The following is a 123630-nucleotide window of genomic DNA, read 5'->3' on the forward strand; positions in this document are numbered from 1 at the left end:
ACATCCTAATGTTGCCACATTACAGGGTTGTACTTCAACATAATGAATTTTGGGAGGATACAACCACTCAATTCATAATAAAGGTAACAAATAACATTCATATATAACTCATATGAGAGCTCTTTTACGTATATTATTGAGAGCATCTTCAATAATTTCATGTTACCTTTCTGCAGTTCCATGAAATAAATTTCTTTCATATCTCAGTCCAGTGGGAAAAAACTTTTTTTTCCATGTAACTGATTTGTTTTTTCAATAACACTGAATCATTTAGTTTGATCATTGTAGAGCCATCCAACAAGATGGCCCCCAAAGAGCCCCATATCCTGATATTCAGATTCTTGTGAAGTTACATCCCACAGTGTAATAGGGTTGGTCTGTGTGACCAACAAAATACTATAGAAGTGATGGTATGTCCTTTCTAAAACTGGGTCATAAAAGGCAATATGGCTTCCTCTTTTGTCTTTTCTCTTAAACTACTCACTCTGGGAAATCCAGCTACCATGTTATAAGAACACCCTTGGAAAGGCATGGTGAGGAAGCAATGGCTCCTAACAATAGCTAGTGAGAACCCAAAGCCATGAGCCCCAGTCAACAGCTTTGTGATGAACCATCTTGGAAGCAAATCTTGCAGCTCCAGTCAAACCTTCAGACGACTGCAGCCCCACCCAACATTTTAACTTCAGCCACATTAAAGACCCTGAATCAGAATCATCCAGCTACACCATTCCTTGATTCCTAACCTGCAGAGATAATAAGATCTAAGCAGCTAAGAGATGTAAGCAGCTAAGTTTTGAGTTAATTTGTTACACTGTAAGAGACGATTTGTCAATGTGCTTCCCTCTTTCTTTTGGTTGTTAGGAATCAAAGATTCAAATATGAATCTTCACCTCTAAAATTTATATGAGACTCTCAGGATGTAATTTTGCGTTCTAACATTATTTCCTTCTTATTTTTCTCTGATTTCGAGTTCTTCTTCTATTTATTTATTATTATTATATGTTATAAGCCTCACGTAGTTTTTTATGAATGAGGCAAAGTATTTTTTATGACAAAGTGAAGAAATACAGCCAGAGGAAATTAACAGGATATAAACAAAGAAATAAACATTGCATGTTAGACCTAAGTTTCAAGCTTTCTTCAACATAGAAGAAAAAAGTTATTGCAAGGCTTTCATAATGGAACCTAAATTCTAGGTAGGAAAAGAAAAATATGCAACAAAATTATAAGTTATTTGAAACAAATATTATATTTTGATCCTGAGTAGTAATTCCAAATCCCAGTCTATAAAGATATTTACACCAGTCTAATTTGATGTATCTTCTCTTAGAATATGAAAATGATATTGTAGTATGTTATTTTTTAATAATCCTAATTACACAAGTTTCCCATTTCCGCCAGCATTTATGTATTTTTGTTTGGTTTTCTCTTTATTAAATGTTCCCTGTTCATGAAATCAGTAAGAGCAGGAATCACAGTTCCTAGAGAAGTATTAAGGGATGGTAGGAGAAGTAGCAGGGCAATGCACAAATCTCAATGCAGGGAAATACTGAAGTGGGAAAAAAATACATATTTTTGCTATTTCCTTTATTTTCATAACACTAACTGCAGAAGAGGTAGCTCAACCAACTTGCATCTCGGGTCCTTCCCTCCCCAACCTGATTGAGTTTCATTGTTCCAGAGCAGTAGACAGATTCCTCTCTTCGGATCTCGGGCCTTGTGGAGATGACACATGAGATTATCCAATCTTTTTGCTCATTTAATATTATCTATAGACGTCCGAAACATGGGAGAGTGGGAGATGTCCCTAAGTTTCTCTCCTTGAAACAACAATAAGCTAAACATGTAAAACACAACAAAAAACACCAAAACTGCACACTAGCACATCTGAGTGTGGAATCTGCACATAAGAGCTACCACAGGTCAGAACCCCAGGTGTCAGGTGGTGGACTGGGAGAAACGAAGAAGCTACCTATCACAGCCGGAGCTCCCTGTAGAAGGAGGGAATAAAGAAGGTGCGGCAAGTTCCTTGAACAGCTCTGCCTGGGAAAGTTGTGAGCTTCACATGGCTGGTGACAGTGTCCAATCATCAGGGCAGAAAGCAGAGAAGTGGGGATGGCAGAGAAACAACAGTTGATTTTTACCAGCTGCAGTTGCAAAACCAAGGCTAAGCTGCAGGCCCCATCCCCCAACCCGGAGGGCCCCTATCCCCATATCCTCCAAGACTGAACACCATGGAGCCCCAGGAGAATCTGAGGAAATGCTACTGAAACTGTTATTAATACTGACATGGACTGAGAATGGGATAGCAAGCATGATTAAACAACTATAAGAAGAAAAAAGCATTATTAAGGCTTTATATAAAGCAGGGATCCAAGAGGCTTAGATACCACCTACTGGAAACAAAAAGAAAAGCTCCTTCTTTGCAACATGCTAAAGAGAGACCTTTAGATAATAAATTTCCTTTCTGAAAAAAAGCAGAATACATTTACATTAATACCTAGGCAGAGAAAGTCCATTAAACACTATGAACAACCAAGGTGACATGGCATCTCAGAAAGAAAGAGAGAGATATCCAGAAAATAAGCTTACAGAAATAGAAATATGCGACCTAAATGACAGAGAATTCAGGATAGTACTTCTGAAAAAACTCAGTGCAATCCGAAACAAATCATATCAACAATTTCGGGAATTGAAAAACAACTAGATGAGCAGAATGAGTTCTTTAGCAAAGAGATTGAACCCCTCAAAAAGAACCAAATAGGCCTTCTTGGAGATAAAGAGTTAAAAAATGAAATAGCAAGCTTGGGAAATAGGGTCAACCAAAGGAGGAAAGGATCAGTGATATCAAAGAGAGAAATCTAGAAATAAGTCAGAAGAAAAAAGAAAGAAACTGAAAAATGAAAAATAATGAAAGAGAAATACAAGAACTAACAGATACCATCAGGAGAGGAAACGTAAGAATAATGGGCATTATTGAAGGCAAGGAAAAGGAGCAGAGATTAAAAAGCATTTTCAGACAAATAGTGGATGAGAATTTCCCAAATCTAAGGAATGAGCTGGAGTTTGGAATTCAAGAAGTCAACCCAAAGAGGCCTTTACCACAACACATTGTATTAAAGTTACCAAAAAGCAATAACAACAACAACAACAAAATTCTCAGGGCAGCCAGGGAAAAGAAGACAGTAACCTATAAAGGAAAACCCATTGGATTATTGTCAGAAACCCATTGGATTACTTCTCAGCACAAACCTTACAAGCCATAGAAAAGTGAAATCAAATATTCAAACTATTAAATAAAAGGAAATACCAGCCAAGAATAATGTATAAAGCTAAGCTATCCTTTAGATATGAAGGAGAAATTAAGACTTTTCCAGACATACAAAAATTGAGGGAATTCTCTATTGTGAGGCCTACCTTACAGGAAATACTGAAAGGGGTCAGCTAATCTAAAACAAAATGACAAAAAAAAAATACATAAAATACATAATGACTAGCAGGCAGATAAAAGCAGAGGAGTACAATCCTTACTAAGAACAGGGCATTATAAGCTTAAACAATAAGAAATTTGCTACAGCAAAACAGTAACGAATGTTCAGCATACATAGGGACAAATTGAGACAAAAACAACTGAAAAGGGAAAGATTCAGAGATCCAAATCCACAAAGGGAAATAGAGATAAGGCATGTGCAGAAGAAAATGGATGGCTGTACATGTATAACTATCCTTTACATATTCGTAATGGTAATAAAATGCCAAAGATTCAGAACTGAAGTATGTAACATAAAACAAGAAGGACCAAAGGGAAAACTCACAAAGGCCAGCCAGAATAGAGAAAACAGAAATACGAAGACAAGGATGCAATGGAAACACCAAACTACCAGAAAGCAAAAGATAAAATGGCTATAATAAGACCTCCTATTTCAATAATCACCCTAAATGTACATGGACTGAACTCACCAATAAAAAGGCACAGAGGTGCAGAACGGATCAAAAAACAAAACCCAACCATATGCTGCCTCCAGGAGACACATCTCAGCTCCAAAGACAAATATAGACTCAAAGTAAAAGGGTTGAAAGTGATATTTCAAGAAAATGGCATTCAGAGAAAAGCAGGAGTAGTTGTACTAATAGTGGACGAACTAGACTTCAAAACAAAAATGGTAAAGAAAGATACTGAGAGACACTTCATAATGATAAAGGGAATAATGCACCAAGAAGACATAATGCTTATTAATATCAATGCTCCCAATCAGGGAGTCCTGAAATATGTAAAGCAATTATTAACAACTAAAGGGAGAAACAGACCAAAACATTGTTGTAGTAGGGGACCTAAATACTGCACTGATGGATATGGACAGATCATTCAAACAGAAAATCAATAAGGAAATAACATCCTTAAAGGACACATTAGACCATCTGGATTTAATTGACATTTACGGATCCTTCCATCGCAAAACAGCTGCTTATACATTCCTCTCTAGCGCACGTGGAATATTCTCAAGAATCGACCACATACTGGGACACAGAGAGAGCCTCAACAAATATAAGAGGGTTGAAATCATACCAACCATATTCTCTAATCATAATGCGTTGAAACTAGAGATCAACTGTAAAAAGAAAGTGGAAAGAACCACAAATACATGGAGGTTAAACAACATGCTACTGAAGAATAACTAGATCAGAGAAGAAATAAAAAGAGAGCTCAAGAGATACGTAGAAGTGAATGATAATGGTAATGCAACATATCAAAACTTTTGGGACATGGCAAAAGCAGTCATAAGTGGAGAATCACCTGAAGTTCAGATGATCATAACACCTACATCTGATAATGTAAAGGAGCCACATCAAAGCCGGTAGGAGAGGCAAAGTCCCGAATCAGACTTTACCCATACCCGCGGGTGGTGGAGGATTACCGGAAGGGAAAGCGAGGCTGCAGAGGCTCTCCTGAAGGAGAGGGGGATCCTGGTCTCATCTGGGGGCTACACAGCCCAGAGTCCCAGCCCAGGGAAGAGGAGATTCCAACAACTCTGACTGTAGAAACTAGAGGGGATTCCAGCCATCTGGGTGAGACAGAAGGCGACTGAGCCCCTAGACGTCCCTATGAAGGACCCACACAAAGGTTTTCCGACCTGCGGACACTTACTGGGGAAATCAGCGGTGGGTCTGAGGCTCGCACAGGATTCATTCTGAAAAAGTCTCCATTACCTGGAGTCAGAAATTGGGCTGGAAAGGCAGCCACCATTGTGCCTTAGTCTGGCCCCTCTACAGATCACACCAGCTTGATTGTGCAGACCCGTCCCAGAGAACCATTAGGAGCCCCTGGTCTGAGAGGATCAGCCTGCTCGCCTAACCTACACACTGCCAGGAGCAGTTGTTTATGGTTGGCTGCCAAGCCCTGAGCTGAGTGATTCAGAGTGAAGTATTCACAGTGCGGCAGCCATTGTTGTGAGGAGTGTTTCTAATCCCAGCAACAGTGACCAGCTCTGGGTCCCATTTCAGAGATAAGGTCAGGCAGATCACTGCCGCCAACACAAACTTATTGGGGCAGATATCAGGGACTTGTGGGCCAGTCCTAGACAGCAGTTGGTCTTGCTGTGATCTGGGTCATTTGTGGGAACTTAAAATAGTTACCAAATTTCCAGCAAGACTGAGGCTGTTTTGATCTGACAGCCATTGTCTCTCTGAGACCTTGCCCCACTCAACCTGCAGACTGCCCAGGGCAGGTATTATTGGCTTGATGCCAAGCTCAGCTCTGAGAGAATCAGAACTACGTATTGACAGCTGGGTGGCCATCGTTGTGAGTGGCCTTTCCAATTACAGCAAAAGCGGCCAGCCTGTAAACTACATTTCAAATCCCAGCAGGCAACATAAAATATGGCAGAGAGATATCCCCTGATCTCTCCCCTTGAAATAACAATACAGTAAACATCTAAAACTCAAAAAAAAAAAAAATCACTCAAACTGCACACCAGCACATCTGAGCATGGGATCTGCACATAAGAGCTACCACACGTTCTTTAAGGTATTATATAAAGCAAGGATCCAAGAGGCTTACACGCCACCTACTGGAAACCAAAACAAAAGCGCCTTCTTTGCAACAGACTATAGACAGACCTTCATAGAATTAACCTTCTTTCTGGAAAACGGCATAATACGCTTCCATTAATGTCACCATGAATAACCAAGGTGACAAGGCATCGCAGAAAGAGATAAAATCTCCAGAAAATAAGTTTACAGATAGTAATATGCAACTTAAATGACAGAGAATCAAGGATAGTACTTCTGAAAAAACTCAATGAGATCGAAAGCAAATCATATCAACAATTTCAGGAACTGAAAAAACAACTAGATGAGCAGAGCAAGGAGATTAAAACCCTCAAAAAGAACTGAATAGACAAATGTTGGAGAGGATACAGAGAAATAGGAACCCTCATACACTGCTGATGGAACTGAAAATTGGTATAGCCACTATGGAAATAGTATGGAGGTTCCTCAAAAAACTAAGAATTGATCTACCATATGATCCAGCAATCCCTCTACTGGGTATTTACCCCAAAGACTTGAAAACTCATATCTGAAAAGATATTTGCACACTGATGTTCATAGCAGCATTAGTCATGGTGGCCAGGACATGGAAGCCACTGAAGTGTTCTACGATAGATGACTGGATAAGAAGCTGTGATACATATATACAATGGACTATTACTCAGCCATAAGAAGAGATGAAATACTACCATTTGCGACAACATGGATGGACCTCGAGATAATCATACTAAGTGAAATAAGCCAGACATAAAAAGTTGAAAATCATATGATATCATATATGTAGGATATAAACCTAAAAGCAACAAATGAAAGGGGCAAACAAACAGAGACTCGTGGATCTGGATAATGAACTAGTGGTTACCAGAGGGTAGGGGGTAGGAAAGAGGAAGGCAGTAGATGGGGTAAAAGGGATCAAATATGCAGTGAGAGAAAGAAATCTTACTATGAAGAGTATCACCAAATTATATATGCATTATTTTAAAGATATAGAACTGCTAGGCATAATTAATCAAAGCCCATTAATGGTGTTCTAAATTCACATCTGGTTTTTATTTATTGTGTCATCTTCCAATTACTAAATATAAAAAATACAATTACTATGAGATGGGGTTCATAAATTTTTTGTCTTTTAGAAAGGGGCCCTTGAAATAGTGGGGGGACTACTGGTGCTAAATAAGTTTTTGGATAGATTATAGGGACCTGAAAGTAGAAAATAGAAAAGAAAAAATCAACTGCCTGAGTCTTCTTTCCTATAATACAGGCTCCTGAAAATGTTCTTAACAGTGAGAGGCTCTCAATCTGACACAAATCTCTTATTTTCTTTATAAGGTTAAGTGGCTCCTTGCTACTCCTCCAAATAAAGTAAAATTGCCTCACTTTTAAAAATGAAAGTCTTCCTTCTTTTCAAAATATCAGAAGAATGTGTTCATTAAGTGTAAAATTCTATTTATGAGACAATAAGACCAATTTCCATAAATCATTCTAGAAAATCAGTTATTACTTCATAAAAAGAGGTCCAGTTTCCATAAGTCAAGTAAGTAGATAGTTATAGCCTCCTCAGTGAGGAGTCAGGATGTTCTGCATTTCCTTTGGTGTTCTAATATTTAAACATGCCTCCAGTACTTTACTGTATCATCTATTCCATTTTCTCTCACCTGAGCTTTAGTCTCCCTTGTGATAAACTGCATATTATGAACTTACACCTTTCCCAAAACTAGATATTGTATCTTTCTGGTAACAGAAACACATGTTCTTAATAGAACCAGGTTTTTAAATTGTGGGAGGATAAGGGTTATCGCTGAAACTATTCCGCTACCTTTTAATATTTTAATAGATGGATCTAAAAGAAGAATGGTGACCAGTTAACCTTTCTTATTTCTCCAGCAACTCTTCCACTACTATTTATTTCTCTTCCTCTTCAGAAATTATTTTCCAATCAAGGTTTTCATTTCCCTCAAATCTGGGGAATAAATAAAGCTCAGCAAAGTAAATAGCAAGAAAAATCAATGCATCTTACAGCTGGAAAGAATAAAAAAAATCTAAACTCAATCCTTGAATTTATAAGGAAAGTAAGGCCCAAAGTGACATACGTGTCTTGACTAATGTCATACCACTACTTACAACAGGAGCCAGAATTAGAATTCAGGTCTTCTGGCATGAGCTTAGATTTTCTTTTGTGTAGAAATTCACGGTATTAGTGGTACATCTAGATGGAGAAATGGGAAAAGGAAAAAGATGAAATATTCTAATAAACTATTCAATTCTAATTTGGTATGTTTCAGAGGAAACTCTGAGGGGCCCTAAGCCTGGAAGGGCAGGAAGTCCTCCTTCCGGAGTCTCTTCAATCACAGTAAGTGCTGGCTTCAAAAACAACTTAATTTTACATTTGCCTTGAGAGTCTAATAATGATGTCATGGCAGATCTACCCAGCCAACATTTCTTTCAGACCACAAGTTTTCTAAAAGTGAAATAAAAACCAAAACAGTACTTTCCTTTGCACAAAAGGAAAAAAAGAAATGGGAGCCATAGGGAAAGAGAGAATGACATCATGATAGGCATATGACCATTACAGCCAATAAATAAATTAAATAGTATTTTCCGACTATAATTCACTTAGGGATTTTTTAATTATCAAGAAATGATGTTATTCAAATCATTTTTAAACATTAAAAATCATAATCAGGAACATATTAATGAACTCTGAGCAGACAGAGTACAGAAATCTAGAAGCCAGCAACACAGGACCAAGGGTGTTCCAAATTGCGCCACATTTCATTGCACTACTTTAGAGTGTTCTTAATCTTTTTAAATTTTATTAGTTACCTTTTCTGTACCAATTACTCCTTGAATTTTATATCAGCTTCTTTCACTGACTTAGCTTTACGTAGAAGCTAATCTAGAAAGTCATCATTACACTCTATTAAATAATACCACCTATGATCCTTTTGCACTCTTATTTGAATTTTAACTATGGCTTAAATTTTTAAATGAATTATGAAGAGCAGTACTCAAAAACCCAAGAGTATCATGTTATTTAAAAACAACATTACAAAGAAGCTAAATTAAAGGTCAACAGGTATATGAAAAGATGCTCAACATCACTAGACATTAGGGAAATGCAAGTCAAAACCACAATAAGACATCACTTTGCACCTGTTAGAATGGCTATCATTAAATTAAAAGGGATAACAAATGCTAGTGTGAATGTGAAGAAAAGTGAATCTTTGTGCACTGCTGATAGGGTAGTAAATTGGTACAGCCACTATGGAAAACAGTATGGAAGATTCTCAAAAAATTAAAAATAGAAACATATGACCCAGCAACATGATCCTTCCACTTCTGAGAAGATATTTGCACCTCCAAGTTCATAGCAGCATATTATTTATAAAAGCCAAGAAATGGAAGCAACTTAAGTGTCTATTGATGGATAAATGGATAAAGAATTTGTGAATGTATAATATACATATTATACATGTCATACAGCTTTGGAAACAGGAGAATTCAAGTAAAACAGTATAGAATCACACTGAGTATTTCTAATTTACTTCTAATTCATCCATAAACAATGAGAAAATCTTATCATTTGTGATATGGATGGACTTTGAAGGCATTATGCTAAGTGGCATAAGTTAAAGACAAATACTATATGATCTCACTTATATGTGTAATCTAAAAACAAAACAAACTCTTGGAAAAAGAGATTAGACTTGTGGTTACCAGAAGTGGAGGGCATTTAGAGGTGGAAATAAAAGAAATTGTCAAAAGATACAAACTTTCAGTTATAAGAAAAATATTTACCTCGGACGTAATGTACAACATAGCCATAGCTAATGCTGCTGTACAACATGTAGAAAAGTTGTTAAGAGAGTAAATCCTAAGAGTTTTCATCACAGGAGAAAATTCTTTTCCTTTTCTTCTTTTCTTTTAATTGTATCTATATGGGAAGTTGGATGTTAGCTGAACATAATGTGGTAATCATGTCACAATATATGTAAATCAAGCCATCATGCTGTACACCTTATACTATGATGTATATCAACTATTTTTCAGTAAAACTGGAAAAAAACAACATTACAACATCAACTTTATTACACTAGATGGCAGCAAATAATTAGAAGGGCCAATAAAAAAAATATTTGAGTATCACATAAATATTAAACCACTAGGGTGAGTAGAGAAAGAATGGTAGTATCTGAGAGAAATAAAACTTCTACTTGGCTAACTCTTGTACATTCTTTAAAGTTTATTTATTTCTTCCTTCGTTCAACAAACATTAACAAATTATTAAACAAATACTTAGACAATTGCAAAGTGCTATGTAATTCCTCTATGCTAATTTTATAATTCTCAGATATGAGGACTTAATTCGTTGCTCTTGTACAGGCAAGAACTATGTTTTGGTCTTTGAAGACTATGTTTACTGTATAACTTTGATACATAGTAGATCCTCAGATTTTATATTCAGTTAACTTGCTATTTTGCAATCATACTCTCATCTCTCTCCAGTTTTACTTATGTTGTTCTCTATATCTGGAATTATGCCCAACTCCCCACCCCACACATACACTATCCCTTTCAAGTTCTTTCCCTTTGCCAAGTTGTCAGTGACCATCATGAGCATATCAAAGCTCTCTCTTCTATGTTCCTAGCATTCTGAGAATGCCGATAATAGTGGGGAGTCCTGTGGTATATTTGTCTCCTCCAAAGACTATGCGCAGTGTGTCATATTTTTATATAGCCACTACCCAGCACAGTTCTCTCATAAGCCTTCTCTGAAATTTTGTTGCGTGATTTAGTTGTGTTACAGGAAATAAAGCTTCTATGATAGAGGTCTAATCATGAATTACAAATGTAGGTGCCCATACCATATAATCTGGTGTGGCAGCATATGAATAAGACTTGTGAAAGTGGCCAATAAGTCAGAAGCCTCTCCAAGATAGATTTGAAGTTCATGGTAATACACCGTTATATAATACTAGTTGTAAGGAGAAATATGAGATGAAGAAGGAGAAGCAGAAAAGAAAAAAGACAATAAGGAGAAGAAAAGAAAAAAGAAAGGCAAGCAAAAAGAGAAGAGGAAAAAAGATGGGAAACACTGCGTCAGGCACTATTCTAAGCACCTTATCTCATTAAATCTTTATAACAACCCTATGGTAGAGGTACATATTATTAATATTCCCATTTTACAAAATATGCTCTTAAAATTTGAGAAACTTACTCAAAGCGAAATAACGTTAGTTATCACTGCTTCATGACAAACTACCTCAAAACTTAGCAACTTGAAACAAACATTTAATATCTCACACAGTTTCTGTGAATCAAGAATCTGGGAGTGCACAATACAAAAAATAAAATAAATATGCTTTACTGCTAAATTGTACACCTGAAACTTATTGGGTTTCGATAACCAATGTCACCATAAAAAAAAAACGAATCTGGGACTGACTTAGGTGGACGGTTCTGACTCAAGGTCTCTTATGAGATTGTTAAGCTGTCAGCTGGGGCTGCAGTTTTCTAAAGACTGTATAAGGATTGGAGGATGGCTCATTACATGGCTGTTGGGAGGAGGCCTCAGTTTCTCACTACACAGAACTCTTTACAACATCTTTACATGTTCTTATGCCATAGCAACTGGCTTCCCCCAGAGTAAGTAATCCAGAAAAAGAGCAATAAGAAAGCCGCAGTGTTCTTTATGACCTGGTATCCAAAAGTTACACACTAAGACATGCCCTTTTTTTTATTCATTAAAAGCAAGTCACTAAATAAAGCCCATACCTAAAGAGAGGGTTATTTTGACTACACTTTTTGATAAGAGCATCAAAGAATTTGTAGACATACTTTAAACCACTACACAAGTAGAAAAATAGCTCTAGAAAATTATAAATATGATCAAAGCATAACCATCAAAATAAAAATTCAATACAAATTTTAAAAGGTAAAGCTGAAAAAAGTTAACCAAAAGTCACAGATAGTTACTATAAGAGTGGTAAGAAAAATCAATCTTTAATCTAGAAGCTCAAATTCCCAACTAATTAGAATTTCAGGAAAATAGAGAAATAAAGGAAAAATCTTTGCAGAATCAAAAAACATAAATCCCTAACTCTGCAAAAGAGCTCTCCTACTGTCTACCACAATGTATGAAGTATGACACAAACCAAGACATGATAACACTAGAAATAAAGCAGAGATCCTAGAAGCTTCCAGGTAGAAAATAATTTTTTAATGATAAGTTTCCAAGAATCACCCATCTGGTATTCAAATTCAATACATTTGTAGGGGGACGGACTAATTCTTTTTTTTATCTCTTTCATTCTCCAAGGTCTTTTTAAAGATTAGTCAAGTTTGGAAATCTTTGGTTAAACGAGTTTTGAGAAAAGCAAGGTAAACATCTTTATATTTAAGTATCACCTTTCTCTAAAATCACTGGACATATTTTTTCAAATAATCTGTTAAAAATAAATCCACTTTTTTTCCGTGGTTGGCAGAATTATCCTAATTCTATAGAATCATGGTGAAGGGAGGAGAAAAGAATTTCCAAAGCACACCTTTAACTAAATTTGTTACAAATTAATGAAATATTCTCAGACTTATACACAAGGAATGATAACCTGTTCGTTCTCTAACAGCACTCCTTTAACGAAAGAATAAGAGGAAATGACTTAATCTACAGCAAAATAGCCTTAGGGTACGGAAGTTTCCTGACATTGAGATTTGCTAAATACTAACATGGGCTTCTAGGGATGTTATGAAATATGCACCTTGGAGAGTTTTTAGAAACCATTTCACATCTGTCTGAGTTTAGAGGACAATTCTGATGGAAAGAAGACAGCTGGGAAAACTGAATACATTCATTCATTCGCTCAATAAATTCTTATTGAGCTACTTAATGCTAAATGCCTGGCACTCTGCTAGGTGTTGGGTATTTTAAGATAGCATTTTCAAATTTATTTGATCATAGACTATTTCTCAAAGTGTGTGAATAGATCTCCAGCAAGAGGAACTTGTAACATATAATGCTTATTTGCAATAAAAAACAGGGGGGAAAAGTCTCAAATTGCTACCAGAAAATCAAAAATAATGTTTATTAACAAAACTTATCAAGACAGTAAAACAGTTTCATCTCATATCGTGTTATAAAATATATTTTTAAATTGCTTATACACATTTATGTAAAAGAATTAAGTACTTTTTCATGCCGTTCATGAACATGCTGTTCATTGAAGTGATCTGATACAAGATAAATATACAAATAGTTTCTATAATCAATTAGAAATGTAATAGGGGAGTAGAAATAGGGTACTAAACCCTAGACCAATCAAAAAGATGAAATATCTTTCAATAAGATTACTGAAAATATACGATCTCTATAAAAAGAACCTGGTAGCAATTTACTGAAATATATCAAAGAGCACTTGAATAAATGGAGAATTTCAGGAATGAAAGACTCAGTATTATAAAGATATCAGTTCCTCTCAAATCAATCTACAGATTTAATGTAATCCTAAATAAATTTCCATGTGTAGGTGGATAGGTGAGTTAGCGTAACATGAAAAACTGATTATAAATTAATCAAGAAAACTAAATCAAAAAAACAGAAACAGATAGCAAATTGACCACAGAAATTTAATTCCTCTCCCTCCAAAACCCCACCTAAAAATGACATTAAATGGACTCTTGAAAAAGGTAAACTCACAAGGACAAAGAGGACAACAGAGAATACTAGCTGGAAAATGATATCAACAAAATTCTGGAAGATGGAAACCAGAGAGATGATTATAGAAAAGAAGAGGATGCTCTAAGTTAAGATGTCTATCAAAGAATACCATGTTGATCCACCTCAGTGAACCCCGGAGGGGCTCAAAATACAAATGAATCAGGTGTGCTAGTTGTGGGAATAAAAGGCAGGGATAAAAACAGAGAAATTGGTCAAAGTCTGTACGCAAAATGACTGAAATAACAGGTCCTCTCCTAAATTCAACAGAGTCAAACCACTATCCTCTCTGAAGAAAGTGAAATCAGAAAGGTTCTATGCTTAGACACAATAGGCACAGCAGAGGTTAGGAGATAAGTACATTGGAAAAACCTGTCTCCTGAGTAGTGAGAAGCCAGGATCTTCATTCTAGGAATTTCGGGTATCAGACGCATGTCTCACCAGCAGAAGACTAGAGGATCCTTTTAAAAAAACTGAATGGCCCAAGAATAATTATTTACTAATATATAATACTAACGGCTAAGGAGTCTAATAGCTGAATCACCCTACGATGAAGCCAACCACTGAGCTTTTTAAGCACCTCATTCTAAATATAAATAGATAGGATGAGTCACCAAACACTTGAGAATCTTTAACATACAATACTCAAACAAACAAACAAACAAACGAAAGAGGGGTGAAAGTGGGTGAATGTGGAAGGACCAAACCAGATGCAAGAAAATGAACAAAAGAAAGCATCCAGATATTTTGCTATGCCCCATGGTGAGAAAAGGGAAGACAATCATATATAAGATCCACAATACAAGAAGAGAACATTATTTTTTAGAAGTAACAATCAGAGAACAGGAAATGACTCTAGAAAAGTTAAAACATAATGATAAAAATTAAAAATTCAATAGGACTGGATTGATAAATTCCAGATGGTATAGCAAATAGATTAAAGAGAGAGACAATAGTGCAGATAATATTAAAAAGAAGAACAATACAGGAGGTATAATATGACTAATAAGAATTCTAAAAAAGAGAAAATAAAAAAGAATAGGATAATCAAAATAAATTTTCCAGAGGAGATTTTCCAGATAAAGAGAATCTACTGAATACCCAGGAGTATAAATAAAAACTACACCAGTACCAATAAATTCCACTATCAAACCTATGAAATTGTGGTACCCTTAGATTTGAGTCTAGAAGCTTCCAGAGAGAAAAACAGATTACTTAAAACAAAATGAAACAATTCAGATCATTTAAAAGTGACAATAGAGTCAGGCAAGAATCATCCAAGAATCCTAAAATTAGTAAGTAAAAATAATTTAAGAACAATTACATAGTCAAGAATTTCACCACATATTATTAATTATAAAAGGAAAAATAATAACTTATAGTGGAGAAATTTGGCAGATACCATTTTACCAAGTAATCAAAGTTGATAATCATAAATAATGGGGTAAACTGACATCATGTACCTCCCGATGGGATGTACTAAAAAAGAACACATTAATGTTTCTATAGCATTCCTGCCAAAATATACATAACCTGAATCTAAGCATGAGATCAGACAACCCAAAATTGAGGGACTGTCTACAAAATACTAGCCTGTTGTTTTCAGATGTGTCAGTGTCACAAAACTTAAGAAAATCTGAGGAACTGTTCAATATTCTAGAGACATAAAAACTTTGATATTAAATGTAACACATGATCCTGGACCATTTTTTACATGTTATGAAGGACATTATTAGGGTAATTGGTAAAATTTTAATAAAGTTTATAGATAAAAATACTGTAACAATATTAAATTTCCAGATTTTCATAATTGTACCACTGTTATTTGAATAAATCTGTATTCTTATGAAATATGTACTTTACTATTTAAAGGTAAAGATATATATTGTGAAATTTATTCACAAATGGCTCAAAAAAAAAATGGAGATAGTGGCATCTAATTCCATGATAGCAATATAGGATGCTAGAAGCCAGTGGCATAATGCCTCTAAAATTCATAGGGAAAATTATTTAACCCCCTAAAAAATTCTATATCTAGCTGTATTATCAGTTTTCTATTGCTGCAGAGTAAACTACCATAATCCCAGGCACCCACTTATCTCACAGTTTCTATGGGTTAGAAGCCTGGGCACAGAGCAACTGGATTCCTTGCTCAGGGTCTTACAAGACTGCAATCAAGGTGTCAGCTGAAGCTGTGCTCTCAACCAGAACTCAAAGTCCTCTTCCAATCTCATTTGAATTATTGACAGAAATCAGTTCCTTGTGGTGGTAGAACAGAAATCTTTGTTTTCTTGCTACCTGTCATCCTGGAATTGCTCTCATTCCCTAATGGCTTTCCCCTCAGGCCCCTGCTACATGGCCCTCTCCTCTCACAGCAAAGCAGTATGCTTTGAGCCCAGCAAAGGAACATCTCTCAGATACTTTACCTTCTCATGAAGGACTCGTCTAATTAAGCAAGACTCATCCTGGATAATTTCTCTTTCTAACTCAAAGTCAATCGATTAGTAATTTATTCATGGGAATAATATCCCATCATAGGTACTAATAACACCCACACTCAGTAGGAGAGTATTATGCGAGTTGTATATATCAGGGAGAGGAAATCTTGAGGGCCATCTTGGAATTTTATCTACCACAACCAGCCAAACCTTTATTTCAAGTTTGAGACAATCTGGTTCTCAATCTTGGTATTATAACAGAATCTCCTGGGGAACTATTAAATCCTAGTATCAGAATTCTCATTTATTAGTTTGTCTGACACAGGGTCTAAGAAGGCCTTGTAATTTTGTTTTTGCTTTTAAGGTGCTCCTATGTAATTCCAAAATGCAGAGAATTTACTTCTCCTTCACTCTTTCTCAGGAAGCTACTAGAGGAGTACTTCTTTGAAATGAGGAAGTAATCAAGAAAGAGGAAAGCAAAGGAGTTAGGAAATAAGGCTCTAAAATAGGAAATAGCAAAGGGAAGTCTCAGATGGCAGGCAGCAGGAGCCTAAAAAGTAACCAGCCCAGATTGGAGCAGGAGGATGAAGGGCTTTGAGCCATGTTCTCTGAAAAAATAATAAATAGATTTAATAGATTAGCTGATATATCTGATCGGATATACTGGGAGAAGATAACTGGTATTACGACATGGAAGAATAGACTCACTTGCTTAAACTCACTCACTCTAAGCTCCAGAGAAGGGACAGTAGCTCAAAAAGCACCAGGGACATACAAAGAGGAACTGAATTATCTGGCTCAGGGTGAGGGCTAGAGGGACAGCTCTCTGTGGGACTAAAGTGCTGACAGGCATTATTATTCCTTTGTTAAGCCCTCCCCCTACACAGCTGGCAGCTGGCAGGTGCAGATGAGCACCAAATATGTGTTTCCATTAATCTGGCTAATATCACTCTCACCTTTCCCTGGTGATTCCAAGTCCCCTCCCCACATGATTCATGTGACAGCAAGAATCTTTTTATTGGGCCAACCCACACAAGCAGTTGGTATGGACCTGTGATGCGAACTTTCCCAAAATCTCTCAAAGGTTCACAACCCTAAACAAGCAGCAGCTGGCCTCAGCGTGCCTTGTACTTCTTGCTAAGCAACCCCAAGCCTGGCACTAGTAGCAGCTGGCCTCAGTTTATAGCATAACTACTCCTAGGCACCTTCAAGCCCAGTGTAGGCAGCTAACAAGTGCAGATCACTTTGTAGCTCCTGCTAAATGACCCAAGGCTGGACAGACAAATGCAACGTTGACCTTGGCTGGCACCAAAGTCCCGCTTAAGAGGACCAGGAAGCAACATACCTAGTGGTCAGCTTCAAATCACACCAGAGCACCACCCAACTAATGCCACAAATGACACACTCAAAGAGTGGATTGAGCAGGCACAAGAGCCCCATTATAGTGAATCCTGTTCCATGGGGTCAGCCCACATGCAACAGCTTATCTTCTGTAGTTACGGCCAGTCCTCACAGCAGGTCAGCTTTAGTGTCAATTCCACCCACTGATGCGTCAATAGCAATCAAGGCTCAACAACAACAGGAGAGCATATGCGACCCACACAAGAGACACCCCCTGGAGTGCCTGGCTCAGGAGAACAGGGAGACGGCATCACTTGGCCCCACAAGACATCTGCTATATAAGGCCACTCTGCCAAGACTGGGAGATGTAGTAGATCTGCCTAATACATAGAAACAAACAAGGGGAGAAATAAGGATACAAAGAAACATGTCCCAAATGAAAGAACATGACAAAACTCCAGAAAATGAGATAAACAAAAGGGAGACAAGCAGCTTACCAGATGCAGAGTTCAAAATGTTGGTTATAGGATACTCGATGAACATAGGGGTAGAGTAGATGATCTCAGTGAGAACGTCAACAAAGAGATAAGAAACATAAAAACAGAGACAGAAACATTAAAAAAAAGGATTAGTAAGAAATGAAAAACACAATAGCTTAAATGAGGAGTACATTAGAGGGAATCAACAACATAGTAGATGAAGAAGACGATTGAATCAGTGATTTGGAAGACAAGGTAGCAGAAAACACCCAATCAGAACAGCAAAAAGAAAAAAAGAATTTTTAAAAAATAAGTATAGTTTAAGGGTGCTCTGAGACAGTATCAAGCATAACAACATTCACATCATAGAGGTACCATAAGAAGAGAAAGCAAGGGATTAAAAACCTACTTAAAGAAATAATGACTGAATATTTCCCTAGTCTGGCAAAGGAAACAGACATACAAGTCCAGGAAGTGCAGAGTCCCAAACAAGATGAACCTAAAGAGGCCTACACTAAGATGCATCATAATTAAAATGTCAAAAGTCAAAGATAAATATCACCTTAAAAGAAGAAACACACATTAAATGTTCTTTTTTAAATGCACACAGGACATTCATCAAGGTATTCTGGGGCAAAACAAACCTTAACAAATTAAAAAATCTTAAAAGTATATATTAGCTTACTTATCTCTTGTGTTTTCACTGTTTGACTTGGCAATTTTACATATCCAGAATATACTGCTACATAATCAAGTTGACTCTTGTTTCCAAATGACTTTGAAGCTTAGTAGTGACTTAACTGCTACTAGAGGATGTCTTGGTTCATAATGCACATTTGAATAGCAGTTAGTTGTCTCTATTTTCAATTGAAATAAATCCAAAAGGCAAGTAATTGTTATATTTACAATGTGTTACAATGGAACAATAGTTTCATCTTGGACATTTCACTTCCTGACTTTAGAAAACAGGATACAATTCTTTAATTCTGAAGTATTCTATGTTTTCATTTGATTTTCAGTCTAGAATAACTATTTCAACTTTTCCTTTAAAACATTTTCAGTCACAGGACCCTAAACAATAAGTTTGTCCAACAGATGTCTAACATACTCTAAAACACTAATAGTGCAAACACTTTTGAGAGCAAGATAATACAAATGATAGATTAATGGTCATCAAATAAAACAAATACATTAAATGTGAATTAAACAGTAAATGCTACTCCTGCATCAGTGAAGAATCATACATTCGAGCACCAGGCTGGCATTTTCTGCTGACACGTGATTTCTTAAAGGCAGATTATCACATAACAAAAATCACATACTGTAATAAGCATTTTATTAAAATATAAATTTTAGAAAGAAAAATATACCTAGCATAATTTTTCCCCACCAAGGACTACTTAGTTATCTCTCATGGAACAGCTTGGAAACACAATTTGGGAAAAAACGCCTAAAGGTTTACTTTGACTAGTAATTCATGTTACTGATTTTTTTTTTTTTTTGATTCCCTGCGCTAGAGTAACATGATGTTCTGAAACTGCTGAAAACACTGGTTTGAGAAAAATATTTAAAAACATAGACCCCCTGGAATGTGAGAGGAATAGCAAGACTTAAGAAAACACAGGAAATACAGAAATAGTCCAATGAAACTATGACCACATAGAGAAATGAATCTCCTTTACGATTGGGTATAGACACGTGGCGTCAGGTTTTTGCTCTGGTTGACAACTTGGACTGTAACATTTCTAGGATGGATCACTTCCAAGTCCTCTGCTCCTTAAAAATCCAAGGGAGCGCCAACGTTTGAGAAAATGTATTGCAGACATCTAATCACTGCTCCTCCTATACTTTTCAATACACTGAAAGACCACTAGGGGGAGAAACACGCAGAAAACCGGACCCTAATCAGTTGTGATCTCAGAAGACAACAGATCCCATTACAGTACTCTCAAGGAAAAAGAGGCTTCTATGATACATAGCACCAATGCACAACCTTGAATCTAATCGAAAACCAAGATGGCTATTCTGAAGTCTCTGTGGGCACTAGGCACAAAAAGCACGTTTTCTGGGTAGAACTGAACCTTACAAACTGACTCAAATCTAGGGGGTGGAGTTGGGGGGTACGGCAAAAGGTCTCCCCTTAGTGAGTCAAAGGATTGTAGAGGGCTGTGGCAGTGCATTCTTTTTTCGGGATGGGCTACAATTTAATTTTATGTCGGCAGAAAGACGAGCGGCAACGCTTTGTAAAAGGCCTTTTTTCTAGTACCCATAACCACTTCTGGTTAGCCACTGACAGCAGCGGTTAGCCGCCGCGCCCCCTTCTCTCATCCCCAAACGAGAGGAAATCTCATTTCCTCTATGGGCTTAAAGTGAAAGAATTCACTTGCTCCCAATTCCTCCGCCTATCGATAGTCTACCCTAGCTCGCCTGATGCTAGAGGAAACAGATATATGACACACATGCCGTCCTAGGATGACACATCCTCACCACTGCAAAAGACGGAGAATTTAGACACACGCACGCCCAATAAACAGCCCCAACACCACCCGAACTTCGGGCGGAAAAGCAATGCGCAGCCGCACTGGCATGCTGTTACCCGCTTTGCCCACTTTCCCTCTTGGTCTCCGCAATTTCACTTCCCTCTTTGCACATCAGCTTCCGGGGCATTGTTGGCCCGGCCCCTCCTCAGCTTTTGCCCTCCTCTGCCCGAGCGGGGAGGGGGGAGTGAAGGGGGTGGGGAAGAGTTCGTTGTTTGTTTACACGATGTGAGCGGAAAAGGAGACCAATAAAGTTTATTCTGGAAACAAAAGGAAAAAAAAACCAGGGGTGACAGAGAAAGGAGACGGGGGCGGGGGTGTGCGGCGGGGGCTAGCGAGGAGAGGGAACGAGAAGGAGAAAACGGCAGTTCCGGTGCCGCCGCTGCGGCCGCTGAGGTCTCGGGCTGCTGCTGCGGCGGCCGCTGGGGCTGGGGCCACCGGCGAGGCAGGGCTCGGGCCCGGCCGGGCAGCTCCGGAGCGGCGGGGGAGAGGGGCCGGGAGGCGGGGGCCGTGCCGCCCGCTCTCCTCTCCCTCGGCGCCGCCGCCGCCGCCGCCGCCTGCGGGGCTGGGACCCGATGCGGCTAGAGCCGCGGAGCCTGGAGGAGCTCCGAGCGTGAGTAGAGCGCGGACTGGCCGGGAGCGGGCGCGGTCGGGATGGGGACCGGGTGGGTGACGGGGACTCTCGGGCGCGCCCGTCGTATCGGGTGGGGGCTATCGCAGGTCGTCTCTCCCAACGTCGGCCCGCAGCGGAGTTCGACTGCGATCGCCGCTCCCTCTCCCCGGCCTGCCACTGGCCTCACCCAGATGCGGAGACGAGATCTCGCCGCTCCCTCTCTTTTCTCCCTCTGGCCGCTGCCTCGTTCCTCGTTTCCTTCCTCTCCCATTTTTGGGGATGGGGTGGCTGGGGACTGAGGAAGTAGCCCAGGGCCGCCGCCCTGGCCCCGGTAGCTCGGTCCCCCGCGCCCTTGCACGCCCACCCGGCCCGCGGGTGGTGGGGCTGCCTCTAGCACCGCGGCGTGAGGGATCCAGGCGCGGAGCCGCGAGCTGGTCTTGAGGGGCTGTCACGCCGGAGGACTCCGGCCCCACCAGCCCGGCGACCCTGAGTTTGCCTCATACTGGGTTTAAATCGCCCGGCTAGGGCTTGGAGGAAAACCGCACCCCCCCTCCTTCAGTTCCCCCCTCCCACCCTTCCTATCGAGGTTGTTTTTTTTTTCCTTTTAACCGAGACAATCAAACGTATCGGATCTTTCATTCATAGACCTGAGACGTTGTCTCGTGATTTGTGTCTTGACTAAGTCTATTCTGTGATGTATGTTTCATAGCTCCTAAGTGGTTCGGAAAGACAGGGTAGCGCCCAAGATTTGGCCATGTAAACACCAGACGTTCAGCCAGTATGTTTTGACCGCGGCTTGAGGGGTTTATTTTAGGATGTTAAAGGAATAGTGGTGATAGTGAATAGTCACCACATTTAGGAATCGAAAGCTACTTTCTTAGATGTCAGTAATTGGAGAGCTGTTTACATAGTTACACGAAGGGTAAGGGGAACGCAACAAGAGGGAGCTTTTAGAAAACGCCGTGCGTATTCTTAGTGAATTAGAGTTGTGATTTCGTTTCTGGTGAAGCTTCCTCATTTTAGCGCTGCGACTTTGTGCACATGCAGGACATGCGTTTGCGAGATGATGTTTTGAATCGTAGTTTGTAAAGCTTAGATAAGTTGGGTAGGTAAACTCCTGGTGATTCAAGTCGGATGATTTCTACAGCCACATTTGAACCACAGTGGGCAAAACTGGTCGCATGTTCCCTGCTTAGAAACTAGATTCTCTGGTTATTTGCTTACATTTCACTGTACAAAATTTATGTGCTGGATTGCATGTTAAGAAAAGACCTGGAAAATACTTACGATACCATGTTGCTAATTTGATTTAGATAAATTAGAACACTTTGTCTTTATTAATGAACTCTCGAAGTAAATGCAGCATAAGAATCTGTTAATATGTCCATGTATTGAAGTTTAGGATTTTTTTTTTTTAACTTAAGCATTGAACCCTGGTTAACAGCATAGATCTCTATCTAAATATCACATGTTCTGGAAATTTTTAAATATCAGATTAAGTGTTCTGCAGTGTCATCAGCCAAAATGATCTGAAGAGGACCCAGTGGTGTGTGTGTGTGTGTGTGTGTGTGTGCGCGCGCGCGCGCGCGCACCCGCGTGATAAAATGAAAAAAAAATCTCATCAATATTTTTCCGAAGTAGCTTATGCGTTTTTCCTCATTGTAAAATAGAGTGCTTTCCTATTAAAATCACCTATTAAAATGGGTGACTAGTAATAGCATCATTGGGGAAATAGCAAGAATGTAAATGAATACTAACTTAATAATATTTTATCATTGACTCAGTATAAACTTTGAAAGACATTCCTCTCAGTTTTAGTTGAATTCAAAAATGAAACATATAATGCAGAAGTTTTTATATATCTAAAATTTTTTTAATTATAAGTAAATTTGATAAAGCATTAAAGAAATGTCACTAAATACAAATACTGTACTTACACTGAAAAATTACTGCGCAAAAGTGTATGTGCTCACGGAGCTAGATATATATAAAATGGAGACTGTAAAAGAGCAGTGACTTTGCCTGGCTCTGTGTATGGAACAGTCCTTCTGGAGGCAGAGCTTCCTTCCTGTCAGGATAAGATCCTCTCTATCCCAAATAAATATTCCCTTTAAAAAACCCTAAATTGGTAAATAAAATACTTATTAATAAGGTAGATCATATTTACTTGTGCGGAGCTTTCCTTATTAGTACCCTTTACTGAGTAAAAGATTTTTAAACATTTGCTATTACCATTTAAAGGGCATTGGCTCTGTTGATCTGTTTATTTGAAAAGAGCTAACTTAATCCCATTTGATCTCTTTAGCAACTAGAGTAGCATTAAAGGATCAGTTCTCCATTTTATTATTTTAATTTCTTGAATTCCAAGGTAGGGGTGCTTCTTTAAATGGAGCATCATGAAAAGATTTCATGTCTGGTGAAAAAATTTATGATCTTAAAAATTGTGCAACTTTAGCAGCCCTAAGTTTTGGAATATTGGAATATTGTGGTTTACATTTTATTAGCACAGTTATCAAGCTGTTTTCTCACATATCCTGAGCATTACAACAATGTCATTTCTCAGCAATAAGTAATACTGCCTTGTCGTAGACAAGGCAGTATTACTTATTGCTGAGAAATGACATTTTAATCTAAGGTCAGATAGGTGTCAGGTGACGACTCATTGACAAAAACTAAAGTTTTTTTTTTATTTCTTTCAGTGTATCATGCTATTTCTAACCTGCTCCAGCATGCTTTTTAATAGATAAATAAACTAGGGCCCAGAGAAGTTTAGTTATTTAAGATAACCTTTTATTTGCAATATATTTTAATTCCGTATATAGCTTATACAGTGGTTTTCAATCCTGGATGCATATCAGAATCATCTAGTTAGCTTTTAAAAAATACCAGTGCCAGGGTCTCATTCCCAGAGATTCTGATTTAATTGGTCTAAAATGGAGCATAGATATCTGTTTTATTTGTTTCTTTTAAAGTTCTCCAGGTAATTCTAACAGACAGGATTGCTTTCAAGGACCTGTAGGATTTGGTTCTTCCCTCTCTAGGTTCATTTTTTCTCCCTCCTCTTACAGCTACCTTGGCCTTTCACTACTGTCAGATGTAAATGCTGTTTTCTCTTCCTGAAACAATTGTACACTCCATACCCCTTCCTTAACTAGCTGACTCCTACTCATCTTTCATATCACCTACTTTGAAAAGTCTCGACTAGGTTATGTGTCCCTGCTTCCGGTTCCCATAGCATCTTGTACTCCCACTGTCACAGCATTGACTCACTGCATTATAATTGCCTATTTATTTGTCTGTATCCTCCACCAGGATGTAAATTCCATGAGGATAGGGATTCCTTCTGTCTGATAGTGGGTAGGAGAAACTGAAGAATTAGGGCATACAAAAGTAATATGAGACAACATAGTAAAGTCTGTGGATTCAACTTGAAAACTTGAGATTTCCATCATTTAAAAGATTATTCCACCTAAGATATGCTAATAATGTTTTATAGCTATATATCTTACACTTAATCCTTTATTATATGAATCAATTGATCCTGATTAAGGAATTTTTAAGTTTTCTTTCTTTCTCTCCTTAACTATACAGTTTGGGGAGTTTAAAATTAAAATGCTCCAATAAAAAGTTTGTAAGTTGTAATAAAATAGCATAGAGCTTTTACTTCAAGTTTAATATTTCTTAAGTGAAGCTATTTTCAATACTGATTGTAGAGCTCTGCTCAGGATGGCTACTATACTGCATTCCAGTCCCAAACTGCTACTTTGTATTGTATTTGTGTATGGGGGAGAGGAAGCTGATTATATCACATCTTACCTCTTTTTCTGCATTGATACAATAGGAATTGTAATATGTTGCTTGTGAAGTAACTCAAATAATTAATGAGAATTTAAATGATCCCAAATTATATGACATTATTCAAGGAAAAATGTATACATACTAATCATTATTTTAAATTTATACATAATATAAAACTAACATATTTCATATTTGACCTGACATCATTTTAGTAGCGTGATAATTTATGTAAATGGCACTTATTTATAAGCAGTTAAGTTTTAGTAACTTTTAGCATGTAATTACAATCATTACAAAGAAGTCTTTGTATCAGGACTAGCATTGCCATTTGAAATAAACATGGGATTTTAAAAAAAAGTAAGAATTTACAGACCATGCTTATCTGGTACACTTATGAGTTTAAATATTGGTGTAATGGCAGCCAAAGAAGTCAGTGTTGTGATGTGGAAAATACTGCATTGGGATATCATTCTGCTATGATCATAGCTCACCAAGAGTTAGTGAGACTCAGTGGAGAGATGAGTCTTATAAAGTACTGTAAAAATTTAAGGAATAGTATGATAATTTTAAGCATAAAATTTTAACAGGAGGAGACTGTGTTTTTGTACATTCTTATATTCTCAGCACCTAGCATAGTGCCCCAATACAGGTGACCAGTAAGCACTGATATTTTTGTAGTAGAATCATAATTAAGAATTAAAATATTCATTTTTCTGTCATTTAGGAGCTATATACTTTCACCTATCTGAAAAGTAGGTGAACTGCTATGTGCCAGTCTTAGTTCATTATTTATTAAGTATAGATTTGAAGTATATAAGAAACACTTTTCTGTGAGTTGTTAAATAGTTGCACATTTTTATTGTTATTTGGAAACATTTTTAATGAAGATTGATAGATTAAGGAGAGGCTGTGTGCTATGGTGAAAAGAACACTGGGTCAGGAATCTGAAAATCTGGATTCAGAATTGAACTCTAAACTAGCTGTTTGGTCTTAGATCTTAACCTTTTGGCACTTGTTTCTCCACATGCAAAATTTTTAAGTTTCTTTTAAACTCCAAAACTCTATGAGATTCCTGGTATTGCAAAGCCTATTTCTGATTTCAGGGAAGAATAAGTAAGCCACTCCTTAGAGGAAGATCAGTCTATCTCAATTGGTTGTACTTTCAGAAGCCGAAATCATTTTGTCTGCCTCTTTATAAGTTTGCACATATTTGAAAGCCCCTGTGTGAAATTTTGTGATAGAAACAAACTGTCATCAGAAAAGAATGGACTGGAAAGATTTTTCCTTTCTTTGGTAAACAGTCAATGACTTTTGAGATTCAAACCTACTGTAGGTGTGACCATTTTGCTTACTAGCTCTGAGAACAGTTAAATGACTGATAGGCTTTGAGAGTAGATCATCTATTGCACTCCAGTTGTCAAGGTTATTAAGGCCAGCAAACCTGTCAAAGCACTTTTAATAGCCACTGACCACCATCCTTACTTGTTAAAGACTTCTAGGAAAGTATGTTCCATAATTTTCCTTGCTAATCTATCCCACTAGAGGCTTTCAGAAAAATGTGTTGTAATCTTAGAAACATAATTCCAGAAGCATAGTAAGTGTCTTTTTTCTAGATACATCCTCTGCTGTGCAGACAAATACATGGAAAGATGATTAAAAAAAAAAAAAGTGTCCTTAATTGGAAAGCAATGGTTTTATGATATTGATTTGTTGTTTCTCTAAATGTTCAAATTACTCACTCTCAACTTTTGAATATTTTGTAACCAGCAGACTTAGGGTAATGAGATATTATTTAGAGTTATTTGCATTTGTACTCATTTTTCAACAAACTAAGCAGATTTCTGTGGCTTATTTTTCTTTGAGAGATTGTACTTTTCTAAGCACTTTTATGATGGACTTATTGCAGGTCTAGACCTGACAGTACTATTTTGAAACAATTTACTGCCTTTAGCCTAAAAGCAAGTAAATTGAGTTTGTTTTCCTTAAGAGGAAATGCAAAAACCTTGGAGATTTTTGCTAAATAAGTTACTGTTCTGTGAATAGAGATTTATGGAGCACATCATCAAATGTAAAGCAGTATTAACAGGGAAATTGTGGGGAAAAAGATTGAAATTAGGAACTCCTATAAAGTCTAGTCGGAAATCAAACCGTACATGACAGCAGAGAAAGGAAAAATTATGTTTCAAACTATCATTTTTATACTTATAAATATTAGTACTAACATTATTTTAAAGTTTGTTTCCATATAAAGATTTCCTTTAAATCTAATGGTTATTGCTTGCAGTTGAGACCCTAATAGGCAGCATCTTAAAGTAATTATGAAAGAGATATTTGCATTCTTTTTCTCTATGCACAAACCAGTTGCAAAAGTTGAACATGACTTTTTTTGTCTTGATAATTACAGTGATAGTAAAACTCAAAGCAAGTTAGAATATTAGTAATTTTATAGTATGGAGACTGTTTATATTCTCTTCACTACAAATGATCAACTTTCAACTTTCTTAGTGTTATTATGGGACTCCAGATTTAAAAACTCTTTGAATAATTTTGACTATATACAATAAAAGCAGCTCTTTTTACAGCCATTTGATGTTCACAGACACTACTAATATAAAACTAAATGCATCTAGTGATATACCCACTACTAAAGCACAGCTAAATATATCATGCTATGGTTTTTTGTTGAGTATGAATATCAGACATATAAATTAGCACATTCCTCCTGCAGATAATTTTTTGCAACCAAAATGGGGCAAGTAGTTTGACAACAGGACAAATATTTGAAGATAGGACAGTCTTAGAAAATTCACAAAATAGTTGACAGCCTGTGGGCAAAAGTTTCCTTTATTCTCTAAATGTACACATTAGTATGTGTATGTCGAGTTACCTCAAATCCAAATTTTAATACCGTGAATCTGGGAAAGGGGAATGTTATGGACTTTGCATATGTTATCTCCCTAAATCCTCACAATAGCACTTCTACACACATGTAGTCTCTCTGTTTCACAGATTAGGAAACTGAAGTCCCACGTCTAATCAGTACAGTGGAGTCTCATCACATTTAATTTACAAGAATTCAACTATATGTACTAGTCAAAAGTAAAACTATGATCAAAGTGATTATTTAAATATGTAGTAAGACCCCACTACTGAGTTTTGCTTCAGAGTAGACACGAGATTAAAGATGTGAATTTGTTGTCTCCTCAAGTGGTTTCAATGTGTAGATATGGACGTCCTACTGTGTTGAGTATGATATTGTTGTTCGGACACATTTAATGTTTATACAACCTAGCTTCTAATACCAAGCCTCTAGTGTCCAACCAAAGAAAACAGCATTTTGTTCCAGTGCTGGAAGAAAAACTGCTGTTTTGGATATGCTAAGCAATTGTGTTGATTTTCAAATAGGCCTGCAGACATGGCCACAACCAACTATCATCTATGTGTATATGCATTCTCTCTGATACTGCATGCACATGCATAACCCCATATCTTTAAATACTGCTTATGTTTTTATAGTGCATGTATAATATTATTGTGTTTTAGATTGCTGTATATGTAATGTCTTTATACAAAACATATTTCTGTACAGGTGGTATATACCAAAAATATGTACATTGAAACTTATGAGAGGTTTAAGAGATTTTCCAGGAAAAATATTGATTTGTACATCCACAGACTATGTTTGTGGTATTTGCAACTATATATTTTGGGTCTTGCATACAGCCAAGCACAAGGGTTATTCAACAAATGGGGGGAAATGTTTAATCACTCTCTTAAGTTTTAAAATATAGATATACATACAGTGATCATATTTTTTCAGCTCAAATTTTGAAGGCTCTTTTGAAAAATCTGTTTATCTCCCAGATGGATTACTTTTTAAGTCATGTTAGAAAAACATGGAAATAGAATATCAGAAATTACAACTATCTCACAATATGTGGTCCTAATGTGACTTAGCATTATTTATGTTTCTTTCCTTTTTTCTATCTGTTCTTTGATGTGTATATGAATTTGCTAAAGGAAAATTAACCATATTAGGCAGAATTTATTTTATGAAAGCTCTGAGTGAGTTTCTACTAACTCTCCAGGAGAAGCAGAAAGACTAAAAGACCGAAAATGTAAATAAGGTGACAAATCTACGTTATTCTCACTTTCTTATGTCATATTCATTCCCTTTATACAATGGGAATGTCCTATCTGATATGTGTGGGAAATAGAACTTCACTAGGGCCTTGGAAAGAGAAAAGTGTACCCCGAGCTGCCATGTGCCATTCTTTCTAGCTGGCCGAAAGACATGGCTACCAAGCCTAGAAGACATGATCCCTCTTTTATTGGGGGAGAAGAAAATATTTGATGCAGTGAAATGGGATATTTGCTTATAATTCTATATCAGAACCAGAATATCTAACCTGCCTGCTAACTACAAGACAATGAATAAACACTTTTGTTTTACAAGCCTGAAAAGTTGTTACTGGATTGCTAGTGACTAAAAGAGATGTTTCCAGAGTGCTGTGTTCCAGAAATAAGCGTATGCAAACAAACTGTAAGAATATAGAACCCAAATAAAGTAGCAGCCCTAAATAAAATAGGAGTAATAACAAGTCAACAGTATGTTAAGTCTGTTTTATGATTACCAAGTAGGAATTATTTTAAGAATGCACAAATGGCTTAATATGAAATTTTATAATGCATAGGTCAATAAATCTGATAAGGAAAGAAAAGATCATATCAGTAAATGTGAGGAAGAAACTAATAATTTTCTTGCATCTCTTTAAAAACAAAGAATGAAAAGAAATTTTCTTAACAAAATATATCAAAGTAAAAGCTAAAATAATAAATGATGAAACACTAAAGAAGTAATCATTAGTAAAAACATGTATTGGTCGGTACTTCCAGAATAATATTTTATAATAATGCAGTAGTAATATTATATAACATTGTTCTGGAAGTTCTGACCAATACAATACGACATGAATTAGAAAGAAGAGGAGTAAATACTGAGAAAGAAAATGTACAATCCCATTTTGGGTGTGATGTGATTATATTCCTAGGAAAACCAAGAGTCAACTGAAAAATTATTAGAATAGAGTAGATTTAAAACAAATACTTTAAAATTAAGTGCTTTATAATAGCGATAATTATTGAGAAAATAGAAAAAGAAACCATTTTCATAGTAACAGAAAATATAATATTATAATAAGAAACATGTGAGCCTATGTAGAGAAATCTAAAAACTACTGGGATGTGGGAGGAGCAGAGGATTATAGGGAGAAGGATATCATGTTCCTGAATGGGAAGTCCAACTATTACAAATAACAATTTTTCTTAAGTTAACCTACAAGTTTAGCATAATACTGATTTTTTAAAATGTATTTGAGAAATCAGTGATATAATTCTTTCTTTTTTCCAAGAGACTAAACAGGTAAAAGTGAAATGACTTTTAAGTGAAAAACCAAAAACAGTGACAAATCGTTAACCTTTAACACTATTATTAGATATCAAAACATACTATAAAATTATAGTAAAAGAGTTGGGTACTGGCATAAGCATTGATAGGAAAGTTAGTAAAAGAAAATCAAGGTCCCGGAGACAGACATTGTAAACAGTATAATAAGGTGTTTTTGAGAGTATTAGTTAGAAAAACAGTCAATTTGAATCTTTATCTCATCTTACATACCAAAATAAATTTCAGGTAAACTGGAGAGTTGGAATAAATACCGTTATGCTAATCTCATTTAAGAAAGGTGTTTATCTGGAAGGAGAAATAACTTTCAAAATTTAAAAAATTAGAAGGGCCATGAGGGGAAGTACATTACATTTCACTCAAATATAATGTTGACATTTATTGTCTTTTTCTCCCACCTCCCCTACCCCCAATACAAATGAACAAATTAAAAGATGTGCAAATCGGGATTAGAAATTTGTAAAACAGTATAACAGATGTTTATATCTATTGGGGTGGTTATTGAGGGACTGCAGAGGAGGCGGAAAGACCAGTGAAATCGAATGACCTCAGCCCAGCGGGGTCTCCCCAACTTCACAGTCACAGAAAGCCAGATATTTATCTTTAAAATTTAAGGTATTCCTGCAAATACTTTCAAAAGTATTTCAAAAGATCCATGTAGACGAATGAGCGAAGAACTTGAGATAACAGGTTCATTTACTAAAGAAGAAATAAAAGCACATGGGAAAATGTTTTTTCCGTGACAGATAATCAGAGAATTGAAACCCAGTGCAGTGATGAGGTTTTACTTTTTAAAATTTTTTCTAACGGTGTTGCTGGTGAAGGTGCCATGAAATGTGCTCGCTCCTATATTTCTATTGGCAGTCTAAATTGATTCAACCCTTTTGGAAAGCAGCTCAGCAATTTCTATGCCTTTAGAATTAACATACCTTTACATTCCCATATTTGCAGCATTATAAATACAAGTTGAAAATTTGAAACAAGTATTCAACAAGTAAACTGCTGTATCTCCCGTAGCAGTTTGTAGTCATAAAAGACTGTTTTTGAAGAGTTTACAAAAATTTGAGTAAATGTTTTTGAAGTGAAAAGACCAAAGCAAAATTATTATACTATATAAACACAACTGTATAAACCAAAGAAATTAACTAAAAAAAAATTGTAAAAAAACTGTATACTGTATACTTGAAACTAATATAAGATAATATTGAATGTCAACTCTAATTGAAAAAAAAGTTATAAAAGAATACATCAAAAATGGTAACAATAGCTGTCTCAGACATGTTTTTCATTGTTTTGTTTTCCTCATCTGTCACTGTACCACTGTATTTTGAATAGGTACAGAGCACAGTCCTAGGCCTTATTAGACACTTCAGTCAGTACTTAAGTGAATGAATTTCTATAATAAGCACGAGTTACTTTTACATTAAAAGAAATGTGAATACAGTCCACATCTAAGTTAAGAAAAATGTGGGAAGCACTCTAGAAAGGAATCCGATTAATATTTTACACTTAGATTCCCAGAATTCAGAATGTTTTCACAATTCTGTTTTATGTGATCCTTTTCTATTAATGTCATTACTTGCCTAAGTTAGAAATTTCTGTTAACCTTGATTCTGTCCTTTCTGACCTACCAAGTTCAGCTGATTACCAAATCTGAGGTATTCTTCTAAAATATCTCTTGATTCCATCTCTGTCTTTTCTCACAGTCCTTAGTTTAGTCCTTTCCTGTACCACTGAAGTATCCCATCCAGTCAATCCACTTTTCTCTCTTACTTTCTGCACTGCTTTCAAAATTATCAAACATATAAGTAACTAGCAGAATTTTGTGCATATGCTATATATAATAAATAGGTTCTATGGAGGGAGAACAGGGGAGAGATTGACATTGCTGCCAAAATATCACCCCAAAATACAAAATTTATCTGCCAAAAGCTTAATAATTTCTTATGTCCTATATTGCTGCTTCTCAGCCTTTGGGGAATTTGTCAAAATGTGAGTTACATGGAGTCTAAAGAATCTGATTCAGTGGCTCTGTGGACCAGGGAATATGCATTTGAACAAGCCTTCTCACTCTTGATTCTCATACATATGATCCCAGGTCAAGATTTTGGGGAACGTTGACTGACTAAAGTGCAGTCTCATTAATTTACTATAATTCTCCTCACAATTTGGTACCAACCCACTTTCCTGTACATGTTTTCCATTCTTTCCCGTCACTGAACACCTTATAAGCCGGCCATTCTGAATTGCCTCAAACTTACCTAGGCCTTTTTGAACTCTTATGTTTGTGCTCATGCTGTTCCTGTCTCTCAGGGCTGTTTTTGCTGTGGCTCCTTCTTCCCAATAACTTGTTGACTTGGCCCACTATCTTCAGCTTCTCTGTAAGCTATATAAAGTATTCTTGGACTCTTCTAGGCAGAGACCCTCTCTTCCTCCCATGTATTTCCCTAGCTTCTGTTTATTACAACAAACACACACTAAGTTTTGTTTGCTTATTTACATATCTATTTTCCTCAATAGACTATGAGCTTCTTGAAGGCAGGGATGCTATTTTATTTATCTTGAACCTCTAGCATAATCCTGGCACATAATAATTGCTTAATAAACGTTTGTCATGGGGTTAACAGTCCACTAAAGAAGGCAAGGAAGGAGTGATTAGTCCCATTTTTCAGTGAGGAAAATGAGGTCTCTAAAGTGTTTGCTTGTAATTACCCAGCTTGTAAGTATAGACTTGAGATTCACACCAAAGATATCTGGCTTCCTTTCTGGTTTTAGTCTTTACAGGAATACACACATGCCTTTTTAAGCATTTTCCCCCATGCTCACATATCAGCTGATCTTTTATCATTTTGGGAGGAGAAGGTGTTTTAATAAACTTCATTATATTCTCCTTTATAAAATAATATCTATTTCTCCAAGGCAAGAACCAATTACTAGATATTAAGCTGTTTGTCTCAGTTTCACATCCAACCTTCTATACTCTGCTTTGTGATACTTATTTGTATCTCTTGCAGAAACCGGTATTATAGAACCTAATGGGGGGTCTACAAATACTTTTTAAAATTTAAATTCAGCTGATATTTATGTAGGTAGTATCTTATTCTGCAACAAGTAAGACAAAAAGCCATTTATGTATAAGTATTCAAGTGGGTTTCCATCATATTTTTTAAAGCTTCATTTCCAAAGTTTAGACATGTTCTGGCCTTGCTATAGACTTCAGTCTTTAGGTGTTGATGGAAATCAACCACCAGCTGCAAAGTTTATCCAGTATGCCATAGAATACATGTAGCTATGGCTTAAACCAAATGTTAGCAATGAAATATTTAGTAGCAACTGTTCTTTTATAAGAAACATTTTAGATAATTAGAATCATCGTGTAATATCCTTATACCCAGCTGTCAGCCTTTTACTCTTTCTGCCAATATTTCTGGAACCAAAGTCAAGAAAAATGGAAATTAGGGTACCACACTTTGAAATACACTAAACACTCCAAAAACTGCTGTATTTTATAAAGATTTCCAAAGGAAGTTCCTTAATGTCTCAAAAGATTTTTTATAAAAACAAATAGTTATAATAATGCTCTTGAATATTAAACTGAAATATATACATTAGTAATAGGAGCATTTGAGAAATTGGAGAATTACCTCAATGATAGCCACTGGCCTTGAACATTATTAAAGTAAACTTGAGCATTTTAATTTTACTTTTGAAATATTCTGCTAGTTTCTTAATTTTGTTACCATGTTTCATCAGTATCTCACTGTCCTTCCATTCTGTCTTCTTTAGCTTTTGTTGTTATCATTCTACTTTCAATATACTCACATCTTAATCTTCTATCACATCTACTTCAATAATATTCCCAATTCTTCATTACGTTAAATAGTGATAGTACCCTAGTTTTCCTTTCATGTCATATATGCAATTACTGTTTAAATTGTCAGGTAATAGTACTATTTACATTCTATTCTGTAATTATACTTAAATCCTCTTGTTTTGACTATCGATAGATTCTAATAGTTGAAACTAAAATATTTACATTTATATGATTACAAAATATTTCACTCCACAACCAAGTAGAATGCTAGAATTCGATTTCTTTTGCTATATGTTCAACACCACAAAGAATATTCAGCATTTAGGTCACATGGTTCCTCTTTTCATATACTCCGCACATCACTCAAAATTGTGCTATTTTACTTCATATTTTTAGCATGATTTTATTATACAATTTTGTGGGTGTTTTCCTAAAGTTTCCAGTGGCCTTTTTTCCTGCTATTATGAAAGTAAACGTATGTCTTTAATATTGCATGACTCCTCAATTCCTTTACCTGTTGCTTAGAACCTGTTGTGTTCTTTTTCTTGTACACTTTTTACTTGGGCCACACAGAATTCATCTTCTACTTGGGGCAGATTACTTTGGGCTTATTACATTTGAAATAAAACCTTATTCTAGGATTGCTTTTTAAAATTTACTTATGTTTTTTTGGCCAGTGAGTCAGTTCCACCAAATTATTTTCCAACAAATTTTAATTACTACATAGTTTTTCAGTCTTGTTACTATTGATAAGAGTGTTGTCAGATAATTGTTCCTTTACATATTACAATGAAAAGCTTTTAGGCTCTTTATCTTTTATTGTCTACTGTAGATTTTTTTTTAAACATTCTATTCAATGGTCCCTTTTCATCTGAACATGTAAGTCTCTCTAGCTCAGAAATATTTTTCTTTTATTTCTTTAATTTTCTTTCTTCCATTTTTTCCCTTATTTCTTCCGGAATAACAAGTATATGGTTTTTGGACCTCCTTGATTCTTCTTATACTTTTCTACTCCATTTTCAGTATTTCTTTTTGCTCTATGTTCTATGTTCTAGCAGCTTAATTTTGAAAATTTAATAAGTGAAGTGTCATATCATTTAATTTGTATTATTATTCTGAATAAAGGTGAGTGATTATGTGTTTATTGTCCATTTGCATTTCTTTTTCTATGAACTCTCAGTTCATAACCTTTTGTCCATTTTGTTTATTGGGTGGTTCCTATTTATACAGTAAGGATTTCTTCCTTTGTCAATTATATGAGTAGCAGATAGTTTTTAACAGTTTACTAATCTTTTGTGTTTGCCTATGGTATTTTTTCCCTCCACAGGAATTTTTTTTTTCTTATGTAGCTGCATTTATCAGTCTTTTACGGCATCTCAAATTTCACTTAGAAAAGACTTCGTTACACATATAATAAGGATTGTATCTCATGTTCTTCTAGCACTTTTATGGTTTTATTTTCATATTGGGTTTGTTATGCTCAGTAGAATTTATTCTAATGTAAGGTATAAATTGGAAACCCACTCTTTTTTCCCAAGTGTCCAGCCAATTATTCCAAATGGTCTTTTCCCAATTGATTTGAAATTACACCTTTATCATATAATACATTGTTTCTATTTTTGAATGTTGTGTTCTAGTCTATTGATCTGACTTTATGAGCTATATTTTACCATCATAATTATTGTAGTTTTATAATACATTTTAATATCTGGTAGGGCTAGACCTTTCTCTTCCCCTGCTTTTTCCACTCTTCTAATTTTTCCTGGCTTTCCTGCTATTTTTTTTTTTTTAACTTTAGAGTCAGCATGGTAAATTCTGCACATACACTCATATTGTTATTTTATTGGGGTTATGTTAAATGTATAGATTATTTAAGGGAGAATTGACATCTTTATGAATTTGAGTCTTCCCATCTAAGAATGTGGTATGTTTTTTCATTTCTTTAAGTCTTTCGTGTTACTCAAGAACATTATAAAGTCTTCTTTGTATATGTTTAAGTAATGCAATAAAAATTCAACTTTTTCCCCATCCAAGTAGCTAGTCTCTTCTACCAGGACCATCTATTAAATAATCTATCCTGTTACCCCCATTTAGAGATTCTGAGGTTTTTCCTATATAAACTTGCCTCAACTACTTAGGTTAATTTCTGAATTCAGTTCTATTCCATGGGTCTTCATTAGCCACTGCTACACATACTGTTTTTATCACTAAGGCTTTAATGTTTATTAAGGCCAGTCTCCTCTCATTACTCTTCTTTCAAATGTTCAGTTTGTTAAAAGCTATTATAAAACTTCTTACACTGTTTTAGAGGCTGACACACACACATACACAAAGAAAATTATAGACCAGTCTTATGTCAGGTATTAGTTATTTTAAATAAAGTATTAACTAACACATTCAATAGTTTGTTAAAACACACATATATAAAACACACATATATGCACACTTCGCATGTCAGATGGCACTTATTCTAGAAATGCAAGGGTCATTTTAATATTAGGAAATCTGTGACACATACACATTCATTTTCTACCCCCCACCCCACGCTACACTAGTAAAATAGGAATAGAAAGCTATTCCTTGACATATTAAATAAAAGATATCCCAAACCAGAAGCTTCAGTTAGGCCTAATAATGAAAGAGTCACATTCCATTCATGTTATGAATGACACAAGGAACAATCAATAGCTATTTTCTCACCGTTTCTGTGTTGGCATATAATACTAGTACAGTTAGAGACAAGGGTAAAAACTACTATACTAAGAAAGAAGGAAACAAATTATCATTTGGAAACTTAATTTCTATATCTATTTCTACCTTTCCCAACTCATATCCTGTTCCCCAAAGTGTAGCCATTGTTATTAACATGATTAATTCTAAGAAGAAAAATGGGATGAAATATAGGAATATTTTTATTTATATATATTTTTAATTCATATTTAGAATTTTATTGCTATAGAATTATAATCAATCCTTTCTTGTTTAAATATCTTCTATCTATATATTTTTTACATTTTTATTTAATTTTTATCATCAAAATAAATGCATCTTCTAGTAATGACATTGTGAGGAGGTTGGAATGTTGGAGTAACTATATTATATCAGCCAAAATATATTTTATAACACAGAGTAATACTGGAGACAAAAAGAGACATTTCAAAACTATAAAGGTATGAATACAGCAGGAAAATATAAAAATTCTAAATATTCTTAACAAAGGCACAAAATACATGAGGCAAAAACTGACAGATTTAAAAGGAAAAATAGGCAATTTAACAATTAGAGTTGGAGATTTCAGTACTTTTCTCTGAACAGTTAATAGAATAAGTAGAGAGGAAACAGGATATAGAATACTTGAATAAGGCAATCAACCAACTTGAGCTAATTGACAGCTACAGAATACTATACCCAAAACACATTGAAAGTGCATTTGAAACATTTGTCAGGATAAGCCACATACTGGCCCACAAACATAAAATGTATTAATAAATATGCAATGATTAAAGTTATTCAGTGTGTTCTGCAACCACAAAGGAATTAAAAATCAATACAAGAAAAATCAGTACTGAAAGAAATAAGAAAAATCCCCAAATATGTGGAAATAAATGAGGAACTCATGAGTAAAAGAAGAATTCATAGGAGAAATTAGAAAACATTTTCAACTAATGAAAATAAAATACAACATATTAAAATATTCAGTTTGTAGCTAAAGCAGTGCTAAGAAGGAAATTTATAGCTTTAAATGCTTATACAAGAAAAGAAGAAATGTCTAAAATCAGTTATCTAAGTTACTGCCTAAGAAACTAGAAAAGAAAGAGGAAATTAAACCCAAAGAAAATGGAAGGAAATATTAAAGATCAAAGCAAAAATCAAGAAAATAGAGAAAATAAATGAAATGAAAAGCTGGTTCTTTCAAAAATTCAATAAAATTGAAAAACTGTTAACTAAAATGGTCGAGAAAAAAGATGTAAATTAACAATATTAGCAATGAAATAATGGATATTACACAGATACTGTAGATACAAAAAATATAATAAAGGAATATTATGAACAACTTTATACCAACCAATTTGACAACTTAGATGAAATGAACAAATTCCTTAAGTAGAAATTACTAAAATGACAAATGACTCAAGCAGAAATAGAAAATCTAAATAGACCTATTTAAAGAAATTCAGATACTGAATGTCAACTGTAATTGAAAAATAAAACTTTTAATTCAGTAACATCCTTCCAAACACAACAAAAAATCCAGGCCTCAGTGTCAGCTGATAATTCTAGTGAACACTAAAGAAACTAAAAATATCAGTCTTACCCAAATTTTCAGAAAATAAAGGAGTTAAGAGAATGTAACAACTCATTTTATGAGTCTGTTATTACTTGGATACTAACGCCAAACAAAGATATCACAAGAAAACTAGCAGCCAATATTCCTCATGAAGATAGATACAAAAATCCTTGACAAAATATTAGCATGTTAAATCTAGCAATATATGAAAAGGGTAATACAACATGGCCATGTGAGATTTATCTCAGCAATGCAAGGCTGGTTTAACTTGCAAAAATCAGTTCAATATAATACACCATGCTAAAAAGTTAAAGTTGAAAACCTGTAGGATCATCTCAATAGATGCAGAAAATGTATTTGAAAAAAAACTCGTAATAAAAATTCTCAACAAACTAGGAATTGAAAGTAACTTCTTCAACCTGATATAGAATGTCTATGAAAAAACAGCTAACATCATACTTTATGGTGAATAATTTTATGCTTTTGCACTTAAGATCAAGAACAAGGCAGGAATGTTTCTTTTATTCACTTTTATTCAGCATTATACTGGAAGCCCTGGCCAGTTCAATAAGACAAGACGAAATAAAAGGACATACCGAATAGAAAGGAAAATAAAGCCATTTTATTCACAAGTGACATGTATGTAGAAAGTTCTAAGGAATCTGCAAAAAAAAATTTATCGAGGCTGTAGGATACAAGATAATAAACAAGAATTAATTGAATTTCTATATACCGTCAATGAACACTCCCTAACTGAAATTTAAAAAACAATACCACAATAGCATTATATAATTACTGAGAAATAAATTTAACAAAAGTTATGTAAAACCTGTACACTGAAAACTATATTACTGACAGAAATTAAAGAAGACCGAAATTAGTTGAGAGATACACCATGTTCTTAAATTGGAAGACAATATTGTTAGGATGGTATCTCTCATGAAATTGATCTGTAGAATCAATGCAATCCCAGTCAAAAATTTGTCAGACTCTTTCATAGAAATTAGAAAGCTGTTTCCAAATATTATATGGAAATGCAAAGACATAAAGACATAAAGTAACAGAAAAATTTTTAAGAATAAAATCAGAGGACTGATTTTTTGACTTGCTATAAAGCTTCAGTAGTCAAAATAGTACAGTATTATTAGCATAAGGATAGACATATAGATGAATGGAGGAAATTTAAGAGTCTAAAAATAGAATCATACTTAATACAATTGATTTTTTACAAAGATGTCAAGGTAATTCAAGAGGGAAAGCATAATCTTTCAAAAAACTCTGCTAGAATAACTAGATTTCCATTTGAAGGAATTAAAAAAAAAATCCTTACCTGTCTTTACACAAAACCCCAAAATGCATTCAAAGTAGATCCTAGACCTAAACATAAATGCTGAAAACATAATGAAAGAAATCAGACACAAAAGATTACGTACTGTATGATTTCATTTATGTGGAACTCTAAGCAAAAATATATGTCAGAAACTAGATGAGTAGAACCTAAGGTGAGAGTGGGGATTGATCGCAAAGGAAGAAAACTTTTAGGAGTAGGTAATTGAAGTGTTTTAAATTTGATTGTGGTGGTAATTTTCACCATTGTTTACATTTACCAAGACTCCTTGAACTGAATTTTAAATAATACCTTAAATAAAGCTGAAATAATAATACAATCATGTGGCTTTAAATTACCACTGAAAGATTAATAAAAACAGCAGTTTACTTCCATCTTTTCCCCCATTCTCTCCCCCTAATTTGTCTTGCCCCATGTCATTCTTCAAGAAAACTGCTTTCAACTTTTTTTTAGCTATTCTTCATATTTACCACCTTAAAATAATGGGTTATACTGCTATCTGTTAGTTCAACAATGTTTGACATCCATTTTCCTTTTATATCTAATGCTTTCCTTTGCCTTATCTCATCATCCTGATATATTTAAATCCACACTTTGCATTTTCATTATTGTGACCATATGAATATTGTTCAGTAATGAAGCAAATAGTGCATGCAGTTTTATCTTTTCTGGTAAAGCTTTTTTTTTTTTTTTTTATTGTTACTTTAAGCCTTAAGTTTTTCTAACTTAATCTTGACTGTTCCCTAGGTTTTTTTAAACAGCTGTTGCCATAAGACTTTTTGCTTTGCTCTCATCCTGGGAATTCCCTCCACCTGCTTCCTATGTTGAAGCCTTGATTCCCTGTGTCCCATACCTTCCTTCACAGTTTACTCCCTCATTTTTAGTAGCATAACCTATAATAGCTCCCTGAAAAGAGATAACAAAAAGGTAAAATTTTCTGAGATTTTGCATACCTGATTTTATCATATTCTACTTCTATAATTATGTGATATTTTAGATGACTGTAGAATTCTAGATCGAAAATCATTTTTACTCAGAATTTTTAAAGTATTGCCCTAATACCTTCTAGTTTCCAGCTCTGCTATTTAGTTGCCCAATGCCATTCTAGTTCCTAATCTTTTGTTTTGGTATTTCTTTTTTTCTCTTTGGAAGTGATTATTATCTTCTCTTCATGCCTGGTGTCCTGAAATTTATGGCACTATACCTTGGTATGGGTCTTTTTTCATTTACTATTCTGTTCACTTAGTAGGGTCCTTGATATCTGCAGACTTATGTCCTTTAATTTTGGGAAATTTTCTTGCCTAATTCTAATATTGTTCTTTCTGGAATTCCTATAAGTGAGCTACTTTTCGCTTTTCTCTCCTATTAGTCATATCTTTCTTTGTACTCTGCCTTGTGGAAAATTGCCTCAACTTTAACTTCAAACTAATTGACTTTTTTTCCAGCTTTTATTCTCAGATTGTTCTTTCTTATTGGTTCCTCTTCTGGTTAATGATGCAATATTTTCTCTTATCTTAAAATTTTAGTTTCTGTGATATTTTCTTCTGTGCCATCATTCTCTCTATTTATCAGCACTCTGTTTTGTTTTGGTCTGTCTTTAATATTGGACACTTTTAAATATGAATGGCAGATCCTTGTCTGCCATTCATATTTAAAAGATAGTAAAAGCTCTGAGTTTGAAGGCAGCGCTCTTGTATGTTGTTAAACTATGTTGTAGGAAATTCCTAAATGTCACAATCTTTCTCTAGATTAGTCAGTTTTGCATCCTTTTCTGGAGAAAATGTACCATCTCTTGTGTGAGGCTGCTTATGTTCTAAAGCTATGCTGAAGAAAGGGGCTTTGGATCTCATTAGACTTTCATATAATCCTCTGGTCTTAGTCACAACTCGTGTTTATTTAAGTCCAAAGTCTCTTGGGTTTAGTTTTTCCAGAAACTATGCCTTCTGGTTTCTGAAAGATTAGGAAGTCATTGACTATGCTAAGTGGAGTTAGAGACCTGGAATTCTAATAGTTCCAGGTATCTCCTAGTCCTGAACCTTTCTGAAGTTCCGTGAGAATTGGCTTTCGTCTTATCTATAAGCACTTAAATTTAATATTCCTCACCTCATTTATCATTCTTTCTTTAACTGTCTTTATATATTATGGTTTAGGGTTGCAGTTTTCTAGCTTCGTCACAAAAGGTTTTTGTTTTTCTTACTCTCCTTATTTAGAAGTGATTGAGGACACATAGGTCTTTACGCTGATATTTTGAAATCAGAAGATTTCAAATTTTATATTAACATACTGTTGTGCAGCTCTTGTCCCACCTTCTTCCTCGATCTTGGTGATCTTTTCCTATAGCAACATGCAGATCTATATCATTCATTTTAATAATTGTGTAGTATCTCGTAAGATGATTTACTATAATTTATGTAATAATTCCCCTGTGCTTTTATTGTTCTAGTTTTTGCTTTCATGAACATTGCTGCAATGAATAATCTTTAACTTACTTTTCGGTGAATTTTTACAAAACTATCCATATAACAAATTCCTATTAGTGGGATGTCTAGTCTAAGAATATGTGCATTTTAAATTTTGAATCATATTGTCAGATTATCTTCTAGAAATTTTACATACCCACCAACAGAGAGTGCTATCTTTGTAATAATGTTTCATCAAGCTTAAATGTTTTTCAAACTGATAAATAAAAAAATTGGAATGTATCATTGTTCGTATTTGCATTTTAAGTGATCATTTTCTTAAGGTTATCCATTTAATTTCTTCTGCAAACTGTTTTTGTGATGTTTTTCTTATTCATCTTTTTCATATTAACTTACCTGAGCTATTTGTCAATTACTAAAACAAAAATTAGTCCTTTCTCATATGTGTTTCAAATATATCTTCCCACTTTGTTAGTGGTCTTTGAATTTGATTTATAGTACTTTTGCCAAACCAAAATCTTTGCCTTATATTTAGTCATATTTATCCATCTTTTCCTACATGGCTTCTCAATATTATAGCATTAATATATAAAAAAAGCATAGTGTTCCTTTATATGAACAATAACCAATTATATAATGGAAGAGAAAGACCCATTCACAAAATTAACAAAAAGATCATTATCTATGAATAAACTTGATAAGCCACAGTAAGAAATAAAATTATATGAAGAAATCTTTTAAAACTCTACTGAGGAGCAAAGATTTCTTGGCCAGGACACAAAAAGTACTGATCATAAAAGATATTGATTAAATAGGACCAAAAAAGTCCAAAAAATATAGAGAACCTCTGAAATGAACATTTTAAAATAACTAGCTACCCAATATAAATATGAGTAAAAGATGTAGATATTTTCACGGGAAATATACAAGTGACCAATAAGCACATGAAAAGGTTTTCAACATCATTAGTCTTCAGTAAATGCAAATTAAAACCATAGTGATACCACTACATTCCCATTAAGATAACTAAAATTTAAAAAAAAAAAAGAAAAGAAACCCGATACCACTAAATTGTTATTAGTTAAGATGTAGAGCAACTGGAGCTCTCATTTATTGCTGGTGGGAATGCAAAATTATTATCTACTTTGGAAAACTAGTAGGCAGTTTTTTTTAAAAGTTAAACATAACATTTTCCTTATGTGTCTGGAGGTCACCAAGACCACCTCCAGGTTCAGTGGTTTGCTAGGAGGACTCACAGGACTCAGTATGTAACCATACTCAAGGCTGTGATTTATTCCTACAAAATGAAACAAAGCACAGTCAGCAAAGGGAAAAAGTGCATGAGAAGAAATATAGGAAAGACTAGGTGCAAGCTGCTTCTCCGTGTGGAGTCACACAAGATACTCTTAATTTCCCCAGCAAGGAATTGAGACATGTGAAATGTACCCAACCAGGCAAGTTTGTTAGATTCATTGCACAAGTATTTTATTAGAGGCTAATCCCTCTGCCCAGCACATACCCAAATTCCAGAAGAAAAGCAAGTATTCAACATAAACCATATTGTTTTCATAAACAGTTTAGGCACAGCAAGCCATTCTTATCAGTTATGGGGTGGGAATCCTTTCAAAATCCAAGATCCAAGTTCCCAGACACAACCAAGGGACAACTTTACAAGCAGGCTTTTTTTTAAGGATAAACAGTTAGTCCATATACCGTACAACCCAGCATTTCACTCCTGACTATTCAATAGAAGAAATAAAAGTATGTGTCTCCTTTAACAAACAAACAAATTGAAATAAGAATGTTCATACCCAAAAGTGGAAACAGCTCATATATTCAACAACTAGAAAGTAAACAAGTTGTAGTTTATTTTGAATCACTATTACTTGGTGATTAAAAAGAACCAATTACCAATTCATTAACAACGTGGGTAAGTCTCAAAAATAATGTTAAGCAAAAGAAGCCAAACACAAAAGAGTATATACTGTTTGATTTGATTTATGTAAATTCAAGAACCACCAAAGGTTATCTGTAATTACAGAAATCAAATTGTGATTATCTGGGGGCAGAGAGGAAAATTAATTGGAAAAGAACATGAGGCAGTGTTTAGGAATAAGAGAAATTTTCTTTATCTTTTGTGTGGTGGTTACATGAATGTAAAAAGTTATCAAAAGTCATCAAACTTAACATTTAAGATATGTGCAGTTTGTTGTATGTTAATTATAGTTCAGTGAAAAAATAACTACTGAGGAACTTTGAAAAATAGATAAGTGGCAGTACATACTTGGATGGGAAGAATATCTTGTAAAGACATCAATTCTTTCTGAATTAGTGTAAGTGAAAGTGTTCTCAAAATACCAACATGTTTTGCTTTGATCTTTGTTTTTAACTTAACCAAATTATTCTAAATTCCATCTGTACTTATAAGCCAAGGTTTTCATTTGTTTGTTTGTTTGTTTGTTTGCAAATGGTACAATTTTAATTCATCCATATGTTAAATAGAAAACATAAAAAATGTTCTGCAGAAATGCCAGAGAGAAGGAGGGAGGGAGCTGATGAGAAAGGGGGAAAGGAAAAGAAGGAATGAGAAAGAGGAAGAAAGAAGAAAGTTTTATTAACGAGATTGGAGGGACTGTAGAAAGGCAGTTGGACTGAATTTTAAGGATAAGATGATTGAAATCGCAACAAATGAGAAAAGAGGTAGAAGAAACATCATAGACCCTATTTATAAGGGCAAAGAAGATCGATCCAATATAGAGCGAGGCATATGGAGAAAAAAAGTAAGAGTGGAGCATAGTTGTTGGTGAGGCTTTGAGTTTGAGCTATACACAAAATCTGTAGGTACTAGAGAATCACCACATTATTTTTATTGAGTGGCAGTGTAATTAGGTATGTATTTTAGGTCACCAGTTCTAGTGATACTGTGGATAATGAATTGAGGAGGGGAGATACTGAATAATATGTGATTTCAAGGTTTTTTGCCTTAGTTCATACTGCCCACTTAACCTGCCGTGCCCTTCTCATTCTGTACCTGTCAGACATCCTTTTTTATTTGTTAGATGCCTCTCCCTTACACACACACTTTTCTCTTATATTTATTGCATTCCACCTTATAAAGTATAAGATAATAAAGGTTGGAATTCTGTTCTTTTCACCTTCATTTATAAACATATATGAATGTTGTTTTTTTTTTCTCCTTCTCTTTTCCATCACCCATCCTTTCACTTTTAATTGCCAGTGTTCTATAGACACCAATTGCTTAACGAATGCTTGTAGAATTAAAGACAGGTCAGTGTTTTGTATGAGAACTCTTTAGGGTCTAAGAGTGATACAGAAGATGGCCAAGAAAAAAAATGTGTTGAATTTGGGGGCTGTTTAATGCTTGGAAGTGGGATCATGAAAGAAGAGTTGAGAACTCCAAAAGTTTTAACCTAGGAGACAGAGTGACGATGTCATGAAAAATGCCTACTTTTGAGTAGGAGATCCCAACATAATAAACCAAAGGAGGCCAGAAAAACATCATAGAAAGATTATTTTGACTTTTTGTTAGAAATCAGGGTGGGGGAGCTTTAATTGAATCATTTATAGCATCAGAAGTTTCTTACCTTTATAACTTTTACCTTTTAATAATGAAGATACTTTAAGATGAGATATAAAATGTGAACCTGAGAAGTAACATTTAACATTAAGGAAATATCCACTTTTAGAATATTCTCTGTATCTATTGCAGTTACTTTGTAACGGATGCTCAAATAGTGAGGAAAAGGTAAGGGCGCGTGTGTGTATTTTATCCTGGGAAAATGACATCCTGACAGGACAGAAAAACAAAGAAACAGACTGAAAATGACTAGACTAAAGGTTGTTTTTTCTGTCACTACGTGCCAGATATGGAGAGTAGTAAAAGCAGACAGATGGACAGTTCTGCTAGTTTTGGAGTGTTCAAGTGTAGAAAAGAAACATTCTGTTCCTTTTATTCAGAAAAGGAATTTCTAAATTACTGGTTTCAGTAATAAGTTTTACATTCTGACCAAAGAAACATTCCCCCCACCCCCCCGAAGATAATGACTCATCCTTTTCTCAGAATTTTGCTTTTGTGGAAACTAAAGTGCAGTCATAATACAGCACTGTTATTTGTATCTTAGTGCTAGTGATACTACTGTGAGTAGATTACTGATGGGTAAGAACACTACTGTTGTAAAGCCAATTGTAACAAAGGCATCCAGCTCAGGTTTTAATTAGCCGATCCCTAGATTTTTAAACTAATAAGCTAATTACTGTGATTTTGTTAATTATGCTATAAAAATAGAACCCATACTTTTATCCTTTTTAAAAAGATACTTCAGTTTGAGAGTTTTGTGACAGAAGGTAAATTTCTGACTTTCAATTTTGACAGTAGAGATACTTTAAATATTTTTGTGTGTCTTTTTTTCTTAGACCCCTCAAAATTGGTATGAAACTATCAAATTATAATCACATAGACCGTAAAGCAACCATTAAATAATAGAGATTATTGGTATTGACTAGATAAAGTTAAAAACTTATGTTCTAGTTTTAGTTTAACCTTAATTTTGTAATTTAGGAACTAGAGCTTTGAGTGGCTCTTTATGTGCCATAGTAGATGTTCTCACTCTGAATTTTTACCACATCACTGTTCGCCATCATGTATTCATCGCTGTAATAACCATTATTGGGCACACACACAAAAGTCTCTGTTTATGACCTCTACAGTAGCTCTCACTAACCTTATCTTTTTAATCTTTGCAATCATTCCCTTTCTTGAGGTACTACTCCTCAGGGAAGGTTTAGAATTTTAGCTTTTTACATTCCCTTTTTCAAGCTTTCTTATATCTCCCTCTGTGCCTTTATTTTAATTACATCAAAGTTAGTTAATGAATCATAATACATAAAGCTGTTGTTGGGATAATAATTAATGACATTAAATAATCAGTTTAAAAGTTTTTACCAGTTGATATATTTTTAAACAAGCACTTTAACTTAATGCATTATTATAAGGTAATTTATCGTTTAACTATATGCCAGATTTTTCCAGTCTAATCTAATCTCGGTTGTATATTGCTTTGTAAACTTTTGACACTATTCTGTTGATGCTTAATTGTGTAATTCAGCCATTAGGTACTATGCCTTGAGGTGATTGAAATTAAAAGCAAGGTCCTCCTAGTATTTTCGGTAAAAATTCATTGGATAGTACCTGTTTCCATGGAACATACTACTAAAATTAGAATGACAACAGAAGACTAACATGACCCCTCTGTAAGGTTGATAGACACATTCAAGAAGTACTCCATATTTTTAAGCAGTGTTTTTATTTGACTCACTTATTAGCCAGCCATTTACCTGCCTCAAAACAAATTGATGTTTCTTACACCTTCTCCTTTCCCTGTCAGTATTGGCAGAATAACCACTATGATCACTGTAGCACAGTCTAGACCTTGCCATTCGAATTAGAAGATATCTTCCTTGCAACAGCCAATTAAAGCAATGATATGTGAATATCTGTTTGTTCACTGTGCATAGTAGTATGCAGTCATAGGCACAGACACTGTAACTACAGTTTTTTGACACTTCAACTCAAGAAACAAAGAAATCTGTTGAAGACAAGAGACAGTGATGGAACTTTATGATTGATCTCTGATTCTCTCAAATCAGTTTGGCCTCTAGCTAATAGTACAAATCTGTTAAGTTTGGAATGTTAAGTTGGCCAAAAATGAAAATAATCCCCCAAAGCAAAGAGACCTTCTATGAAATATATTTGGGTGTGTTAGGTTAATATATTGTGACTGCTAGTACTCTAGCCAAAATCGCTAGCTCCATCTTTAGTGGACTGGACTAGACTGAGTATTTTGTATTTTGGCTTTCTTTTTTTTTTTTTTTTCTCTATGAACACAAACTACCTCTTCTGTGCAAAGAAATAGAGCAACAGTTTCTACTGAGAAACCTGTAGCCAACCCAGGTTTTGCTTTGTTTATAAGGGAAGTATAGAGTAGCATGCAAGACTCATCCTTTCACCATTATCAAGAAAGACCATAAGATTAATCAGTGAAGGGGTTGGAAGAACATGGTAGAATGAGAGACATCCTCAGATCTCTCCCCTTGAAACAACAATAAGCTGAACATCTAAAACTCAACAAAAAACACCCAGACTGCACACCAGCATGTCTGAGCATGGGATCTGCATATAAGAGCTACCACAGGTCAGAACACAGGGTGTCGGGCGGCGGACTGGGAGAAATAAAGAACCTGCCTCTCGCAGCCACTGGAGCTCCCTGCAGGAGGAGGGGAAGGGGAAAAGGAGCAGCGACTTCCCTGAACAGCTCTGCCTAGGAAAGCTGTGAGTTCACTGCGGCCAGCTGGTGGTAGTGCCTAGTCATCAGGGCAGAAGGCAGAGAAACGAGACAAGACCGCAGAGAAACAACAGTTGATTTTTACCAGCCGTGGTTGCAAAACCGAGGCTGAGCCACAGCCCCCAACCCTCAACCAAGAGGGGCCCCGACCCCTATACCCTCCAAGACCCATCAGCATGGAGCCCCAGGAGAATCTGAGCAAATGCTGCTGAGACTGAAGCTGCTCTTGCAGCCTCCGGAGCTCTCTGCAGGAAGAGGGGGAAGGGAAAAGCTGTAGTGACTTCCCTGAACAGCCCTGGCCGGGAGTGCTGTGACTTCCACGCAGCCAGCGGCAGGGCCCAGTCATTAGGGCAGAAAGCAGAGAAGTGGGACGGGACCACAGAGAAACAACAGTTGATTTTTACCAGCTGCAGTTTAAAAACAGGCTGAACTACAGGCCCCAACCCCCAACCCAGAAGGGCCTCTCCCACCTTACGCTCCAAGACCAATCACCGCAGAGCCCCAGGGGAATCTGAGCAAATGCTGCTGAGACCATCACTGACACGGACAGGGACTGAAACTGAGGGTAGCAAGCATGATTAAATATCTATAAGAAAATAAAAAGCATGTTTAAGGCTTAATATAAAGCAGGGATCCAAGAAGCTTAGATACCACCTACTGAAAAACAAAAGTGCCTTCTGTACAACAGGCTAAATAGTGGCCTTTAGATAATCTTTCTGGGAAAACAGCATAATACACTTCTATTAATGCCCAGGCAGAGAAATAGTCCAAACACCATAAATAGCGAAGGTGACAAGACATCTCAGAGAGAAAAAGAAAAATCACCGGAAAATAAGCTTACAGAAATAGAAATATACAACAAAAATGACAAAGAATTCACGATGATACTTCTGAAAAAACTCAGTGAGTTCCGAAACAAGTCATATCAACAATTTCAGGAATTGAAAAAACAAGTAGATGAGTAGAGCAAGGAGATTAAAACCCTCAAAAAGAACCAAATAGACCTTCTGGAGGTAAAGAACACACTGCAAGAGTTGAAAAATGAAATAGCAAGCTTGTGAAATAGAGTCGACCAAATGAAGGAAAGGATCATTGATATCAAAGAAAGAAATCTAGAAATAAATCAGAAAGAAGAAGAAAGAAACCAAAGAAGGAAAAATAATGAAAGAGAAATACAAGAACTAGCTGATACCATCAGGAGAGGAAACATAAAATAATAGGCATTATCGAAGGCAGGGAAAAGGAACAGGAACTAGAAACATTTTCAGACAAGAATTTCCCAAATCTAAAGAATGAGCTGCAGCTTGGAATTCAAGAAGTCAACAGAACACCCAATTATCTCAACCCAAAAAAGACCTTCACCAAGACACATTGTATTAGAATTATCAAAAATCAATGACAAAGAAAGAATTCTCAGGGCAGCCAGGGAAAAGAAGACAGTAACCTATAAAGGAAAACCCATTAGATTATCCTCGGACTTCTCAGCGCAAACCTTACAAGCCAGAAAGGAATAGAGTCAAATATGTAAACTATTAAGTGAAAGAAACTACCAGCCTTGAATAATGTATCCAGTTAAACTCTCCTTTAGATATGAAGGAAAAATTAAGACCTTTTCAGACATACAAAAATTGAAGGAATTCTCCACTGTGCGGCTTGCACTACAGGAAGTACTGAAAGGGGTCAGCTCACCGAAAACAAAATGACAGCAACAACAACAACAAAATACATAATTAGGAGTAAAGTGACTGTCAGGCAAATAGAAGCAGAAGAGTGCAATCCTTACTAAGAACAGGGCATTATAAGCTTAAATAACAAGAGAATTGCTATAGCAGGATAGTAATGAATGTTCAGCATATAGGGACAAATTGAGATAACAATGACTGAATAAGGAAGGATTCAAAGATCCAAATCCGCAAAAGGAAATGGAGAATAAGGCATGCACAGCAGAAGAAAATGGAGAACTGTGTATGTGTGTGTGTGTGTGTGTGTGTGTGTGTGTGTGTATACATATCCTTTACGTATTCGTAATGAAACCACACAACAAAGATTCAGAACTAAAGTATGTAACATAAAACAAGAAGGACCAGAGGGAAAACCCACAAAAGCCAGCCAAAATAAAGAAAACAGAAACACAAGGACAAGGAAGCAATGGAAACACCGAGCTACTAGAAAGCAAAAGATAAAATGGCTATAAGAAGACCTCCTATTTCAATAATCACCCTAAATGTACATAGACCGAACTCACCAATAAAAAGGCATAGAGTTGCAGAATGGATCAAAAAACAAAACCCAACCATATGCTGCCTCCAGGAGACACATCTCAGCTCCAAAGACAAATATAGACTCAAAGTGAAAGGGTCGAAACTGATATTTCAAGAAAATGGCATTCAGAGAAAAGCAGGAGTAGCAGTAGTAATATCAGATGAAATAGACTTCAAAATAAAAAAGGTAAATAAAGATACTGAGGGACTTCATAATAATAAAGGGAATCATGCATGAAGAAGACATAATTCTTATTGATATTGATGCTTCCAAACAGAGAGCCACAAAAGTAAAGCAATTACTAACAACTAAAGGGAGAAACAGACCAAAACACTGTTGTAGTAGGGGACCTAAATACCCCACTATTGGATATGGACAGATCATCCAAACAGAAAAGCAATAAGGAAATAACATCCTTAAAGGACACATTAGACCAGCTGGACATAATTGACACATACAGAGACTTTCATCCCAAAACAGCTGCTTATACATTCTTCTCTAGTGCACATGGAACATTCTCAAGAATTGACCACATACTAGGACACAGAGATAACCTCAACAAATATTCTTTGATCATAATGCTTTGAAACTAGAGATCAACTACAAAAAGAACTCAGGAAGAACCACAAATACATGGAGATTAAACAACATGCTACTGAAGAATAACTGGGTCAGAGAAGAAAAAAGAGAGATAAAGAGATACATAGAAACGAATGATAATGATAGTACAACATATCAAAACTATTGGGACACGACAAAAGCAGCCTATCTCCAAAAACAAGAATGAGCCCAAATAAACATCCTAACACTTCACCTTAAAAAACTAGAAAAGGAAGAACAAATGAAGCCCAAGGTTGACAGAAGGAAAGAAATGATCAAAATTAGAGCAGAAATAAATGAAATTGAAAATAAAAAGCAATTGAAAAAACAAATGCAACGAAGAGCTGGTTCTTTGAAAAATTAATAAAATTAACAAACCCCTGGCTAGACTCACTAAAGAAAAAAGAGAAAGGACACAAAATCAGAGATGAAAGAGGGAAAATTACGATTGACACTGCAGAAATACAAAGGATCATATAAGAATACTGTGAAAAAGTATATAACACCAAATTTAATGACCTAGAAGAAATGAACCAATACTTAGAAAACTACAATCTTCCTAGACTGAATCAAGAAGATCTGGAAAATCTAAATAGAGCGATCAGCAGTATAGAAATGGGAACAATCATCAAAAACCTACCAAAAAGGAAAAGTCCAGGACCAGATGGTTTCACCAGTGAATTATACCAAACACTCAAAGAAGATTTAATGCCTATTCTCCTCAAACTTTTTAAAAATCGAAGAAGAGGCGATGCTTCCCAACTCATTTTATGAGGCCAGTATTACTCTGATACCAAAACCTGGTAAAGATAACACAAAAAAGAAAACTACAGACCAATATCTCTCATGAACACAGATGTAAAAATTCTAAATAAGATACTAGCAACCCGAATACAGCAATATATTAAAAAGATTATACACCACAATCAAGTGGGCTTCATCCCAGGGTCACAGGGATGGTTCAACATACACAAATTGATTAATGTGATACACCACATAAATAAATTAAAAAATAAGAACCCTATGATTATATCAATGGATGCAGAAAAAGCCTTTGACAAGATTTGATCAAAACACTTATCAAAATCAGTGTAGAAGGAAAGTACCTTAACATAATAAAGGCCATATATAACAAGCCCTCAGCCAACATTATACTTAATGGTGAAAAACTAAAAACCTTCCCTCTAAGATCAGGAGCAAGACAAGGCTGTCCACTATCACCACTGTTATTCAGTATAACATTGGAGGTCCTAGCGAGTGCAATCAGACAAGAAAAATAGGAAACGAAGAAGTCAAACCATCACTATTTGCAGATGACATGATTCTCTATATAGCAAACCCTAAAGACTCCACAAGAACACTACTAGAAACAATAAGCAACTACAGGAAGGTTTATGGATACAAAATCAACATTCAAAAATCCATAGCATTCCTATACTCTAATAATGAAGTGTCAAAAAAAGAAGTGGAAAGAATAATTCCTTTTGCAATTGCAACAAAAAGAATAAAATACCTAGGAATAAATTTAACGAAACATGTAAAGGACCTATCTAATGAAAACTGTAAGACCCTATTAAAAGAAATCGAAGAAGATATGAAGAAATGGAAAGATATTCCATGTTCTTGAATTGGACAAGAAAAATATAAAAGGCATCCAAACAGGAAACATAGTTAAAATGACCATATTACTTAAAACATTATACAGATTTAATGCAATCCCCATCAAAATTCCATTGGTATTTTTTAAAGAAATAGAACAAAAAATCATCAGATTTATGTGGAAGCACGAAAGACCTTAAATTTCCAAAGCCATCCTGAGAAAGAAAGAAGAACAAGGCTGGAGGCATCACTCTGCCCGACTTCAAATTATGCTACAAAGCGACATGTTATTGGCAGCAAAACAGACACACAGACCAGTGGAACAGAATCAAGAGTCCAGAAGTAAACCCATATTTATATGGGCAAATAATTTTCAACAGAAAAGAGACTACAATCTGAATGGGAAAATATATTTGCAAGCAAGGCCTCCGATAAGGGCCTAATAATACAAAATATACAAAGAACTTATATGACTCAATAACAACAAAAAAAACAATCGATCCAGTCAAAAAATGGGCACCTGAACATACGCTTCTCCCTAGAGGACATACAAATGGCCAACAAATACATGATAAGATGCTCAACATTGCTAGCTTTTAGGGAAAAGCAAATCAAAACCACAATGAGATATCCTCTCATACCTGTTAGAATAGCTATAATCAACAGGCAAGTAATAACAAATGTTGAAGAGGATAGGGAGAAAAGGGAACCCTCATACACTGCTGGTGTTACTGCAAATTGGTACAGCCACTATGGAAAACAGTATGGAGTTTCCTCAAAAAACCTAAGAACTGATCAACTATATGATCTTAGCAATCTCTCTGCTGGGTATTTACTCCAAAGATCTGAAAACTCATATCCGTAAAGATATTTGCACACCGATGTTAATAGCAGCATTATTCATGGTGACCAGGACATGGAAGCAACCAAAGTGTCCCACAATAGATGATTGGCTAAAGGAATTGTGGTACATACATACAATGAAATATTACTCAGCCATAAGAAGAAATGAAATACTACCATTTGCAACAACCTGGATAGACCTTGAAATAATCATGCTAAGTGAAATAAGCCTGACAGAAAAAAGTTGAAGATCACATAATATCACCTATATGTGAGATATAAACCCGAAAGCACCAAATGAACAGGACAAACAAACAGAGACTCAGGGACATGGACTATAGACTAGTGGTTACCAGAGGGTGGGGGATAGGGGAGGAGTGTGGAGGTAGATGAGATAAAGGGGGTCAAATGTAAGGGGGGTAAGGGTAGTGCAGTGGGTAAAGGGCATCAAATATATGGCAGCTGAAGGAAACTGGACTTTGGATGGTAAACGCAATATACAGATGCGAAATTATAATGTACACCTAAAAATTATATAATTGTCCTAACAATGTTACCCCAATAAACTTAATTTAAAAAAAGATTAATCGGTGGGGTGCAGACAAGTTTTAATGCATCTAGACCCTAAAGGGGTAGCACCAGAAGAAATAGTACTTAACTAGAAGTTCCAATAATGACTAAATCGTCTTCATCCCATGACGGAAATAAGGTAGCTGTTCATCTTTGATGAAGAGGGAAAAAGACAAAAGGGAACAATGTGAAGCAAGTATTTTCCAAAAGTTCATCCACTCTCATCCATAGTAGCAGGAAAACTTGAAAAATGACTATTGAGGTATTCAAACCTTGGAAAGGCTTATGAAGGCATTAAGCTATATCAGAAAAAAACAAAGAGGAAAAGCCAATAGATAACTTCAGGGAGAGTTCTCATTCCTGTGGCTCATAGAAACATTTTGCCTTCAGCTGGAAAACATGTTGGTAGTGTTACCTTTATCTAATATCTAATATCTGATTGATATTTAATTAAAATATTTAATCTAGATATTCTTAAACTTTCATTAATGTATCTAACTGGGCCCTGGATGATATACTCTTTTGTTTCTTCTCTCTCTTTAGATCACCAGCATGCAAGAAATAACTATTTTACAAATCAGCCAAATCCAGGATGGTGTTAGCTTCATTAGGGCAAGAAAGAGCCAAGTTATTTTTGGCGAAGGCCCAAGGCTTTGGAAGGGAAAAGAGAGGAGAATCAGTTTTAATAATGACTAAAGGCTGAAAAGTAGAGCCCTTTTGTGCTTTTTTCTTAAGTGAATCCATAGATCAAGAAAAGAACAATGGACGTTAGCATAATTTGTCTAACTCTAAGTTCATGGATTTTATTCCTGAAGTGTATGGGACAGTCTCTTTTGTAAAGAGGAATTACAAAGGACTGGGTGCCCCATTTTTGTTCATCATCAGTAATAAGTTTGGTTATAAACTTTTACTTGTGAAAGGTTAAACTTTCGGGACCTTTTCTTTGTATGTTCCATAAGAACTAAAATTTTTGCTTAGCAAGAAATTGGAATAACATTTTAAGAACCCCTCATAGTTTACATTTCATTTATATTGGGTCTTCTATCTTGCTTGAGATGATCTTTTCATTGATCTCATTAGTTAAATTTTCAGGGAGGCAATCAGGTACACTGTCTTATTGAAGTATACTATGGGTCCTTAGATGTAGACAACAACTGCCAAACTTAAATACCTTAGGGTTGTTTCTCTATAGAAAAGACATTATTTTGTAACCATTTTACAAGGAAAATATCTTTTTTCTTATTACAAAAACTATCCTCAACATTATACTAAATTTCCTTTAGGTATTGCTTCAATGAACTCTAAATAGTATCTTACTAAATGTAAGAAATGAGCTGTGGCATTGTTTGTTAGCCCAAAAACATCATTGATGCTTATTTCCAAACAATCCAAATATGAATAAAAGGCATTTTTTTTTAACGTGAATAGAAAATCAGTAATATGGTCTATTTCATTCCCTTTTATTTCTCACTTTTCCTTACTGGTAATTTTTTTTAGTCCAAGAGTCAAAAAAATTTGTTACCACAACTTTGCATTTTTATTTCTATACTCATTGCAATTTCCCCCTTTTTATTTAAATATGAAAACTAACAATTCCATATATAAATGTAAGGAAGTGGATTTTACAAATTACATATAGCGTAATTCTAAAATAAGATTTTTGTAAATATTTCCACTTGCTTTTTCATTAATATCTTTTGACTTGTATTGTTTTCTCTTATGTTTTATTGCTAAACATGTCAGATGTTCTTTTATTGTTTATGCTCTGTTGAGAGTGTACAGACTGAGTTAAACAGATACAGGTCTCATCCTTTAGGAATTTTGTGGTTAACTAAGAATATAGAGACATATAAAAATGAAAACAGAGACATCTGTACAGATACCAAATACATAAATAAAATATTCGCATCAAAACACTATATAAACATTTAAAAATTAATTTTAAAAATATTGCCTACCATCTCTTTAAGCACGAAACAAAGTTCTGGCCCCTTCTTGGACGCGTGGATCCACATGAATCCAGTAGACATAAGAGAAAGGGAACCTTTATAGAATTTCCGTGCTCCAAGCCCTGTTTTAAGGATTTTACATGCATTATCTTATTTAATTCTTATAATATCACTATGAGGTAGTAACTATTTTTATTCACCTTGTGTAAATAAGGAAACTCCCAGAAACTTGCTCTTCTGAGGAAGTGTTAAGAGTCTCAGGGTTCTCCCTGAGTGTCAGTAGAACTGAGGCTAGAGAAGTGATCTGAACCAAAAGAGAAACATTGTCAGACCATTTCTTCTCTACCCTTTGAACTAAACTGAGTTCATATGTGTTGGGTTTTTTGCTACTAAATACTGAATAATACCATAGTTGAAAAAATGTAGCAGTTTTCAAAACGTTTCCAAGTAATTGGTTATTCGTTTGTTACAAGTGTTAAGATGTTAAAGCTCAAGTCACTGGTTTAGATTCTCTTTCTGAAATGATTAGCTTTGTCCATTTTTGGGCAGAAAGAGGCACCCTTTGTCATGTCCACCTAGTCAGAAGGTGGCTTAATAAAAAGGAATCAAAAAATTAGAGCAAAAGTATTCAACTCCTAGAAAAACAAGGCAAAATGTTAATTTTTTTTTCATTTAAAGTATTAGTCATTCTTTTAGTTTAGTTTTTTGAAATCATAATTCACCAAATACTGCTATGTTGATCTGAAAAAGTAAATGGAGTTTCTAGAGTTGTCTAATTTACAATTTACTTCTGATGGCCTGTTGCTTGTTTTATTTGAAACTATGATAATCTGCCTGACTTCCTAACAAAGATGACAAAAGACATATTTCCTGGAAAACTACCTCACTGTAGAATCATTTGTCCTGCTAAATTGTATGATATTATGAAATATCTTGTATTTTCCACATTGTTTAACTACATGAACTTTTATTATAACCCTATCCCTCTAACCTTCACCTCTATTAATATTTAATCTCCTTGTGAGCCTAAATATTAAGAAATTTTAATTTATTCTATCACACATTAAAATTTGAATTTTTAAAGTTTGAATTGGGGAAATTAATGACAACATTTTGAAATTTAGTATGATTTATTTATACATCTATATAAATATAGAATTGAAATTTGTAATTAATCTAATAATCTAAGGTTAAATATTTATTAATCTATACTTCATTAGTGGCTCTTATGTTTGTTTACCACATTTGATTTTGCTACTCACACTGGCTTCTTTTAACCCACCTTAACAAAGTCCTTTTTCACGGCTATTGATAGTCACAAGTCTACATTGGTATGGATAGATATTACTGACCTAGACCTTAACTGTTTGTTATTTTTGAAAATCCATTAGCACAGACCCTTCCTAAGCCCATCTGTGGACCTGGTATGAGGGAACCCTGGTCTTAAATAATGCACTAAATCTCTGAAATGTGTTTTCATAACACCTTTCATAGCACTATAGATTTAACAGTGAAAGTGAATTGTATCCTCTACCAAAGGAATTTGAATTTTTTATGTACTGGTCATGAGGACTTGATTTTCCACCCTGAAGTTGAGTTTTTAAGGTCTCTCTGAATCCCTGAAAGGGTGAGTTAAAACGGTTTTCTCATGGTCAGCTTGTAAAGGTCAGTGAAGGACAGCACTTTGAAAGAAATGGATAACATGCATCTTTCCAGAGCTAGTGTATATTACAGCTGTCCCTTTGGATTCGCTCCAACAGCTCTGTGACTCTTAGAAGAAGAGAATTTTAGAGGCCCTAACTGGGGCTCAGAAGCATTGTATTGAAAGACACTTGCTTCCCATGCATATCCACTGCACTGAAATTTGTTTAAAAGCATGCTTCTTATCCCTCAAATCCAATTATTCTTTCAATGCTTTTGATTGTCCTTTGCAAGATATCTTCATCCATCTTTCTTGCTATTACTATTGCTACTTCTTTTTATTCAGGCCTTTGTTATATTTCCCCTGAGATAATTCCAACAATTTACTTTTCCTACTTATTCTTCTGTACTCTAGGACTATACAGTAATCCAAAACAAGATTCTATCTTGGAAAAGTTCACAGCCTAGCAGGAAGTCAAACATGGATGTAGGTAATTTTAACAAGAATGTATTAAAGTATAATCATAGGAATACATGTAAGAGGCTGAGTAACATTAAAAAGGAGAGTAATTAACTCTGGAAATATTTAAAGTAACTTTTAAGGAGTGTAATTAGACCACAGAATTATTAATCTATATTTTAATCATGTTATTTCTTTAGCAAGTATAAAGGCAAGTTTTTGTTTTCATATTCTAAATCTAAGCTAAACAATTATTTGGTATTAAAAAAAAAAACAGGAAGGCTTATTTTCTAGTTAATAAGCAAATAAAGAGGGGCAACTAAATTAGCCACAAAACTACATGTTAATGTTTTCCTGTTGAACTGTCTGAAAATGAGGGGGGAAAATATCTTGTCAACATGTATCTAAATTATATGTTTATAAATGAATCAGGTAAATCAGATAATATCTGTTAAATGTATCAGTTAAGTAAGATGTAAGTATTTGTAAAACCTTGATCCTTCAACAAACATTTATGCAGCATCTATATTTATGGAACATAAATATCTAGAAAATACAAACTATTTATTTTAGCAAATTGTGGCTGTTTGAGATGATTAAGCTGCATATAGGGTCAGTATAGATATACCTAAATTTGCAAGGGTACACTTCAATATAACTATCTTATTTTTAGGGATTTCCTGATGCAGATATAATATTGATATTTTAAAAACATTCAATAATGGCAAAGATGATTATGTTAAACTATCTCTCTTTAATTATGGTGAAAGGAATTGGAGGTAAAAAGACCTAGGGAAAAATTCTAATAGCTGTCAAGTGTGTGTAAAGATAGAGAAGGCAAACAGAACTGATGAAATGAAGAAGTTTAATAATAACAACTTTCAGAGGTAGCATTAGAAGTACTCTACAAAAATGTTTATATCAGGTGGTGAGCTCACAACAGTGAAAATATCCAATTAAGTGACTTCTCAGAAACTTACCTATTTCAAGATTTTAACTTCACTGGCTTAAAATTAATTCTTTTTTCTCCAAAAAAGATTTCGATTCCAAGTGTAGGACTATAGTTACAAAGGCAGGGCTGGGGATGACTTATTAACCAGTATGCATTTAGGAAACTTCATTTTTTTATCAAGTAATTCTGAAACTTTATCAGAGTCAGCAAACTTTTTCTGTAACAGGCCAGATAGTAAATATTTTAGGCTTTGCAAGCCAGATGGTCTCTATATCTCCTGCTCAGATCTGTTGTTATAATGCAGAAAACATCATTGACAATATGTGTACACAGTTTATTGGCTGCGTTCCAATTAAACTTTATTTTCAAAAGCAGGTGGTTGAGCTGGATTTGCCCTGTGTGCCATAGTTTGTCAGTCTTTGCCTTAAATGATGAAATCTGGAAAAACCATTCCAAGTAAAAAAAAGCTTTTAATTTAGGAGTGAAAAACAAGTTGTCAAAATGTCATTGTCTTCTTGAACTGAAAGAGTGCACATCACATGTTCAACATATTGAGTTGCCCAGTGAATTAAACTTTCATTATAAAAGTCAATGACAATGGAGAGTCTGAGACTATTTTCTACTGTTCATTTCTGCTCTTATTTTGTCCTTAAAGGTATCTACTCCACTTGGACTGCTAATGAAGACCCAGCCCTTACCTAAAATAAATGCAAGTTCAGGCCTTCTAAGAACCAAAGACTTTCAGTGCCTCCTGCACAAATAGTAATTTTTAACAGTAATTTTAATACCAGAACAAGGAAGTAAACAAAAATCTCTGATCAGCAAGGTATTTGTTACATATGCTATGCTTTCAAGCTCATACAGGAGAGATTCTCATATCACCATTTAGTCTATTGTCCTTTAGTTTATAGACTGTTAGAAAATTGTGATCAAGTGTTGATACTGACTAGAAATGAATAATAGAAGTGGAGGCTACTATCATCAGGCAGACTAGCCACAGCTGAAAATGACCATTGGCTGCTAGAAAACAAACAGGTGGGAGCATTTTTAAAAAGCACCATCTCCAACCTGGGGTTATGCATTTTAGGGCCAAAAATCTCACACTCTTCAATAATACTGTAGGGCTTTGCTATCTTAGTTTTAGTATAGTAATTGGTTTTATAATTAGCACTAACTCCTCAAGAAAAGATTAAATTGTGAATTACATATACCCTTTTAAGAAAACAGGAATACCAACATTGAAATAGCTTATCAGTAGATATATAAAAATTTAAGATAAGTAAAACCAATATATTTTCTAAGAGTTCTAAATAGTTGTGATTTGTCAGCATATAAATATTTAGTCCTGGCATTCTGAACTCAAAAGCTCACTGGAGTAGTTCCTTGACTCAAAGTATTTTCTTTTTAGCAGATACATTTTTGTGACCTCAAACCTCCAAATTGCAAATTTTAAATACTTTTTAGTGATTTTTATTTTTAAATAAGTTTGGTTTTTTTTTTTTTGGTAAATATATTCTGTGCTTAAGTTTGAATAATTCTGCCTTCTTTATCAACATTTAATTTTCTGTAATGTAAAGGTCCCTTTACATAAAATGTTATATGTTCCAATATTTTAACTTAAGAGATTTTTCTCCAAATTCAGATAATTGAGAAGATATAATTTTTACATCTTGGTTTAATGTTTATTTGATTATATCCTGTATTTGAAAAGCAAAGTTTTAAAGAAATCTGAGTTTTTAAAAAAAAGTCATGAAAGTATGTCATATCATTCTTTTGCTGAAAGTACTTAAGAGACTCCCTTTTACTTATGAATGTGTACTACATAAAATTCAGACTTCTTAACGTGGCCACTGCCTACCGCTCAACTCTCATCACAGACCCTACCTATTCCCATGCACTTCAGACTCAAGTAATAAAAACAACTTGTATTGTTGGTAACAGGCAGTGTTCTTTCATGGTTTGTGACTTTGCACATGTACTCTTGTGGCACTCTAAAATGCCCTCCTCATCTAGCTCTCCCATATTTCAAGCCATCCCTTACCTCTACTAACCTATAATATTCTAGTTAAATTTACCCTTCTAATGCCTTCCCTAACCTCAAGCAGTTGAAGATTTCTTGTAACTTTTCCAAAGTTCGCATTTTGGCTTACAAAAATTTTCCATTGTTGAAGTTGTTTCTGTGTCTTGTCTTTCCCCAAATAAACTGAGTCCCTCAACAACAGAAGGGAAAACATCTTATTAACCTTTCTTTCCAGAGCATATTTAGCCTAGAGCCTAGCACAAGCAGATATTTCTCCAAAAAGGGAGTTTGGGGGGAAGTAAGGGATTCCTCACTCCTAAGCTGTAGGATAGTTGTACCATTTAAATAGGAATATTAGGACTCTGGGGAACTAGAAGAAGCTGCAAAGTCCCAGCATCTGAGCCACTCACTACTGTTCCAAACTTGTCTATGAGCCTTGTATTACCAATACTACCTTCAAGTTTCAGCTCTTGAAGTTGGCACTGCTTATGAAGTTCCTTTTTTATTTCCCTCCTTCAGTAAAACAACCCAAACTCCTTTTTCCCATCCCTATATGGTATCATTCCTGGATATTTCATAATAGTTTGAAAAAGATAATGTGGATGTACTTTACAAGTTTACTAATAGTATTTAACATTTAATGAGAGCTTACTGTGTGCAAATCTCTTTGCTTACGTGTTTTTCTTGTATTACCTCACCTAATACAACAATCCAATGAAGTATATACCATTATCCCAATTATCAAATGAGAAAAAAAAATGTTCATTGAGACGAATTAAACTTCTCATGGCCACACTACTATTAATTAAGGCAGCCAGAATTTGAATCCAGTGTAACTTTAGAGCCCACTCTGTTATTCACTATTAGTGAATATTACCTAGTCATAACTAAAGCCCAATTAGCAGCATGCACTTTGAAAGACCTAGACCTAGGTTCAGAATTCATCTCTAACATTTACTGGTAGTGAATAACGTTACTTTTCTGACCTTAGGTTTCCTAAGGTAAAGTGGTAATACCTACCCCAAAAGGATTATTGCCTTTCTGAGTACGTCATATATAGTAAATAGTAAATATTAGCTCCATTTGCCTTTTCTACACTTCTGTTCACATGAGCTCTGAGGTAATGGTTTGCACAGAATAATTCTTGGCATAAGAAGACAGAAAAGAAAGTTATCCTCTCTCTCTTTGCTATAGCACTATACCATACTGTCAACAGTGCCTGCCTTCCAGGTTTTCCAAGTGTTTTATGGCTATCATTGAAGTATTCTCTTATGAGAAGAGTACATCTTGAGTATTTCATAGTTGTTAATTGTCCATAAATATACTATAGTAGAATAAAGATTAGAATCAATGATCTGTCTACTGTGTTAGACATCTCCTTTACTAGTTCTTAGAGAATGTATGAGACTCTGGGGGTTGTTATTTATTGTATAAAATAGTTTCCCCCATGATTCCATAACATAGACTTGCTAGTGCCATTCAACAAAGAAAACTATAAACACAGCTGCTGTTTTGGTGTGGCTTGTGGTTTGGTTTTGTTTTTATTTGAACTTTTTTATGCAGACAGATCATCATTTAAAAGTAGTCATTTGGCATTTTGTCTTGCATTCTTCAAATTTTTTTGTATGTTTTTAAAAGCTTAGCTTAAATCACTTCTATAATTATTCACACAGATTGATCCATCTGGTCTTTTTACTAGCCAATGAATTTTCTTCTAAAAATATAGGAAATAGGATAATTATATTTTAAATCCTATAACTTCAGTGATGTCTTTTATAAATTTGAAGAAAAATATCTTCATCTTTTAAAAAATAATTATACATTCTTTATTGTCTTCCAAATGATTTCTGTATTTCCAGAAGTTGGGGAAGGGGACTTGAAATTTCTGCTATTCCTACCTCTCACCTCTTTCATATGCTAAAACTCTGAAGCATGTCGTAAACAGTTGTTTTCCATTGAGAATTGGTACAACACAAATATCTGCTCAAAGTAGGCCATGCTGCCCTCTCTAGGTCACACTAGTTGTGAGGTGAAAAATGGAATTGATTGGAGGGGGCAAACATAGATGTGGTGAGACCATTTAAGTCTTTATAGTGATCCAGACAAAAAAATAGTATTGGCCTGTTCCAAGGCACTAAGAGTGATAGTGAAGGAGCATAGATAGATTCAGGAGATAGAATTAAGAGAATTTGTTGATGGGTATGAAATAGAGTTAGAGATGGCCGGTGGATTAGATACATCACGCTCCTCACCTCTTATTTTGTTTGCTCAATTCCTGCTTATCCTTCAAAAAAAATCAGTTTATGTGTTACCTCCTGTGGAAACCTTCCTACTCCAGCTTCCATTGAGTGAGGTAACAGCTATGGACTTTTATAGCACCTGGCACTTCTGAGAGCATTTTTTTCTGTTTCGTACATGTGAATGTAATTACCTCACACACAACATACACATAATCTTCACGCTCTTGACTTTGTCTTGTGAGGAGGGCAAAAGCCATGTGTCTCATTTATCATCAGCACCTAACTTTGTCCTGCAGACAGCACCAGTACATTTTTAGTGCACAAACAAGTGTCATTTATAGCTGTTGTCCATGGTGCCTGAAAGAGTAATCAAATAAAGTAAGGTATCTGGGCCTTTTGATTATTTTTTCTAGCTTTTTATTTTGTTTTATCTCTCACTTTACCATTTTAAATACATTTACAGTTTAGCTTACTGAATAAAAGAAAAAAGTAAATATAAACATCAGTAAATAAATTTGTGCTTTGTGGGTTTTTATAGTATCTTCCAAAAGAATCCCAAGATTGTTGACATCTAAAAAATGAGGACTTCAAATCATAATAACATTTTTTTAATTATTACAAGTGCTGTCTGTACACATTTGGTTGGAACATTGCACTTACAGTCAATGAGTCTCATTTATGTTTAGATCAATTCATTGCAATCAGAAGTATTAGGGACTAGGTTATTTGATAAAGTGGATAGATCATTGCAAATTTATTATCATATCTCAAGGAAAATGTATTGATGACACTTTATATTGCAGGGAATATATGCCTAAATTATTGTTTAAAAGCAGAGTGGTCCAAGATATCACTTATATAATAATCAGTACCAAAAAAAAAAGAGGAAATTGCAAAGATTGACTTAAGAGAGGAAAAAAAACTATATAATTTTTCATTTTTTCAGGGTGGAAATAGGGTTGAAAAAGGAAAAGACCTGACTCCTCTCGCCTTATCTTTAAAATTAGAGCAGTTGACCCATGATCTAAAAGATCTTTTTCCACCAAAATTGTACTCAATAAAATAGAAGAGAATGATAGAGATCACATGTGATTGGAATTTTGGTTTCAATTACAACTTAATGTTCATTCTTTCCATAGCCTCAGCTCTTTCTTGATAAGACCTAACTTTAAAAATATCCATTCAAATAAAATATTTTTTAAACTAAATGACTTCGTTAAATAATAAATACAAGTGATTTTTCTAATTTCTGCTTTGCAGTCAATTCATTCAGCCTAATTTGGAGCAAGTCTCCACCTAAATATTTACGATAAATTATTATTTACCATAAGTAATTCGAACTACAGAACTGAATTTTTCCATTTAATAATGCCATAAATCTATTCTTCTATAGTTGTTTCCCTTTTAACATAATATTTTTCTTCTTTGGTTTAGATTTCTGCTTTGGAACAGCCACACATCTAATTCCTTAAAGTAGTTTTATATGTAAAACTTTTAAAGGATCAGAACAATGCCTCCAAGACCATCATCAGGTGAACTGTGGGGCATCCACTTGATGCCCCCAAGAATCCTAGTAGAATGTTTACTACCAAATGGAATGATAGTGACTTTAGAATGCCTCCGTGAGGCTACATTAATAACTATAAAGCATGAACTTTTTAAAGAAGCAAGAAAATACCCTCTCCATCAACTTCTTCAAGATGAATCTTCTTACATTTTCGTAAGTGTTACCCAAGAAGCAGAAAGGGAAGAATTTTTTGATGAAACAAGACGACTTTGTGACCTTCGGCTCTTTCAACCCTTTTTAAAAGTAATTGAGCCAGTAGGCAACCGTGAAGAAAAGATCCTCAATCGAGAAATTGGTATGATATAATTTTTGACTAAAGGGCATTGTCATCCTATTCTAAATGCAAATAACTGAAACAACTGTTTTCTCATTCCCAAATATTTCTGTCTGAACCAATTAATTACCTTTGTAAGCTTAAATCAATAGATTTTGAAATAAAAATCATTATAAATCTAAAGTATTTTTTGACTGATGGGCTAAGGAACTATTTTAACACCTTGATATTACTCTGTAAAGTTTTCTCTAAGAAGTATTATTTGTAGGGTTGACCTAGATTTTTTATATCTCAGTCTTCTTTTTTTTATTCTTTAAAGAGTCATTAATATGGATAATGTTTGCTGCCTTTGCTCCAAATTGTTCAATATATTTTATATATTAAAAATATTTGATTCCTTAACTCTTACTGTATTCATCAAATTTTTTTTTAAACCTAGGGAAACCTTTTTATTGTGATCTTCCAAATCTACCAAGTTTTCTATTTATAAGAAACATGTTCATACTGTGAATTTAATGGGATATAATATTCTTTGTGTAATTTTTTTAAGGCTTTGCTATTGGCATGCCAGTGTGTGAATTTGATATGGTTAAAGATCCAGAAGTTCAGGACTTCCGAAGAAATATTCTGAATGTTTGTAAAGAAGCTGTGGATCTTAGGGATCTTAATTCACCTCATAGCAGAGCAATGTATGTCTATCCTCCAAATGTAGAATCTTCACCAGAACTGCCAAAGCACATATATAATAAATTAGATAAAGGTAAGGAAATTGTCAGTCTATAGTGAAAACTTCTGTCTGTGTCTATATTTTCTACCCTAGTTAGATGATAAGCTACTTAAAGTTGAGGATTGCTTATATTGACAAGATATAGTTGAGTGCCAGGTATACAGCTTGTGTACAATAAATATTTATTAATTGAATTGTGTACATATGGTGCTGATTCCTTGGTGAATTGTTTATCCCAGAGTAAAACTAAAGAACTTTCGATTTTGAAATTCACTATTACAGAATTACAGCTGATTATTTTTATAGATAGAAACAACAATAAATAGAAACATTTTATGAAATTTTGGAAACACTTTACATCACCTTGTTATTATTTATTATATATAAAGAAAAAATTTCTTAATATTAAATGTAGTAATTAAATCTGATCATAACGAGTGATGATATATAGGTTGACTTTTGACACTTAATATGTGAATTTCTAGAATTAAGTGAACACGAAAATATATCAACTGTATTGTTTTGGAAATGAAATATATCAGAAAAATGTCTGTTTTTCAAGGTAACAAGGGAATGGTTTTAATTTGAAGTTATAGAAAAGGTTAACTCTCATACACTGTTAAATATAAAATTCTGTTAATAGCATAAAATAGTCGTATTGCTATTTCATATTATTCAAAGTATTTTAATGGAATGTAACATCTCTACTTGAAATTCTTTTCAACTCTAGTATACTTTTTAAAATGGAATGGTCTTTTCATTTTCTCTAAAGTTTTTTATAAAAAATTTCCAACATTAAGTTATTGTACTGTGAACACCAAGACCGTTCTAACATAGTTTTAATCTTTCCATTTGTATCATCTTTTTTTTTTTTTTTTTTTTGTCCCCTGGTTTACTTTGTCTAAAAAGAAAAAACTAGAAACGCCCATCTTTTCCTTCCTCCCTCATCTCTTCTCTCATTCTGATTCAGCATCTTTCTGTAAGTCTCCATGATTCTTTCCCATAGTTACCAAAAACCCTTCCACTTTCGATACTGTTGAACCTTTGGTACTATAATGAGTCACTCTTGACAGGGATTGTATCCATGAAATAGTCCATGGTTTAGAATTGAAATTAGCTTGGTCTCGGGTCCTTGTTACCCACTAGTCAGTTTTTTGTGCTTGATGTAAAACATGAGATTTGGGCATGGTCTGGCAGGCCCTATCAGATTTGAAGATTTATCTGTATTTAATTGGTTTGATTAAGTCATTTCTGATTATGATTAGAGTAATGGTAATGCATACTTTTTGAAATTTGTCTCTTAAAAAATGAAATATATATTTGGCGATTGCATCTAATAATGTTTTCCTGTTATAGGGCAAATAATAGTGGTGATTTGGGTAATAGTTTCTCCAAATAATGACAAGCAGAAGTATACTCTGAAAATCAATCATGACTGTGTGCCAGAACAAGTAATTGCTGAAGCAATCAGGAAAAAAACTCGAAGTATGTTGTTATCATCTGAACAACTAAAACTTTGTGTTTTAGAATATCAGGGCAAATATATTTTAAAAGTATGTGGATGTGATGAATACTTCCTAGAAAAATATCCTCTGAGTCAGTATAAGGTGAGTAACAAGTTTCAAAAACATAAATTTTAAATTTAAAAAGTAATCACATTGGGAACTAATATCTGTATTTTCAGGACATACTTTTTAAAAAATAAATAATATTAGTAAATAGTGTTTATAAGTTTATTTTTATACTATAATTATTTAACTTGAGAAATTGAAAAATTTGAAAGAACAGATGCTGTTCTTCCTTTAATTGTATATTATTAATATTTGGGGATCCAGCTGTACATATGTGGATAAGCTGATTAACATTTTTGCAGTTGTAACAGTAGTTATAATATTATTCAGATACAAACATTTGATTTGGTAACTGTTTAAGTGTGCCGTAACGTAAGGAGTAATAATGTTTTAGGTATTCTGCACACAAAAAAATGTGTCATGTGATTTCTAGATAGCTCCAGTTCCATAGAGGAAATACTTTTATTAGCCAACAGAAATTTTAAATAATATGGAACTTGCACAAAAGGTTTTTCATGTGCCTTTCTTTTTTAAAAGGGGATTTTTGGGATTTATTTGAATATGCAATGTAAGCAATAAAGTAAATGTGTCCTTTGTCAAAAAAAAAGACCAAAAAACAAATTCATAAAAACGTATTGGCAGTTACACCAACCACAAAATATGGGGTATTTCATGATTTTTGCTTCCTCTCAAGCAGTGGCATTAGCACTATTAAATATTTCAAAAATCCATGATTTATTGTTACTTAAGATATGCTATTAATACTACCCTACTCTCTATGGTTTAGACCAATGTGATTTGTTTTTAATATAGCCCATAATTTTGTCAATCTCCTCTCTTTCTGATTTTTTTGTTTAGTTTTACTTTTTAACAAATGTTTCTCAGATTTGGGGACAAGAGCAAGAGGGCAACAACCCTTTAACTGGACATCAATATGGCTTAATAGATTGAATGATAGAAGCTTACTAAATGATGCTGCTTTTCCTTTAACAAGTGCAGTGTTTTCGTAATGAGTATCTTCAGATCCTTGTTTTTAATTTCTTTTTTCTTTTTATTTTCTTTTTGCTTCCAGTTAAGATAAGAACTATAGTGTAAAAGCAGAAATTTACACACACACACACACACACACACACACACACACAATTTCTATTCCAAGAGGTGCTTGGTTGATCCTGTGTTGTAACCTAACTCCCAAATGTCAGTATTTTAAATGTTGAGTATCACAGCTTCTAGTAATGTGGTCTGTAATGTTTGATTTTTTTATCACTTTTGCAGATTAGTATGTAAATTCTCTCATAATACTCTTACATGATGCTTTTAAAATGAAAAACCTTATAAAAAATGGCTTCTCCCCATCCCCCTTAATCTCTTACAGTACATAAGAAGCTGCATAATGCTTGGGAGGATGCCCAATTTGATGCTGATGGCTAAAGAAAGCCTTTACTCTCAACTGCCAATGGACTGTTTTACAATGCCGTCTTATTCTAGACGTATCTCCACAGCTACACCGTATATGAATGGAGAAACATCTACAAAATCCCTTTGGGTTATAAATAGCGCACTCAGAATAAAAATTCTTTGTGCAACCTATGTGAATGTAAATATTCGAGACATTGACAAGGTAAAATCGTGTTGACACTTATTATCTTATATAAACCTTTTTTATTGAGCAACATAATAATCTTGACCTGCAGTATGTGTTTAGATGGCTAGAAAACCACCCATCTACCTCAGCTATTACACAGTTTATTGTTCTTTGTCTGTAATTCTAATCTCCTTAATTCTAATATTCTAATATCCATAATTCTGAATTCTTAAAACCAAAAGTTTTACAGAATATATTTGGAAGCAAAACCTGGCCCGACCTGAAGCGAGGTTTTTTATAGTCTTTGTTTATCCCACTTACTATAAATATTCACGTATTTGTTGAAGAAATATTAGTATCTTCATGGAGTGTTGTTCTAACTGCTGAGAGTGTTAAGTAATATTTAGTATATGTACCAATTTATCTTTTTAAAACATGAAAAACTGAATTCCATAACTGGCCTAAAGGAATTGTGGGTCTGTACTGATTTGTATTAGTCTGATGTCCTCCTGAAAACAGCAGCAAATTTTGGTGAAGAATCCGCATCACTATTAACTTACTATATATGTGAAGAAAAGGAGGACTGAAAAGCTATACCTAAACAGAAACTTTTAATGAATTCTCTCTTTCATATCAGTTACACTATTTTGATATTGTTTAATGCTGGTTCTGTCCAGTATGTATGTGCGCTGTGTATGTATTGTGTATGAATGTGTATATATATTTGTATGCACATACTCTTTTTTTCTTTTTTTAGATCTATGTTAGAACAGGTATCTACCACGGAGGAGAACCCTTATGTGATAATGTGAACACTCAAAGAGTACCTTGTTCCAATCCCAGGTAAGGAAGCATTTGGATTTGTGTCTCTAAAAGTCATACTAATGTTTAGCAAAGTAATCAATAAAAGTAGTATAGTTCACATTATTAGTTTTATACAAGTCATATAAATTACCAGACATTTACATATAGAACATAAGGACTTCCTATCAAATGAGTGTCAATCACAGGATCACTGTTGATTCTCTCTAAAATTTGATATGTAGGGTTTTTCTAATTCTCTCTTCTCATTGGATCAAGGAGAGAACAGAATATGGTTACAATTTTGTATTGATAATTCTTCTACATTAGATTCATAAGCTTATTTTAGCATTTTATTTCTTTCTTAATCTCCATTTACATTAAAGAGAAGTGAGAGTTGGCAAACAACTTCGGAGCTGGACTCTGAGGCAGTTTTCTTCACATCACTCCAGGAATAGAAAAATATGACTTTCAAATAAAGAGTCTTTGGGAATAAATCAATTTCTTAGGAGGAGGTGGAGTTACTGGGAACATTTTAAATTATTACTGCTTGGTTTAATGATGATGTAAAAGATAGTATAATCCAAAAGCTTGCCATCCTGCCATTTCTCTGCCTTCCTCTATAGAATCATTTGGAAATAAAAGTCTGCCTCTGAATATATAACAGTAATATTTTAAGAGAACTAAAATTGATATTAAAATTTAAAGATATATTTTATAAACTCGCAATAGAACTAACTAGTGAATCCTTCAGAAGTAAATGTTATATTGGACTGAATTCTAAAAGTTAAGAAAAAGTTTTGATAGAATGGTGGCTAGAGGTCACCACCATTCTAGAGCCTAGTTGAAGTTCAACGATATGGTAGCCTTCTCTACCTGGAGGAAGGGAAATAGTTCCTCAAGCTACCTGACCCATTGTAGGTTAGAACAGGTATCTCCAACTCCCAGGACTGTTACTAGTCTATGCATGGCGTCTTAGGAACCAGGCCACACAGCAGGAGGTAAGCAGCAAGCTACTGAGCAAAGCTTCATCTGTATTTGCAGCCACTCCCCAGCACTAGCATCACGATCTCAGCTCCACCTTAGATCATTGGCTTAAGATTCTCATAGGAGCACCAGTCCCTGGTGCCAAAAAGGATGGGGACCGCTGGGTTAGAACTTATGCTGTGGCAACAGACAATCCCCAGATCTTTTAAAATTTCTGTTAGAAGAACAAAAGTTTATTTACCACTCATATTGAATGACTGTCTAGGTTGAGTGGGGTGGTTGTGCAAGGAACGGTAAAACAATATTTGAGTAAAAAAAAAATGTTTTTTCCAAATTTGGTAAAAGCTGTAAAACCAACAATCTAAGAAGTTCAGCAAGCCCCAAGCCAAAACCCCAAAATAACATTGGGTAGACTTATCCTAGTTGTTTCAAGTACCAAAAAGTAAACTAGCTTTATAAAAGTAAAAGGTAAATTTATTTAATGAAATAAGATTAAGATGTCAAAATTTTAGTGAATTAAAAAAGCTATTTAGCAAAGACATAAAGACATATTCTATTATCTTTTCTTCAAGAATTCTGTAGTCTAAAAGGTAAAATCCCTATGGTAGAAGTATGAATATTTAAATAAATATTAAACTTTTTTGTATTTACCCAAAAGATAGAAATAAAAAAATGAAGTTATTGAAAAGATAGAAAAGAAGATTTTTAAAATTCTTACTGAGATTAAGTGATTGTTCCAAATCTTTGCTTTCCATATGCTAGATAAATTACTTTATGATTTCTTCATAAATGTTACCAGTTATCTATCAAAATCAAAATCAATCTGGACTATATCTATAAAACCATTGCCTAAATATAAAGAACTTATTTGGGTGAGTGAGTGACTGAGTGAGTGTGTGTGTGTGTGTGTGTGTGTGTGTGTGTGTGTATGTGTTTAAGGAGAACAAACATGCTTTTATTTGGCTAGCATAGCACTGTAAACAATTACACTCATAGGCTATAGCTCTCATAGAAAATGTGTAGAATATTTCCCATTAACTATGAGAAATTCTAAAGATTTAAAAATAATAAAAAGCCCAGGTGCATTTACTGTGGACTTACCAAATCCCACAGTATTTCTTCTCCCTACGTGTATTGTTTCTTTTTTCCTTTAGAATTCCTTCTAGCTAAGTTCCCTCATTTTAAATGTAAATCTTCTCTGTGTAAGTGGATCGTATATATTTTTTTATCCTCATCCATACTCAAGCAAAGATACTAGAATAAATAGAACTTAGTTTACTGATAATCTTATATTTTAATGTGGCTAATTAAAAATAGAATTTTTATATCATTTTGTTGTTAAATCTTGTTTCATTTTCAATAAAAAAATAGAATAGAATTTTGAAGAAACCATTTGAAGAGTTTTCAAAATTAATGTCTAGCACTTCAGCTTTTACCATGGACCAGTTACTCTTCTAATCAATTTACTTACATTATCTCATCGAATCTTTACAACTACTGTATGAGAGTAGGTACTATTATTAGTCCCATTTCAAAGGAGAAACAGACAAAGTAATGCTCACACATGTAGTAAAAGAGTAGAAACAAGATTCTACTCCTGGTAGTGTGAGTTCTGAGTCCATACTCTTAACCATTGCTTATAATGTTTTTGAAAAATGTTATATAACAACTATTTTACTTGGCTCTTTACAAATATGTCACCAAATGTAGACATAATTTCACATGTAACATTCAGTAAATTGAAAAGAATTTATCATTAAAATTTGAAAAGAATTTTATCGTTAGTTTTTATAGTAACTTCATTCTTTCCTTATTATGAATGTGAAATTTTATTACTTGCGAAGTAGTGCTAAAATTCAAATACTTTCTGCTAACATATTTTTTATTTTCATATACTGACATGTAAATTAATGGGTTCTTCTGAATAAAACTACATCATCTATAAAAGTAATTAAATGTTGTAATATAATAGGAAAATCATTTTATCTTGTTTCGTTTCTCTTTTCCATTTGCTTTTTTTAATAAGCTAATTTGATTTTTTTTTAACCGAAGTATAGTGCAAATGCATAAAAGTATACAAATCATCATTACACAGTTCAGTGAGTTATTAAAAAGTAAATACCCATACACTGGTCAAGAAATAGAACTTTTAACAGCATTCTAAAAGCCCCTCTTCATACCTTCTACCAATCCATTAACCTTCTCTTTACCCCAAAGTTAAACTATCCTGACTTTTAACACTATTGATTAGTTTGACTGTTTTTGAGTTTTATGTAAATAGACTCAAGGAGTAGATATTCTTTTGTGTCTGTCTTCTTTTACTCAATATTATGTTTGCAAGATTTCATCTGGTGTTTATTTCCATTGCTGTATTCCATTATATGAATGCACTGCAATTTATTCTACTATTGGATATTTAGATTGTTTGCAGTTTGGGGATATTGCAAATAATTCTACTAACATTCTGTTTACAAATGCACAAATTTATCTGGCTTTATACTAGAGGAGGAGCTGAATCATAGATTGATTTTAGTAAGATTATGCTTTCAAAATTGGTTTATAAATTACACCTCCACTAGCAGTATATGAGATTTACTCTTACTACACATCCTTACCATTCCTTAGTATCATTAATCTTTATAGTTTTAACCAATCTTTCTGTACAGTGATATCTCCATGACATTTTATTTTGCATTTTATGAAAGACAAATGATATTGACTACTTTTCTTGTTTATTGGCCATTTGGATATGATCTTATGAAATGTCCATTCCATTCAATACCTATTTTATTTTTTTCTTGATGATTTGTTGTAGTCATTTATATACTCTGGACAAAGCCCTTTTTTTTTTTTCTTTTTTGGTAAATTCTTTTTTCCTTTAAAATTTTACATAGGTGGAATGAGTGGCTGAATTATGATATATACATTCCTGATCTTCCTCGTGCTGCTCGACTTTGCCTTTCCATTTGTTCTGTAAAAGGCCGAAAGGGTGCTAAAGAGGTAAAGTATTTTAGAAGGAACAATTATATTCACTTCTAGAAACTCCTAATTATACTGCTGATTGGATTTTTGTCAAGAAATGAATGTTGTTTTGCTATATGCAAAATAAATAAAACATTTTAATAAATAAATATATCATAGAAGAAAACTTTGGGATAACTTTCAGAATTTATTTATGATGAGAGAGTATGTCCTGAGATCATATCGATACAGTTTTTTTAGACATGCAAAGTCGACTACACACAAATATCTATTAAGTAATCACATTTAAATATATGTTTTGCATGCTTTGGTTAATATTTTGTATCGATAATTAAAGAAAATACATATAATTTCAAATGGGAAAAAGGAAAGCAAGTTTTTATATTTTGAAAAAAATGAATGTGGTTTGTTATAGACATTATTGTAGAGGCAGTTGTTGAATTCTCCTTGCTGAGGAAGAAAAGAGTTTTGAAATGCATTCTCTAATCCACACAGTATTGAATGTTTTTCTGTGTTTTTTTTTTTTTTTTAAGGAACACTGCCCATTGGCCTGGGGAAATATAAACCTGTTTGATTACACAGATACTCTAGTATCTGGAAAAATGGCTTTGAATCTTTGGCCAGTACCTCATGGATTAGAAGATTTACTGAACCCTATTGGTGTTACTGGATCAAATCCAAATAAAGTAAGCTTTTTCATAAATCATAATTTTTTTCTTTTTATAACAGTCAAACAGAATATATATAATAACTTTTATCGCATCTCCTAGGAAACTCCATGCTTAGAGTTGGAGTTTGACTGGTTCAGCAGTGTGGTAAAGTTTCCAGATATGTCAGTGATTGAAGAGCATGCCAATTGGTCTGTGTCCCGAGAAGCAGGATTTAGTTATGCCCACGCAGGACTGGTAAGGCAAATCACTGAGTTTTCTTAAGTATTAATTATAATCAGCGGATTTGGATACATACTCTTTGTATGTATGAAAGGGTTTATGTGTTTTAATTACACTGGCATAGCTACTATAGGCCCTAGGACAATATTGCAGGATAATAAAATTCTTTATATACTAAGTACAAATTAAAATCATTACTGAATTCTATCAGATACTAAAAGTATAAACTTTTTGACATTAAAAAGGGATTCTCTTTCTTGAAAAACGTAGCCACTATTTTATAAGTTTAATTCTTTGGTGATAATTGTTAATATTTATCAAGTGCTTACTGTATACCAAATGCCATACCAATCACTTTTCACGTGTTATTTATTTTAAAAACAATCTCTATAAAGGTAGGTAGGTGCTATTTCACCAGTAAGGAAACAGGCTTAAGGAGTCTAAAGAACTTATTTGATATCACTCTTTAATAAGTATTGAACCTCTTACTTTTAACCATTCTGTTATAACTGAACAGGAATTTCTTAATTTTTTATCAGGATAAGCATTCCCATGACATGTCCGTAGTCCTGTCCAATTAGTTATACCTATAAACTAACTGAGTTACAAGAATAAAGTCACTTGAAAACTCATTATCTCCTATTTTATTCATTCAGCCATTGAATTCAATTTACTATCAGGGTCTATTGGAGCCAATTGTAACTTTTGAGTTTCTTTTTTGAGTAGGTCTAATGCTTTGTGAGGATTGATATTTTATGACTTTTTTGCTAGAACTTTTTCAAAAAAAATATTTTTATAATAAACTAAAGATTTTATCTTTCAATTAATATTGAGTTTGTTGAAACTTTTATAAATCTAAGGTATGTTATGGGATCTTAGTTTTTCTATTTAATTAATATTCATCAAATACTTCCAACTATGCTTAAAAAAAACTAAAGTAATATGAAAACATAGGATAGAATAGCCTAGAAATATGATAAAATAGTGAAATAAATCATCAATATTATATCATCCTTCAGTCTTCTTATTACATTGCCCAGTGTCTTGCATCATCTTTCTAGAGATGTAAAGAAGTCTGCATACATCACCTTTGTAGTTTTTTGTTGTTTTTTAGGTTCTCATTGAACATTGTTTAGAATTTAAAAATTCTCCCTTTCCACTCATAATGACAAAGAAAAGCAAATTGACAGAAGAAAATATTTCACAATTATTAGACAAATCAGAATGCAAAGAGACAGATAGTAGCTTTAGAGTGCTCAAAACTATTGACATCTTAGGTCAAATAGCTCTTTGTTGTAGGGGCTGTTATGTGTATTATAGGAAGTTTAGCTGCATGCTTGGCTTGTATCTACTAGATGCAAGTAGACCACCACCCTAAGTTGTAACAAACAAAATGTCTCCAAACAATCTCAAGGCCCCTGGGAAGTGGAGGTGACAGACAAAATTATCTCAGTTAAGAACCACAACTTTAGACTCTAATGATAATAGTGAATTGATCACATAAGTAAAAATTCAGATGACAATAACCTAGATGAATTTTCTCAAGCTCAATAAATGATGAGTGAACAATATATTTCCAAGGACAAAAAGGAAGTATGGTATTTACATTCAGTTAGCCATTCAGCAGGAATGACTTTATCACATGATTTTTTTTTTATAAGAGCCCAGACCACACTTTATGTTTTACAGTATTCTTTCCATCTTTTATGATACACTTTCTAAGTGGATAAATGCTTCAGGCAAGTGTATATATAAAGATGACTGGAAGGAAAAAGGTGATGTAGAAATTTTTAAATTCCTTGAATTGATTATTCTGATTGTATATGTAAATAGAAAATAGAAATGTTTTACAATTACGAAGCCAAGAAAATGGCCATTCTAATGAAATTATGAGCTACCAAAGTTTGCAAAAGTATTGCATTTTGACATGCAAATATGAGAAGAAAAACCAGAAGTAATGATAAGCTAGAACTTAGTAGATATGTATTTAAAATCTGGAACCAATATTTTACAAAATGAATATGTTCCAGGCTCATGCATGATAGTTAACAAGCAAGCAAGTAGTTGCATTCAAAGGGCGTTGCCCTCTTTGGATTATAAATTTGGTTTTACTATGCTTACATTCTTATTAAGATGTCTAGCATAATTGTTTTTCCGCATCACTTTATTCTTCTTTAAATTATTTTATGTTAAAAATATAAAAAATAAAAATAAGTAATTAACATAAAAGAAGTAAGAGTCCATTAGACCCAAATGGTAAATAGTAATGACTACTTTTCCTGGTGAATTGAAGATTAAGTATTTATTTTCTCTTACCTGGACAATTGCAATAGGTTCCTAACTGGTTTCCCTCCTTCCACACAGCAGCCAAAATAATATTTATTAAACATAAATCACAGTGTTCATCCTTTAAATAGCTTTCACTAAAAATCCAAACCTTTTACCCTGACCACAAATTTTAATGCTCTAAACTTGACTTCGTATCACTCTTCTCCCTCATCTGCTGGGCTTCAGGCTCATTGGCCTTCTTTCTCCTTCACCCAACTCATTCTCTCCTTGGGGCATGTTCATTGTTTCCTCCATCTGCAGTAGTCTTTTCCTGATCTTGGTGTGGCTGGTCCTTTCTTTTCATTTGGATTACAAATTAAAAACTAGCTTCCTGGAGGCCATTTTCAAACACCAAGTCTACAGTAGCCACTCATTCTCAGTGACATCACCCAGAGTATATCCACTCTCCAATGTTTTTCTTATGTGTTCATTTAATTTCCCACTATAATGGAAGCCCTGTTAGTACAGGTTTTTATACTATTTTATGACTCCAACAGTAAGAACAAGAGAAGATACACAATACATGTTTTAATAAATATTTGGTGAATGAATACATGCCAGTAGTATTTCTTTATGCTGTTAGACAAATTAACAATTTTTAAATGTATAAAAACCAAGTAGCATGAATATTTGCTTTCATTTTTAGCTATTAGGAATATGTGTAACCCATTCTAAGGGATGTATATCTGTTTTGCATAATGTAGTAATACACTCATAATCATTCATTATGTAGTTACTTTATCTATATTTAAAGGAAATAAGTACATTACTTGGAATCTTGGAATTACACCAGAAGTTATGGTATTTTTTTTTTTAGTCTCTATACATTCAATGTATGGTGTATTAATGGGAGTGTATCTTCTTTTTTCCCTTATTTATTTTTACTTTTAAATTTGAAAGCCTTAGAGTAATTATAATGATATATTCAAGCAAAGATTATAAAAGAATTATGTTGTTATTTTATTATTTTACTATTTCTTATTCTCTTATTCCAGAAACATTAATAGATTAGTTAATAGACTACTAGGAAGGGGCCTCATCAGAATAAGAAGTAAATTATTCACTACTACCCCCTAGTATCCCAATCAGGTCTTTTCCCTGACCAACTTTGTCATTTTCTGTTCTGTGATTGATGGTAATGTTAACCAAGTAAGTTATTGGATTTGTTCCACAAATACTATCTTAAGTTGATGCTTCCCTTTCCCTGAAAACAAAGCCTTTCAATGAGAATAGTAAACTATTTCACAATAGTTAATAAACAACATAAAGTTTATTGACAGTTTTCTTTTTTCATAGGTCAGTCATGAATCCTGGGTGGCAAAAATGGCAAAGAAAATTATATAAGATACTGCTTTATTTTACAGAGTAACAGACTAGCCAGAGACAACGAATTAAGGGAAAATGATAAAGAACAGCTCCGAGCAATTTGTACCCGAGATCCTCTATCTGAAATCACTGAGCAAGAGAAAGATTTTCTGTGGAGCCACAGGTAAGTGTTAACATGGAGGGTCTCTGTTTCTGTCTTATGTTTCAGGAGAAAGAACTGACTTTGGCTGATCTTTTTAAAGCTGTGGACATAGACCAGTATTTCTAGAAAACCGTGATGCATTGGAACTAACCTTGCACATTGAAGGCTTTTTCAAATTCTAAATTCTTAATATGACATTTTTTAGGATTGGTTGTTGTTTTCGTTTTTTAATAAAATTCGGAATTAACAAAAATATCCTGTAGTTTTAGATCAATTTAATTGTGACTTAGTTGTTCTAGATATTTCAGTTCTTAGGAGTTTTCTCTTTTTTTTCTTATACTTCCTCAAGTAATAATGTAATGCCTTATTTTTATTTCTGAAGAAATTATGCTACTACTCGGTAAGTGCACACTGGTTTATTTAAATAAAGCAGTTGTAGTGCATTTCTGCATGAAGTCCATTAAAACATAAATTCTCTCCAGTGACCACAGGCGAAGTGATGACTCTTCTCATGGTTCATGTTGCATAAGTGGGTGAATGAAAGGAGCCTTATAAAAAGTGTTATTAAATAAACTCATAATTTTTCCTAAGTAAGTATCTATCTTCCATTGGGATTTTCCTTTTGTCCCTATTGTCATTATAACTGTGCCTAAGTATACATGTACATATATATGCAACTAAAGTGTTAAACACTGATTCCTTTTTATTTTAAGGAAGGCTAGTAATGGAAAGAGAGTTTTAAAGTGTTTGGAACTTCTTAAAGATTGAATAGTTGAAAATTTAGACATCTAGGCCTTTTGAATAACATAAAAGAATTTTTTGTTTTGTTTTGTCTTTTCCACACAGGCACTATTGTGTAACTATCCCTGAAATTCTACCTAAATTGCTTCTCTCCGTTAAATGGAATTCTAGAGATGAAGTAGCTCAGGTAAATGTGTGTTTGAGATTACTGAATAACTGTTGCACAAAAATGGTATGTTGCACAATTGGTATGTTGCTCAAATTGTTTTCTCTCAGGAAGTCTGAATAAGTATGAGATGAAATACACTGTTTTAAATTAATTAATAATAGTAATATAGTGGAGAAAAATACTGTTCACATACCTCCACTGATAAAATTAATTAGAACTGAACATTGTAAGCACTTAATTCATAAGAGGGGCTTTTACCTAAACTAATATTAAATTAAGAAATTAAGGCACTGTCTTAGAAAGTTCATTCATAACTGTCTTTGCTTTATAAATATGATTTATGGTATTTCTCATACACAGATGTACTGCTTGGTAAAAGATTGGCCTCCAATCAAACCTGAACAGGCTATGGAGCTTCTAGACTGCAACTACCCAGATCCTATGGTTCGAGGTTTTGCTGTTCGATGCTTGGAAAAATATTTAACAGATGACAAACTTTCTCAGTACCTAATTCAGCTAGTACAGGTAAAATAATGTAAAATAGAAAAATGTTTTATTCTAAATGCATACAACTTCCAAAAGCTACTGCATTAACTGGTTTTATGCTTTTTAAAAAAATGAGTTTTGTTACCAGTAGTATCTATTTTCTTTCGAAAAAAGTTTATTCAAATCCAACCATGCAAAAACTGACTCCGTTTGATGTAAAGTTGTTTTTCGTCTCTTTGTTTTTAAACACATAGGTCCTAAAATATGAACAGTATTTGGATAACTTGCTTGTGAGATTTTTACTCAAGAAAGCATTGACTAATCAAAGGATTGGGCACTTTTTCTTTTGGCATTTAAAGTAAGTTCAACTATTTTCCCATTAAACTCTTTAGATACATACTACTTTCTTAACATATGTATAAATAGCTATTATTTATATACCAAACTTAGTTTGGAAGAATTTTTTTATACTGAACATACTTTGAACCAATGATGAGCCTCCCCTCAACTTTTTATCTTTAACATTAACTAAGCAGTAAAATTCAAAACTGAATTTTATACAGGAATGAGGGCTGAAATATTTTTAAAGATTTTTATTCTACTTTAAGCAAAGTTAAATTTGCTAGATTAATGTTGATTTATGTTGCAATTGGTTTCACTGTATGTGCGGATTAAAATATCCCCCCAAAAAGAAAAAAACTCTTACCTTGGAAATTAGAAGAATAACAACAAAATCTCAAGTTTCTTACTAGAAAACAAGCTAATTAAGTATAAAAAGTATTTTATAGAATATGATATATCTGCTACGCAGAGTTAGGGGTCATATCCTTTTTTCTAAATTTAGAAACAGATTTGTAATTAACATGATTTTTTAAATGTTAAAATAAATTAAACGTGGAATCTTGAAGCTGGGTTTAAAACAAATTCAGACATAGTATAGAAAGGGACATGTATGCTAGCAGAGTCAAATAGTATTCACTGAGTTATTAACTCCCTCTGTATTCATTTTATTATTTGTGTACTTACTTTCCTTTTTTCCATGTTTATATATCTTGTTCTAAGATTAGTAAGTGAAAAGAAGTTGAAATAAACCTAAAAGCCAGTTTATTAAATTTACATTTTTAGGAACTACTTGAAACTCTTGATTGTTTTGCTTCTAAATGATAGGTTTTAAATCATTTTATTGTTAGTGTGATTATAACATTTATTGGATTTAGAAAATGGTTTTTTTCTTTTCTTAAAAAAGATTATATACTCACTTGACTGTATATGTATATGTACATGGGTTTTTTTCCTTATAATCTTTCACTGTCCTTTTAGATCTGAGATGCACAATAAAACAGTTAGTCAGAGGTTTGGCCTACTTCTGGAGTCCTATTGTCGTGCATGTGGAATGTATTTGAAGCACCTGAATAGGCAAGTTGAGGCTATGGAAAAGCTCATTAACTTAACTGACATTCTCAAACAAGAGAAGAAGGATGAAACACAAAAGGTAAGTGACTCTTTAGTTTGTTTTTGAGACTCTCGTCATTGGAATGGGGCAGGGTTATTTGAGAACCTCATATATATGCAGATCATGTATCATAGAATCAAGCATATTAGGATTTGGATCCCAGTCCCATTGCCTCTCAGCTGTGTAATGTTAGACACATTATTTAGTCTTTGAGATTCATTTTCCTCATTTGGAAAATATGAATAATACTTCCTTCATAGGGTTGTTGTGAGAATTAAATTATGTGAGATATGCAAAGCACCTGTCACAGTCCCTAGAACATGGGAGGTACCCGGTAAATGTTAGTTCTCTCTTCTTTCCCTTCCTTTCTCTTTTATATAGCCCTAACTTTTAAAAATAATTTTTCCTTATTTTGTGTCATTGTTTATCTTTTAGTAAAGTGACCTTGAAAACGAGTGTAAAGAAATGTTTTTACATTTCTAAGTATGAAATGGACTCAGTCACTCAGTGAATATATCACATACTATAGTCATCTGCAGTCTAACTTAATGTTACTGAGGAACATAAAATGTGAAGATTTTTCATGGCCTTTTCCTACTCTATATCCTTTATTTAATTCACTATGTTTTATAATAAAAAGTGAGATCATTTCTCAGCTCTAATGAAATGAAAACAACAATAAAAAAAAATCCCAGTTTATTAGTGAGTCCCCGAAGGAATGTAAATTTACAGAGAATGTAAATTAAGAGTACTGAATGAATTTTTCCAGCATCTTCATTAATATTGCTTGAGGAGAAAAAAAAACTTTAAAAGACAGTTATCATTTTAATCTAAATGTCATTCAATGTGACTGAGTCGATTTTATTGAAGTTATAATGTATAACAAAATACAGGTTAACGGAGAATAACTATTCTGTTTCTGATGCCAGAATTGTGAGCAGGAGTGGACTCAACTTCCTTTAAAGAATAAAATTTATTATATTTATTTGTAACTAAAGAAAAAAGAAACTGCCCAATTCGAGTGTTTGCTGTGTTATACAAACTCTTGCAATTAGAAGGTAGCCATTCTAGAATATGGATTCAAAGACTACATAATACTGAGGTTCCAGTGTATAAAAAAGATTAACACTTAATTTTACTTTTACAAAATCAGTTTCTAACCGTGATTGTGTTAATTTATCAGGTACAGATGAAGTTTTTAGTTGAGCAAATGCGGCGACCAGATTTCATGGATGCTCTGCAGGGCTTTCTATCTCCTCTAAACCCTGCTCATCAACTAGGAAATCTCAGGTAAAGTGCTTTATTGGAAGTTTTATTGATATACTTAAATAGGTACCTTTCTGGAGAAAATCTTGAGAAAAGTCAAAATGTTCATTATAATTAGAATGTTCAATTATGTACTCCTCCCTCTCCCATTCTCCTACCCTTTAAATAAGAGTTGTAAAATTTCCTTAAGTTCAGAACTGCATTTATTCAGAATGAGTTTACTACTTTAATAATAGAGTTAAAAACACTCTGTGGCCAGAATTTTGGTATCATAGGGTAAGAAATGGAATGTAATATCTGTAAAACTAATGATATATCCCAATATTTGTTGAAAATTCACATGCTATTATATAAGAAATTTTTAAGCTGAACATTTATTTTTTCTTTATAGTCCCTAAGAAATGAAGTAGTGTCATTTATAGTCCCATAAATGAAATTGAGTAGAAAGTTTAAAAGTTTTATAACACTTCAGAAAACTATATTGTGTACGTATCTTAAAATAATTTTGAGGATAAAAGAATAACAAAGCTAAGGTGCCTAGTAAAGTTTTTTAACTATTTTAAAGGCTTGAAGAGTGTCGAATTATGTCCTCTGCAAAAAGGCCACTGTGGTTGAATTGGGAGAACCCAGACATCATGTCAGAGTTACTCTTTCAGAACAATGAGATCATCTTTAAAAATGGGGATGGTAAGGAATAGTATTAATGAACTTATGATGCATGAATTTAGATGTCTTTTTATATACAGGATATTTATGAATCATGAAGACGATTGAAAGCCATTTAAGAAATATGCATGGGGTAAAATATAATATTAAGCAGATGCCTTAACCTTTAGAATATGTACGTATAATTACTGTAAAGAAGTACTAGGTTTAGGATTAGAAAGCCTGAAATCACTTTCTAACTATCATTTGCTTAGCTGTGTACACATCCATTTATTCCATAAATATTTGATATGCTAGACCATGGGGTTATAAGAATAAACAAAACCACAATCCCTGCCCTCTTAAAACTTACAGTCTAACAGAAAAAAGAGAGATGTTAACAAAGAATTACAGAAATAAAATTATAACCATGGTACAAAGGAAAAGTATAATCTGCTAAGGAATCATGTAAGAGAAGGCCCTGATTTACTTGGAGAACAGGCTGTGGGGGAGCAGTCAGGGGATCACTGATAAGTTTCCTTTGGGAAATGACATTTCAGCACTGAATTCTGTTAACCCAATATTGTAATATAAATATTCAAATTTCAGAATTCAGAATTATAAGTACTCCAAATATTTTGATGTAAAATTTTTGTGAAACGGCTTAGCTTACCCTGTAATGTTGCGTAGATGGGTTTATGTGATACTTTAGAAATGGGTTAAAGAATCAGAATATTGCTTCCTTATAAATTATTCTGAAGAGTAAATGTAGCTCGATTTATTTTCCATTTGAAAACAGTGTGATGACATGATACCCAATTTCGCATTTATGGCATTAAGTGGTGGTACATATTATTTGAATTTCAGATTTACGGCAAGATATGCTAACACTTCAGATTATCCGCATTATGGAAAATATCTGGCAAAATCAAGGTCTTGATCTTCGGTAAGTAGCCAATAAAGCACCATGTATTTTGAAAGTTATCCTGAAAAAGTAAACTATTACTAAATTTTAATTATAAAGCATAGAGAGGCATATATCTATAAAGAAATATATGGAATTAACTAGTGTTAATTACACTATGGTGTTTTCATTTGTCCTCCTCTTCCTTGGTTTAGAATAGCTAATAAGATTCAGCTAAATAAAAAGAACTATCTTTTATAAGCTGTTAAAGACTGCTACAGCCTCCGGAGTGTCACTCTTTAGGAACAGGACATAGGAGACACAAAAGACCCCTATTTTCTTTCAGAAGTTAAGAGTTTAGGAGAAAGTTTCTTTCATAATATAAATTTTCTAATTTTAAAACTTTCTAAATCCTCTTGAGTCAATTTTGCAGCAAAATTTATGAAAGCAACTAATCTTAAAGTTTTTGCCATTGTGTTGACTTCTGCCCACCCTTCCACAATTGTTAGTATTATCTCCAAGTTTTTTGTGATACGTCATCTCTCCTAATAATTTTTGCTTCTCTTCTCGTCTCTTTGCAAATCTAGAGTCATTCAGGCTAGGGCTACCCTCTCCAAAAGTATTTTTGTCTATAAGTGGGCACAGGGGTCAATTCTAGCTGCAGCAGCAGAGTGGATTAGGGTTTATTTGTGTGCTTCTTATAGGTTGACTAGTTAGTATATAAAAATAACGGTGACAAATAGTAGGACCCTTTTAATGCAAAGAAAAAAATGGACATCTCAAGTAACCTGCCAAATCACAAAATTCAGTCATCAATTTTAATTAATTCCTGATTTTTGGCTCAATCCCTGCTGTTTTCTAAAAACAATAAATGTTATAAGAATCAAGTTTCCTTTTTTAGTATAATTTCCTGTGTCCTAAGAGCTCCACGTGCTACTAGACCACCACCACCCCAACCCCACAACCCTCCTGGGAGAGTAGAGTACAAACGAGAATGCAGAAATAGACAAGAGTAGAGGAAAGGATTTAACTATATAACTCGGGTAATTACAGTATTTAATCATAAATTAATAACTGCAAAAAAAAAATCTAAAGTTACTCTAGGTCATTAGAAAGTAAGTTGGAGCTTTGGAAAGCTTTTAAGTCCTATAATATTTTTAAAATATTTTTTTAACATAAGTGAATTTAAGTCAAAATGTTTTGTTTAAAGTTTAATTTTAAATAAAAAGTAAATTTAAGTACAATCATAGCATTTTTTATTTATACTGGGCCAAACATACATTCAGGTTTATGGTAACTCTGCTTGTTGCTTTTTTTTCTAACATGACTTATAGGACTATGTGACTCTTTAAACTATGTTCAACAGTAATAAAATGTAAAATAAGAGCAAATAAGCAGGAGTACAACCTTAGGAAATTTCTATATTTACCAGGACAGGTAGAAGAAAAGATTCCATAAGAGAAATGTTCAAAAGGGCAAGAGGACCAGAGTAAGTGATTCACAGAACCCGAAAGAGGGGAGAGATTTACAATTTATAGTGTCAAGTGCTTCTGGGAGTTTAAGAGCATAAAGACTGCAAAAAGGTCTTTGGATTTGATGATTCATATGATTCATGGTTAGCTTTAAGAAGAGCTGACTCAGTAGAGTGGTAAGTGTAGAAGTTAGGCTGAGAGGAATTAAGTGGGAAAATGAAAATGAATGTAGACTATTACTCTTAGTAATTTAAGAAGTAAAGGTAGAAAGAATATATAGTAATTTATGAGAACAGAGAAAGAAAAACTACACTTTAGTACATGCCATTTGGGGTATTAGGTACTTTATTTTCATTGTTTCTTTAAATCTTCACATCTCCACTCTTGACTACATGTCCTTTTTAATTTTCTGTGTGATGAATGGAAAATACCCATAAAGCACTTCTGCTGCATACCAAAGTATGGTTGTATCTTGGTAAACATTTGTGGGTTATTTGAGTTATGAGCTGAACTAGCTGACCTTTTTATGGAACACCATTTTTACTTAAAGAATAACTAATAGACAAGCTATGATTATTCAGACGTGGGTATTTGGCAGACATTTTTTTGATAATTAACAATATGAGCCTCCCTTCAAGGAGAACAACTGACAAAATTTGTTATTAATTGTCAAATTTGAACTTTCTAACAAAAGTCAGAATTTGAAAACATTTTCCCCCAAATGAAAAACTTTTCTCATAAGATCAATAATTATTATCAGATTATTATAATATTAACTATTGTAATATTAACTATTAATTGTAATATTAACAATTGTGATTTTGTTTTAGTTGGTATAATGAAAAGTATCAGCCTTTGAAAGACCTCTATAACTCAGTGAACTAATATCTGCCAAGCGACCAATGCAGAATATTATAAAGTCATATGGGGTAAAAGTTCCGGACACAGGCTAGGTAGACAAATGGATTTTAATATAACAGAGTATAAAAAGTTTATTAATATGGTTTCAGATTTCACATTGCAACTTGAGAACCTATCATCAAATTTTGGAATAGTATCAAAGAAAAATATCTATAGTTATAGCTATTACAGTACTCCTTTTTCTAACTACCTACCGTCATAAGGCCAGATTTTCTTCATTTGCTTCTATTAAAACATTGCACTAGATTGAATGCAGAAGCATATATCAGAATCCAGCTCAGTACTGTTAAGCCAGACATTAAAGAAATGTGAAATACTGGGAATCAGTGTCACTCTAAGTTTTTTTAATACAGCTTTTTTGTTTTAAAATAGATGTTATTTGTTACTGTATAATAGTTTATTGCTAAGAGTATAAAGGAGTCCTGAGACCAAAATTTTGAGAACTGCCTTAAAGTATTATTTATGTTTCAAACATCTTGAAATTCACCCATACTTTTAAGTTATAAATGTTTATGAAGTTTTAATTGCCACAATAATTTTCTTAGTGCTTTTCTCATATATAATTAAATCCTTTTCAATTGAAAGTTGTAATAAATGATGGCAGATAATTTTGAGGATTTTTCTAGGATTGTTTGTCATACTATAATAAAAGAAAATTAAAATTAGGTTATGAGAGTGAAGGTGATGTGTGACAAAGTTGCAAATACTAGAATATGGCTGTATTAGCCTATTAAAATATTTGTTATTTTAAGATTCCATCATTTAATTGCAAATGTCTTGACTCTTTTTCAGAATGTTACCATATGGTTGTCTCTCAATTGGTGACTGTGTGGGACTTATTGAAGTGGTGAGAAATTCTCACACTATTATGCAAATTCAGTGCAAAGGCGGCCTGAAAGGTGCACTGCAGTTCAACAGCCACACACTACATCAGTGGCTCAAAGACAAGAACAAAGGAGAAATGTGAGCTTATTATTCTTGTTTCCTATTTAATCTAAGTTTTTGTTAGACAAATCTTCTAATGGTTGTGTACATTTCAGAGTTAGACCAGAGAAAACAACTGTATTTACTTGGAAAAAAATGAGTGAAACCTTTGACGTATTTGAGATTATTGTTTTTAAATGATCAAAATTGCTTATAATTTAATAAAATCCTGTACATTCAACTTAGAGATCTAAAACGTATTTTTCTTATGGTCTATTCTGTTTTAGAAAAATTAATGTTTCACATTCAAAATTTTACTTCTAATTTATTGTTACAATAATTAGAAAAAAATCATTCTAATTCATTTTTGTGACAATAAGTTTTTTTTCTTCACTCTAACAAGAATTATTTCTAGATATTCTTTGGTCAGAGAATATCTAGAAATTTCCTTAGAACCCCTTGAAAACTTTAGAATCTCAAAACTTCTCAGATCTTTGGGCATAATTACTCCTCCCTTTGATGTCAGTGATAGTTTTCATTGTCTCAATACATACTTTCACTATCTTTTCCGTATTTGGACTGGATCACTCTGTATTGCCACACTGCTCATGAGGCATTTATTTTTTCTTTGTAGATACGATGCAGCCATTGATCTGTTTACACGTTCATGTGCTGGATATTGTGTTGCTACCTTCATTTTGGGAATTGGAGATCGTCACAATAGTAACATCATGGTTAAAGATGATGGACAAGTAATAGCTTTCTCTTTTTAAATTGTTTTGGCATTCTTAGATTTATTGATTCAGGATATTGTATTTCTGCATTTGTCAAACTATAACATAATTTCTTATTTTTGAAAGCTGTTTCATATAGATTTTGGACACTTTTTGGATCACAAGAAGAAAAAATTTGGCTATAAACGAGAGCGTGTGCCATTTGTTTTGACTCAAGATTTCTTGATAGTGATTAGTAAAGGAGCCCAAGAATGCACAAAGACAAGAGAATTTGAAAGGTAAGCTCAGGAAATCAAAAGCACAAAATAAAGAACTCTTGCTGCTCTATTAAAAACAATTGATATTTTTCAATTTCGAATAATAGATGTTATATTAACATCGTAGTATAAACTATTTCAGTGTATTTGGGTTTTTTTTATTTATTATGTAGTGCTGTGAAGAAAATGGAAAGTAAAACCAATTTGTTTAGCTAATTAAGGTCAAAAAAGAAAGTGATCCTTAAACTTCATTATACATTAAAAAGCTTTTACTGGTGTTTAAATAATTGGACGACTCCTTCTCTATTTTGACAAATAATGTATAGTGCTTAAAACATTTTTCAGTCATACAATTTGAGGAATACAGTCAATTATAATTACCGCGTTTATTTGCAATTTTTCTTACTACTTTACAGTATATCATTATTCTATCTTAAACCTTAAAGTACTTTTAAAACCTTTCATAAAATTTTATTTTATCTAAAATTCAGTCCTGGCCCGAGCCTAAATTCTAAAGGCTTTAATATACAGATCAGTTCATATATTTGACAAATCTTTATTAAACTTCTAATGTGCCGAGCATTATTCCAGGTGCTGGTGATAAAGTAGTAAAAGTCCTTATGGACTCAAAGTTTACATTAAGGTGTGGGGTAAAGGGATTGGGGAGAGGAATGCTATTTTTCATACGTTTGTCCAAGAAGGCTTCTCTAATGATGTGACATTTGAGCAGAGACCTGGAGGTTTTAACACCATTTGCTCTATACTGACCAAACTGTTCTTATTACTTGTAGGTTTCAGGAGATGTGTTACAAAGCTTATCTAGCTATTCGGCAGCATGCCAATCTCTTTATAAATCTTTTCTCAATGATGCTTGGCTCTGGAATGCCAGAACTACAATCTTTTGATGATATTGCATACATTCGAAAGACCCTAGCTTTAGATAAAACTGAACAAGAAGCTTTGGAATATTTCATGAAACAAATGAATGATGCACATCATGGTGGCTGGACAACAAAAATGGATTGGATCTTCCATACAATTAAGCAGCATGCTTTGAACTGAAATGATAACTAAGAAACTGAAAGCTCAATATTGGATTCTGTACTGCACTGTTAATAACTGTCAACACGCAAAGACTGATTGCATAGGAATTGCACAATCCATGAACAGCATTAGAATTTATGGCAAGAACAGAAATAAAATACTATATAATTTAAATAATGCAAATGCAAACAGGGTTTGATAGCACTAAACTAGTTCATTTCAAAATTAAGCTTTAGAATAATGCGCAATTTCATGTTATGCCTTAAGTCCAAAAAAGGTAAACTTTGAAGATTGTTTGTATCTTTTTTTTAAAAAAAAACAAAACAAAACAAAACCAAAAACCCCCAAAATATATGGAAATGATGGAGAAGGAAAAGAATGATGCTCTTCTTTTGTCTTTCAAATATTCTATGTTTTGAAATGTGGACATACAAAGTCTATTATTGCATTAGGTCCAAGGAAATGAGTTTAATGTTAAATTACATTAAGATTGGAAATAATGAAAATCTCTTATTTTTTCATTGCTGTTCAACTTACAGTTTGAAGTGGGTTTTTTGACTCCTTGTTTAATGAAGAAAAATTCTTGGGGTGGAAGGGACTTGAGATTTCAACAGAGACTTTTCTTTTTTAATAAATCAAACCTTTTGATGATTTGGGGTCTTATCTGCAAAGTTTTGGAAGCAGTCACAAATGAGACCTGTTCTAAGGTGGTGTTTTTGGGTTTTTTTTCTGGACAGTATTTACAAGAATCTGATTCTTATTTCCCAGGGAAATTCTGGGCACCCGTAAAGAAAAATAATCATCATTGAGAAAGAATGAGCAAGAATAGTTCTTGCTCCAGAATTGTACAGTATTCACCATAGGTTGATTTTTTTTCTCCTTTTGCAATTGAATTGAATACATTTTTCATGCATGTTTTCCAGAAAATAGAATTGAGTATTAATGTTATTAAAAAGATTATTTTTTTTATTAAAGGCTATTTATATTATAGAAACTATCATTAATATATATTCTTTATTTCATGATCTGTCCCATAGTCATGCATTGTTTTGCACCCCAAATTTTTTATTGTTCATATCAGCATGGTCAGCTTTTCTCTGGGTCTGTGGGTAAGGCTCAGGCACTATCCCATTTATACCAATACTAATGAATAGCTACTTAAAAAAACAGATTAAAGTTCATCCTCTTACAGATTAAAGTTCATCCTCTTTCCTTTTATTTCTGTGTTTTTACATGGATCCCCATCTTCCATCTTTTTTCATAGTTCAGGATGCCTCAATCATATGAAATTAGTTACCAAAATTAATACAATTTAGAGTATCATCTCGATTGCTTAAACTCTCTACTGAGGTATGCTCATGAATAATACTTAATAATATGAGGAAATAGAAACCATGAACTTTTTACCTTTTTAAGCTATTTATCCAATATCTCAATAATAAATGTAGGACCTTAAACCATTTTAAGATCATGTCCCATTTCCAAGTGATCAGGGCTCACTCTCCAACTTTATTAAATTGCATTTGAGAACATGATACATTCTTCAACATCTTAAAAAATATTAACCCAAGATGTAGGCGCTAATGCTAGTCATCACTCCAGAATCTGATATTTTACTCAGTATTTGAAATGAGTGATTAATGCCCTAGGAAATAGCTTTAGCAAATGTCCAGGTGCCACACCAGAAAAAGTGCAATAATTTGCTGACAGTTTTCTAGATTAGGCATATTATCGGAATACAACTTTATAAAGAGTGCACATTATATTCTCTAGTGAAACAGCATCACTTAAAAAATATTCACTTATAAAATCAATTGCCTATAGTAAAAGTCTTGAATAGTGAACAAGGACTCTAATACAATTTACTCTTAATATTTGGCTATTTTAGAACCCTTAAAGGGCATAATTATTGGAGATTTAGGTACTTCACTAAAGCATGTATATAATATTACCAACAAGAAAAATAAATTTGAAGATTAAGGGAACTTATTTCTCTAAACTGTCTTGGAATAGTTAAGAAGAATTTAAACTGTTTTAAGCAGGAAACTAATAGATTTCTTTTGCAGATATAGATTTCATAACTTATTAAAAGTTCATGTAACATTTTGTTCTTTTAGAGCTATTCAGTTATAACACGTACTAACATCCCAATCTTTTCTATATCAGGGATCGATTACAGGAAAACTCAGTGAAATGGTACAAATCTGAAACTTTGATGGTGGAAACTGAAGTTTTAACAGAGAATCGTGTTTTACCCAAGTGCCAAAAAAGCTTTGAGCTTCCTTGCACAAAATTTATACAGTTTTTGCATCTTCTACATCAGTCCAGATAGTCCCTTTTTCCTGGGACCTCTCCACCGTTAAAACACAAGACACATACTTTATTTCATCATTGACATTTATTTTCAAGAATTATTACAACCAAATTAATTCTGTTTGAAGAAGTGTGGACACATTTTTTCAAGAATATAGATAAAGAGGTCTAGGTAAAGGCAAACTAAATTTTTTAAAAAATCTAAGCGGAGTTTAAGCAAAAGCATTACAAATAAGAATAAAGGGGCAGGTAGTTCTCAGAAGGCACAGAACCAAAAACTGAATTGGATGCTACATGGGTGACTAGGATATGTTTTAAATCAGTGATAATATTGTCACTTCCAGGTACTTTAGTATCAGAGATAAATTCTCTTGGTCAGTTCCTATGGCCAACCATCTTTGTCATTGAATGTGGTATAAACTGACTATCGGCTCTACAATTTCATCAGGTCACTTAAGCAATATTTCCTTCAGTGACTACTTTGGAGGAAAAAAGGCAGGTTTAAAGAAAGTAAAACTTAATTTCAAATACATTGTAGCAAGAAAAGATCAACTGTTTGAAAATCATGCTTTAACTTTTTGTCATATTCTCAACTATACAAAATTGTTTATTTTGAAGATTTTTAGACTGCTGTTAATTTGAAATATGTTAATCATATTGTGGAATTTGGTTTTTTAAAAAAGATGTTTCTAATTGGATTTTTTAAATAAGAATGGAATTTGGTCTCTATTTTATGATGAACCTAAGCTTTTTGTGGTTCTTAGTGTCCTGTGTAAAACTTAGTGTCAAAGTAATTAACTTTGAGGTTTTCCCTTCTACTTTGCTTTATATTACAAGCCCTTTAGGAAATGGGAATCTGGTGAATATAATGAATTGTAAAATATTTTAATGTGTAACTTTTTCAACTGTGAAACTATGACTATTGGTTTTTTGATGAAAACAGCTGCTGATAAAGTATTTTGTGTAAAGTGTAGTTCTTATTAATCAGGAAAATAATCAATGACTTGATTAGATTGTATATACTCTCTTGGATTTCACTTTAAATGGATTGGTAATTTTCTCATAGGTAAAACACAGTCCATCTGTATTCCTTTTCCCATCAAAAATTGTGTGATTTGGCATATTAAAAAACTATGAGCCGCCAGCTATTTTAAGGGCACCATGGAAATTTCACAGCATATAAACCTGAATTAGTTTCTTAATGATTCTGTAAATTCATTTAATTCATATTCTGACCAGTAGCCCATGCTTGCCAACTCTTTGAAGAAATTTAATTTTCAGCATTATTTTGAAGCCAGCAAGTTAACTTTTTGAATAAGTTCCTTTTGTTTGTATGTCTGCAGAAACAGCAGACCTGGGCTGGACCCACACACTCAGAATCCACCTTAAAAATTGATTTTGATGTCCAAGACATCACTAAAATATTTCAGTTTAAAGACCATATGTGGTATTAATGGATTGTGGTGCTTCTACTATTTAAAAACAACTTTCATACTTCAGATGTTTTTGAGAAATGGGGAATGTGGAGAGAAAGGGAGAACAGGGAGGAATTGTTTGAATGAATTACATTCTTCATATCCATCTTGCTCAGATGAGGCACTAGAAAAGTTTGAAAGTTGTGAGAGTATTTTGTGCATACCATGAGGGAATTAACTCTCCATCAAGGATGGGATTGTGAAAGCTGAACTATAAAATTCAGCATTGACAGGATACTCATAATAATTCTTGGTGACAGAATAATACAGCTGGGCTGTTTTTTAAAATATAAACGAACCATTTTTATTTTTTAATTGTTACATTAAAATTGTAAATATATCTTATATATGCCATAGCCTGGGAAGCCTTTTTTTTTTTCTCTTAAAAATTATGTTCACTTTCTGAAAAGATTATAGGGATAATTATGCTCCAGATAAAATTGGATTGGTAACTCTACCTCAGAAGGTTAATAAAGAAAAAAATAGATGAGTCACAATTCAATACTCAGGCTCTGGTATTACAGAAATTTCCAGAGCACTGTATTTTGGATTTATAAAGTCAAAGTTGGTATGCCTTGTATTTAATGGCTTTGGAGACATGAAGAAAAGAATTTGATTAAAAATTTAGTCATTGCTCCAGCCATTTGGAAAAGGCTATAGGGCTAGGAGGTTCATGGTACTAGGTTCTTGAATTCAACATTTGAAATTAGTGGTGTTCTCTTTTCTCGACTATTAGTGAATTAGCGTGTGTGTGTGTGTGTGTGTATATATATACACACGTTTCTATTTGTATACACACTGCTTGCTAGCTCTAGTCAAGAGGCATCTTTTATAAAAGGTGTAAACATCGAGGTTCTAAAATTCAGAAGTTTAGAATTTATTAGGAGTTTCCCAAGTTGGGATGTTAGTTTTTAAATAAGCTTATTTCATTCAAGTATTCCACTTGATTAAGTTTTGCACTTGCTTTTTATCAGTGCAGCACCATTCCTTTTGCTTAGATGTGTTAATATTTTAGATATGCTAATATGACAGCCATGTTAGTTAGTATAAAGTGACAGTTGTGAGCCATAGGAAATTTTCTGACTTTTTACACAACTACATATAAGAGTTTTAGCAGGGAGGAAAAAAGTAAAATCAGTCCATTGTACATTTAGTGTAGCTGGGTAATTGAATTTCACTACCAACTATAGACTCCATTACTCATGTTGGTAAGTATGGAAAGGGGTGGTTTTAATGCATTTTTGTAAGCTATTTAAGTCTGTGAGTCTATCTGAAACTATTTAATCAGTCACTACAATAATTTTGTGGTTATGCTAAGAGCCGTGTACATTTTTACATGATTCTTATTTTTGTTAATTCTTCTAGGTTAGCCAGAAGGCAGAAAACCAACTTTGGTATTTTTTCAAAATATCTTTAATAAGACTGAACTCAATTCTAATAGGAATTTCCAAATGTGGTCATTATCTATTGAGTTCATAAGAGAAAGCCCCTTACCAGATTTCATTTATGTTCCTAAGAGTAGTTGGAGAGCTGGGCCTTCATCTAATTTCGAAGCGGCTCTGGAACCTAAGCTTCAAATGCAATCAGTGGTTTCACTGTGATTCAGTCTTCGGACTTAATAGGGTTGAATACGATCTAAAAGAATATACCCTTTGGGAACATAATACTTTAATATCTTGGGGAATGTGGCACTACCGAAAGACTACTATCACATCAAATGTTGACCTTGGAAGCTTCAAAAAGAGCTCCCACCACTCTTTTTAGCACCCCAAATAACAAATCTATCTATCTGTATTTTGTTATTCAATGAATTGAAATCCTGTGGTATTCTGCATTAGTTAGGGGGGGAAAAAATGTTTTTAAATGTTCTTTTAACGATGGCCCAAAAAGTATCTGACACAGCAAGATGCATGTGTGATTGTACTGAAAATATAGAATAATACAGTGTCACTAAATTTAAGACCTCTTCCCAGTCTTGCTATTCCTAGCAAGAAGTTTGGCCTGTGACTGCACTTACTGTTTGTGCTCATCAGAAACTGTCAATGTTTGCTTTTCTTTAACTTTGCAGTCTGTAACATCATGCTGTTTATTAAAAAAAAAAAAATTACTTTGACTTGTGTCCAAACAATCCTTAGTGTAAGGTATGTTTTAAAAACTGTGATAATTATATTTTGCCATTTCTTTTGAGGACTTAAAAGCAAACCAGTGTTGCTAATAATCAAATTTAGCTAAATTCGAAATTTTATCGATGACAGAATAATTGAATGAAAACCTGAAACTATTATGTCTTAAAGCTAATTTTTCTGCCCCAGTAAAATGATGAATATTATAGAAATACCTGTTTAAGCATAATTATATGCTTGTATTTCAAGCAGAAATATATGTATACACATACATGTATGAATGCGTTTGTATGTACAGGTAGACTTTTCCAAGTCAGCTGAAGACCAGACATAAAAGAAGAGTTAGGTTAGAAGCAAACTGTTTTTGCTTTCAGTTGTTGTAAGCCTTGCAAAAAGTAAGTCTGGGCTTTTCTTGGACCCATGATGCATGTGGGCATCGATACTTAGAACTGCTAAGCGATTAAGAGCAAATAATTGCTTAAATTTTGTTTATTTGTCAGGTCCCTTGAATGACTTTGAATTAACATTGTTCTAAATTGACTTTGTTCTCTAAGCATAATGTCTGTCTTTCCCAAGATGAACCATGTAGCCAGTCTATGAATGGAAAACTGTAGTAACTGAAACTAGTTTTCACACTTTCACAAATTCTAGGTTTCCAATTAGTGGTTTTGAATTTGTTAGGAGAAAAATCCCGAGAATTTCACATTATTAGATGGGTTCAAAACTTATTGTACCCTTTAATCAACATCTTCCCATCTCCCCCACCTTCCTACCCCTGATGACCACCATTCTACTCTATGTTTCTATATATACAACTTTTTTGATTCCACATATATGTGAAATGTGGTGTTTTTCCTTTCTGTATCTGCCTTATTTTATGTAGCATTTTGCCTTATAGGTTCATCTATGTTGTTGCAAATAGTAGGATCTTCTTTTTAAAGGCTGAATAATACTTCGCTATATGTATGTATATATACACATATTATATGTCTATAATCATAATTTCTTTATTAATCTGTCGATGGACACAAGTTTTTTCTAGATCTTGGCTATTGTGAATCTTGCTGTAGTGAACATGGGAGTGCAGCTATCTCTTAGAGGTACTGATTTCATTTTCTTTGTGTACACACCCAGAAGAGGGATAAGGCTGACAGAATATTAAAACAGCAAAAGATTTTTTTTTTCTAACATTTTAAAACACATCTATTAGGTGTCAGAAATTAAGCTAGGTATTTCACTCATTCTAGTCCCTAAAATAACCCCATGAAAGAAGAGATTATCACCATTTTATAGATGAAGAGAGAGGCTTGAATAAGTCGGTTGAATTGCCCAAGAATACATATCTAAAAAGCTCTTCACTATTTCTCACTAGGACAAGAAGAAAACCCCAAAAGTGTTCATTACTGGTCAAATCAATATTGCTCTATTTAATTATTCAGTTTATTTAGTAATTTGTGGCTTAAAATTAATATCTAAAAAGCATTAAATTGGCTTAGAATTAAAGTTTCTGGTTTGATTACACCTACATATAAAAGTTGCTTCAAAGAGAGTCTCATTCTATGGTCCATGATGTAACATTTGGGGGGAGGAGGTGAAATTTAAAAAATACGCTGAGGCACATTGGTTTTCAAACAAACTTTCAACTCATTCAGCTTAATCTGGACAGCACTTATTGGAGAGTCTCGTGACATTCCTTATTCAGTAACCATGGTTGATTCATCAATTAAAGTATGGATGGTTGTTGAGTATCCAGATTATCTGAGATGAATCTTGAGTTGCATCCAGTGCAGCTTCTCCTTACTTAACACATTTCTAGCCATCTCTCCCACTCTCATCAGAATGTGCACAAAAAATAAAATGAGCTTATGGAAAGCAAAATTAACTAGAAAAAATGTTGCTGAAAGAAATATTACATGGTACATGGTTAAGTATAGATAGCTCTAAACTTAGTGGATTTTCTAGGCAGTGGCTTTCTTCCTTTATCATGAATAGTGAAGTAAAATGGTAGGTCCACATTTTCTGAAATTATTGTCTTCCTCTAGTGAATGAACTGTTCTTCAAGAATTTTTTTGAGAAATGTTTTAATGTGAACTATATTGCATAGAACTAGGTTCATTGTTCACTGCTTGGTAACTTAGATACCCTTATCAATTATTTCCACATTGACAAGTTTTATCTAGAGTTGAAATTAGATGAAAGACAACTACCTAGAGTTCATTTTCCCATGTAGGAACAAAAAGTGCTTCCTTGGCTCATGTGGAGAGTTGGAGTTGAAAACATGGTGAATTTGTATGTATTTACAGAATAAGTGGAATATGTATATGAGACTTTTTAATTTTTTTTCTTTCCCATATCATACCTAAATTTGCCTTTCGGTTCGCATGCAAGCAGGTATAATTAGGTCCTCGAGTACAGAAATTGCATATATCTAAAAGCTAGGGCATTAATTGGACCACCATCTTAAAGTTTCTCTACTCCTTCCTTTGCTCCTCCCCACACTCCACACTTCGAATTGATGCTGTTTCATATACGGTACTTTGCCACCTACCCCACCTCTGGGTGCAGTGCTATATTTTTCACATAGTAGGGACAGGTACTGTGTTAATCTCACCATGCCAACAATCAGGGCACCACCTAGCAGTGTCAGTGAAGGCCAAAATAAACAATGGAAGATAACCATTTGGTCATACTTTTTTATGAGAATGACATCTTCAGATAGGCCATCTGGATTGTAGAAGCATGAAAAGGGGGTCCCATTTTTGTGGTCGAAGAATTCCTTTATGTCCAGAGCACTGTCCAGCAAATCATTCCTATCTCCATGGCACTTAGGTGTGTAAAAGCACTAGGAATATGGAAGAGAAAGAAAGATAAGGGTACTCTTCCCCAACACCAAGCACTTAACCAACAGTTTTAATATTGAAATAGCTTCAAACTGAAGCTACTAGTGGGACGTTTCGGTCTCAGAAGGTGATGAAATCTATTAATGGTTCATGGGGAAGAGTTGGCAGGAGGGCCAGAGTGAAATGGCCCTGTCCAGGCACTAAGCAGGAATGTAGAAAGTATTCTCAGAACAAAGACATTGCAGAAGAGGCAGTGACCAACTTCATAAGGACCACACTCCTTCCTACATGCAGGTCCTGGATCTATTCCTGGACAGTAATTCAATTAATCCATTTGTTCAGTCAACACATATGTATTGAGCTCTCTGTGCACTTTCAGCACCTATTAATCCCTCTATCATCTTTGTCTTCATCTTGATTTCCTGTAGTTAAATCTTTCCCTAAAGGATTAGCATATTGCAGCTTTCTCCCTAGGCCCGGAAAGAAGGGAACTACCTGACTCTGCTTCTTGGGAGGCAGAACCAGTGGAGAAAAAGGGAGCTCTGTCAGCTGGTGTTTTTTTCAAAAAAGCTTGAGCTCTACTATTATATCCTTTAGGTAATCAAGGCACCGTGCCAACGGCCTACGAAAAAGTTTGAGACCTTAAAAATTATTGCATCCAAAAGAGAAAACAGAAATCATCAGATTGAAATTGACGCTTAAGTAAAGACAATAAAGGATAACTTGTCAACTAATCTCCTGCAATTTGACTTTGATAGTTAGGTATAAAGTATATACTTTGTCTTACGAACCAGTGAGTAACATATTAAAATCAAAATTATAATAATCCTTTAAATTTCTTTAATAAGAAAAATTATTTATTTGATTTAAAGTGGACTGTTAATACCTTTTAACATTTTTGATATGATGGGGAGTGAGATAGACCTCCAAAAGTAAGACTGCCCACAGAGGACTCTATTCATTGGCTCAGACTGTAAATTCCAGATGCCAATTTGTGAAATTGGAAACATTTTTCCCCTATTTGCCCCATTTTTCTCCAGGAACGCTCTTAGCTTCATTTATCCTGATTTGACCACTATCAAAACATTAACTAGAAGGAAACAGATTTATCCCTAGAGATGGCCCGGGATACTGCACCGTGCTAGGGACAGTCTGGCATGGAAAGGGTGCTGTAAGTACAACTTTTTAATTACACAAACTTCATATTACCTTTGAATCTATCTGGACAGCCTCTTCATTATAATGCAGGAGAGCTTTCTGACCTGAGTGGGTGAGGTTCACAAACACCTGAAGACATGGGTACTTGCCCTGACCTTGGCAGTCCACGCCACAGGTGAAAGCACAGTCCATCCAGTCATCCATGATATGTGTGTGGACGATAGTGCAGTTTGATTCTTCTCTCTGAGTGCTTCAATTTCAAAAAAATAAATGATCTTCAGCACCTAGAAAATTTAGTTCCATATTTCTAATGTGGTAACCTGAAGCATTCGTCTATTTTGAGGTAATATAGGACCATTACAGAAGGCACACAATGATTAGAGAGAATGGAAGACATTGAGACATGGAATAAATAGGAGCAAATCGCCAAATTCCATCTCAATTATGACCCTCCTGGCATATTTCTCACTGCACCAACCCATAGAGCAATAGTTTTCAAGCTTCAGAATCACCTGAGTGAGTTTGTTAGAATGAAGAGTTTGTTAGAATGTGGATTGTATGCTTCACTCCCAGAAATTCAATTTCAGATGATCTGAATTGAGGCCCAGGAATCTATTTAACAATATTTAAGATGCAGGTCTTTGGAGAATCATATGCTGAGTAATATTACCCTAAATACTGTAGCCATAAGATTCGCTCGCACACACTCAGAAATCTTATCATCTCTCGGGCCTCACTATCTCAAATGTAACCACTGGCTCAACCTGATGGAAACGTGCCTTTTGGAAGAAGACCAACCATAGGGCCCTTAGTCAATGCAGCCTCCAAAAGCTCTGGTAACAAGTTCCAACTCCATTTACCCACTCAACTTCCAAAGAAGCAAATGTAAATCATATCAGCAATCTCTCAGAAAACTTACCATGTTTTTGCCGTCGGTAATTCCTTGAGATCAGAACCTACATCTTATTCATCCTTATGTTCCTCAGAGCTTAAAGCCCCATGCCTCTCACATAATAAAAGCTCAGTAAGTGTTGTGCTCAATTGAATTTCACTTGGAAAGTATTCTTTGAGAATCTGCATATATATGACATACACAGGATGTCATAAGGGCAATGAGAAGTGATAGACAAAATTCCTGCCCATGAAGACTTTGTGGTGGTGTTGAAGAGAAAGGATATATGTGTATGAAATAATTAGAGAATAAGTCTAAGGTAAAGTAAACGAGGGTGAGAATAAATGCTTCGATTGAATGTACAGGACCAGCTCCTCATGGTCCCCCCACACTCACAAGCTCCTCATGTACCCCCACACTCACATCTAAGTGGGTCCCTGTGTTTATTTCCTGGTGCCTTAATCACAAGGAGTTAGAGTAGCAAATCCTAAAGTCAGAACATTTGAAAAGCATTGTTTAGCTAGGTTCATACCGTACTCCCATTACAATCTTTAATCATACATCATCATTTTGCTTTATTAATATAACAAACCTGAGACACAGTGCAGTTTAACATGATCTTAAGACCCAGGACAAAAAAAAAAAAATCACTGGACGTGGCTTCAGAAGAATCAAATATTGGTCAAGTGAAAGTACATGGAAAATAAAGTTTTTTCACAGGTTTAGTACTGGCCTACTTTTTCACAAAATTAATTTCTATACTTATTTAGTCTAGGCATCTTAAAGTAATACTTAAGAGTTGTCTGCTTATCTGTGTTAGAACTTAAGCTCTCTAAATCCTAACCAAGTGCTGAACACAGTATGATTTGACGTTTCTTGAAGATTTCCAGAAGCTCCAATAGAGACAGCGGGGACATTCTTTCTTATGCACAAGGGTCAGGCCAGAGCATTTCGGGTGGGACCAGGGATAAATTGAGGGCTGAAAAAAAATGAACATGTTCTTTCAACAGCATCGTGTGTCTATTTATCTACAGATAAACAAAACAATCATTTGATTGAGAGATGAGTGTTTAAAGGAGTGGGGATAGGTATGAGCTTCCTAAGACTCTTAACTATCATCTTATGGAGAGAAACTACTTTCTGGTGGCAAAAGATCACATGGTGCGAGAGATAAGAATTCATACTCTTAAGCATTCACTTAATTACTTTAAGCAAACAATTTCCAGAAATCCAGAAAAGTAAAATTTAAATATAAGCAACAATTTGATGCCAATTTGCAGAAGATATCCTCAAACCATCTCCCAAGTATATTAAATTTTTAAAAAATTATCTGACCTGCACACAAACATACACACATATACATAGATTTATTTAATTTACATAAATTCATGTAATAAAGAGATAGGCAATGATGATGATGATGATGATGATGATGATGATGATAATGATAGATGACAGATGATAGGTAGATAGATAGATAGAGAGAGAGAGAGAGATAGACAGATAGATAGTTAGATAGATATAAAATGGAGTAACAGGAAAAGGTAAGTAGAAAGCTAGAATAAGGTCAAGAGTGAGGTACAAACATGTAACCCTCAGATCCTAAGATTCCTTTTAGTTATAAGAACTGGGCCACCAATTTGGCTATCAGCTTCCTGACAGCCAAAACAATAAAGGAAACACAACCAGATATAAGATTCCTAGTGTCCATTGAATAAAAATAAGCTGATTGATCAGGGGCTAAACAGATTCTCCTGGTGTTAATACCAGAGAGAAAATTCCCTGGGATCTTTCTAAGAGTGGTACTGTGTGTTGTAGTAGCTGGCGACCTCCACATTATTGCACTAATAATGTTAACACAGGAATGGCGGGAGTTGAATCTGATAACAGAAACAGGCAACTCACCCCTTTTTCTATGATCCCTTTTCCTCACTGAACTCCTAGGCCGCCCTCTTCCCTTATTGTTGGGTCCTCTATTGCTCTTCGGCTAGAGCAATAGAAGGGGAAAGTGTGTCCTTTGCTTTCCCAGTACTGCCCTCTCCACAAAGTACCTCATGTGGTGTGAGCCATCTTCCAAAATTAAACATCTCCTCTCCCGCCCTAATCAAAATTCCTAACCCCCTCATCACAGCAAACTTCATTTATGTATTAGATGGCAAGATGTCTTAGGTCAGAATGACGGGCAGATTCTTTACTAGCTAGGGGACTTTGGGCAAGTTGCTTCGTCTTTCTGAGACTTAGCTTTCTCATTTATAAAATAAAAATTTAAATAATGTTTCCATCATGGGTTTGCTGTAGGTTTAAATAAGATAAAACATAGTATATATTTGTCATATATTATATATTTAATAAATGGTAACTACGATAACATGTATCTAATAAGAAAACTAATTAAAAGAAAAAGAAGGAAACTAATACTTATTTTAAAACTACTATGTTCCAGTAAACATTGTGAAACTCAAATATCTCAGATGCAGAAACTTTTATTGTGTTCATGTCAAAGGCTTACACTAAACCTTCCCTGAGATATCTGCATGTTTAAAAAAAGAATTTACTACCTCCATGAATATCTAATTTGTGGATTAGTTGTTGGAAGTATTTCTGAGATTGGAGGAGGGCAGAGGCAAGGAAACATCTTCCACATCCTTACCACCTCTTCCTCCACAGCCAGCTGCCTTTCAGCCCTGAGAGAGGAACAGGTGATACTATCTTCCGTGTCCTAGACAACAGTCAGTAGGGCAGCAGAAACCAAAGCCCTTGTGCCTGCATCTGATCTGAATTGGAAATTCTGGGTCTATCTTTCTCTGTTTCTTACCTGAGCAGGAAAGGCTTTAGGATGGTTATTCCAAACAAGAAGAACATTAGAACTGAGAAGCCCATCATTGCAAACCCTAAAAGTATGGCTCGGTCCTCTCCAGCACTGGACGGCAGCTTCTTGCACACATCTAGTGGATCTCCACCATTGTGGTATATATTTCTCCTCCTCCCTGAGGTAGAGAAGGCTGTCCTTTGGGGGAAGTGGAAAAGAGATATTTCAATAAGCTCATAAAGAAGAGGGAACATTTACCAACTCAAGGGGGTTGGAGGGACGATCCCATTTGCTGCCCACCTAAGGGTTGTGAGCAGGTTCAATGCAATACAGTGAGATCCATGTCTGCAGCTTGGTCAAAAGTTCATCTAAACACACTAAAATAATGTGAGATATATATATATATATATATATATATATATATATATATATATATATATATATATATATATATGTTTTTTAATGCAACAAACAAGACTAAGGAATGTTGCCTGGTGTGAGTCTTTAGAAACTTGTTTAATCAATGACTAGAAAAGAATTATCTATAAAAGTAGCTTTCATTTGTTTGATGTAAATAAGTGCCTTAAACTTGCTTATCTTTCAGAAATATTGCACATTCTGCCTGAAAATATTTTTTATGTTCTTTTATAATTTTCTTATGGCAAGAATGACTCAAAAAATTCACTTTCGGAATTAACAGCATCATGAAATAGGATTTAATTTATTCTTTCATATCCAGCTGTTGGAAGGACAGCATATCTACCATAAGGCTTTCTGACCCATGGCCCGTCCACTCAGAATAATGAAGGCTTCACTGCTGTCTTCTCTCCCTTCATCTCGTTGCTCCTCCTCTCTGTTCACTCGCAGCTCTTTGTGAGTGGCCTTACATTTCTTCTCTCCCTCTCTCTGCTCTGCTCCACCAAAGGATGTAATAAATTCTTTCACAGTGTTGTGTCCAGTGAATAGTAAAGTCTAACACAAAGGTTGCAAACTGGTGACCCATGGACAGGATCCAGCCCACAGATGTATTTTGTTTGGCTTTCTCTATAGTTTTTTTTTTAAATGTGGGATTCATTGCTAACACTTTAAAAATCATGAAATTTTTCATAAAAATGCTGATTTCTGACTTTTGAAAACATAACAAGGTCCCCATTTCTGCCGATGAACAGTGGTTCAAAGAGCAGAGGCTGCCGTGTGGGCAGGAGTGTATTCTCCCATTCCCCTTAGCCCCACCACTTCCCATGGTCAGTGTCACTGATTTGCTGATCCCTGCTCAGAAGACAGTTGAGTCCTAGAAGTAATTCCATTTTAAGAGAATTAATGAAATCTTAAACCAAACAAATGCAGCTATAATGGTAGAGCCTAAGTCTCCATCAAGCTTTATAAAAAGCTTACTAAACTTTGAGGCTAAGCAAAAATTCTGTCAAAGGAATTGCTAGTTGTTTTCTCCTGAAGCATATCTTATACTTTATCTCCCATCCTTTCCCTTCCTTTCCCCAGCTCCCTTTATCCTGACAATATCTTCAAAGTCCAAAGAGAGTGAGGGGAATGTCAGACAACCCAGGATGCTCTGGGAGCCTGCACCAGGAAGCACTGACCTCAGAAGATGGCAGCACTCTGTGGCTAATACTACTTTGGGAATCAAGGACCTGTTTTGGAAATTGTTAGTCTCCTTTGATGTTTCACTCCCCCTCTATCATGCCTTCTCAGAAAATTGGCGGGGGGTGGGGTGTGGTGGGGAATTTAATAAAATATGAGCCAGTGCATTTTATAATTTATCAACAAACATGATAGATTGATTAAGAAAAGAGTTTTAGTCAAGTAAGGTTTGACTATTTTGTAGCATTCCAATACCCAACACGCTGCATTTTCCTTCATGTTCTGAAAATGGACTTCAGTTGCTTTGTGTTGCAAGGTATCATAGAAGCGTATTGTAAGACACCCATGGAAGCCACGTGTGAAAAGGCTTATTATGAGGTCTCTCTGGCATTTCTGATATATGAGTTAATGTGCCCAATAAATAATTGTATGATATGCAAAACTCACATAACCTGATTCTGATCTACTTTAGGAATAAGACAGAACTGGTAGTATACTTCCTCTTACTAATATTTCTGTACACTTTGTTCCAAGGCTTTATGAAAGTTGATAACCTCATAGATCCCTTGTGAAGAAGTTATTTCATGTTTGAAGGAAAGGAAAATATAAAATAATTACTAAAAATAAATACACAGATATATTTTTGTTATTATAAAAGCAATAGGCTTCTGTTTCACTAGGCTAGACACCCACTCTAACAGCAAATAACTAAAAATTCCGGTTGAAGCTTTATAAAAGAATTGGAGATACTCAAAGGACAAAATCTCTCTGAAAGTAGGAACCCAGAGAGTAAAGTGGACAGAAGAAAATTTTTACCTTTGAGGGCATTTGCAGAACTTCGTGACTTCGAGCTTCAGTTTCACAGTTTGCAGGGAGAGCATGGGGACCGGCGACAATGCCCAGAGCTTATCCAAGCTAGGGGATTTATACCACTTGAGTGGAACTGGGCCCCCAAAGCACCTCATACTCAGCAAGGATGAACCAGAAATAACCACCTCAAGGCCTGAAACTAGTAGAGGAGGAAAATTGCAATCTCCACTAATATTTTTTAACTTTAAGGTGATTCTCAAGTTTTAGCCTGAATTCACATTACTTGAAAAATTAAAAAATATTAACCTAAGATTTGTGTTTAATGTTGTCTCAAGTACTTGTCCCTTCAGCAGCTGGCAGAAACACATATATAACTTCTCCGAAGAAGCTCACCTCCAACTACTGCCTCAAAGGAATCCTATAAAGTTTCAAAAAGGATGTGTTCTCATTCAAAAGTCATAGAACCTACAAGGGCCTCTGTGTGAGAAAAAGTAGGCAACAGAATCTGATTCACAAAAAACTTCAGATATTTGAATAGTATGTATAAAAATGTATCTATAATGTATTTAAAAAAATAAAAGAAGAATTGGAAATATCAGAGGGAACAAAAGACTCTAAAATATGACCAATCCAATATTAAAAAGAATTGAATAGAATCTCTAGAAATGAAAAATAAAATAATTGAAATAAAAACTCAATGGATAGATTAATACATCTGAAAAGATAATTAGTAAATAGAGAAATGGATCTGCAAAATAGAGTATAATACACAGAGATTTCTTTAATGGCAAATGTTGATGACAGGTTAAGAACATGGAAGATAAATAAAAAAGGTTTAACATAAGGTCTATTCAAAATTTCAGAAAAAGAAAAGAGAAATAAGGCAAAAACAATATTTTAAAAGATAATAAAATCCCAGAATTGATGAAGACCACAGATTCCAGAAACCACGTATGGCGAAATAAAGAGAGAAACACACTTTTAGACACATCACAGAGATATTACACAGACACCAAGACAAGAGAAAACCTTAAAGGCAGATGGAAAGATAGATAAACTTCAAAGCAATGACAGAGAGCCTGAGAACTTCTCTATAACAAGAATAGAAGCCAGAAGACAGAAATATTGCCAATATGCTAAAAGAAAGTAACTGTAGAACTCTGTACCTAGCAAAAATCTTTCAAGAATAAATATGAAGTAAAGACATTTCTCTCTCTCTCTCTCTCTCTCTCTCTCTCTCACACACACACACACACACACACACAAAACTGAGTTTGCCATCAGCAGACTCTCACTAAAGGAAAAGGTCAGGTATTTACCTCAGGCACAGGGAAAACAATCCAGATGGAAGAGCTGAAGATTTGACCGGAAATGAAGAGCAATTACAGCGGTAAATAGGTAAGGAAAGATAATGTCCTTACAAAATAATGATAATTAGATGTAAACACTTAAATATAAATTACTTCTTGAATTTTTAAATAATTAAAATTATTATCATCACCATCATCACTATGGGTTAAAAGAAAAGATAAATACATCACAAGAGCATATCACGAAGAGGGTGAGAGTGTTAGTGTGTCCCAAATGCCTGAGATTTTTCCAAGGGAAAACAGACATTGATTTCTCCTTAATAAGTTCTAGTTTGCATGCTAAAATTTCTAGAGTATTCGCTAAAAGAGTACAAATAGGTGATATAACTTCTAAACTAGTAGGAGAAGAAAGAATAGAAGAAGGAAAAATCAATGGAAAAAAAAGTGAGAAAAAAACGCTCATGAAAAAGACAGGACAAATAGAAAGCACACATAAAAAATGATAAACTAAATCCAAGTACATTGGTAATTACAATAAATCTAAATGAATTCAATGATCCCATTAAAAGACAAAGACTGCCAAACTGGATTTAAACATATATGTTTTTACAAAAGATACAGCTAAAACACGCAGATATAGAAACATTGAAATTTATCAGGCAAAAGTCTAATGAAAAGCAAGCTGATATGAACCTTAAAGTTAAAAAGCTTTATTAAAAGTAAAGAAGGTGATAACACTGATTAAAGGTTTAATTCAACCCAGAAGATCTAACAATATTAATTTATATGTACCTAGTAGCCTTGCCTCATTGACAGAACTACAGGGAAAATCAGACAAGAATCCACTTTCAAATTTTGAGATATTTTTCCATAATCCCTCAGTAATTGATAGCTCAACTAGACAAATCAGTAAGGAAATAGATTTGAGCAAAGCAATTAACATGCAATACCTCAGTGATAATACAGAATACTGTTTCCTACAGAAAATATGTTCTCAAACATATATGAGACCTAACCACAAACTAAGCCATAAAGAAATCCTCAACAAATGTCAAAGAATTTGTGATAGTAATAAACTATTCATTTTATGAAACTTGAAAAATATGGAAAATCTAGAGAAAAGAACGAAAATAACCCACAATTCTACAACTTACACATAATGACTAATCACTTATTGAGTTATTCCCTTCTTCTATACTGCTTTAAATAAATGAAATCACATTGGATATAGTTTTTTTAATCTTGCCTTTTTCACTTAACATAATAACCACTTTCCCATGTCAGCAGCAATTCTTTGTAACTCTTCTATTGGCTACGTAATAATACTTCATTAATTGGATATGGCATAATTTCCTTAACCATTTCCTTATTGTTGAATATTAGGTTGTTTCCATTTTTCTGAGACCATAAACAGCCCTGTAATTAACTTTGTGGTATTTACAAGCACCTTTCATCCAAGAACCTCAAAGCACTTAGGAATGATCTAATTTTGCTCTCTAGCCAAAGATGAGTAATCAGCATTTTTCTTCCTTTTTTCCAACAATACATCTTTATTTCCAACAATGTGTTACCCGGAGATGTTTAACCATAGTCGAAGTAGTACCCACCCTCTCCTGTTGTCTCCCCTGCAGGCAGAACTGACTTTTCCACCAGCTCTGCCTACTACACATTGCTACAGGTGCCTTCTGGCTTAGCCTGAGGCAAACTCAGTTTCAAAGAGTTTGAATACACTCATCTGGTGTGATCCTGGTAGAAGCTAGCAGCTTCTCTCTCCAACACTGTAACTTGAGCAAAAAGTGTTCCTTAGAAAGATGCTGTGGTTCATCAAAGCTTGTTAATTCATCTGACACTCGTTTCACACGTGTATGTAACTTCTAAGCATTGGGTATGTTAAAATAATATTTCCTTTAAATTTATTTGTGTCAGAATATACTTGGGTAATTAATTTTACCCTTCTATTTTTCCCCCTCTTTAATCCTTCCTACTCCACTTCCACCCGTGACCTATGTATGTTGCTGTTTCCCCTTAAGAACTGGATCTCTGAAGGTGAAGCGTCTCCTCCCACACACTCGTGACGGGGTCTGGCCTGGCACTCCCGGTGCACTCGGGGGGCCTGGTGCACCCGGAGGTATGGTCCGTGGCTCCACCTAGGGTGCGAACCCAGGACCTTCCGCATGTAAAGCAGACATGCTAACCACTACACTATGGAACCACCCCCTACCCTTCTATTTTTAATTACAAAATTGCTTAACAGTTTCTTTTGAAACAGCGAATGAGGTTAAATAAAGTCAAAGTGGCTCATTGAGTTTGGTAAAAGGGAAGATCAATAATCCAATTGTGCATTCCAGAAATGAAAATATTGTATTGCTTGGGGCGTACACTACACGACTGCTCTACCTAGTTAATTATATTAAGGATGGGGAGGGATTAAAACTTGTTCCATTGCAAGTTTGTCATTTGATCTTCTGCCATGCAGTGATTCACTCTGTTTTTTCACAAAAGCATTAGTTCATTTCTAGGAGAGAAGTGTTTTTGCCCCTCTCTTGATATTTCCTCTTCAGTCTGTCTGTTCCTTCCTCCACGAACTCTCACATTCATCCAAACACCTATATCTCACTCTCCTACATTCTCTCTCTCAAACACCCATGAGTGTAGTTAAAGGAAGATGGGGGTGGGTAATGTGATAACCATTGTGATCTTTACTGCTTCCACTTTTTCAGCTTCCAACTCCACTTACACCACTAAAAAATCACCTCGGCTTCCAGATAGAGTGAGTGAACTCGGCTGTGAAACGTACCCCTTCCAGAAGTAAGCTGGCAATCTTTTAATATGCTATTCTGCAAACACCTTCAGACACTGCTCTTCTCTCAACTTCGGTGTCCACTTCTGCTGCTCCACTGCCCCAAACCTGGGGACTGGAGAGGGAATGCAGCTTCACTTAAGGCTCTGCTTTGCATTTCCCTTGGGGAGAAAAGAGGTCCTCACGATGATAGCTTAATAATCTCACTTCCCTCCTTAAGGTTATTTACCCTTAAAGTGGTTAATAACAATGGTTAAGCAATATAGATACTTTGGTATAGAGAGCGGCCACTTGTTCAGCGAGATGCCCAGTATAGGCTGAGGGATTCCGGTGGTGACTTACCTCCCTTGGCGCCGCCGGCCGCCCTGGAGTGTAATTTGAACAGGGATGGTGAAGGGCTGCATGAGACCAGGGGACTGAGTATAATGGACTCCTTTCACCTAAGTCATAGCCTCTGAGGGTGAGACAAGGGTGAAGCTTAAGCCTCAACGGAAGTGAGGTCCCTAAGGGAGCCACCAGCACGGACAGCCATCAGAAGCACCCATACCTCAGAGCTACCACCTGGTGGTGTGCCGCGCTGGCTTTCCTGGGCAGGTGGGAAGTCAAGGCAGGCCAACCTGGTGGCTCTGCAGATTCCAAATAAGGCAGAGCGGTCAGTCCTAGATGCTCAAGAAGACCCTGAGTGGTTTCCTGCAGCCAGACCTTCTCCCCGTGGTCGCCCAGTGCCTGTGCCGCTTTTATCACGTGTTCCGCTTCAGCAGCCAGGAGCATTGCCATAGAGACCTAACCGCTTGTGGAAAGTTCTGAGGCCCTAGGGACCCTATATAATTGGTGAAGAACATACTCAGTTCAAGGTTTATAAAAAGAGGAAATATTTAGCCCTGGTTGGCCACGTTTCCTTTTTCACAAATTATTTGCATGCTTAGAGAATGTATTTTTCTGGTTAATTACATGTTCTGATTAAGAGAATGTTTCTATACCACATGTGATTTCCCAAATTTTCATGACCCAAAGGATTGTAAAATAACTCACCATTAAAGATGAAAAACTATCAAGTATTTTGTCTTTCTTTGATTACCCAAAAGCATTCGGAGATCTTTTAATACACCCCAAATTATAAACACCAATTACCATTATATTGTAGCTTAGTGAAATATGGATGATAAAATGAATACTGGCTAGACTAATTTCGCTATAGTAAAGGTAATATTTTTAGTAAAGGTAATATTATTTTAACATTTTCTAAAACACTGGTGCAAGAATATAAGCAAAATTTTATCTATAAACATCCATGTATATATAGCCATATTAACTGTTACTTGTAGCTATTTTAATATTGTTGAATGAAAATATATAATTTATATACTTCTGATTTGTTTTATTTTTCTATTAGGGTTATGCACTAGGCTTTTTTTTTAAAACTATTTGTTCTTAATGAACAGATGTAATTTGGAATAAAAACTAATAGCGACCAGAATTTTTTCCTTCTGCCTCCTATTTGTAACTTACCCTTGTAAATATATAACTTTTATTTTCTCATATTAGATGTGCCAATAAATTCTCCTACAATTTGGTATATAACTCTCTTTCAAGAAATTAATGATTTGCTGCTATTTTTATGTATTTGATTTAACCTCAGAAATATGGTAAATTTTGAGCCTATAAGACCCCTGCTTGGTGCCCAGAGTTTGCACCTGCCTTTACAGGGGTTTCCCAGTCATTCCCCAATTCTGATTCTAGCTCCATGTAAGTGAAAACGCTGATGCACGATCGTAAAAATTCACCTTAAGAGGATATGAGGAGAGAAATTATTTTAAGTTACTTTTAGTCTCAATTCAGAAGTTCTGATAGGCCCAGACATATTTATATTGAGTCCTGGACAAGTCTGGGCCCAGCTGTCAGCATCTGGGCTGGGATATATCTTAAATGTAATTGTCACAATTGGCCATCTGAGATTAATGTCAGAGCTAGCCTGTGCTTTGTTTTTTCTTTCTTTTTAAGTAGGGCCAAGATGGCAAGTGAAAAGGAGTGACATAACCTGTTGCCCTTTGGTTTTCTTCCTGATCCCCCCTCAGCTAGTAACTGACTGTCCTCTCTGTCTGCCAATACCAGACTGCTCTCCTCATGTCCCTACAGCAAGTCCCATCCATACACATGCTCCAATCAAACCTACCTCTCAAGAAGAACCGAGAGCGGTTGGTATGAATTGCAATCCCAGTGGGTCCATTTAGGAACATAACAAGCTAAGACAGGACTGTGGTGGTAAGAGACACCAGGTACAAGTACCTTCACTGTATATTGGGATCTTCAGTCCCCACTCTTGGTCCCCTAGACCCTCTCTGAACTCCTAGCTTATTCCTTCCTTGCAGAGTTGCTGGAGATCACTTCCTGCTCCACAAAACATCAGCCATGAGCAAACTGTCAGACCACCACATGGGCCTCGTCCCTCCCTGGGCCAGAGACTTTGGGTTCTGGGTTCAAATCCCAGCTTTGTAATTTTAAATAACTCTTTAAACATTCTCTGCCCTGGTTTTCCTTAGTAACAAGGGAGTAAATAAAATTCAATGTGAGTTGTATGAGTATGGTGAAATTTAATTAGTGCCCATAAACTGTTTAGAGATTTGTAGGTGAAAGGGGATGTTATTGCAAAACGCTGGCATCATGGATTCCAGGCTCTGAAGTCCAGTCATTTCTTCTGCATTTTACGGATGTTTTACTCAAGGAGAAAAAGAACCATTGCTCCCTTTCATCATGCTGGAGAAACTACTTCTTCAACTTTTTTCACATTCTTTCAATTACACACTCCTATTACAGCTAAGAATTCCTTTGTAGATGAAATTTTCCATGTTCATGGGAACTATATCTCTTTTCAAGTTTAGAGATGTACAAATCATTTACAACAACCTAAAAAAGTATAAAGCTGACTGTGTTCTTTGCATGTCTCTGTGTAGGAGAATAAATAAACCTCTAACTGAATCATCATCCCAGTACTGGTAGTTTTTGCTGAATCAAGCAACAATTTAAACTGTCAAAAGTAAAGTCATATCTGATCCTATATTCTCTTTGCAGGGGAGAAAAATAGCAAGAGAGTGTAATCTGTGCCACACACGTACGGAGTCTTAGACGAGATCCTTTTCCTTTATCTTAATGACTACCCCCAGCCACGTTTGCTAATTAAATCAACACTGACCCTCTGATCCAGATTCATGTCAGAGAAACCAGCATTACCTCGCTGCAGATGTTCTTCCTGCTCTGATGAGTAATACTACTAGTGACTAACATTTGCTCAGCCCTTACTATGAGCCACGCCAGGTTCTAAGGCTTTACATATTTTTTCTGTATATAGCACTAAGGGCAGCCGCCCCCAAGCAACTGGGGTAGGCTTGAGAGATTAAAACATTTGACTCTCCCTGCCTAGATCTTCCATTTATATCTACAGCCTCTCCATGGTGTGAACTAAAATTCAGAATGATAGTTGTGAGGATCTGCAAGATTTCTAATCATTGTATTCAACAAACATGTAGTGAGCTTCTCCCAGTGCAGACTTCAATTATAGTCACATATCCCACTGCACTGGTTCTCAAAGGGGACCGCGCCACCCCCTGGTGGGGACTTTTGAAATCTGTGTGGTGCTTATATTAGTTGTCACCATGAGCGGGCAGCCAGATGTGGTAGATGTCCTGCGGTCTGCAGAAAATGTCCCACACAGCAAAAAACTGCCCTCGGTGCCATGGAACTTTCCATGCCCCACTAGACATTCATGTAGATGAAAAGACCGTTTTAATGACCTGAGCTAAAACCTAACCCCACTTTACATATAAACACGAAATATCTTGTGTTTGAGTGTCTTTTGCATTTTTTCAATATCCACTGAATTTTCCAAAAATGCATCTACTGTGTAAATTGAGATAAATGTGTATTTGTTTAGTTCATAACTTTGTCAAAAGTTCATGTTTTAGAAAATCACATCACCATCAGCAAAGCTATTCATGGTATTTGCGTTGCCAATATAATAAGACAGCCAGAGCTGCTTACGTTTTCATCCGTCATATCACTGGTGATCAGTCTCTGTAGCTGTCAGCATCTGCGTTCCCCATGGTACTACCGATGTAGCCATGCTCAAGTATTCACACGGAGAATCACATATTTAATGGTAACTTACTTAACTGTAATTGCTCCTATATTATATAGTGTGGGCATCGTATTATTTTTTAAATGTATGGGGTTATTTCATCTATGAATCTCATTTCGGAATAGTAAAGTGTTTGCTTTGGAGGGGGCACTGGGTCTGAAGGGATTGAGCACTACTGCTCCCCTTATTAAGAAAGTGAAAAATTATGATTCAGAAAAAAATTTTTAAGCCTGACTCAACACATTCTTTTTCACCATCTTTCTTGGGCCAAATGCAACATGTCTACCCAAGTGGATTTATAGTCCTATCTCAATCTGCTCGTTGGGGGAATAAGTAAATCAGTTAGTTTTAAGGCACTGTGCAAAGAGAAACCCACACAACTGCTGCACTGAAATCACCTAGCCTTTTCTGCATTCCTAAGTTCACATACTACACATAAGAAGAGGAGAGCTGGGTTTTTCTCGCCCCCACCAGCACTCTGTACCACCCCGACGTGTTGCCCTCCCTGGGCTGCTCCGATGAATAAATGGCCCCTGTCGGTATTTGTGCCAGAGGGAATACATTCGAAAAGGAACAACAGGGAGATGACACAAAAGAGTGGTTCCCTATATTCTTATCTGGATATAAGGTCTGGCACCAATTTATTTTAACCCAAAAATATGGCTTTCGTGTGTCAAATATTGTGGGTATATGAAACATTTTATGCAATGCCCACTTTGCCTCTCTTTGCAGAGAAGTAAGGCTCCTTACCTGATCTTCAGCTTCCCTCTTTCCTTTCAAAATGTCTCTGTTGCCATCTCACCTCTTCGCCTGCTCTTCCTTCCCTTCCTTTCCCTCCCAGAGGAAAGGGTTCTCTTCCCTTCCAAGAAACACTTGCAGACTGCCCTTTTGCTCTCCTCTCCTTCTTTCTTCTGCAGGATCTTGATTTATCTTCACTTTTATAGCATCACTCTTCAGCTCTCGCAACAAAAAATGTCCAGATCTATCTGCTCACTTTGCACCATGCACTATGCTAAGTGCCGTGTGTGTGTGTGTGTGTGTGTGTGTGTGTGTGTGTGTAAAACCTTCGTTTATTGTTTCATTTGATATTCCCAATCTGGGGGACTGAGAAACGTTCCCAAGCCCCACAGCTAATCAGCTAGTAAGCAGAGGAATCAGGCTCCCGACAGCCCGCCCTGCTGCTGCCCCACCGGAGAACAGCTTACATAGTCTTTGGCCGCTGCTGTCCCTTTTACCGTCTTCTTAACTCCTCATGGTCTGACTTTTCTATACCATCACTGGAAAGTTGTTCTCTTTAGGGTTAATAACCCTAAACATCTTACTGGCAATAGACATTTTTAATTACTTGCTTCACATTATTTTGTTTTTGGCTCACTAATTAGCTCTGGTTCTCAATCTGGGCCACCTCTGGATTACTCATGGAAAATTTTTAAATTTACACATTATTTTGTAATAGGTAATACATAACTGCGGTTCATTGCTTTACAATGCGGGGTCTTCTTCCTGTCCCTGTCACACAGCCACCCAGGACTTCTCTCCAGAAGCAACTAGTGTTACCAGTCTCCTATGTATCCAGGAGCTTTTAAAAAATACAGACTGAAACAAATGTAAGAGGTTAGTATTTTCAAAAGTAAAGTAATTCTTATTCTCTAAGCTCCTTCTAAAGTTTAGAAAGAAGATCTTTAAATTCTTTCTAAAGTTTCTGGCCATTTTCAGTCCACGAGGGAGGACAACCAATTGTTTTCTACCATTTGGAAAATTAAACTTGACCATATCTTTCCCCAGCTAAGGACACTTAAAAGGCTCCCCATGCCAAAACGGCCTTAGAATTGAATGGGTGTTTTAGAGGTAGGGCGGAAATGGTCCCATGGTCAATTCCACTTGGGAAATGCCCTATTACCATGTCAAACACTAGGAAATGCAAATAGCACATTAGCATATTGCCCCAATTTGCTTTGTTTAAACATAATAATGATTGTGAAGTCCTTAGCCCACTGCCTGGCTCTTGGCAGTAGGTTAAAAGAATGTTAATTTTTGTTCTTATTAACCACTCTACCTTATATCCTATAATAATCTCCAGGACTTTTCTCACTTGTAAATACTTAACAAGTCATTTGTAGCCATTTGTTTAATTCCAACTTTCCCCATTGGCCTGCAAGCCTCATGAGCACGTGACCCTTGGTATAGTTCTCCTTTGTATAGCTTTCTTCCCCTCACTCTGCCCCCACCCTGCATCACCACTACCTATCACAGGATGATGGACAGTGCTCAGTAAAACAGGTCCCAAGTGAATATTACTGACACTGTCTTTTAAATCGGTGTTCTCCGAATTTGGTTAACCATGAAATGCTTTCACCATGCAAGAATACTTATCACACAGAACAAGCATTCCTTATAATACATTTTGGAAAACGCTGATCTATAGGTTAAAAGTGAAGTACCTTACATGACCCAGAGACTGCTCTGGTTGGTCTCATGCCACTCCCTGTCCACGCTTTCCTATTTTGCTCTTGCTATCTCCTCCCTGCCCCCATCTTTTGTCTGACCATGCTACATTCTTCCCCCAAGATATCACACTACAACGGCCCTCATCAAATCTGACTGAAATCATCCTGAAATCATCTGCCGTCTTGTCTTGCATTGGCCTTAGGTTTATGAGCTCCTCAAAGACAAAGCCTTGATCTTACTCATCCTGTCCTCAATTCCTGGCACAATGCCTGCAATGTATACACAATGTATAAATGGTTAGTTACTAAACAACTAATGCACTTTCAAATTAAAATTTCATCTCAGGGATAGCATTACATAGTTCCAAATGAATTATGTTTTTGGATCCCACTCTGTTATAACATAGTGTGTCAAGGGAGACACAGAATAAAACCATCAATGAATTGAAAATAAATAGAATGAGCCTGAACTAACTCTCATATTGTACGTCAGTAAGTCTATACGTGGGCAGGATGAGGTAGTCGGCAGGATGAGGTGGGCGCTTTTCAAGCAGAGACTTTTATGATTAATGAGACTGATCTCACAAGAGCTAGTGACTATAATTCAGGTTAGATGAAAATAGTGTTGTTCAAGAGCTGAGAATGTCAGAACCATGACTCTGGAGTTATCCCGAGTGGGTCAGGACACGTAATTCTTTGGACTTCTATCTTAGGCATGTGAATAGGACCATGTGAATGGAAGGTTGACTCAGATAAACTTAACTTGACCCAATAACCATGACGTGAGCTCTTTTGCAGATGACTGGCCAAGGTTTCAAAGTTATCTTTCTTTAATGACATGGTTTTTGGATAACTGGCTATTAAATAGGTTAATTTTATTATTGCATTATTAACACTGACTTAACTCTTGCATACCAGATTCATGCATCCAATTGACTAATGCACTCACAACTCATATATTCCCACACAGATAACTGTGGGATTGAATTGTGATTCTACTTTAGACACAGGGATCCAACAACAAACTCCACAGAATTCCTGCTGGCAAAAGCTCACAGTCTAACTGGGGGGAAGGATAGGTAAGCAAGTATATAATGCTCTGTGACAGGTGGATAATAAAAGATTAGAAAGAAGTGCTACCAGAACAAAGGAGAAGGAATGTCTACTACTGCTTTGGGGGTCAGGGAAAGTTTTGAGAGGACAATGCTGAGCTGAATCTAGGAGTTTGCTTGACTCATCAAGTGAACAGTTCCAAGCAGAGGGAGTTGGACAGCTCCAAGTGGACAGCCCTCTAATTCAGCCTGCACAAAATCCACTGCATCTTCTCTCCCTGACATACATCAGACATGATGTGGTCTCAGCAATCAAGAACCATTCAGTAACATTCCATAAATAGTTTATTGAACATCTACTATGTATCAGGCACTGTTCTAGGTCTTCCAATATAACAGCGAGCATAAGAGGGGAGGTCCCTGCCTTCCAGGAGTTTTCATTCTAGTCAGGAAACATCAATAAGAAACAAGGACCCAAATAAAAGAATTCTAAATATATCATTGTGATGAGGAAAGAGAAGCGGGGTGATGATATAGAAGGAGATGGGAAGAGGAGAGGCAACATTGAACAGGTACATGGCATTTAAGCTGGGACCTGAATGGCAAGGAACAGCGAACCAGGCCAGGGAGCACAGCATTACAGGCAGGGGTACAGCCATGCAAAGGCTCTGAGGTGGGGAAAGTTTGGTCAGCAAGGGGAGCAATCAGAGATCTGATGACTATGAAAGGGAAACCCAAGTGGAAGAAGCAGAAACTAAGAGTCTTCGAAAAGGCAAGCCAAGTGGCCACCAGCCATGCAGACAGTCAAGCAGAGCGATGATCTAGGGCATCCAAGCTGTGGCTGATCTTCAGGAGTCAGGATGACAGCTCATCACTGAGAGATATTTGTCCATGTGATGTGTGGCCCTAATCAACATACCAGAAAGTCTGACAGAAGGGGACTGCAGGACTTAAATGGGACACCAGGGCCCTGCCATTGGACTGGCCCTTAAGGTAGCAACAGACTGCTAGGACTAAGGAGGGGAAGCTATGCTGAAATTCAGCCAACCCAAGCAGCAGGACTCAGTCCTAGGGCCACCAAGCCCTGGTTCCAAATTGGCAATAAAAGAACCCAAGTCCTAGAGGAACTCTGAGAGAAGACATAAAGGCTAGACCACTAGACCACCATAAAGCTAGGTCCAACGAGACTGCTGGCTCCCAGGGCCAGAAGAAGGAACCTCATCAGATAGGAAAAAGCATAGGAAAAAAGGGGATGAGTTTGACTTGAGTCTCATCAGGAGTGGCTCAAGAACTGAAATGGGAAGGGAGGATATACCTAAAGGCTGGGAATTATCTCAGCCTGTGAGTTCTATCTTAATTAATGGCATCAGGATCCACCCCGTCAGTCACCCAAGCTGGAAAGCTGAGTCACCTCCTCTCCTTCACCACCACCTCCACCTCCACCCACTGTCAGTGAGTCACTAGTCTGTTGCTAATGCCTCTGAACTATCTCCTGAATCTGTGCGCTACTCTTGTTCACACTGCAACTGCGTTGTTGAACCTTCTTTCTTTCTCACAGAGCGGAGTGAAAAATACAAGGGCCATAGAGTCAGACAGCCTAGCTTTGAGTACTAGCTCCTCGGTAGCTAGCTCTGTAATGTGGGGTTAGTTATTTAACCTCTCTGTACCTTAGTTTCCTCACCCTTAGAATGAGAATAGTTATAAACTTCATGGGATTATCATAAGGATCAGCGGAAGAACTTTGTAAAATCAAAACCACTCTATAAATATAAGTTTTTGTAACCAGGGTAAACTTATGATTCCAGAGGTCCCAGTATATTGTCATAAAAAAAGAAAATAAATCCAACCTAAAGGTTTAAACAAGAAACGTCAGCCTTTATGGAAGTCTCGCAATGTTTTTTTGTTTTAGCTTGCCAACTTCTATTCTTCATGCTGCCAACGCCCCAGTTTTCTTGTGGCACCTCCTTCATTCTCAGTTTTCGTCTTATGCCTCTGTCTCCAGAGGGGACACAGGTGATTCAGGCCTGGCCAAGAGAGCATCATACTCCCTTGGTCAGGTGTGTGATTCAAGGGTGGACATGTGACTGAATTAGAGCAAATTTGACATAAAGGAACTTTTACTCGGGTTAGTACCTGCCATTTCCATCACAGGGATAAGAACTTGGCCCAGACTGTCCAATTCACATTCACTATCCATCCTCCTCCTCCACAGAGACTAGTTCAAAGATGAAGGCATGAGACCGGCAGAGTAAATGAGAGTTTTCTCTGAAGGCAGTGTCACAACAATGGAAGAGAAACATTCTATTTTCACTGAGGGTTGCTAACCCAGAGATATGGGCTTAGGGCTTTGTTACCCATTTTGCCTACCACATGAAGGAAACCTGCCTTAAGGAGAGTCAGAAAGGTAGAGAGAGGTAAATTGCCTGGATGACATTTAAACCCCTAGATCCAGCTGTACCTGAAGCTAATATACTCCTGGCTATACTTCTCTGTCATATGAGTCAATAAATTCACTTTTTGTTGAAGTTAGATGGAGTGAAGTTTCTAACAGTGGTCTCTGAAAAAGAGTCAATTTCTAAGTCATTTAGATAAAAGAAAGGAGTTTCACCAAAATATTAAAGAATTCCTATTTTTTGCTTTCCTTTACAGGAAACTTGACCCAGTGACAAACTGATAAAGAAGATGAAGAAAGCTGAACCCATCTTTAAATGCCTAATGATTTATGGAGCAGAAAATCAAATTTGCTCTTTGTGCCAATTATTAATAATAAATTGAAGCCAATAACTCTCTACCAATATTGGCAAAGTTAAATGATCAGACATACATTATTTTGGCAGCAAGGAAACAGATCTCTCTTTAAGGACATGTTACACCATGATTATTTCCAGAGCACACAATTAGGTGCCTGGTTTTGCAGCCATGTGGACAAAAACCATCAGCAACTTCATGGATTACCCCATATGGTTCATCCAAGCTAAACTATCTAGGCCGTATTTCCCTCCCGAGGTAAAAAAAAAAAAAAAAAAAAAAAAAAAAAAAAAAAAAAAATGAGGTGGGGAGGGGAGTGGAAAGCTGCAAAAGAAATCTTCAAGTCATAATCCTGGACTGGATCCCAAACACTAGATCCTAGTTTGCCCTTTTGCAAATAGTGTTTTATAGCATGTCTATCTATTCTTACTAACCCTTCATTAATAAGCACAATTTATTTCCATTTGCTCCTCAGGAAGAGAATTACAGAAGTTTGATTTCACAAACCTTGTATGTGCCCTGCTGCACTTCCATTTTGGGTGAGGTAACTGAGATAGGTGGGGTGAGGAGTCGAATGTAAGATAACAGCGCAAATCGCCTGGGAAGTTAGAGGGAAAAACCTCATTCTCAAATCCTAACACTTGGTGCTGGGTCTCTTTTCATTTTCTCCATGAAATATTTTCTGTCCTCTAGGAAGCTGAGCCTCTTTGTTGAGCCTCTTACTTCGACATGAATTCTATTAGTACAGGAAATATTTTAAAAATATATTTATTGATTTTCCTCTTTTGCAACTCCACATGTGTGATCTCTCAAGTCAGGCAGAGACACGCAGCTCCCTGGGGGCAGTTAGGCAGCGAGAAGAGAGGATGGAATTTTTACAACAAGAATGTCAAGAGAAAAAGACTCAATATCCAGTCTCTGACATCCAAACATGTGATTTGGGGTTTTTTGCAGCATGGTAGATTTTGAAAGCCAGGCTTTGATAGGAGAAAAGAATTTTCCTTATGACTTTATGTTCCCTTTGAACTGAACAAGCAAGAAGATCAGTTGAACTCAGGTCTGGGAAGTTCAACTTCCTCAAAACCATAAAAACAGTATGGCTTCTTTTCCCCTAGAACATAAGGCTTGCCACGTGAGATGAAAGGATTTGCAGGAAGTGAACATCCTGAAGGCCAGCCCAAGCTTGACACATAGTGAATGCTCAATAATTATCTACCTGAACCAAAAAACTCAGAGGCAAGAGCACAATTAGGGGGCTTTCCCACCCCGGTACCATTAGCATTCTAGGCTCAATTTCTCCTCATTGGAGTATGAATTTGAAAAATCAGAATAATTTAAGACAGATAACCCACCCACTATCCCACTCCCCAGCTCCATACTTCAAGTAAGGAAAATAGTTGGAATTTATTCCCACTTGGTTTGCATACTGTGTATCTGTTACTGGTTGATTTTGCTGCAGCTGTCTGTGATCCCAACTCAACGTGATTACATTCTGGAGATATAAACAGTTGCTTTTCCAGAGCCACATCTGTGACATTGAAAATGAGGCCAGAAAGTCACTGAGTTGTTTCTCTGCATCAGAAGTGGGTAGACTACGTAACAAACCAGCCTTCTAGGCCCCGTCACCCCAGCAGAAGAGACTGCAGTGGCATCAAGCAACCTGAATACTCCAGATCTCTTAATATGTGAGGCTCACCTCTCTAGAAGTTTTGCTGGATGCACAAGAAACATCAATAGCATAAACCTTTTAAAACTGAAGCACTCCCCTGGATGAGAGCAGGCAGGGGGATCCTCATAATAATAGGATAATTGACTAGATGAAAAGATCCAAAGATTAGGAACCTGGGTTAAATAAACTAGAATAAATGTTAAGGCCAGTATCATGCATTCGAAAAATATTTGTTGAGCACCTTCCATGTACCAAATGTCAGGATAAAAGATGTACAAGGCCAGCCACTAACCACCCACTCTACCCCATCCCCGGGGAGAGCTGCTGCAGAGGGGCTGCTCGGGCTGTGCGCTGCACACCTCCAGGCGACCTTGTGAATGGTGCCCCTGGGAGTCTGCAATACTGCCAGAGGCATTCATTTATCCTGCTGGTGACAGAGCTATAAAAAAATAATAACGCGTGACAGGTTTAGGAGTAAAAGTATATGTGAAGGGTCATGGGAACTTAGTCAAATAATAAAATGTCTCTATCCATCCTGCTTGCCATCCACAGCTTCCCCTGTGTTAAGGAAGCAGCAGGCCCAAGGTCAGATGCCTCTGGCATTTCTGCATGCCACATTCCTGTGCATCCGGAAGCACTTTTAGAGAGCAATTAGGAGCAGATCAAAGGAAGATTTCTTAGCTTCCAGATCCGCTCCCAAAGCACAGACCCTGGGCAGTAGTGAGCTGTGGCTCTGACCTTAGACGCTCCAGTGACCATGGAGAAGGTGACTGAAGTATCCACAAGGGCTGCTTATTCCTACCACAAAGTGTTTCTTCTCATCTGCCTCCTAGGAACCTCCATGGTCTACAGTGATACCCAGGAAAAAGGGGAGACATGTCTTCTTTCCCAGACAGTCTGAATTATAGCTTTCAACATTCTTACATCCTGAGAGCATGAAACTTCAAAAGCCTAGAATATAATTGCAGTCGACCCTTGAACAATACAAGGATTAGGGGCGCTGACCCTGGTACAGTCCAAAATCTGCATATAACTTTTGACTCCCCAAGAATTCAGTTGTTTCTCAATATCTATGCAGGATTCATTCCACGAACCCTGTGTGTACCCAAATCCACGGGTGTTCAAGTCCCTTGGGTATAGTGGCAGAGAGCAATGCATACAGTTGGCCTTCCACATCCACAGACTCCCAACTGCACATGGAAAATACTGTTTTAGATATGCAGTTGGTTGAATCCGCGGATGTGAAACTTGCAGATAAAAAAGGGCTGACTGTATATTTACTGAAAAAATCTGCACGTAAGAGGACCTGCGCAGTTCAACTCATGTTATTCAAGGATCGGCGATGATCATTACAAAGACTGTCAGGGCAAAAGCGGAAGAGTAAAGGGAGAAAAAGACATGAGTGTGCATAGTGAGAAAGTGGGCACCTGGGTTGCGTCCAGGACAAAACGTAAATAAAT

General features: G+C 35.0%; 2 protein-coding genes and 1 non-coding gene across 6 annotated transcripts; 2 read left to right on the plus strand and 1 right to left on the minus strand.

The window, feature by feature from the left end:
* Nucleotides 1-21060: 21060 nt before the first annotated feature.
* PIK3CA (phosphatidylinositol-4,5-bisphosphate 3-kinase catalytic subunit alpha) lies at nt 21061-93324 on the plus strand. 2 transcript variants are annotated; one of them, XM_036218794.1, is made up of 22 exons: nt 21067-21167; nt 60193-60363; nt 65232-65659; nt 66189-66398; nt 67722-67972; nt 69312-69557; nt 70279-70364; nt 74204-74309; nt 74825-74977; nt 75062-75196; nt 78874-78998; nt 79824-79905; nt 80248-80412; nt 80628-80731; nt 81694-81865; nt 83010-83116; nt 83658-83779; nt 84605-84683; nt 87827-87997; nt 88593-88710; nt 88819-88970; nt 89741-93324. In XM_036218794.1, exons 3-22 carry the CDS (start codon nt 65308-65310, stop codon nt 90009-90011), a joined length of 3207 nt encoding a protein of 1068 aa, XP_036074687.1. In that variant the 5' UTR covers nt 21067-21167; nt 60193-60363; nt 65232-65307; the 3' UTR covers nt 90012-93324. The 2 variants fall into 2 exon arrangements, with proteins under 2 accessions (XP_016014557.1, XP_036074687.1); XM_016159071.2 differs by lacking the exon at nt 60193-60363 and having other exon boundaries at nt 21061-21167.
* Nucleotides 47510-47611, plus strand: LOC118602331. The gene has a single exon (XR_004950675.1). It is a non-coding gene; the product is annotated as a U6 spliceosomal RNA (small nuclear RNA).
* On the minus strand, nt 90951-120766 carry KCNMB3 (potassium calcium-activated channel subfamily M regulatory beta subunit 3). Of its 3 annotated transcripts, none has more exons than XM_016159555.2 (5): nt 110684-120766; nt 110465-110576; nt 103610-103801; nt 99954-100152; nt 90951-98746 (listed from the first exon to the last, which is right to left on the minus strand). In XM_016159555.2, exons 2-5 carry the CDS (start codon nt 110524-110526, stop codon nt 98348-98350), a joined length of 852 nt encoding a protein of 283 aa, XP_016015041.2. In that variant the 5' UTR covers nt 110527-110576; nt 110684-120766; the 3' UTR covers nt 90951-98347. The 3 variants fall into 3 exon arrangements, with proteins under 3 accessions (XP_016015041.2, XP_016014968.2, XP_016014891.2); XM_016159482.2 differs by having other exon boundaries at nt 110670-120766; XM_016159405.2 differs by having other exon boundaries at nt 110465-120766.
* Nucleotides 120767-123630: the final 2864 nt, after the last annotated feature.

This window comes from Rousettus aegyptiacus, unplaced genomic scaffold, assembly GCF_014176215.1.
Source record: "Rousettus aegyptiacus isolate mRouAeg1 unplaced genomic scaffold, mRouAeg1.p scaffold_m13_p_4, whole genome shotgun sequence".
NCBI classification, from domain to species: Eukaryota; Metazoa; Chordata; class Mammalia; order Chiroptera; family Pteropodidae; genus Rousettus; species Rousettus aegyptiacus.

What these genes read in the sequence shown, in the direction of transcription:
- PIK3CA (XM_016159071.2), top strand. Translation starts at nt 65,308, where the DNA reads ATGCCTCCAAGACCATCATCAGGTGAACTGTGGGGCATCCACTTGATG. An exon ending in GATTTTCTGTGGAGCCACAG is followed by an intron (nt 78,999 to 79,823) that starts GTAAGTGTTAAC and finishes TTTTCCACACAG; the next exon opens with GCACTATTGTGTAACTATCC. An exon ending in AGAAGGATGAAACACAAAAG is followed by an intron (nt 81,866 to 83,009) that starts GTAAGTGACTCT and finishes TTAATTTATCAG; the next exon opens with GTACAGATGAAGTTTTTAGT.
- KCNMB3 (XM_016159555.2), bottom strand. Translation starts at nt 110,526, where the DNA reads ATGCAGCCCTTCACCATCCCTGTTCAAATTACACTCCAGGGCGGCCGG. An exon ending in GGCCGGCGGCGCCAAGGGAG is followed by an intron (nt 103,802 to 110,464) that starts GTAAGTCACCAC and finishes CTTCCCCCAAAG; the next exon opens with GACAGCCTTCTCTACCTCAG. An exon ending in CTGTCCAGATAGATTCAAAG is followed by an intron (nt 98,747 to 99,953) that starts GTAATATGAAGT and finishes CCATATTCCTAG; the next exon opens with TGCTTTTACACACCTAAGTG.